Source organism: Theropithecus gelada, chromosome 1 (genome assembly GCF_003255815.1).
Source record: "Theropithecus gelada isolate Dixy chromosome 1, Tgel_1.0, whole genome shotgun sequence".
NCBI classification, from domain to species: Eukaryota; Metazoa; Chordata; class Mammalia; order Primates; family Cercopithecidae; genus Theropithecus; species Theropithecus gelada.
In genome coordinates this window covers 162,560,601-162,702,556 of record NC_037668.1, presented here as the reverse complement: position 1 = coordinate 162,702,556, position 141,956 = coordinate 162,560,601, and the positions used below count along the sequence as shown (strand labels likewise).

Below are 141,956 nucleotides of genomic sequence, written 5' to 3'. Positions count from 1 at the left end.
TCCAGAGTGCCCACTGTGCCCTGTCTACCACTAACTCTTATGTTCCATACAGATGTCGATTTGGCTCATGTTGAGCCAGTTCTGTGAGGTGGAAATCTTTATCAGTTGCTAAGCACCCTCTTCCTCATCTCTTTCTACGATCCTCGATGGGATCAGAACACACTGAAGCCATATCCAAAGGCTGTAGCTCCAAGAAGAAAAGACAGTGTGTTATTTTGTCCTCTCCAAACCTGAACCTTGAGCCACCATTTCCTCTCATATTTAGATGTGATAGTCCTATGTTCCCACAGGTTTTCCTGCCTGATGCCAGAGACTGTTTTTCCTATATATCACTGCTTCTCAGGGGCTTTGGGAGCAAACTCAGATTCTTCCAGGGCAGTCCTCTCCATTACCTGAAGTCTGGACCCTTTTTGGTTAGGCATTCATCTTTCATGACTCTTTTTCATGTCAGTTTCTTTTGTTCTTCTAGATGACTCATGGAACAAAACGTAGACATGGCACTTCTAAGCACTTGTTAAGGACCTAAGGTAGGTGATGAATGACATCAAGTCAGAGGTCCCAGGGACAATTTCCCTTTCTGACAGGAAACTTCCAGTCCCCCAGAACTTTTGAGGGGACAGTAAATAAGGAGATTGAAAAGGTCCTCACCTTGACTGGAGTTATAGTTTCATTTGAGATTTTTTTTTTTTTTTTCCTGGATGCACGGCGACTGACCTGACCTCTATACCACTTGAATGTTCAGGGCTTTCCCCAAAGTCAAGAAGAAGAAAATAAAACTTTTGGGGACCCTGGGATGGGGCCAGAAGGTGTATGCATCCTCTGAGGCAAGACAAAGTTAGTCAGATGACACCCCCTCCCATGACAACCATTGTTCTCCCTGAATGGGGGCTGATTACCAACACCCAGTCTCACAGCCAGCACCAGCTCATTGTGGAAGGAGATGGTGAGGAAGATCTAATATCAGCTTCCTATGATTCTGAACTGGATCTAGGGTTGTGGACTGTAAGTGGTCACATTTTTCTCCAAATAAAAATAGTTTTGGCAGGTCATGATGGCTCACACCTGTAATCCCAGCACTTTGGGAGGCCGAGGCTGGCGGATGACTTGAGGACAGGAGTTAGAAATTAACCTGCCAACATGAGAAAATCCTGTCTCTACTAAAAATACAAAAATTAGCTGGGTATGGTGGCGCACACCTGTAATCCCAGCTACTTGGGAGGATGAGGCAGGAGAATCACTTGAAACTGGGAGGCGGAGGCTGCAGTGAGCTGAGATCATGCCACTGCACTCCAGCTTGGGCAACAGAGTGAGACTCTGTCTCAAAAAACAGAAACAAAAACAAAAAAAATAGTTTTATTGATATTTTTCTCAATTATGAATATAATACATGTTCGATTAAAACATTAAATCAATTACAAGAAAAAAGAGTAAAAATGACTCAAAGCAATGACCTCTTCTTAATATCTGGTGAACATCTTGAATCTGTCAATCAAGGAAAATGACCTAGGCAAGTCTCAGTCATTTTAGGAGGTTTATGTACCCAAAGTTAAGGACACGTGCCTGGGAGACAGGTCTATGCTTTTCACCAAAGATAATTTTGAGGGCTTCAATATTTAAAGGGGAAAGGGCAGGATATAGAGAAATACACAATTTTCATGTGAGGGGGATAGGGGAAAATAGTCATTCATGCCTTTGGCCAAGTGAATCTGTATTTTTACATAAGATAGCGTAGACAATAGGCAGAGGAAACAATCAGATATGGATTTGTCTCGGGTGGGCAGAGGGATGACTTTGAGTTCTGTCCTATGTCCCCCTCTACCCAGCACCTGTGAAAAAAAGCCATCAATTTACATTGCCATGGTGAACTTTTAAAGGAAGCTTTTTAGGGTAAAGATCTTGGGACTCACAAGTGGGCAAAACGTGGGGGAGGTATGTGGCTTTTCATTTCTGTTGCCATTTTACTCAGGAACAAAAATGGGAGGCAGGTTTGCACGCTTCAGTTCCCAGGCTTGACTTTTCTCTTTGGTTTAGTGAGTTTGGAGTCCCAAGATTTATTTTCCTTTCACAAATAAAAATGAGAAGGATGGATGCAAATCTGACTTCATGGCAACAGAGGTCAGGTGACTCAGAAGCTCTCCAACAGTGTCATTTGAGCAACAAAACTTCTCAAGTGTGGTGATTTCTCGGGGAGTTCAGGGAAGAAGTAAATCTGTCTCCATAAATGGACCATTTTCAGTTTTCTTGGGCAATTTCTAATTCTCACTTATTCCAGACATGCTGTCCTTTTCCCCTAAAAATTTCCACTACTCCTCTTTATCTGTTGTCTTCCTTATTGTCCTTAATAATTAATATCCTAAGTCTGTCTTTCCCAGCGCTATTCCTCGCACCCCACCCACCATTCCAAGACTGCTCTGGAAAGCACATACCATTAGCCGCTATCTAAGGAAAAAATGATGGCAATATAATGCGATAATTTTTATAAGTCCAGAATTGCAGTATGCACTTGTAAGACAAGTTCTTTCAAAAGAACTAGATCTGAAAGAAGAATTAATTTTTTTTTCTTGGTAATGATGTTGCTTTAATAAAGTCACATGCTCAGAATATGTTCCAGTTTCTCTCTCCCCTTTCCCTCTTCTTCTTTGGTTCCATATTTTCCATCCTCCGTCGTCTTCTTCTTGATCTTTATCTCCTTCCTATTCTTCTGCTGCTTCTCCTGGTCGCCAAGGAACACTCCTTAAAAGAATGATGTAGAGAGCGCCTGGCACAGCCTCAGCCGCCGGAGGATGCGTCCCGCGGGGCGCGAGGCTGCCGCGGTGCAGGTGCAGAGGCTGGGGCGCCGCTCCTCGGAGGGTGCCCGCGGAGACCTACCCTTTGACACACCCTCCCTGCGGATTGGGGTCTCCGTCTCAGAGCAAGACTGGGCCCAGCCGCGGGCAGGGTAGGAGGCAGGGTGGATGTGGCAACGACGGTGGTGCGATGGTAGCCCCGGAGGAGCCTGTCCACTTCTTGCATCTGTACAGCCCCTGGTGCAGATTTGGTTTCAGAGGTTGGGTATTTAAAGGACATTATCATGGATAAAGAATTCTAGGTATTACAGAGATTTCATAGACAAGTACTGTCAGGAGTTTGAAGACGCAGAAGAGAATAATCACCTGTGGTGCCTTAAAAAAAAAATTTTTTTTTTGAGATAAAGTCTCGCTATGTTGCCCAGGCTGGAGTGCCATGGTGTTATCAGGGCTCACTGCAGCCTTGACCTCCGGGGCTCAAGCAAATCCTTCTATGTCGGCCTCCTGAGCAGCTGGGACTACAGGTGCACATGGCTACTTTTTATTTATTTATTTTTTTTAAGGGACCGAATCTCACTATGTTGCCCAGGTTGGTATCAAACTCTTGGATTCAAGCAGTCCTTCCGCCTCAGCCTCCCAAAGTGTTGGAATTAGAGGCCTGAGTCACCATGCTTGGCTATGCTGCCAATTTTTAAAAACTTTTATTTTAGGTTCGGGGTACACGTGCAGGTTTGCTATGGAGGTAAATTTCCTGTCATGGGGATTTGGTGTACAGATTATTTTGCCACCTAGGTAATAAGCATAGTATCTAATAGGTAGTTTTTCCATCCTCACCCTCCTCCCTCCCTCTACCCTCAAGTAGGCCCAGGTGTCTGTTGTTCCCTTCTTTGTGTCCATATGTTCTCAATGTTTAGCTCCCACTTGTAAGTGAGAACATGTGGTATTTCATTTTCTGTTTCCAGGTTAGCTCCCTTAGGAAAATGGCCGCCAGCTCCATCCATGTTCTTACAGAGGACACAATCTCGTTCTTCTTTTATGGCTGCAAAATGTTTCATGGGGTACATGTGCCACATTTTCTTTATCTAGTACAACATTGATAGGCATTTAGGTTTATTCCATGTCTTTGCTGTTCTGAATAGTGCTGCCATGAACATATGTGTGCAAAACCCAATAATAGGATTACTGGGTCAAACAATAATTCTGCTTTGAGTTTTTTGAGAAATTGCCAAACTGCTTTCCATAGTGGCTTAACACTCCCTAACTAATTAACACTTCCACCAACATTGTATAAGTGTTCCTTTTGCTTTGCAAACTCACCAGAATGTTAATTTCTGACTTTTTAATAGTAGACATTCTGACTGGTGTGAGATGGTATCTCATTGTGGTTTTGATTTGACTCTGATGATTAAGTGATGGTGAGCATTTTTTCATATGCTTCTTGGCCATGTGTATGCCTTCTTCTGAAAAGCGTCCATGTCCTTTGCTTACTTTTTAATGGGGTTGCTTTTTGCTTGTTGATTTATTTAAGTTCCTTATAGATTCTGAATATTAGACCTTTGTTGGACGTGTAGTTTGCAAATATTTTCTTCCCTTCTGTAGGTTGTCTGTTTACTCTGTTGATAGTTTCTTTTACTGTGCAGAAGCTCTTTAGTTTAATTTGGTCCCATTTGTCAATTTTTGTTTTTGTTGCAATGGCCTTTGGCATCTTCATCATGAAATCTTTGCCAGGTCTTATGTCCAGAATGATATTACCTAGGTTATCTTCCAGTGCTTTTGTAATTTTAGATTTTCCATTTAAGTCTTTAATCCGTCTTGAGTTTATTTTTGCATATGGTGAAAGGAAGGGGTCCAGTTTCAGTCTCTGCATATGGTCAGCCAGTTATCCCCACACCATTTATTGAATAGGGAGTCCTTTTCCTATTGCTGGTTTTTGTCAACTTTGTGGAAAATCAGATGGTTGTAGGCATGCAGCACTATTTCTTGGCTCTCTACTCTGTTCCATCGGTTTATGTGTCTGTTTTTGTACCAGTACCATGCTGTTTTGGATATGGTAGCCTTGTATAGTTTGGTAACGTGATGCCTCCAGCTTCTTCTTTTTGGTTAGAATTGCTTTGGCTATTCCACTTCTTTTTTGGCTCCATGTGAATTTTGAAATAGTGTTTTTCTAACTCTGTGAAGAATGTCATTGGTAGTTTGATAGGAATAGCATTGAATCTGTAATTTGCTTTGGGCAGTATGCCATTTTAACAATATTGATTCCTCCTGTTTATGAGCATGGGATAGTTTTCCATTTGTTTGTGTAATCTCTGATTTCTTTGAGCACTGTTTTGTAATTTTCATTGTAAAGATGGTTCACCTCCCTGGCTAGTTGTATTCCTACATATTTTACGCTTTTTCGGCTGTTGTGAATGGGATTCATGTCGCCTATTTTTAATGAATGTACCTTCTGGTAGAAAAGTGTAAAAAATTTGTGAAAACAAAACCAAACAAAAACCCCAAACAAACAAATGAAAAAATAATGTTGGTGAGGATGTAGAGAAATTGGAACCCTCATACATTGCTGGTGGAAATGTAAAATGATGTAGCCACTGTGGAAAACAGTTTGGAAGTTCTTCAAAAGTTAAACATAAAGTTAACATATGGCCCAGCAATTGTACTCCTAGGTATATACCCAAGAGAAATGAACATATATGTTCATGAAAAACTTTGTACATTTATGTTCATAGCAGTATTATTTAAAAGAGCCAAAACTGAAAACAACCTAAATGTATATCAATTGATAAATGGACAAAGAAAGTGTGATTCCATACAATGCAATATTATTCAGCCACAAAAAGGAAGTGTTGACCCTTACTACAACAGGTATTAACCTTGAAAGCATGATGCTGGGTGAATGCCAAACACTAAAGGCCAAACAGTGTACCATTCCATTGATATGAAATGTCCAGAATAGCAAATCTACCAAGATGGAAAGTAGAGTAGTGGTTGCTAGGGGCTTGGGAAATGGGGAAAGGGGAGAGTTTGATCATTGGTCTAGGGTTCCTTTTTGGTGTGATTAAAATGTTCTGGAATTAGATACTGGTGATCTTTGCACAACTTTGTGAATATGTGAAAAAAAAACCCCACTGAATTGTACTTTTAAGGGATTGCTCTTATGATGCATGAGTCATGTCTCTATTTTAAAAAGAACTCTGGCCGGGCGCGGTGGCTCAAGCCTGTAATCCCAGCACTTTGGGAGGCCGAGACGGGTGGATCACGAGGTCAGGAGATCGAGACCATCCTGGCTAACACGGTGAAACCCCGTCTCTACTGAAAAATACAAAAAAACTAGCCGGGCGAGGCGGCGGGCGCCTGTAGTCCCAGCTACTCGGGAGGCTGAGGCAGGAGAATGGCGTAAACCCGGGAGGCGGAGCTTGCAGTGAGCTGAGATCCGGCCACTGCACTCCTGCCTGGGTTGACAGAGCGAGACTCCGTCTCAAAAAAAAAAAAATAAAAATAAAAATAAAAAATAAAAAATAAAAAAATAAAAAGAACTCTAAAGTCCTAGAAAAAAAAAAAGAAATAAAATTATCTGGCTGTCCTGGGACTGCTATTTCTCCTAAAATATCTTCTTGTATTCAGTAACCCTACTACTTCTCTGAGTAGACACCTGCCCAGGTGCTTCTGAGTCAGATTTCTGTGGGATGAATTGATGTTGAGCATTCTCCCTGGGATCCCCTTCCCCTAGCATTCATGTTGGTGTGTCAACAACATCACACAACTTAACATCACACACCCTCTCCATTCCAGATACCACAGACAGGATTTACACAAATCATCTGTGTGAATGTTACCAGTGGAAGGGATACAAGTTACCAGCGGTGAATCTATAAGGGTGTGCAGCAACTTCAAGAATTCGACTGAGGGGCAGAAGTCAGAAAAAGAGGCTGAGGCAAGTTGCAGAGGAGTGGAAGTTTATTAAAAAGCTTTAGAGCAGGAAAGAAAGGAAAGTACATTTGGAAAAGACCCAAGTGGGCACTGAGAAGGTCAAGTGCAGCGTTTAACCTGGATCCTAGGACTTTAGAGGCTGGCCTCCTGCTGGTGCCTTGCACCCCTTTCCCATGATTCTTGCCTTAGGCTGGAAAGCCTGCATGAAAAATGCCCTCCTTACCCTTGGGAAGTGAGCTCATGCAGTGTGTTTAGGAAGTTGTGTGCATGCCCATCCGAGGCTTTCTTCCCTTTTCTGGTGGTGCACCCCTGGAACGTCATATTCTGCCATTTTGTCTCTTACTGCACATGGCCGGGAATTTGCTTCCTCCTGGTGTCTGCATTCAATTAACACTTTAGTTCTGCATCCTTGGATTTCAACCAACCACAGATCAAAAATATTCAGAAAAGAAAAAATAAAATAAAACAACAATAAAAAATACAAATTAAAAAATACAGTATATAACAACTATTTATATAGCATTTACAATTGTATTAGGTATTATAAGTATTCCAGAAATGATTTCAACTATACAGGAGGATGTATGTAGTTATACACAAATACTATGCCATTTTATATCAGGGACTATAGCATCTGCAGATTTTGATATTCTTTGGGTGTCCGGGAACCAATTCCTTGGGGATACCAAGGGATGTCTATAATGTGATCATGTAACCAGGAGAGTGCATTAGCTAGGGTGGAGGAAGTCAAAAACCCCGCATTCACACGCTTCAAATATTGTGGGTTTGCTTGCTCAACATCCATTTCAACTTTTCCTAAGGTGCCTCCCTGTTTGCAGAGACTGGAAAACTAAAACCTGCATTTTCAGATTCCTTAGCAGCTAAAGTTCTCATATGATTTAGATATAGGTTTCCACAGTCAGATGGACATGTATGAGATCTGGAAATGGAACATTTGTAAAATGGGGATAATAATAATACCTATTTTATTGAGTTTGATGTGAGAGAGATATATATAAATACTACATATACATTGTATTCTCTCAGCCTGTGTAATATGCTATATATAATATAAACTATATGTAGTATAGTCAAGTAGTAGCATATAGTGAGTGTAGGTGTATATATGTATATACAACACATACATATCTAGTCTATACTATATGTAATATATATTTTATAGAGTATAGTGTATATATACTTATCTATACTAGGTATAGTATATATAACCACCATATATAGTATGGTGTATGTTGCATACATATGTGTATGTATACACACACACACAATTATCTCTTGATATCTGTGGAGGATTTTTTCCAGAACCCCCTGTGGATACCAAAATCCACAGATGCTCAAGTCCCTTATATAAAATAGCATAGAATAATACATCCTTGTATATATGCTATGCATATCCTCCTGTATACTTTAATATCTCAATTACTTATAATACCCAATAAATGCCTACACATCACTTCATCCATATAGATTCAACATAGCACTTGGCATGCGGTAAATTTTGCTTTTTGGAATTTTGTGGAATTTTTATTTTTTAAATATTTTTGATCTGTGGTCAGTTGAATCCATGGATGTGGAATCCACAGATATGATGGGCTGACTGTCTCTCCCTCTCTGTCTCTCTTTCTCTCTATCTATATATAATAGAGTGCCTGGCCCATAGTAGGCAGCATATATGTTTTAGCTATTATTAGCTATTTTTTAAAATTACATATTTATAAGGTATAGTTTAATGTTTTGATACATTTATGTGTTGTATGCTGACCAAGTCAGGGTATTTTTTGTTTCCATTACCTCATGCAGATCTGCTGGTGATGGAAATCTAAAATGCAGCCAAGCTTGGAAACCACTGGCATTGGGCCTTAATCTTGGTAAGGAACTTGGGCTTGAATGCAATCGGAAGATGCTAAAGGGCTTTAAGCAAGGGAATAATATGACATTTAAAAAATATTTCTGGCCGGGCGCGGTGGCTCAAGCCTGTAATCCCAGCACTTTGGGAGGCCGAGACGGGCGGATCACGAGGTCAGGAGATCGAGACCATCCTGGCTAACACGGCGAAACCCCGTCTCTACTAAAAAATACAAAAATCTAGCCGAGCGAGGTGGCGGGCGCCTGTAGTCCCAGCTACTCGGGAGGCTGAGGCCGGAGAATGGCGTGAACCCGGGAGGCGGAGCTTGCAGTGAGTCGAGATCTTGCCACTGCACTCCAGCCTGGGCAACAGAGCGAGACTCCGTCTCAAAAAAAAAAAAAAAAAATTTCTAAGAGATAGCTCAGGCTTCAGGGTAAAAAGACAGGAAGTGGGGAAGGAGAAGGAGGAGGAAAAGAGTCAAGTGGTTATAGAAGCCAAGTAGAAGATGATGGTGGTTATGCAGTTTTAATAGAAACAAGAGAAAAACAGCTGGGTTTGTGATATCTTTTGGAAATGGATTTCACCAATAGTACTGATAGATTGGATGTGGGTAGCTGTGATGGTTAATTTTTTTTTTTTTTTTTTTTTTTTTTTTTTTTTTTTTTGAGACGGAGTCTCACTCTGTCGCTCAGGCTGGAGTGCAGTGGCAAGATCTTGGCTCACTGCAAGCTCCACCTCCCGGGTTCACGCCATTCTCCGGCCTCAGCCTCCCGAGTAGCTGGGACTACAGGCGCCCGCCACCACGCCCGGCTTATTTTTTTGTATTTTTTAGTAGAGACGGGGTTTCACCATGTTAGCCAGGATGGTCTCAATCTCCTGACCTTGTGATCCGCCCGCCTCGGCTTCCCAAAGTGCTGGGATTACAGGCGTGAGCCACCACGCCTGGTCTGTGATGGTTAATTTTAAGTGTCTAGTTGACTGGATTAGGAATATACAAAGAGCTGGTAAGGCATTATTTCTGGGTATTCCTGCAAGGGTGTTTCTGGAAGAGATTGATGTTTGAATCAGCTGGCAGTAAGGAAGATCCACCCTCAATGCAAGGGGTGCCTATCCAATTGCTGAGGGCTTGGATATAAAAAGACAGAAGAAAAGATAATTCCCGCTCTTCTTCTGAAGCTGGAACGCCATTCTTCTCCTGCTGTTGAACATCAGAACTCCAGGTTCTCTGGCCTTTGGACTCCAGGACGAGCACCAGCGTTTCCCCAGCCCCTGCTCCACACCCTCCAACTCCGAGTTCTCAGGCATTTGGCCTGAGAAAGAGAGTTACATCATTGGCTTACACCTGGTTCTGAGGTTTTTGAACTTGGATTGAGCCATGTTACTGGCTTCTGGTGTTCTCCAGCTTGTAGACAGCCTATCTAGGGACTTCTCAGCCTCCATAATTGTAATCATTTCAGCCAATTCCCATAATAAAACTTCTATCTATCTATCTATCTATCTATCTATCTATCTATCATCTATCTCTATCATCATCAATCAATCATCTATCCATCTATCCTACTGGTTTTGTCTCTCTGGAGAACTCTGAATGATAACAGTAGGTTAGACTAGATGAAGTAAATCAAAATCTCCGGGGCATCTCTGACAGCATATGTGTCTCCCAATCACATTTGCATGGGTTCTGCTAGATCACAAGGCTCAAGTGGCAGGATAGTTTGCTCCACAACCTTGACCTTCTGTAAAGATTTTTCTTGCTCCAGGTCTGACTCAGAACTATCATCCTAATGTGTTACTTGGCAAATGGATTGTAGCAGCATGCCCAGAAGTTGAGTATGTTGCCTCTGAAATCCAATAATTTTCACCAAGCATTGGGTGTCTCTTCATGGTGAATGGTACAAGATGCAAAGCAAGGAAACATGTCTAACTTTAGAGGGAATAGCCCAATACGCCCTATACTGCTGGAACCCTAGAAACTTCATGGTGTATCAGGCTCCTGAATTTTCAGGAAGTCTACCTCCTAACTTTTGGTGTCCACATATCTGACCAAGGAATCTAGAGTAGTCACTACTACTTCCTGATCACAGGTCCAGTGAACATAATGTCATCAATTTAGTGGGTTAGTGTGACATTCTGTGCAACATCAGGACAATCAAGGTCCCTGAAAACTATTGTGACAGAAAACAGGAGAAGTGAAATAGCTCTGGGCCAAGGTGTTAAAGTACACTACTTCCTACCTTCTAAATACATACTGTTTTTGATTCTCCTTATGGTAGGAATGAAAAGAAGGCATTTGCCAGATTAGTAGCTGAATTTAGGTGCCAGGGGCTTCACTGATCTACTCCAGTAAAGATTTGCAACTCAAAACTGACTACATTTGCCACAATTGACATCAATATTTAGGATCTGTCTGGCATCTGCACTAGCAAAATGGGTGAGTTCAATGGGGAATTATGGTGGGAATCACACAATTGCACCTATTGATTCTTTTGATGATGTTCCCAATCTCTACATTTCCCCCTGGCATTGCTTTTGGTTTACTGTTTTGGTGAGAGTCGGTTTATTCTGTAATAGCCCTTCCACCATGGGTCAGGGAATCAATGTGGTGTTTATCTCTGCCAGTTCTAAGTATATTTATTTCTTCTGTACAATCTGGGATTTTTCGGGAGAGGGGACAATGAAATATGTGTTTTAGACTGTGATGGATAGGCTGTGAGATGGGCAAGGGAAAAGACGCTGTTACCTGACTTTCTTAAACCTCCTCTTTGACCCATGGATGATGGTGGCAGTTTGGGTGTCCAGAATTAATGTTACTTCAGAGCCAATATCCAAGAATTCATAAAAAGTCTGCATATTTCTCTTTCTCTGGTTCATAGTCATCCTGGTAAATTGCTGCAGGTTTTGGAGGGAAGGCTTGGGAAGATTCTTGGTATACTCTTATTAGTCAAATTGTAGGTCCTTCCTCAAAAAGATCTGGCCTCTGTTTCAGTGAAGGGGCTCCCTGAGCTGGCTCAGGGAACTGAGTAAAATGCTATGAATTCTCACTTCTGCAACTCAAGTATGTGTTTAGCAGGCCTAAAATTTTTCTGCGTGTGTCAACAGCCTCTCAGTAAACGACCTAACTATTTTGTCTCCTTTCTTTCTTTTCTAGAGCCTGTGGATCAGTTAGTCACTGCTACAGATCCCTGTGCATCAAAGCACTCTGATTCTCTGGCTTACTATAGTAAGGGAGCTCACCTAGTGGTTAAATGCTATTACTTGGTCTCTACACTCCAAGATCCCATTATTCTCAGTGAGGTCAAAGAACCCAATTCCACTGGGCATTTTTATTGTCATCTCCAGTTTGCAGAAAACAGGTAACATAGAGCTCTTCAATGATGCGAGTGTCCCCACACCAAAATATCTGTAAATGTCTTGGTGAAGGGGTCCTCTGGACCCTCCTTGGAAGCATGGTTCCAGCATTCCCTATATCCCTGAGCCTTTAGACTCTGTTTTCTATGGCATGCCTAGTAAACTCAAGTATTCTGATCTCATTAACTATAAACCATCGTCAAATCCAGGCTTCTGTGAATACCTCCATTAGTTGTAGACCATGAATGTAGGCATTATTAATATGTTGGCTCTCTAATGCTCAGATGAGTACATTTAATCTTGAATTCCAGGTTAATGTATCTATGTCAATGAATTCAGCTGGATAGAGCCTTACATTCCTTCTCCCTTAGAGTCCACTCCCATATCTGCTGTCTGGGCTCCTGCCAATACAGATTGGTGAGGGATCTTAATTCTTTGAGTTTATAGGCCATTTCCTTCTGGAGCAGGCCTTGTACCATGTGGCCTTATGGGCCTAGAGACAATGAGATGTGCAGAAGAGGACTGGTTTCTTTATATAGGGGTAGACTGCTTATTCTAGAAAGTGAGGCTTAGAGGAATTTGGAGGTTTAAATCTCATCCATGTCTGCCAGAATGTTCCCATCTTAAGTCTCAGGGTCCACTCCTTCCTCACCAGTGCACTTATCTTAGATTGAGAGAGGGTTGATCATTTCCTTGGCACTGCCAACTTGGCAAGCCTTGTAGATAGTCCCTGGATCTGGTTTTCAGTCATAAGTGCCCTGTGACTTCAGGACTCCTTCAAAATTGCCATTTTTTTTTTTTTTTAGACGGAGTCTCGCTCTGTGGCCCAGGCTGGAGTGCAGTGGAGCGATCTTGGCTCACTGCAAGCTCTGCCTCTCGGGTTCATGCCATTCTCCTGCCTCAGCCTCCCGAGTAGCTGGGACTACAGGTGCCCGCCACCACACCCGGCTAATGTTTTTGTATTTTTAGTAAAGACAGGGTTTCACCGTGTTAGCCAGGATGGTCTTGATCTCCTGACCTTGTGATCCGCCCGCCTCAGCCTCCCAAAGTGCTGGGATTACAGGCATGAGCCACCGTGCCTGGCCAAAAAAATTTGCCATTTTTAAATTGTACTTTTCACAGCCAAGTGACTCTATAATCTTTGTAATTGCTATTGTTTCCATAGAGACTAAAGGCCACAGCCCCTTGATTCCTATGGCCTCACCCTCCACCTGAATCTTTTTTTTTTTTTTTTGAGACAGGTTATTGCTCTGTTGCCCAGGCTAGAGAGTAGTGGTATGATCATGGCTCATTGCAGCTTCGAACTCCTGGACTCAAGCAGTCCTTCTACCTCAGCCTCTCAAGGAGCTGGGACTACAGGTGTGTGCCACTACACTTGATTAATTAAATTTTTTTTTTTTTTTTGGTAGAGACAGGATCTCACTGTGTTACCCAGGCTGGTCTCAAACTCCTGGCCTCAAGCAATCCTCCTGCCTCAGCCTCCCAAAGTGCTGGAATTATAGGCATGAGCCACCATACCCAGCCACCTGAACTTCATCTAGTGCTACTTACCACTGAAGATAATTTGAGTAATCATGATGCTGCCATTTGCCAAGATTATCCATGCTCCACTCCCCATCATTAAGAAAGTTATTCTCATGATGAACTGAGTAAATTTAGTTCCAGAATCCTGATCTGAGAACTAGTTTCCTGGAGCCACCGCTGCTAGCAACTACGGTTTAGTCCAGTACTGTCCAATAGAAATACGTGAGCCACGAATGCTTTTTGCCGCTTAGGTAATTAAAAATATTTCTAGGGCCGGGCGCGGTGGCTCAAGCCTGTAATCCCAGCACTTTGGGAGGCCGAGATGGGCGGATCACGAGGTCGGGAGATCGAGACCATCCTGGCTAACACGGTGAAACCCCGTCTCTACTAAAAAAATACAAAAAACTAGCCGGGCGACATGGCGGGCGCCTGTAGTCCCAGCTACTCGGGAGGCTGAGGCAGGAGAATGGCGTAAACCCGGGAGGCGGAGCTTGCAGTGAGCTGAGATCCGGCCACTGCACTCTAGCCTGGGCAGCAGAGCGAGACTCCGTCTCAAAAAAAAAAAAATAAAATAAAATAAAAAATAAAAATAAAAATATTTCTAATAGCCAGATAAAATAATGAGATAAAATTAATTTTAATAATACATTTAATCCAATAGATTCAAAATATGATTTCAATATGTAATCAATATAAAACATTATTAATGAAATGTTTGTTCTTTTTCATATTAAATCTTTCAGCTGTGCATTTTAGACATATAACACATCTTAATTTCATCTAGCTTCATTTCAAGTGCTCAATAGCTGCATATAGCTACCATATTAGACAGTGCAGATTTAGTGAGATGGTTATTAGATAAAGGTTTAATAACAGGACTATTTACACAGATGAAGGTAGTGGGGAGAAACTGGGGGCTAGTAACAGAATTGCCACTACCCCTCAGCCCCAAAGGAGGAAGGAAAGGAGAAGTTACTAGAATTAAACAGAGAAAGTTTTGCAGAGAGGGCTGCCTTGAAGGGGCTGCAGCTTTTGGTGGAAGGGCTTGGCCAGAAAAGAGGAGGTCCTGCAGGGAAGGATCCATAATAAATATCCAAACCTCACCCTCTTCCTCCCTCTAATCTCATGCCAGGCTCGTATTAGCCAAACCCAACCAGAAGCCAGAGGGCAAGGGGTCCTGTAGATGTAGACCACACTGTCTTCTGGGGCAGAGAGTACAGTAGAGAAGAGTAAGTGTGGACCTAGCATCTGGTATGATGTATCCCTTCATTAGTTAATCAGGGATATTGTCTGGCTTGTTCATCACTGTGCATGGCACCTGGAACAGGATCTGGAGCATAGTGAGTGTTCAATAAATATTTGTTGAATAAATTTTGGGTAAGACGACATTTCTCAATCATTGTGATCTGGATAGAAACTCCCATTTGCTAGAGAAAGGACAGGCATAATTCCTCAGAAGAAAGCAAAAACATTACCGTGGACAAAACATTGATGTGCTTTTAGACTCGTGGGTCCTCTAGTGGTTATGTGTATGCTATACATCTCTTTTGGTAACAGACTTGATGTCCCTCCTCTCTACTCCAGCTGCAATTAATTCTAATAGCATTTCAGGGAAGCTCCAAGGAAATAACACATGTAACCCGCAGATTTCATGGGCATACAAGGATAGGAATGCAGTATGGGTTATGCTGTTAGAAGTCTTGTTGGCTCTCACCACTGTGTCACCCTTGCCCGAGTTTACTTAAGAAGTCAGTTCAGTGACTGGGCGCGGTGGCTCATGCCTGTAATCCCAGCACTTTGGGAGGCCGAGGTGGGTGGATCACGAGGTCAGGAGATTGAGACCATCCTGGCTAACATGGTGAAACACCATCTCTACTAAAAATACAAAAAATTAGCCGGGTGTGGTGGTGGGCACCTGTAGTCCCAGCTACTCACGAGGCTGAGGCAGGATAATTGTTTGAACCCAGGAGGCGGAGATTACAGTGAACTGAGATCATGCCACTGCACTCTAGCCTGGGCGACACAGCAAGACTCCATCTCAAAAAAAAAAAAGAAAAAAAATGTGGCAAGAGAATAAACCATAATTTGGTAATGTCTTAAATGAAATGGACAAAATCCTTAAAAAACAACTTACAAAAATGAACACATGAAGAAGTAGAAAATCTGATTAGTTTTGTATCTATTGAAGAATTGATTTCATGATTAACTAATTTCCCACACATAAGAAAGTATAGGCCCAAATAGCTTCATGAATGAATTTTTCTAAATGCTTAAGAAAGAAATAACACTAACTTTAAATTATTTTAAAAAGTAGAGGAAGGAATACTTCCCAATTGATTTTTATGAAGCCAACATAACCTTAATACCAAAACCTGGACTTTATAAGACTTTATAAGAAAGGACTTTATAAGAAAAAAATTACAGCCCAATCTGTAATAGAAATATAGGTGCAAAAATCCTGAATTAATATTAGTAAAATGAGTCCAGCAATCTATAAAAAGCATAATATATCATATGTAAATGAAAAATTTTCCAGGAATTATCATCTTGATAGATGAAGAAAAATGACTGAATAAAATTCAATATTCATCCATCTAAAACAAAACAAAACAAAACAAAACAAAACTGGCTGGGCGCTGTGACTCACTCCTGTAATCCCAGCACTTTGGGAGGCCGAGGTGGGTGGATCACGAGGTCAGGAGATTGAGACCCCGTTGCTACTAAAAATACAAAAAAAAAAAAAATTAGCCGGGCGTGGTGGCGGGCGCCTGTAGTCTCAGCTACTTGGGAGGCTGAGGCAGGAGAATGGCGTGAACCCGGGAGGTCGAGCTTGCAGTGAGCCGAGATCACGCCACTGCACTCCAGCCTGGGCGACAGAGCGAGGAGACTCCGTCTCAAAACAAAAACAAAAACAAAAACAAAAAAAATCAAACTCTTAGCAAACAAAGAATAAAAGAGAGACTTCCTTAATCTGATTAGAGTATCTATTCTCCCCTAAAATACTTAATGATGAATCACTGAAAGTTCCCCTAACCCCTGAGAATAGAAATGAACAAGGATACCACCATCACAATTTCTTTTCCTGTTGTTGTTTTTGATATGGAGTCTCACTCTGTTGCCCAGGCTGGAGTGCAGTGGTGCTATTACCACCACTGCAACCTCTGCCTCCTGGGTTCAAGTGATTCTCCTGTCTCAGCCTCCAGGGTAGCTGTGATACAGGCACCTGCCACCATGCCTGGGTTATTTTTGTATTTTTAGTAGAGATGGGGTTTCACCGTGTTGGCCAGGCTGGTTTCGAACTCCTGACCTCAAGTGATCCACCCGCCTCAGCCTCCCAAAGTGCTGGGATTACATGTGTGAGCCACCACACCTGGGCCACCATCACAATTTCTATTCAACATTTTACTGTGAGTCCTAGCCAGTTCACTAAGCCAACAAAAACAATTTAGAAAAGGAGTATGATTTGGAAATAAATTAAATTGTAATTATTTGCAGATGACATGACTGTATGCAAAGAAGATCCCAAAGAATCCACAAATTATTAATATGTGAATTTAGCAAGGCCACTGAATACAAGGTAAATATACAAATATCAGTTGTATTTTCTATATACTAAATACACTTTTTTGGTTTTTTCTCTTTCTTTGAATTCTAATTCTAAATACAAATAATTAGAAAATAGAATTTCCGTATGGTACCATTTATAATGCAATCAATCCTAACAATAAATCTAACAAAGGTATGCAAGCAAAACTGAAAACATTAAGACATTATTATTGAAAGAAATGAAAAGCTATAAAGAAATGGATTTTCACAGATTGGAAAACTAAGATTATAAAGATATAAATTCTTTATAAATTGATTTATAGATTCCTGCAATACAGTACCAATCAAAAGTCCAGGAATTTTTTTGTGGAAATTGACAATCTGATTCTAAAACTGATAGGAAAATGCAAAATGCCAAGTTATGAAGATCTAACATAAAGCCGTAATAATTCAGACAGTGTGAAACTGGCGTAAAGATAAAGAAGTAGACCCATGGAAGAGAGCAGAAAGTCCAGAAACAGACTCATACATATGTAGTCACCTGATTTGTGACAAAGGTAACACTGTAGTATAGTTGGGAAAGGACAATCTTCAATCAATGCTGCTGGCAAATTTGATATCCATTTGAAAAAAGAATTCATGACCCCTAACACGACATGCAAAATAACAATTTCACATGGTTTAGTGTTCCTAAAGGGATAGGAGAATCACTATTAGGTAGGTATTTAGTACTGTTAGTGATGTATTTACATTTGGTAAAATAAGTCTCTCATTCTCTTTCAGAAATTTCTTGAATACACTCATATGTTTATTTTTACAGGTAGATCTTAAAATAAAAATGTCAAATATAAAGGAAATGACAACTCATTTGGAATTTTATTAGGATTGCATTGAATATATACATATTCCTTTTTTTTTTTTTTTTTTTTGAGACAGATTCTCACTCTGTTGCCCAGGCTGGAGTGCAGTGGCATGCTCTTGGCTCACTGCAACCTCCATCCCCCAGGTTCAAGCAATTCTTGTGCCTCAGCCTCCTCACTATATAATGATATAGGGGTCAGTTCAGCAAGAGAATATAACAATTTTAAATATCTGTGTACCCAACACTGGAGCTTCTAAGTATATAAAGCAAACATTAATAGATTTAAAGGGAGAGAGACATTACAATACAGTAATAGTAGGGGACTTTAACACTTCACTCTCAGTAATGGGCAGATTGTCCAGATAGAAAATTAATAAAGAAACATTGGAGTTAGTCTACACATCAGACTTCCTAACTGACATTTATAGAACATTTCACCTAACTGCTGCAGGATACACATTCTTTTCATCAAAACATGGAACATTCTCTAGAATAAACCATATCTTGGACCACAAAACAAGTCTGAACAAATTCAAAAAAGTAGAAATTATGTCAAGTATCTTTTCTGACTACAATGGAATAAAATTAGAAATCAACAAAAAGAGGACCTCAAAAACTTCACAAACACATGGAAATTAAACAACCTGCTCCTGGGTGACCAATGGATCAGTGAAGAAGTTAAGAAGAAAATTTTAAAAATTATTGAAACAAATGAAGGTTGAAATACAACATACCAAAAATCTATGCGATACAGTAAAAGCAGTACTAAGAGGGAAGTTTGTAGAATCTTCACTACCTTTTAAATAAGGCCCAACAAAAAGAACTCACAAAAGCAATACCTCTGAATAAATATATGAAGGAATGAATTTATATATGCTCTCCATTCTTTTTTTTTTTTTGAGACAGAGTCTCGCTGTATTGCTCAGGCTAGAGTGCAGTGGCATGATCAGGGCTCCAGTGCAGCCTCAACCTCCCTGGGCTCAAGCAATTCTTCCATCTCAGCCTCCTGAATAGCTGGAACTACAGGCAGATGCCACCACACCTGGCTAATTTGTGTGTGTGTGTGGTTTTTTTTTTTTGTAGAGATGGGGTTTTGCCATGTTGCCCAGGCTGGTCTTGAACTCCTGAGCTCAAGCAATCCGCCTGCCTCAGCCTCCCAAAGTGCTGGATTACAGGCATGAGTCACCATGTTTGCCCCTCAATTCTTAAACTAAAAATGCTAACTGGATGGTTTCATGTCCTTAGGTAATAAATTGCTTATTTCCCTCAAGAAACTGTATCTACCAGTTTAGTAATTTTTATGCTTTTGTTTGGGCATATGGAACACTGATGAAAATTATGGATCTTTGCTGTAGAAAAATGTAAATATGAAAACATGCAAAGGCTGCATCTACTTCTTAGCAATTCACAGACAGCTGAAAGTCCATGTCTGGACTCTCGGTGAGGTCCAATGTTTGGAATTTTGGAAGACTGGACCTTGCATGAAGGCAAATGCCAGTTCTACCTTCAAGTCACAGTTCAGGCCATTCTCAATGCTCTATAAAGCAGTACCTACCTCAGGGAAAGGTCCTAGGGTAAGAGATCCATATAGAGAGAAAACTGGGGAAGATCTTGGTGTATACTTTAATCTCTCTGGCTCTTGGGGGTCAGAAGGACCCAATTCTCTTTCTGCCTCTTATAGGGATGTATCATTTACGTTGAGTACCCTGGAATGACTATAAACATGACGCTCATGACTGAATTCAAAGCTTTTTTTTTTTTTTTTTTTTTTTTTTGAGGCGGAGTCTTCACTCTGTCGCCCAGGCTGGAGTGCAGTGGCACCATCTCGGCTCACTGCAAGCTCCGCCTCCCGGGTTCGCGCCATTCTCCTGCCTCAGCCTCCCGAGTAGCTGGGACTACAGGCGCCCGCCACCGCGCCTGGCTAATTTTTTTTGTATTTTAGTAGAGACGGGGTTTCACCGTGTTAGCCAGGATGGTCTCGATCTCCTGACCTCGTGATCCGCCCGCCTCGGCCTCCCAAAGTGCAGGGATTACAGGCGTGAGCCACCGCGCCCGGCCGAATTCAAAGCTTTAATTTCTTATCATCTGTGTTGAGTACATCTCCAAACCTGACCCTATCCTTTCTCAGACTTAATCCAGATGTTGATCCTGTGGACTCCTGAGAGCCTGTTTCCAGCAGTCGTACACATCTCACTGTCCCCACAAAGTCTTCATTGTACACCTTCTGATTGAATTTCCCCTTTATCAGTGGTCCCAGCAGGGTATAGCGGGCACACACTTTTCCCTCCAGAACAGGCTTATAGCCCAGTTCTACCTGTCCAGCCTGCTTACCAATGCCTGTCAGAAACTGTATCTGGATCACCTTGTGAGTCTGACTGAAAACCACAGTATATGAATGGCCTGGAATGAGATACTTAGTTTGGAAGTAATTTTCCTTCAGTGAATAGGCATATTTTGGCTGATGAAAGCTTTTCATTACCATGTTAGTGTAAATGAGGGCAGGAGGATTGTTGGGCTCACCAAGATTCTCTTCCTTTACTTTCTCTTTTTGGTAACATCTGTCCTTGGAAGTAAAATTATAGTCCCTAGAGTGGAAGAGACTGGGAGTGAGGCTAATTGAAACTGTCTCGCCCAGCAGGAAACCAAATTTTGAGAGAAGCAAGTGAGTATGAGTGTCCTTATGGAAGAGGAACAAGAAAGCGGTCAGGCAGGCGAGGTCACTGGTACGGAAAACTTTCCCAGAGATGCTCAGGTGGGAGAACTCCGGGATCACCCAAGGTAGTTCTTTCCAGGCTGATAATGCTGGAGAGATGGCAGTAGCGAATTTGGGGATGCAATGAATATGATCTTCCAGCAATAGAAAGTAATCAGAGAGGTTGCTAGCAAAGTTCATGAGGAGGGCATGGTCTACTTTCTGCCTGGAATAGAGGGCTTCACAGGGTGACGAGTTATTAACATCACTCAGATCTCCTGGGAGAGGGGAGCCACCATGGATGACCAGCAGCTTCCCGGCCCCAATCTGTGCTGGAAAGAGAGCTGAAATATTGACAGTTGTTTGGACGAGCCATTCAGGGTCAGGACCTGACAGGTGGACCAGCACCACTCATGTTCTGAGGAAGCTTGGAACACGGACTGCAGGGTGTCCAAGAGGTAGCTCCCACGAAGATGCTGCATTGAGGCAATCCCCATAGTCAGCAGTCCTGGGGGAGAGATGAGGCACATGAGCACTTCAGGCTGGTGAAGAATTCCTAGGACTCTCCTCCCAGGTCTTCCCCTTATGCCAATCCCAGTGACAATTCACATTCCTTTTCCTGGGGCATGTAGTCCAGATGGGAGATTAATATCTGATCAGAAATTGTGATGTGGGCTGGGCGCGGTGGCTCACACCTGTAATCCCAGCACTTTGGGAGGCCGAGGTGGGTGGATCATGAGGTCAGGAGATCAAGACCATCCTGGCTAACATGGTGAAACCCCATCTCTACTAAAAATACAAAAAAATTAGCTAGGTGTGGTGGTGGGCGCCTGTAGTCCCAGCTACTCGGGAGGCTGAGGCAGGAGAATCGCGTGAACCCGGGAGATGGAGCTCGCAGTGAGCCAAGACTGCGCCAGCCCGGGCGATAGAGCAAGACTCCGTCTGGTGGGGGTCGGGGGGAGGGAAGAAATTGTGATGTGGTTTTATTTAGTCAAAGTATTGGGGTCAATACTTTGGAAGGCTGTTGGGGAAGCTTTGTGAAGGGCAAGGCTCTCTCTCATGGGCAAGGCTGCTGGGTACCAAAGGCAAATTTGCTGACTTGGCAAAATATCTTAGCCTGGCCTTGACCTTCAATTATCTCAGCTACCACAGGTCAACCTGTGGATTAGAGGATCTCTGGAAATCTGTGTAAACCCAAGAGTCCAGCAGTCTAGTGCACTGAGACCCAAAGTCCACAAGTTGCCCTCTACCCAATACCTTTTCCCACTGCTCCCTCTGGCTCCTCTCCCTTCCTGTCTTCCCCTCCCTAGGGGCCTACCGTGACTGAGCTTCACTATGGAACAGCTCCTTCCCGGGGTCACTATGGCCTTTCTGTCCTGTTGGTGATTCAAAGGGTGACCGAGGGAAGGAAAACACACCAAATTCCACAGCATGGCCCTGCCTCAGAGCACACTCTTTCCTTGCCACATGCTAGTCACTTACCTTTTTGACCCTCCTTCCCTTTTCTGGCTAAAATACTCTGTCTGATCCTCTCCCAGTCAGACCACTCCCTCCCAGGTACTCACTCTTTTCCTGGGGAGGGACTCCAGCCAGGAATTGGTAGCTGGCATGCTGGAGAAGAGGGGAGTCTCTCTGCATCTCCTTGAAGGTTCACAGATGGTTCTTACTTTCGTAGTTGATTTGTTTGACAGCTATTTGCCAAGCTATGTCCTCCTTTTCCTTCTGAGGATAAGATATGTCAGTCCTGAGGTTCACCCCCAGATTCTCTGGAGACAATTGAGGAGCAGATATCCCTTTTAGGACAGGTTGGGCAAGCCCCAGCTTCCTGTGCCCAGGGAAGCCGAGTGTGGGGCTCAGGGAACCGCTCTCCTCACCTCATCATGAGAACATGCAGGGCTTTCCAGCACCGGCCATGGGTCCTGAGTTGGGAAGTGGGGCTCCCAGGTTTGTGTGGAGTGCCTGCGGGAAGGGCCAAGGCTTGTGTGGAGAAAGCACTTGCCTGACCCCACCGTTGTCAGGCTGGCCAGTGTCGTCTACCTCGGCTTAGGCCTGGGCTAGGTTCTGTGAGATGTGCTGGTGCCCAGTGCCTGGCCCTGTCCTCAAGGAACATAGGCCCCAGTGCCCCAATTCTAGAGTCCTTTCTTTTGCTCAGATCTGACCACGCACACATTTCTGAACCACTCCCCACACCTGCCCTGTGCTTAGCTCCAGCTGGTCTGAGGTGTTTTATGAAAAATGTGGATTTCGAAGCCTGGCCAGGAACTGTGTGGGGTTTGGTCTTCTCACTTGCAGATGTTGTCCACTTAGGGAAGTTATTTCCAATCCTTCATGTGAGAAATAGGACAAATAACATCTCCATGCTAGGTCCTGGCTGGGAAGTGGCCAGCACCCAGGTCCTCATCGCCTGCTGGTCCTGCCAGTCAGCCTGGTACTTTAAAGGTGGGCGTGCACTGCCCTCTCCACACCTGGAGTCCCCTTTCTTCCTCCCTGCTCCTAGTCAAATCCCACTGATATATCCGGGGACAGTGGAAAGTGGCTGTTTTAAATTCAGGAATTTAGAAAGTAACTGTGAATCAAGCTGATAGTGTTGGTTTTGAATGCTTTTTTCAATAATACAGAAGTCCTTTGCAGAGTTTTTGAGGGAAAGCTATAGGAAGTCTTTATCACTCCTATTCCATACCCCTCTGGCAAGCAGGTCTCTTAGTAACCACAAATCAGGCATCTAATCCTCAGTTGTCTCCTATGTCTGGTACTACTCTGTTTTACCCTGGAAATGTCCCTTTTCTTCATCTATACTTCTCTACTGTCACCATTGATGGTTATAACAAATTACTCATTTATTTCTTTCATGGGTTAGCAATTTACAGAAAGTGAACTGCCTTTTTTTTTTTTTTTTTTTTTTGAGACAGGGTTTTACTGTGTTGCCTAGGATGGAGTGCACTGGTGTGATCTTGGCTCACTGCAACCTCTCCCTCCTGGGCTAAAGCCATCCTGCTACCACAGTCTCCCAAGTAGCTGGGACTACAGGTGTGCACCACCATGCCTGGCTAAGTTTTTGTATTTTTAGTAGAGACGGGGTTTCACCACATTAGCCAGACTGGTCTCAAAAACACAAACTCCTGATCTGACCACCTTGGTCTCCCAAATTGCTGGAATTATAGGCGTGAGCAACTGTGCCCAGCCATCTTTTCTTAAGGAAAATAAAACGAAATTATTTCACTTCCATTTATGTTTATAAAAAAAATTATTCTGTCTTTACTTCTCTTTTCTAAGAACATTTACAGTGATTCTAGAGTTTCTCACATAGATGGAGCCTAAATGTTGACTTTTATTTAGCTATTTTCCTATTTAATAATTGAAAATGGGTTCCGCTATCAGGTTCTGCTACTCACCAACAGAAGTTTACATTCAGCATTTTGGATTTTCTCATGGAGGAAGAAGCTCCAGAGGAATAAGGATATAATTGCTGTAACATATTTCCCAAAGCAATGGTGCATGCTGCCAGGGGTTGGATGTAGCTCTGCAGAGAAATGTTGGCAGCACATGGATCTTAAGTACCTCCTCCTCAGAGAAGCACACCAGCGCCATTTTCTTACCCTTTCCCCTTCTGTTCCTACTTCAAGGTATCACTGGCTTATTCTTTCCTGAGCTTTCTCCTTCTGCCTACTAACACCTCTCACCCCAAATTTTTGCTATCTAAAAACGGCAAAAATTGTCATCTAAATGGCCTTTTAAAAGGCCAAGGAGCTTGATTCTATTTATTCTTTACAATCTGTACCTTCCTCATCGGTTTTCAGATGTATTCTTATTTTCTAGTTTTTTAGAACAGGAAGTTAACTAAAGATGCCTTTATTCATCTGCTTAAGCCAAGGATACGTCTTAGGAGGACCATGCAATAGAACGGAAGAACCCTCTTGGAGTAGGGATCCAACCAGAAGAGGTGTTGTACCAAGGAAAGGAAACCAAAATAGAAGGTAAAGGGCCCAAGTATGATCCTTTCAAATCCCACATCTCCGCTAAACCTCTCCTCTCCTGTCTCCCAGCCATTATGCTGACTGATTCCTCAAGGCTTACCCTTCCAAACTCATGTTTGGTTGGGGCAGTAGAATTTTTGTAGGAACTTCTACCTCACAGTCAAGTAAAAAATCTGTATTTGAGGCCGGGCGCGGTGGCTCAAGCCTGTAATCCCAGCACTTTGGGAGGCCGAGGCGGGTGGATCACGAGGTCAGGAGATCGAGACCATCCTGGCTAACACGGTGAAACCCCGTCGCTACTAAAAATACAAAAAACTAGCCGGGCGTGGTGGCAGGCGCCTGTAGTCCCAGCTACTCGGAGGCTGAGGCAGGAGAATGGCGTGAACCCGGGAGGCGGAGCTTGCAGTGAGCCGAGATCGCGCCACCGCACTCCAGCCTGGGCGACACAGCGAGACTCCGTCTCAAAAAAAAAAAATAAAAAAATAAAAAAAAATAAAAACACTAATCCACCATGATCAAGTAGGTGTTATCCCTGGTATGCCTCATNCAAGGGGAGGGCGACTCCCGGGGAGGCGGCGCTGGGGGTTGCGATGGCCCCCCCCCCACCCCCCCTCTGATTATTGTGAGAATTTTCACATAAAAAAAAAAAAAAAAAAAAAAAAAAAAAAAATCTGTATTTGAGTATAAGCCCTTCATTGCATGTGCCACATTTCCAAGGCAAATATTGAGGTAGCAAGGAAAATGGAAACTAACTGGAAGTTTCTAACCATGTGAAAATTCTCACAATAATCAGAGCAGTATGTCCACTGGTCTGGCTCTTGGATCACACACTGACAAATATAATTTGAAGTTCCTCTGAAAGCGGGGATTTTTCTGAAACTAAAAATAGAACAACCTTAGTGTCTGAAGGGCAGGGCTCTGACTGCACAGAGTAGGTGAAGCCACTGAATGTCTCCTATAAGACAGCCAAGCCTGGTCAACACTCCCAGAAGACACTACCTAGCAACCATTGTTCTTTCTGAATGGGGAGCAGGCAGCTCACCATCTCCCCCATCATTTGTAAGTGAAGGTTAGATTTTGGTGGTGAGAAATGTTAACACCAGCTTTCTAGCTGCGGTAACTACAGAAACTCTCTTTAAATATTCCATTTGCTCCTCTATTCCTGGCCCCCTTGCAGTTAGGTGAGGCCACAATACTAACTCTAGTCAATGAAAAATGAGTGGAAATTAGTATGTGTCCTTTCTGGGGTAAGACGGTAAAAAACCTCCATGAAATTCTCCATTTTTTTCTCTTCCCTTACTCTGGTGACTAAGTTGGCTATGCATTCCAGATGGCATAGCTGCAACACAGTGGAGCATCTGTCAGCCTAGTTCCCTGAGTGACTATATGGAGCACAGTCAACACTCCTTCCTTAAATCTGGATGAGACATGTAATTTGGGGGAGAAATAAACTTTTATTGTCTTTAACCACTGAGATTTGGGGTTGTTTGTGACCACAGCATAACTTAACTATTCTGATTTAATCCAGTATTTTAGAAATTGTTTAGAATGCAATTCTATCACTTTGAATTACATTGGCAGGTTTTGAATAACACCTTCAACAACTTAGAAAGCCCTCATGGAGAATTGTAAAGAAGAGCTACAGGGAGGTGATGAGTCTTTCTTCATTACTCTCATTCCACATCCCCTTTCCATATTACTCTCTTTCCACATCCCCTTTCCAGGTTAAGATCAGGCCCTATGGGTTAGTAGATCTCTTAGTTACCACAAATTGGTCATTAAACCTCTCTTCTTTCCTAGCCCCCTTGATGTTAATGTTTGACCCAAAAAATTTCCATATTCTTCCTCTGCTCTTCTTCAGTTTTATCACTGACATCATCCCACTTTTCCCCTGGCCTTGTGGAATTTTACTGTATTTGTGCATGGCCCAGTAGTCTTGACTTGAGGAAACTCATATGCAGATTTCTGGAGTTCTTTTTCCTGCATAGTTCTCTCTTTCCTGGAATTCTGCTCTGTAATGTCTGTGGTTCAGAAATTACCTCAATGCAGAAAGCCAGGGGAACTGTGAGGCTTACTTTGTGTCTGTCCTTTCTCCCCTGGGTTACTTGTTGTTCAATGTCCGAAGGCATTTTTTTCTTATATTTTATCCAATTTTCTAGTTGTTTATAATAGGAAGTTTAACACCAGTTCTAATTATCCCATAAAGATCCTAAATTCAACTTTTAAATCTAAAAAAGTCTACAATTATAGATGAGCTTTACTTAGTGATAGTATTATTTTGCTAAAGGCACATGTACAAAACTATAGCATTATGCTGTGGGTCATGACTCACTTGAGACTGAGATAAATAAGCATCTTTTCCTCTTCCTCTTCTAATTTTCCTTCTCCTACCCCTTCCTCCTTTTTCTCCTTAGTCTTTAAAAAAAGTTTCCTCATCTTCTTTCTTTTCTCTCAACCAAAATGCCTCCTTTAAAACAATTTATATACAAGTAAAAATGAGCATAAAATTTCCAGTATAAAACACAATTATTAGTCTAAGAGCTAGCATTATTGTAACTTTGGTTTGAGACTCCACATCTTGTTTTCTCCATCATTTTAGAGAACTAATACATTAAAAAAAAAAAAAATTATTAGTCTATGTTTTTGGACACACAATGTACAAAGATATTTTATGATATCAATAGCTGAAAGGGGTGGGGAGCCAACAGTATAGGAGCAGAATTTTTGTATCTATTGAAGTTAAGCTGGTATAAATTCAAATTAGGTGTCATAACTTCAGGATGTGAAGTGTAAAATCCCCATGGCAACCTTAAATAAAATGGTTATAGAATATACACAAAACGGAATGAGAAGAAAATTAACCATTTTCTGTGGGAAAAGAAAGAGAGATCAGACTGTTACTGTGTCTATATAGAAAGAAGTAGACATAAGAGACTCCATTTTGTTCTGTATTTGAGATGCTGTTAATCTGTGACCTTACCCCCAACCTTGTCCTTGCAAGAGACATGTGCTGTTGTGACTCAAGGTTTAACGGATTTTGGGCTGTGCAGGGTGTGCTTTGTTAAACAAGTGCCTGAAGGCAGTATGCTTCTGAAAAGTCATCACCATTCTCTTAATTTCAAGTACCCAGGGACACATACACTGCCGAAGGTCGCAGGGACCTCTGCCTAGGAAAGCTAGGTATTGTCCAAGGTTTCTCCCCATGTGATAGTCTGAAATATGGCCTTGTGGGAAGGGAAAGACCTAATTGTCCCCCAGCCTGACACCCGTGAAGGGTCTGTGCTGAGGAGGACTAGTATAAGAGGAAAGATGGCCTCTTTGCAGTTGAGATAGAGAAAAGCATCTGTCTCCTGCCCGTCCCTGGGCAATGGAACATCTCGGTGTAAAACCCAATTGTGTGTTCTGTTTACTGAGGAAAAAATCACCTTAGGGCTGAAGGTAGGACGTGCTAGCGGCAATGCTGCTCTTTATGCACTAAAAAGGTTTATGGAGATGTTTACATATGCATATCAAGGCACAGCACTTTTCCTTAAACTTATTCATTCACAGAGATCTTTATTCATATGTCTTACTGCTGACCTTCTCCCTACGATGATCCTATTATCCTGCCACTTCCCTTTTTCTAAGATGGTAAAGATAATGATCAATAAATACTGAGGGAACTCAGAGATCGGTGCTAGCGCGGGTCCTCTGTATGCTTAGCGCTGGTCCCCTGGGCCCACTTTTTCTTTCTCTATGCTTTGTCTCTGTGTCTCATTTCTTTTCTCAAGTCTCTCATTCCACCTAACGAGAAACGCTCACAGGTGTGGAGGGGCAGGCCACCCCTTCACTAGTCTACTTCTATGAGAGTGACTACTGAGGTACCCCACTCGACATACTAAAATTTTGTCATAGCTTATTAAGGAACTATATTCTAGGACTTCCCTTTAGAAAAGAAAGAAGGAGTCACAGAAGGAAATTGGAAAATACTTAGAGATAAATGAAAATGAAAATACAACATACCAAAACTTAGAGGATGCAACAAAAGCCATGTGGAGGGGTTCATTTATAGCTATAAATTCTCATATTTAAAAAGAAGAAAGATCTCAAATCAACAACCTTACAGTTTCAAGAACTAGAAAAAGAATAACAAAATTCAAAGCTAGCAGAAGGAAGGAACTAATAAAGATAAAAGGAGAGATAAACAAAATAGAGAACAGAAAAATAATAAAGAAAATACGATGATTCACACCTGTAATCCCAGCACTTTGGGAGGCCGAGATGGGTGGATCACTTGAGGCCAGGTCAAGACCAGCCTGACCAACGTAGTGAAACTCTGTCTCCGCAAAAAATGCAAAAATTAGCCAGGCATGGTGGTGCACATCCATAATCCCAGCTACTTGGGAGGCTGAGGTGAAGGGATCGCTTGAACCCGGGAGGCAGAGTTTGCAGTGAGCTGAGATTGCACCACTGCATTCCAGCCTGGGTGACAGAGCAAGATTCTGTCTCAAAGAAAAAGAAAATAAAGTAATTCAAAAGTTGTTTTTTGAAGAGACCAACAAAATTGAGAAATCTTTAGCTAGACTGAGTAAGAATAAAAGGAGAGAAGACTAAAGTACTAAAATCGGAAATGAAAGTGGGACATAACTATTGATTCACAGAAATAAAAAGGATTATAAGAAAGTATTATGAACAATTGTTTGCCAACAAATTGGATATCCCAGATTAAATGGACAAATTTCTAGAAACACAAAACCTACCAAGACTGGATCATTAAAAAATAGAAACTATGAGTTGACTTATAATTAGTAAGATCTAATCAGTAATAAAAAAATCTCCTGACAAAGAAAGCCCTGGATCTGACGGCTTCTCTGGTGAATTCTACCAAACACTTAAAGAACTAACATGAATCCTCAAGCTGTTCCAAAAAATTTAAGAGGAGGAAACACTCCCTAGTTCATCCTGTGAGGCCGGCCGGTTTTTTGTGCCCTGATACCAAAGCTAGCAAAGGTACAATAAGGAAACTACAGATCAGTATCCCTTTTGAACATTCATGTAAAAATCCTCAACAAAATACTAGCCAAAAGAATTACGCAGCATCTTAAGGATTATATACCATGATCAAGGGGGATTTATTCCTGGGTGTAATAATGGATTAACATATGAAAACCAATGTAATACACCATATTAACATAACGAAGGGGAAGAAAACCACAGAATTATCTCAACTGATGCAGAAAAAGCATTTGACAAAATTCAACACACTTTCATTAGAAAAACATTCAACAACCTGGGAATAGAAGACAATTACCACAACATAATAAAAGTCATATATAAAAAATTCACAGTGAACATGAGACTCAATAGTAAAAGGCTAAAAACTTTTCCTGTAAGATCAGGTACAAGGCAAGGATGCCCGCTTTTGCCACTTCTACTCAACGTAGTACTGGAAATTCTAGCCAGAGCAATTAGGCAAAAAGAAAGACAGAAAAAAATCCAAATTTGAAAAGAAGAGCAAAATTTTCTCTGTTTGAAGATGACATGATCTTGTATGTACAAAGTCCTAAAGATTCTACCAAAAAAACCTGTTAGAATTATTAAACTAATTCAGCAAATTAGCAGGATACAAAATCAACACAAAACATCAGTTGAATTTGTATTTAGCAATAAACAGAATAAACAGTCTGAAAAGGAAATTAAGGAAAAAGAAATCTATTTATAATACCATCAAAGAGAATAAAGTCCTTAGGAATTCACTTAGCCAAGGATGTGACTTGTACAATGAAAACTACAAAATATTGCCAAGGAAATTAAAGAAAGCATAAATAAATGGAAAGCCATCCTATGTTCATTGATTGGAACACTTAATATTGTTAAGATGTTAATACTTTCAAAGTGATCTATAGATTCAATGCAATACCTATCAAAATCCCAATGATGTCTTTTGCAGAAATAGAAAAATCCTTCCTAAAAATTCATATGGAATTTGCCTTGAGTAGGTAAAACAGTCTTGAAAAAGAAGAGCAAATTTGGAGGACTCACACTTCCTTATTTCAAAACTAACTATAAAGCTACAGTAATCAAAATGTGTGGTATTGGCATAAAGGAAGACATATAGACTAATGGAATAGAAAAGAAAGCCCAGAAATAAACTCTAACATATAGTCAAATGATTTTTGATAAGAGAGCCAAGACCATTCAATGGGAAAAGGACAGTCTTTTCAACAAATGGTGCTGAGAAAGTTGGATATGCACGTGCATAAGAATGAAGTTGGATCCTTACCTTACATTACATACAAAAATTAAATTGACATAGATGAAAGACAAACTTGAGAGTGAAAACTATAAAACTCTTAGAAGAAAACATAGGCAAAAGCTTCACAGTATTGGATTTGGCAATGAATTTTTGGATATGACACCAAAGGGGCTGGCAACAAAAGAAAGAATAGACAATTTATACTTTATGAAAATTAAAAGCTTTTGTGCATCAAAAACACTATCAACAGAGTAAAAGGGCAACCCACAAAGTTGGAGAAAATATTTGAAAATCACACATCTTTTTTTTTTTTTTGACAGGATCTTTCTGTGCCAACCAGGCTGAAGGGCAGTGGCACAATCACAGCTTATTGCAGCCTCAACCTACTGGGCTCAAGTAATCCTCACCTCAGCCTCCCGAGTAGCTGGGACCACAGGCTTGCACCACCACATCTGGTTAATTTTTAAATTTTTTGTAAAGACAAGGTCTTGCTATGTTGTCCAGGCTGGTCTTGAACTCCTGGGCTCAAGCAATCCTCTTGCCTCAGTCTCCCAAAGTGCTGGGATTACCGGCATGAGCCCCACATCCAGCCCAAATCATGTATCTTATAAGGGATTAGTATCCAGTTTATATAGAGAACTCCAAACACTCAACAGCAGCAACAACAACAAAAAAACCTGATTCAAAAATGGGCAAAAGGAGTTGAATAGACATTTCTCCAAAGAAGATATATGAATGGCCAATAAGCACATGAAAAGATGCTCAACATCACTGATCATCAGGGGAGTGTAAATCAAAACCACAGTGAGATTCCATCCCACACATATTAGGATGGCTATTATTAAAAAGAAACAGGAAATAACAAGTGTTGGCTAGGATGAACAAAAGTTGAAGTCCTTGTGCACTGTTTGTGGAAATGTAAAATGGTGCAGCTGCTGTGGAAAACTGTATGGTGGTTCCTCAAAAAAATTAGAAATAGAATTGCCACATGATCCAGTAATTCCACTGCTGGATATACACCAAAAGAACTGAAAGCAGGGTCTTGAAATAATATCTGTGGATCCATATTTACAGCAGTATTATTCACATTAGTAACTCAAATGTCCCTCAACAGATGAATGGAAAAACACAATGTGGTGCGTACATAAAATAGAACATTATTTAGCAAGAAAAAAGATAAAGTTCTGATTCACGCTACAGCATGAATGAAACTTGAAAATTCCCAGAGATCTCAGCTAATTATAGTAACTGCAAGTAGAGTGTTTACAGCTAGCAATGGAGCTTTTTTTTTTTTTTTTTTTTTAATCCTACAGAGCTCCTATGTTACCCAGGAGAAAGGAATAGAACAGGTATTCCCTGATAGAGGAAATAGTATAAAGATCCTAAGGGTTAGACTTGGGTCTCACCCCCAAAATTGACTGGATCATGAGGTGTGGGATTATGAAGCTGAGGAAGATTGTGTTCACCCCCCAACTCGTTCTGGTCTGCCCTTGGGACATGGTACTTGATCAAACCTCTTCAATTAATAGCAACTCCTTCTTACCTGGCCCCATTGCATACTAAACCTTGGCCGTGCCCCTTATAAATTAGCAATGTGATTCCCAAACTTTGTAAGGCTAATAATTTGCAAAAGCAAAAACAGCATTTATCTGGACTGATGCCCATCTTAAACAGAGTGGAATAGAGAACACAGGTTATAGGAGGAGAAAAAAGAGCATTGTCACTGTGAGAGTGGCCAGAGAGATAATGAAGAGAGCTAAAAAAATGGAGTGTCATGGTGAAGATTATTTCAAGAAGGATGAGATCTCATAGAAATATAAGAAACAGAATGTAGAAAATGCAATGAAGAGGTCACTGGCTACCTTAAGAGTAGTTTCAATGGACAGGTGAATTTTGAAGCCCAAGTTTGGTGACACAATTGTTTAGGTGCTGAAGAAACAAAGACGATGAGCAAAAGCTGTTCTTATTAGTCATGGTAGATAGAGGAGGCAGCAGTGTTTGTCATGGAGGTTTTCAGGACAGAGTAGATTTGTAAATTAGAGAAAGGAGCCTATAGGTGGGAAAAATAGATTCATTTCTGTGATTCCTGATGTGCTTATTTTTGTAGACTCAATTACCACGTACTGAGGCTATACTGCCCTCATGTGGTGCAGACTGCCCAGGAACTTTATTCTAAACTAGAAGTCTGCAAACTTGCTGTAAAGGGCCAGATAGCAAATATTTTAGACTTTGAGGATCATTCGGTCTTTGACACAACTACGCCTTGTAGAGTGAAAGGAGCCACAGATAGCTCTTTGAGGAAGACTTGGTCCCGGTTGTACCGGAACTCTGGTCCATCCGCTCCTGCAACTGACTCGCCGCTGCTCACGCTCTAGAGGAAATCATGCCACAGACACAGCTTTTAACAACATGAGAAAGACATCCCTGGAACCACAAGTTAATTCGCTGAATTAGAATTACCCTAACTGGCTAGGCGCGGTGGCTCACGTTTGTAGTCCCAGCACTTCGGGAGGTCGAGGCAGGTGGTGGATCACTTGAGCCCATGTTCAAGACTAGCCTGGGCAATATAGGGAGACCCCTTCTCTACAAAAAATGCAAAAATTATTCGGGTGTGGTGGTGCGCACCTGTGGTCCCAGCTATTCGGGGGGCTGAGGTGGGAGGATCTCTTGAGCCCAGGAGGTCGAGGCTGCAGTGAGCTGATACAGCGCCACTGAACTCCAGCCTAGGCGACAGAGTGAGACCCTGTCTCTAAAAATAAAATTACCCTAACTAGCCGCAACCTAACATCCCTGGCGAAGATGTGAGCTGACTTGATCAAAAGTGCAAAGGAAAATAATCTCCAAGTGAAAGGACCATTTTGGATCCCTACCAAGATTCTAAGACGCACTAAGAGAAAAATTCCTGTGGTGAAGGTTAAGACTTAGAAGAATCCAAGATGAATCCCCATGAGAATCCACAAGCGACTCACTGACTGACACAGAACTTCTGAGATTGCTAAATTGATTACTTCCATGAGTATTGAGCCAGGTGTTGAAGTCACCTCTGCACAGGATTAATCAATTTTATTAAAGTGATTATCAGTTGGTTAAAAAAGAAAAAAAGCAGCCACAGATAATACATAAATAGGTAGGTGTATTTCAATAAAACTTTATTTACAAAAAATAAGTAGGGGTCAGATTTGTCCTGTAGCCTCTGGTTTGCTGGCCCTTGATCTAAACCTGTGTTCTCAATATTTGTACTGAACATTACAGTTATCTTGGGATTATTTTTGTTTTGTTTTGTTTTTAAGAGAATAACTCCTGGTCTTAAAGGATCCTCCCTCCTCAGCCTCCAGAGTAGCTGGAACTACAGGTATGGGCCACCAGTCTGGCTCTCTGGGCATTGTTTTAAAATAACGTGAGTGCCCAGGCTACACCTCAGACTGATTGAATATGAAACTTTGGGTGTAGGGTCAGGTCACTAGTACTTTATAAAATTCCACCACCAGGGAGGGAGTCCATTGTGCAGTCATGGCTGAGAGCTACTGATTCAAATGAATATGCTTCTAGTTTTAAGTGTAGCCCATCTTTATTGAGTGCTTATTATGTGCCAGGTGCTGAGCTAAGAGCTTTCTGTACATTGTGTTATCTCAGTTAGTCCTTAAAACAACTCTATGAATTGGGAACCATTATTAAGCTCATCTTATAGATAAGGAAACTGAATTTTCGTGATTTAAGTTATTTGTTCAAGGTCATGTAGCTATTAAGAGAAGAACAGTGACTCAAACTGAGAACACCTGCCTCTAGAGCCTGAGCTTCCTATCGCTAGGCTACTCTATTTGTTACTATTATTTTTAACTGGAAACCACTCAGAACTATGTGAATTGAACTATTTTATCATATACTATATTTTTATTTTTAAAATTTATTTTATAAAATAGAGATGGGGTCTCACTATGTTGACCAGGCTGGTCTCAAACACCTGGCCTCAAGCAATCCTCCTGTCTCGGCCTCCCAAAGTGTTAGGATTACAGGTGTAAGCCACCACACCTGGCCATATGCCTCGGCATCCCAGAGTGCTGGGATTACAGATGTGAGCCACCGTGCCCGGCATCAATATACTATATTTTAAACAAGGCATGTAAGGTTAGTCACAAGCAATTTTCCCTAGATTTAATAAATGCAATAAATGCACTTTTTCTAGTGCCACGGTTTTTTTTTTTTTTTTTTTTTTTTTGATGAAGTCTCACTCTGTCACCAGGCTGGAGTGCAGTGGCGCGATCTTGGCTCACTGCGTTCTTATTGTGAATCAGATTCTTCCCAGACCTTTTCCACAGCTTCAGTGCATCACAGCAATTCATTGTTTAAGTACACTTTCAGTTTGTTTTCTGTTACAGGTTTTCTCTGTCTTAGCCAGTTTGACTCCACATGTACTTAGTGTTACATGCGTCCTTATAAGAGACCACCTGAGCATGAGCAGGCTTAGTGTGAGTAACAAGGCTGTTTATTCACTTGGGTGCAAGTGGGCTGAGTCCGGGAAAGGAGTCAGCGAAGGGTGGTGGGATTATCATTGGTTCTTATAGGTTTGGGATAGGCTGGTGGAGTTAGGAGTAATTTTTGCCAGGTGGGAGGATGGATGTTACAAAGTACATTCTCAAGGGCAGGGAGGATGTTAAAAAGTACATTCACAGGGGCAGGGAAGGAGTATTGTCACAAGGGCAGGGAGGATGTTACAAAGTACATTCACAAGGGCAGGGAGGGTGTATTGTCACAAGGGTGGGGAGGAATGTTACAAAGTACATTCACAAGGGCAGGGAATTTCACAAAGTACGCTATCACAAGGCGGGGGGGGGGGGGGGGGGGGGGGGGGAATGTCAGGATGGCTTGACCATGGTGCGGCCAGCTCAGAGGACCTTACATTCCTGTCTTTTTATGTTAATAATGAAGAAATAAAATGAGAAAGAGTAGTGAAAACTTGGGGTGAAAATTTGGGGGGGCGGTATGGAGGGGTGATGGGTGACATTTCTCAGGGCTGCTTTGAGCGGGATTAGGGGCAGCACAGGAACCTAAAGTGGGAGAGATTAGGCTGAAGTGAGATTTTGGGGTAAGGGGTGATATTGCGGGACCGTTAAAAGCAACATTTGTCGTATAGAGTGATTAGTGATAGCCTGGATGTGGTTTCATAGGAATTGAGAGATTAATTGGAAGACACAAGGCCTGAATAAGAGAAGGAGGAAGACAGGTCTTAGAGGACTAATGACTGGAAGAAGCCAGGATACCCAGTTAGAGAGTGGCCAGGTGGGTCTGGCGTAATTAGTTGCCTGATTAGCGAGTTTTTGAGCTCTGTCTTTGAGTTTTTTGATGGTATCACATACTAGGCCAGACTGATTTAAGTAAAAACAACACTCTTCATTAAGAAATATACAAAGTCCTCCTTTTTCAGCAGTGAGTAAATAGAGGCCTCGGTGGTTCTGGAGGACAGCTGCAGCTAGAGTCAACCTGGGCTTGGAGGACAGTTAAAGTTTGTGATATATCTCTAATGCTAGCAGAGAAGTCATTAGAGAGGCTGCGGAATGTTGTGACAGAGGTTGAGATACCTGCTATTCCACTTCCAAGTGCAATAGTGGAGACAGAAAGTCCTAGACCCACAAGTAAAGGGATTAGTGGGATGACTCTTTTTTGTCGTGTTGGTGTCATGAGGGGGACAGGCAGTTGTTCATTCCCATCTGCAAACTGGATTTTGGGGGTAAGGAGGACTAGAGTAATGTGCCTGTCCAGTTGGCAGATAGGCACATGAAGGTGGAAGAGCAACATAAAAAGAAGAGACCTTGTGTCAGGTAGAACTGGAGATGTAAAGTGAAAAGGTGAGAGGGTGTACTGAAAGAGGAGTCCTGCACCCAAAATCCTAGAGCTCCAGCAAGGGCAGCAGCTGTTAGAGGCTGTAATGGGGATCGATGGTACAACTGTGCAGAGAGAGGTTCGGTTCTCATGGTGTATGAGAAAGCACATACAAGTAACCTTTCACTGCCATTCATGGGGCTGGGGATAAACAAGCAAGAGGAGGGGCCAGGAGGAGAGTCAGACAAACAGGTGGAGGGTAGCCAAGGATGGAGTGAGATGCAGGGTAGGTGTCTTCCTAAACAATAGTGACTGCCAATGTTTTTTAGTTTGCCAGTAATGATAGAGAGCTTATCAGCAATGCGAAGCTGGAATGCTCCCATCTGTTTGGTAATGTGTGTGGCTGGGTTCTGGAGATAAAGAGTAAAGGAACATCTGGACGGTGGAAGGTTGACTAAAGGGATTCCAGTAGGTTGTTGTTGTGAGATGCGTAAGGGAGCAGCAACAGGGATAGTTGTTTGTGTGGGTCCAAATATTGCGGGGGTGGGGGTGGAACTGACATAAGGAGAGGTGCCATTAAGTAGATGCAGAGAAGTGTGGCAGCTTGTTGGTGTGAAATGTCTGGCGAGTTCTCACCAAATCTGTCTAGAAAGTAAAGAAGTTCCTCAGTAAATAAAGATGAGGGCTATTGAAGGAGGTTTGGAGGTGCAGGGAGACAGGAGAGGTAGCCCAGTCAGCCTGTAAAGCGGGGACGGCTGTGTAAGAGCAGGAAGAAAGGGAAATGCATAGCCAGCAATTCTTTGCTAGAGGAGGATTGGAGGCAGTGAGGAGAGAGTGGGAGAGATTGATAGTATGCTGGCGGTAACTAGGGAAAGGTAGAGAGTGACTGGGGAATGGGGGCAAGGATAACAGTGAGCAGAAAAGTGAAAAAAAGGACTTCATCAGGATAGAAGAATGGGAGTGCACCTTGCCACTGAAGATCTTCTATCCACTCCAAGAGAGAGTTAAGGGTGGCGGTAAAAGTATCGTCCAGTCTTTTTTAAGTTGGAAGCTGAGCTTGGTAAGGTGTGTTTTTAAAAGACCATTAATTCTTTCTACCTTTCCCAAAGATTGAGGACGGTAGGCGGCATGAAGGTTCCACTGGATGCCGAGGCCTTGGGAGACTGCTTGAGTGACCTGACTAATGAAGGCTGGTCCGTTTCAGAGTGTATAGAGGTAGGAAGGCCAAACCAAGGAATTATGTCTGACAGAAGGGAAGAAATGACCGTGGTGGCCTTCTCAGACCCTGTGGGAAAGGCCTCTACCCATCCAGTGAATGTATCTACCCAGACAAAAAGGTATTTCAGTTTTTTGACTTGGGGCATATGGGTAAAGTCAATTTGCCAGTCTTGGGTGGGGGCAAATTCTCGAGCTTGATGTATAGGAAAGGGAGGGGGCCTGAGATATCCCTGAGGGGTGGTAGAGTAGCAGATGGAACACTGAGAAGTAATTTCCTTGAGGATGGATTTCCATGATGGAAAAGAAGTGAGAGGTTCTAAGATACGAGCCATTGGCTTGTAATCCACATGAAAGAGGTTATAAAAGGATAAGATAGAGTGAGCCTTTGAGGCAGGAAGGAGGAATTTTCCTTGATCCAAGAACCATTTGCCTTGAGTAGGAAGGGATTGATAGGTAATAGTTTCAGTGGGAGAATAGGTGGGAGTGATAGATGAGATGGAAAAAAAACTGGCCGTGAGGGACAGATGTGGGAACACTAGATGCTTCTTTCGCTGCATTATCAGCATGAACATTGCCTTGAGCAATGGGATCTGGTGACCTCTGATGCCCCTTGCAGTGAATGACTCTGGCTTCCTTGGGCAGTAGAGCAGCCTTAAAGAGGATTTTTATTTAGGAAGTGTTGATGATGGACGACCCTTGTGTAGTGAGAAAGCCTCTTTCTGCCCATATAACAGCATGGTGATGTAGGATGTGGAAGGCGTATTTGGAATCGGTGTAGATATTGACACATGATCCCTCTGCAAGGGTGAAAGCCTGGGTTAAAGCAATGAGTTTGGCTTGTTGAGAGGTAGTGGAAGGGGGCAGGGCAGTAGCTTCAATGACAGATGTGGAAGACACTACAGCATAGCCTGCCCTTGCTGGTGACTGATGATTGGGCCTTGAAGAACTACCATCAATAAACCAAGTGTGGTCTAGATTAGGAACAGGAAAGAGGGAAATATGGGGAAATGGGGAGGATGCCATATGGATTAGAGAGATACAGTCATGAGATTCAGGTTTGGTGCTAGGTATAAGGTGAGAGGCTGGGTTGAAGTCTGTGCCAGGAACAATAGTAATTGTGGGAGTTTCAACGAATAGTGAGTACAGTTGGAGGAGTCAGGGGGCAGAAAGTATATGCGCCAAATGTGAGGAGGAAAATAGATTCTGAAAGTTATGAGAGCTGTAGAGAGTAAGTGGGGCATAGTTTGTGATCTTGAGGACCTCTAGAAGTATTGAAGTGGTGGCTGCTGCCACATGTAGACATGAGGACCAGCTTAGAACTGTGAGGTTAAGTTCGGATAGGAAGGCTACAGGTCGTGGGCCTGGTTCCTGTGTAAGAACTCCGACCGCACAGCCTTGTATTTCAGCGGTATGTAAGAAGTAGGATTGGGACAAGTTAGGGAGTGCTAATGTGGGGGCTGTTTCCAGGGCTGTCTTTAAGGAATGAAAAGAAGAGTGGGGAAAGGACTTAGGGTCTATGGGGTCAGTCACATTTCCCTTTGTAAGTTTATATAGTGGTTTAGCTAGGATGGCAAAACCTGGTATCCAAAGGTGAAAGTATCCAACCACGCCTAGGAAGGAAAGGCGTTTTTGCTTTGTAGAGGGGTTGGGGTTTCGGAGATTAGCCAGACACAGCAGGGAGAGCACGTGTGTTTTGATGAAGGACTATGCTGAGATAGGTAATGGATGGGGAACAAATTTGGGCTTTAGAGGGGGATATGCGGTACCCCTTTCAGAATAGATGTTGAAGGAGCAGGAGGGTATCCTGTTGGGAAGTTTCATAAGAGGGGCTGCAGAGGGGAAGGTCATCCATATATTGAACAAGGTGAGAAACAGATAGATGGAAAGAAAGTAGATTATGAGAAAGAGCTTGACTAAAGTAATGGGGGCTGTGTGAAGCCTTGGCAGTAGAGTCCAGGTGAGTTGCTGAGATTGGTGGCTATCAGGGTCAGTCTATGTGAAAGCAAAAAGAGGTTGGGATGAGGGGTGCAAAGGAATAGTGAAGAAGGCATCTTTGAGGTCGAGGATAGAATAACGAGTTGTGAAGGAGGGTACTGAGGATAGGAGAGTATATGGGTTTGGCACCACAGGATGGATAGGTAAGACAATTTGTTTAATAAGGCGAAGATCCTGAACCAACCTGTAAGATCTGTCCAGTTTCTGGACAGGTAGGATACGGGAGTCTGTAAGGAGAATTTGTAGGCTTTAAAAGGCCATGCTGTAACAGGTGAGTGATAACAGGCTTTAGTCCTCTTAAAGCCTGTTATGGGATGGGGTGCTGGCATTGAGCGAGGTGATTAGGTTTAAATGGGATGGTAAGGGGTGCCCGATCAGTTGCCAAGAAGGGAGTAGAGGTATCCCATACTTGTGGATTAAGGTAGGGAGACATGAGAGGAGGATTCAGAAGAGGCCTTGAATCGGGCAAAAGGGCAGCAATGAGGTGTGGCTGTAGTCCAGGAACAGTCAGGGAAGCAGATAATTTAGTTAAAAAGTCTCAGCCTAATAAGGGAACTGGGCAGGTGGGGATAACTAAAAGAGTGCATAAAACAATGTTGTCCAAGTTGGCACTAGAGTTGGGGAGTTTTAAGGTGTCTAGAAGCCTGGCCGTCAATAGCCACAGCAGTTACAGGGGCAAGGGAAACAGGCCCTTGAAAAGAAGGCAATGTGGAGTGGGTAGACCCCGTACCAATTAAACAGGGGATGGACTTACCCTCCACTGTAAAGGTTACCTGAAGCTCCATGTCCGTGATGGTCCAGGGGGCTTACAAGGCAATCAGGCAGCATCAGTCTTCAGCCGCTAAGCCAAGGAGATCTGGGAAGGAGTTGGCCAAGGAACGTTGGGTTTGAGCTCCAGGAGCTTTAGAAGCAGTGGTGATGTGAGTCGGATAGTACAACTTCCAGTGGGGGCCCATACAGACAGGGCATGGCTTAGGAGGAATCCTGGGCTGCAGGGATTCCGAGGCCCAGTGGCCAGGCTTTTGGCATTTGAAGCAAGGTCCACGAGGAGATTTTGAAGGAGCCCCTGTGAGCTGTGGCTTGGATGTTCTGAAGGTTTTGTATGCTGGAGATGTAGCTGTGGGTTATCTTACAGCGGGGCAAGTAGCTGTAACTCAGAAATACATTGCCACTTTGTGGCTTCTTCTCTGTTATAGAACACCTTGAAGGCGAGGTTGATTAAATCCTGTTGTGGGGTTTAAGGGCTGGAATCCAACTTTTGGAGTTTTTCTCTAATGTCAGGAGCGGATTGGGTGTTAAAATGCATATTAAGGATGAGGCAGCCTTCTGGCCCCTCTGGGTCTAGGGCTGTAAAGCGTCTAAGGGTAGCTGCTAAGCAGGCCATGGGCTGGGCTGGGTTTTCATATTTACCTTGGGTAGTTTCCTTTAGCTTGTCATAATTAACAGCTTTGTATGCTGCCTTTTTGAGCCCTTCGACTAGGCAGGAGACCATGTAATCTCACTTAGCTACACCTGGGGAGTCTGTCTGGTATTGCCAATGGAGATCCTCTCGGGGAACTGACCCTCTTGGAGGCCTGGCTCATGAAGCTGGCGGGTGCCTGGGTAGGACTGGGCTAGAGAATAAACTCTTTCTTGTTTATCTGGGGAGAGGTTAGAGGTCAGGATGACATTTAATTCACTCCAGGTTAGATTGTAGGACTGAGTTAGATATTGGAATTCCTGTATATATTTAGTGGGGTCTGATGAGAAAGAGCCTAAACACTGGCTGATTTGGGAAAGGTCTGATAGAGAAAAAGGCACATGTTCCCTGACTATGCCTTCAGCTCCAGTCACCTCTTTAAGAGGAAATTGTTGGGCAGGTCGGGGAGACCTAGTCGTGGAACGAAACTGTAAGCCAGACCCGGTGTGAGGAGGGGAGGTAATAGAAGGGTTATAGGGCAGGGGAGCAGAGGCTGAGGAAGAATTGGGACCCGATTCAGCCTGGTGAGGAGCAGGCAGGGGAGGAGTAGAGAGATCAGAGGGGTCAGTGGAAAAGGAGGATTCTGAGCTTGGGGTGGAGACTAAAGGAGCGGATGGGAGAGAAAGAAGGAAAATCTGGGATGAGTCACACTGGGAGCAGAGACTAGGGAGGGAGTGAAGTATAAAAAATGCCTGGACGTAAGGCACCTCAGACTATTTGCCCAATTTTCGACAAAAATTATCTAGGTCTTATAAGATAGACAAATTCAAAGTGGCATTCTCTGGCCACTTGGAACTATTGTCGAGTTTGTATTGGGGCCAAGCGGTATTACAGAAGAAAATAAGACGTTTACGTTTTAGGTCTGGTGTTAGTCGAAGGGGTTTTAGGTTTTTAAGAATACAGGCTAAGGGGAAGAGGGAGGAATGGATGGCAGAAGGTTGCCCATAGCAGAGAAGGTAAGTTTAAAGAGGAAGGTAGAGACACGGAGAAATGGGCGTAGCAGCTACCAGGCTTCCAGTAGGCATCTCTGACTGAGTCCTGGCCTGTAACGTGGGTGAGCAGCCAAAGCAGGCATCCCTGCAATTGACCTGCCACCACGGGAATGTGGGTGAATGATCAAGGCAGGCATCTCCATGGTGATCAGACACCAAGGGAAGACTGTCTTCCCAAGTCTGTTACTGACGTCGTAGGTTCTGAATGCACGGATAAAGTGTGTCTCCTTTTTGTCTCTACCAGGAAGGCAGAGAAACTGAAATTGAAAGGGCAGAGATTGAAGGGAGGCGAGAAAGGTTAGGCAGAGAGTGAAAAAACTGCTTACCCAAGTGTGAAAAACTGCTTACCGATTTGAAATTGGTGAGATGGTCTTTGGGCTGGCTGGTCTGACTATAGTCACAAGGTGGGGAAGAATGTTACAAAGTACATTCACAAGGACGGGGAATATCACAAAGTACATTATCACAACGCGGGGGAATGTCACAATGGCTTGACCATGGTGCGCCCAGCTTAGAGGAACTTACACTTAGACTACCAATATTAATCAAAGGCAAAAGTTCAGTACGACTGTTTTAATCTTAGAGGCAGGATAAGACAGTGGTTTTTATTTTCAGTTCTTATTCTTATTTATTTACTTAACAGAGATGGGGTCTCACTATGGTGACCAGGCTGGTGTTGAACTCCTGGCATCAACTGATCCTCCCATCTCTACCTCCCAAAGTTCTGGAAGCCACTGTGCCTGGCCAAGACAGTGTTTTGTCCTGCCTCAGACTCCTGAGTAGCTGGAATTATAGGCATGTGCCAGCATGCCTGGCTAATATTTTTTTTCTTTTTTTGTATTTTTAGTAGAGATGGGGTTTCACCATGTTGTCCAGGCTGGTCTCAAACTACTGACCTCAAGTCATCCACCTGCCTCGGCCTCCCAAAGTGAACAGTGTGTTTTTTAATATATGAACTTTGGAGATAGTCTGAATTCTAACCCTGCCACTTGTATGTTAGGTACTAACTAGTCTTTTAGCATTTTAATAAACTGGAATGAGTTACCTTCCTTATGACTCTATGTATTCTCTCCTCATGCAGTAGAAGCAAAAACGAATCAGTCACCTAAGGTGTTTTCAAATAACAACCACCACAACTTTTTCATCACTATAATAACAGCTGAGAGGATTACTATGTGCTATTTTTAGTGCTTTTTATGGGTTAATTCAATTAATTATTTCAACAACCCAGTGAAGCAGGTGTTTTTATTATCTGAAATTTATAGGCAAGGAAACTGAGCTTGAGCTTCAGAGAGGTTAAGTAACTTTTCCAAGGTCACATAGATAATAAATGGCAGAGGGAAATTTTGAACGCAAGCAAGTCTGACTTCACAATCTGCACTCTAGACTACTTTCAAAATACTTTTTTTTTTTTTTTTTTGAGACAGAGTCTCACTCTGTCACCCAGGCTGGAGTGCGGTAGCATAATCTCGGCTCACTGCAAGCTCTGCCTCCCGGTTCGCGCCATTCCCCTGCCTCAGCCTTGGGAGTAGCTGGGACTACAGGCGCCCACTACCACGCCCGGCTAATTTTTTGTACTTTTAGTAGAGACGGGGTTTCACCGTGTTAGCCAGGATGGTCTCGATCTCCTGAGCTCATGATCCGCCTGCCTTGCCCTCCCTAAGTGCTGGGATTACAGGCGTGAGCCACCGCGTCCGGCCAAAATATTGCTTTTTTATACTAAACTGCCTTTAGTAGGAAATCCCACTGTCATGTATGTATTCAAACCGAAGGGATACTTTTCCAGTACCTCCAAAGCAATGATTCCCAGGCTTTAGGGTTTCACAGGCTATTAAAATTTAAAAGAAAATTATGACAACCAACATAGATTTGCCACTTTTAAGTTTTCATGAGAAAGGACCCTAAAAAGCAAACACCTCCTGTGATCATTTACTATTAGTGCAAAATAAATAACAATTTTCTTTTTCGAGATGGAGTCTCGCTCTTCACCCAGGCTGGAGTGTAGTGGTGAGATCTCGGCTCACTGCAACCTCCGCCTCCTGGGTTCAAGCTATTCTCCTGCCTCAGCCTCCCAAGTAGCTGGGACTATAGTTGCCCACCACCATGCCCGGCTAATTTGTTTTTGTTTGTTTGTTTTTTAGTAGAGACAGAGTTTCACCATGTTGGCCAGGCTGATCTCAAACTCCCGACCTTGTGATGCACCCGCCTCGGCCTTCCAAAGTGCTGGGAGTACAGGTGTGCACCACCGTACCCGGCCTAAAGGACAATTTAATACCAAAAAAGTAGGGTGGACATAATCTAGAAAGATAGCATTCAAATGCCGTATGTATTTATATATTGTCCTTAAATTTCCCACTTTTCTGAGGAAAATATTTGAAAACATTTTCCTTCCACTTTCTTCCTAATAGCTAGGTGAAGCCACTTGCATTTAAACATAATAATAATTTTAGTAATTTTTATTTGTCTTCCTAGCAAGAACCTGTATCCTCTGGTCTGGAGATTAACAGTGCTATTATTAATTAAAAGTTGTTGCTTTTTAATAAAAGGTGGAATGAAGGAGCAGGATCATTTGTTCCACTATAGTGGCCCATGGATTTGCTTAAAATCTTCTCAGTCTAGAAATTTTGAAAGATGAAATAAACAGTTTTGGGAACTAGCATTTCTTTCATCCAATGCATTAAAATAGTAATTACACTGCTGAAAAATGAGAGAACATTCTTGTTAAAACCCAAGTTTTTTATAGTGACAATGTAATAGGGTTTATGTTTCTTGTACATTTGATTCCCTCCAGAATCTGAATGCCCGAGTGTTTTCAACAGGGTGCCACATGAGTAGAAATCTACATATATGTCAGCCTTGTGAATTTTTTATTACACTTTTTTTTTGGTCTTTTTTTTTTTTTTTTTTTCCTTTTGGTGGAGAATGGGGTCTTGTTGCTGCCCAGGCAGGTCTCAAACTCCTGAGCTCAAGGACCCTCCCACCTCCACCTCCCTAGGTGCTGGAATTACAAGCGTGAGCCACCATACCTGGCCATGAATTTTTTATTGATAACATTGTAAAATGAGAAGTCTCAGCACTTACCATCTGCATTTTGAACTGGACTACAAACATGAATTGCATATCAATAGAAACCTTATTTGAAATAATTTTCTTTTGTTAACAGTTTATTAGACATTTGTTTCATGTTGTAACCTTAGATAAATTAAATTTGAATATTTCACAATTGTAATCAATTATCTTCAGCTTCAATTTTAATTCCTAATTGATTCAAGCCTATTAGCACGACCCTGGTGGTAGTCTGTTACATAATGTTAGTAAAAGGCCTGAGGTTTTTCTCCTAAAGAACTTTGTGCTCGCTGGTTAGACTGAATATAAGACACTCTCTGGTAGATCCAGCGGATTGGATGCCTGGGTCTTAAGTTTCCCAAGCTAGGGATAATCAACCTTTAGGAGCTGCAAGGAAGTTAGAAGGATAAAGGAGAATCACTTAGGACACCAAATAACTTCTTATTCGTCGTGGTGATACAGTAAGCATCACTGATAAGGAAGCAACCCAGGGTCCTGCTCCCTTACAGTTCTGTAACCTTCACTCAGTGACTCGCTTCTGTCTCAACACAAAGGAAAGACGTTATTTTTTCTTTTTTTCCTCTTTTTTTGAGGCAGGTTCTCGCTCTGTCGCCCAGGCTGGAGTGCAGTGGCACAATAATGGCCCACTGCAGCCTCGACCTCCCGGACTCAAGTGACCTTCTTGCCTCTGCGATAGTTTTTCATGGATGCTTCTAGTAGTTTTTTGGAGGGACGGTGTGTTAGGAACAAACTGCCCAAAAAGCTTCTTGGTACTGCCGACACTTCCCCCAAACCCTTCCGTGCTGTCCACCCCTCCCCCTAATGCTCTACAACTCTTTTCCTCCCCCAAGCCTCTTTACACTTCTAAGCCCTTACGAAGCCAGCAGACTTCACTTATCAGACCTTGCTGCAATAAACTCCAATTACAAACCATCCGGACCGCACGGGGAGGCGGTGGGAAGCATAAACAAATTTTACCTACACCCTCCTGTAATAAACGTCACAAGGTAATATGTGGCAAAATTAACCAGCAAACAACCCCAGGGTCTCTTTACCCCATATAAAACCCTCATTTTGTAAGCTCAGGGGTGCCTCCTCTGTCTGTCGTGTAGCAGCCGGCAAGTTAATAAACTTCCTCGCCTGATCGCGGGTCTCTCTCTCGTCCTTTCTCTCGGCTAACCTTACATGGTGATAGATTGGAAACTTTTAAGAACTCCTCCTATTTTGAGAATTCAGAAATTTATTTATAGCTTTCGTAACACAGAGTGAAGACTCTTACAGACCTATGTTGGACTAGCAGGCGCTCAGTCTCTGTGGTCCGAGATAGAGCACGAAGATGACAGTGTATACGCATTTTGGTGCTGACGTGGACCTGGAGTGTGGACAGAGGAGTTACTATGAAGAATCCCGGAGACCAGGATGTAAACTCTCAATTCTAATCAACACAGGTGTGGGCTCCGGGTCTGAAACACCGTTCGTCTCACACGAGTTACGGCAATACCCGACACCACCCAGCACAACAGTTGTCTCTCTACCTGGAACCCGGACCCAGCTTGCTTCGCGGGTGCCGAATGATGACGTACCCGTGCACCTGGCGATGATTGGTTCGCATAGAGCGGCGTCTTCCGCCAAAGCGACTCGGACCCCGGACCTATGTTCTCGCGAGAGTTAGGGGCCTCCGGTGTGGGATGGCCGCGGAGCCGGGCGGAGCTGGCCTGCGGCTCCCGTGGCCGGCTCTCCGGTCGGAGACATGGCCCGGGGGCCCGGCCCGCTAGGCAGGCCTCGCCCGGATACGGTCGCCATGCCCAAGAGAGGAAAGCGACTCAAGTTCCGGGCCCACGACGCCTGCTCCGGCCGAGGTAGGTTAGGGGGGCAGGGGCGCCGAAACATTTTGGGGCTGGCGGCTGGGAGGGGGCTGAACCGTGCAGAGGTGAGCGCGTCTGTCCGCAGCTGGAGGGCGGCTTGGTCCGGGGGCCTGCAGCGAGGAGGAGGTCTTTGGCGGGGAAGACGCTGACGAGAGAAGGCCTCTTCCTTGAGGGTTGGTGCTGTGTTGCAGTGACCGTGGCGGATTACGCCAACTCGGATCCGGCGGTCGTGAGGTCTGGACGAGTCAAGAAAGCCGTAGCCAACGCTGTTCAGCAGGAAGGTAAGCTTTGCGCGAGCCTTTAAAGACTCATGCCGCGAAGACAGAACTAGGCATTTTATTTTCTGTTTTTCTTGCAGTCCTTTAGTCGTCTTCCTGTAACCGTGTTTGCTCTTGTCAATGTTAACTTATATATTGGGGGCGGAGGAGGATTAGTCAAGAGTAGCAGTTTCTGCAGCAGAAGTATTTTCTTTCTTTCTTTGCATTTAAAAACATGTTTGCATACTCTAGTTTCCACTGCATTGTTCTTGGGTAATCTCTTTGCTGTAGTTCACATATATTTTACTCTGCAGTTTGCTTCCTTGTTTGATAACCTTGGAGTGTTCTTTTCCTTTTCGGTGTTTCTCTTGCTTTCAGTCTGTTTACTCATGGGGCTGAGACTTGTATTTTATGACACCTACTGCCTCCAGCTCAGGACCAGGGCTAAATTGGATTCAATTTGTCTCAAACATTTCTCTGTAGAACTTACGAGAATACAAATCATCTTGTATCTTGCAGGGTTTATAGTGGAAAAATTGTGCACACCTTTTTTCTTCAGGGCTGAAAAAAGGAGTTTCTGCAACTTTGGAGTCAGTTTGCCCATTACTTTCCTTTCTTTTTTGTATTTAAAATACTAAAATCTTTTTTTTTTTGGTGATAGATTCTCACTTCTCTCTCTCACGATGTTTTTATCCCCCCTTTCCTGAATGGATGCTGATACCTTGGCTAAGTTGTTTGTATTTCTGGGTGGAGCTGTGTGCCATCTCATTCTTCTCATTTTCTTCTAGTAAAATCTCTTTGTGGCTTGGAAGCCTCTCAGGTTCCTGCAGAGGAAGCTCTTTCTGGGGCTGGTGAGCCCTGTGACATCATCGACAGCAGTGATGAGATGGATGCCCAGGAGGAAAGCATCCATGAGAGAACTGTCTCCAGAAAAAAGAAAAGCAAGAGGCACAAAGGTATGGAGCTTGCTCTCTTTTGGTTTATTAGACCTGCCTGTGGTGACAAATTGAAGATGTTACTTTCCCGGTAGCACAGGAGGAGGTATAAGAGGTGATACCAGGAGAGTTTGAAGAAAACTTGGCTCTCCACAAGAACCTTGGTAGTGGGACAGGATTTAATACACTTGGGCTTTCTTCTTTCTTTTGTCTGAATTCGAGAGGGAAAGAGATTAGTATGTGTTATAGAGTTCTGGAACTGTGAACTGGACTATAGTAGCCCTTCATTGAGAACATGTTATTATCAGGTTAAAAACCCACATGGCAATGTGAAAATAAAAGGCCTTTGCAATTTCTGGATTTCTGAATGTTACTGTAAGGAAGCAGAGATGTAACCAAAAAATGTTTTCCCAAATATGTGGATTTTATGTTACAAGTTTTGTTACACACAAACATAGACATTATCATGGGCTTTTAAGTGCTCTACAATTAGTAATGTCTGCTTCATGTCTAATAACTACTGTGGGAAATAGAAAAGTAGGTGATTTTTAAAATATCCTAATGGCAATGAAATGTACACAAATGAAGCAAAGAATAGTAAACTGATGGTATATAATGTGCCAAACCATCATTCAGATTCTGGGTTTTCCTCCAGACTTAATGAGTCAGAATCTCTTGGGATGGAACTCAGAATTTTTTTTTTTTTGAGACAAGGTTTTGCTCTCTTGCCCAGGCTGGAGTGTAGTGGCAAGATCATGGCACACTGCAGCCTTGACTTCCCGGGCTTAAGTGATTCACCCATCTTTTGAGTAGCTGGGACTACAGGTGCTATGTCATCATGCCTGCTAATTTTTTCTATTTTTTGTAGAGATGGGGGTCTCACTATGTTGCTTAGGTTGGTTTTGAGCTCCTGGGCTCAAGCAGTCCACCCACCTCGGCCTCCCAAAGTGCTGGGATTATAGGCATAAGCTACCATGCTTAGCCCAGAATTATTAAAGCTAAAGTGGTTCTGATGATCAGCTGCGTTTAGGTGAAATAGTGAGACTGGGCGCAGTGGCTCACACCTGTAATCCCAGCCCTTTGGGAGGCCGAGGTGGGCAGATCACAAGGTCAGGAGTTTGAGACCAGCTTGGCCAATATGGTGAAACCCTGTCTCTACTAAAAATACAAACATTAGCTGGGTGTGGTGGTGTGCACCTGTAGTCCCAACTACTCGGGAGGCTGAGGCAGGAGAATTGCTTGATCCTGGGAGGCGGAGGTTAGAGTGAGCCATCACATTGTGCCACTACACTCCAGCCTGGTGACAGAGTGAGACTCTGTCTCAAAAAAAAAAAAATCATAATAATAATAAATGATGTATGTATTTTTGGTCTCAGATTTACCAGTACTTTCACCTGTACCTGAGAATCAGATAATAGATATTTTTATTTGTTAAAGTATATTGAAGTAATAAGTTAATGAAATTAATGGTATGATTGCTTTGGAATTACTCCAGTTATTGTTAGTCATATTCCTCTTTTTCAGGATCCAAAAATTAATACAGGTTGAGCATTCCAAATCTGAAAAGCTCCAAAATTTGAAATTTTTGGAGCACTGACATGATGCTAAAAGGAAATGCTTATTGGAGCACTTCGGATTTCTGATTTTTGATTAGGGCTGCTCAACCAATAAGTACAGTCAGGATATTCCAAAATGCGGAAAAAGCCAAAATCTGAAACACTTCTGGTCCTGAGCGTTTCTGATGAGGGATACTCAGCCAGTATTGACAGTCTTCATACTTATTTGTCCTTAATTTTTAACTTAAGTTGCTACTTATCACCATTCTATTAGGGATTTATCTTGTTTTGGACTTGTTCCACAGAATGGCTTAGACTTAAGAAAAAATTGAGATAAAATTTATTCCTTTAAAGTGTACAATTCAGTGGTTTTAGCATATTCACAGAGTTGTGCAGCCATCAACATGGTCTAAGTTTAGAACATTTCCATTACTCTAAAAAGAAACCCCATACTTATTAGCATCCCTTCTCATTCCAAACCCTCCTCCAGTCCTTGGAAACCACTAATCTACTTTCTGTCTCTACAGATTCACCTATTCTGACACTTCGTGTAAATGGAATCATACAATATATAGTCTTTTGCATGTAGCTTCTTTCATTTAGCATAATGTTCTCAAGGTTCATCCATACTATGCATGTATCAGTATCTCATTCTTTTTTATTCCTTTTTGTTTGCTGCTGTGAACATTCATGGACGAATTTTTCTGTGGACGTAGGTTTTTTCATTTTTGGTTAGATAGGAGTGAAATTGCTGTATTATACAGAAACTCTCTGTTTAACTTTTTGAGGAATTGCCAAACCATTTTCCAAAGTGTGTGCATCATTTTATATTTCCACCAGCAGTGTATAAGAGTTGCAGTTTCTCTACATCCTTACCAACACTTATTATTGTCTGACTTTTTAAACTATAGTGGATGTGGATTAGTATTTGTCTCCTTGTGGTTTTGATTTGCATTTCCCTATGGCTAATGATATTTGCCCATTTTAAATTGGATTATCTTATTATTTTTTTTAAAATTTTTTGAGATGGAGTTTTGCTCTTGTTGACCAGGCTGGAGTGCAATGGCGTGATCTCGGCTCACCGCAACCTCTGCTGCCCAGGTTCAAGCGATTCCCCTGCCTCAGCCTCCCGAGTAGCTGGGATTACAGGCATGCGCCACCATGCCCAGCTAATTTTTTGTATTTTTAATAGAGATGGGATTTCTCCATACTGGTCAGGCTGGTCTCGATCTCGAACTTCAGACCTCAGGTGATCCACCTGCCTCGGCCTCCCAAAGTGTTGGGTTTACAGGTGTGAGCCACCGCACCCAGCTGTCTTTTTATTACTGAATTGTAAGACTTCTTTATCTATTCAGATTACCAGTCACTTACCAGATATATGATTTGTGGCTTACAGGCTCTTAACCATAATTCATATTTTACTTCCTTATTCTACTTTACCTCCGTTAGGGTTCTCCATTCCATCAGACTGGTCTTTTTTTTTTTTCTTTTTAAATTTCTTTTTATTATTTTAGCAGGTGTAATGTATTTTTCTTCTTTTTTTAAAAAGCCTTTTTTTTATTTTTTTTTTTTATTTTTATTTTATTTTTTATTTTTATTTTTTTTTGAGGCGGAGTCTTCACTCTGTCGCCCAGGCTGGAGTGCAGTGGCGCGATCTCGGCTCACTGCAAGCTCCGCCTCCCGGGTCCGCGCCATTCTCCTGCCTCAGCCTCCCAAGTAGCTGGGACTACAGGCGCCCGCCACCGCGCCCGGCTAATTTTTTGTGTTTTAGTAGAGACGGGGTTTCACCGTGTTAGCCAGGATGGTCTCGATCTCCTGACCTCGTGATCCGCCCGCCTCGGCCTCCCAAAGTGCAGGGATTACAGGCGTGAGCCACCGCGCCCGGCCAAAAAGCCTTTTTTTTAATGACACATGTAGAAGAAGAGAGAATAGTCTGATTATAACTCCATATAACTATTACCCAGCTTCAACAGTGATCAACTCATGGCTATTAAAAAGTTTTTTTTTTCATCTCTACTAAAAAATACAAAAAATTAGCTGGGCAAGGTGGTGGGCGCCTGTAGTCCCAGCTACTTGAGAGGCTGAGGCAGGAGAATGGCGTGAACCCAGGAGGCGGAGCTTGCAGTGAGCTGAGATCCAGCCACTGCACTCCAGCCTGGGTGACAGAGCGAGACTCCGTCTCAAAAAAAAAAAAAAAAGTTTTTTTTCTCTTTCTTTTTTAAATTACCATTTTGTTTTTTTATGCTATCAACTCACGGCCATTTTTACTTCAGCCATTACTCCCCCACCCCAACACACACACACACACACACACACACACACACACACACACACACGCTGGCCATTTTTACTTCAGCCATTACTCCCCCACCCCAACACACACACACACACACGCTGGGTTATTTTGAAACAATTTCCAGATATACCATCATCATCTCTGTAAATATCTTAGTAGTTACTTTTTTAAAATACCATTATCACATCTAAAAGACTTAACAGTAATTTCTCAATGTCATTAAAATCTTGTTAGACTTTTCTGTTTACTGTTCTCACATGTTTTGCTTTTCTGAGTCCCTTGGTTTCGTGTTAGCATTTATTCATTTGACATGCTTTTCCTCTTAACCTATGCCTGTCAAAATTCTTCATATCCTTTATGACTTACCTCCATGAAGCTTTCATTTACTGATTCTGTTTACTTCGTTTTGAAAACTCATTTAATAATTATGTATAACACACTGACAGTTCTTCATTGTTTACTAAATTTTGTCTCTAAAGACAAAACTTTTGATAGTACTCTGCTTTGTAAAAGTCCTTATGGGTCTCAGTAGAGGAAATTTTTGTTTTTTTTTTTGGTTTTTGTTTTGGATTTTTGAGACAGGGACTCACTCTGTTGCCCAGGCTGGATTGCAGTGGTGCAGTCATGGCTCACTGCAGCCTCGACATCCTGGGCTTGATTGATCCTTGCACCTCAGCCTCCTGAGTAGCTGAGACTACAGGCATGTACCACCATGGCTGGCTAATTTTTAAGTTTTTTTATAGAGACTGTGTTGCCCAAGCCGATCTTGAACTCCTGGGCTCAAGCCATCCTCCCACCTTGGCCTCTCAAAGTGTTGGGATTACAGGCATGAGCCACTGCAGTCAGCCACAATAGAGGAAATTTTAACTGTCACTTGCCTTCTCTTTCAGAGAGAGAAGAGGTAATATGGAAGAAAGTGGGGCCTGGACATGGTAGACTGAGTCTTGCATGATTACTGGAGATTATAAGAGGGATAAGAATTAGAAAAGATGATGTTTTAGACATATTGGGTCTCTGTTGTGAAGAACCTAGCCAAAGAACTTGATCTAATCATAGAGTTGTGGGAAGTAGTTAGCTAGAAAAGCAGGGGCAACTTTGGGGAGATGGTGTAAGGGCTTTTTCCCCAAGAAGGAAGAAAGCTGATAATTTTAGGATAGTTCTAGGACTAGGTTTGAAATAAGGGTTAGGGTTAGGATTAGCTCAGATTCAGGTATGTTTACAAAGCATGTGTATTAACTGAACCTGAGAAGTATAGTAGACATCAAGGTCAGGAGAATTAACACTAATGAGTGAAGAAGGAAGAGATAGGGATACTTTTTTTTTTTTTCTTGAGATGGAGTTTCACTCTGTCACCCAGACTAGAGTGCAGTGGCCTGATCTTGGCTCACTGCATCCTCCGCCTTCCAGGTTTAAGCAGTTCTCTGCCTCAGCCTCCCAAGTAGCTGGGATTACAGGCGCCCACCACCACGCCCAGCTAATTTTTTTGTATTTTTAGTAGAGACGGGGTTTCACCATCTTGGCCAGGCTGATCTTGAACTCCTGACCTCGTGATTCACCTGCCTTGGCCTCCCAAAGTACTGGGATTACAGGCGTGAGCCATTGCACCCAGCATGGATATGTTGTTAAAGAATGACTAGGTGTCTCTGGCAAGGATCATAGGTCAAACTTGCAATGAAACAAGGAGAAACTAGAAGAAAAAAACATGTTTACAGGTAGTTGTGTGTAATGAGAATGCACTGTAACTTATCTGTTTTTTTAATTTAATTTGTACTTTGAGATTTCCTTATACCATCCTTTTTTTTTGTTTTGTTTTGTTTTTTTGTTTGTTTGTTTTTTTGAGATAGAATCTCACTCTGTCACCCAGGCTGGAGTGCAGTAGTGCCATCTCAGCTCACTGCAACCTCCACCTACCGGTTCAAGCGATTCTCTTGCCTCAGCCTCCCAAGTAGCTGGGATTACAGGCATGTGCCACCATGCCCAGCTGATTTTTGTATTTTTAGTAGAGACAAGAGTTTCACCATGAGGATGGTCTCAATCTCTTGACCTCGTGATCCGCCTGCCTTGGCCTCCCAAAGTGCTGGGATTATAGGCATGAGCCACTGTGCCCAGCCTCCCTATACCATCCTAAAGTCAATTTTGTTTTTTTCCCGACTGAAAATGTTTAGTGGGTGGAGACTTAAGAGAAACCAAGAGCAGGGCTTAATAGCATAAAGCTGAAATTTGGAGTCAGAAAATCTTGGTTCTATTTCCTTTGACTGAGTGACAAGGTTTTTTTTTTCTTATTAGTAAAACGGGTGCAATAATATTTTTCTTATTCTATTGAAGAATTATTAGAGTTGAATTATACAATGTGTGCAAAGGCACTTTTGAAACTTCAAAATGATGGCCAGGTGCAGTGACTCACGCCAGTAATCCCAGGGCTTTGGGACGCCGAGGCGGGTGGATCACTTGAGGCCAGGAGTTCGAGACCAGCCTGGTCAACATGGTGAAACCCCATCTCTACTAAAAAATTAGCTGGGTGCGGTGGAGCATGCCTGTAGTCCTAGCTACTCTGGTGGCTGAGGCATGAGAATCACTTGATCCTGGGAGGCGGAGGTTGTACTGAGCTGAGATTGTACCACTGCATTCCAGCCTGGGCAACAGAGTGAGACTCTGTCTCAAAAAAAAAGTAAAACTTCAGAATGGTATTGCCAATAGTTGTTAAGTAAAGGCCTTAAGAACAAAACCTATTTACTTGGGCAACAGGAGGTAAAAGTTTCCAGCAGCTAGGATGAGCAGGAAATGATAAGTTTAAAGCGTTTCCGTGGACCTATTTAAAACCATTTTCTTAACTGTGCAATCCTCGGGAGAAATGAAATGAACGAGTATCTTCAGATATGTGTGTAGAAGATCAGAGATTATTCTTTTTTCTGTTTCAGAAGAACTGGACGGGGCTGGAGGAGAAGAGTATCCCATGGATATTTGGCTGTTGCTGGCCTCCTATATCCGTCCTGAGGACATTGTGAATTTTTCCCTGATTTGTAAGAATGCCTGGACTGTCACTTGCACTGCTGCCTTTTGGACCAGGTTGTACCGAAGGTGCGACCACAGAGACCTCACTCTTTTATCTGTGTAGCTGATTTCATTACTGTTTGTGATTTGGAGCTACTCACTGGATGGTGACCTCTTTTCACTTTCTCTACTCCATGTTGTCTGGGCATGACCCAGCTTTGGACTCCTTGAGCTCCTCTCTAATTTAAATTTGATATTATTTATTATCCAGGTAATTGTCTTCCATGTGGTTGCCTCCTTCCCCACTCCAGTATCCAGTTTCAGCAAAACGTCTTGCTTCAAGTCCCAGAGAGAACTGTCTTTGACTTTTCTTCAGAGGCTTATTTTAGCTAGAATGTTCAAAGCTGCAGATGCCTATCTGCTCATCTTTCCAGCTGGGTTAGGTGTTGCTTTGATTTGCTAGTCGTCTTTAAGTATTACACAGTTTTTGTACTTATGCAGCCTTATGTATAGTTGTAGTGGTGAGGAGTAGGTAAATTATGTGATTAGTAAAAGGGCTCATTTTTGATGCTAGGTGTGGAAGTGTAGTGACAATTGTAAACTGTCAGGCTGTGGTGGGAAAGAATGTTGAAGTAGAAAGGAGTAGAGAACTCATTGTAGACCTGACAGGAGAACCTGGTGGCTCTTCTCCAGTATAGGTTCCTCTAGGACAGGTTCTCTTTGAGCAGTTAAAGCATAATATACTGATACCAATTCAGAGTTTGCTCTTGTGTTCAGGAAAAAAGTGAGGATTTCAACTTTAAAAATGGATGGTGAACTGCAGGATTACAAGGCAAAGACGTAAAAGTTGCCAAGAGGTCAAGTAGCACTGGGGACAAGCTACCTACTGGCCAGTGGAATAGTGCAGTAAAGTTCATACAGAGACCAGGAGTCTTAGGAGACTGACCTAGAGCAGGAGAGACAGGTCACATATTGGTAGGAGTAATGTGTCATGTTTCAGGCACTACACGCTGGATGCTTCCCTGCCTTTGCGTCTGCGACCAGAGTCAATGGAGAAGCTGCGCTGTCTCCGGGCTTGTGTGATCCGATCTCTGTACCATATGTATGAGCCATTTGCTGCTCGAATCTCCAAGAATCCAGCCATTCCAGAAAGCACCCCCAGCACATTAAAGAATTCCAAAGTAAGTGAGAATTTGTGTTGGGGTTTGACTAATGGACTCTTGTATGGTAGGTCTGTTATCATGGATTGTCTCCAACTTCCTTGATGGGGAGGGGTGTAGGTCCCAGGCTGCTAAGGGACTAATGTAAACTTTCAGGGCTCAGAGATTTCACTTCTCCAAGACCTTTCTGCTGTGCTAGCTGGCTTATCTTATACTTACCTTAAAGCTTTCCGGTGCTTTTAGTGTATTCTTTATTCTTTTTATTTTAATTTATTTTCATACATTGTACATTGGACCCCTTTAGATATAATGGTTTTGATGGTTTGGGCTAGGAAGAGCATAACTGAAATGGTAGATGTATGCTGTAATTTTTAAGAGGGGCTTTAAATCACGGTACAGAGGTATGACGTGAACGTCTCACTATTTTTCTCTTTCTAATGCAACCTTGACATCAGGGATTCCCCTTTATTGTTGACCTTCTTAAAGGATTCTGGTGTAGACTTGACTTCTGTAGCATTTGGAAGTGCCCTGTGCCAGACTATTGCCAGGCTCTGGTAGGTCATCTCATAGACTATAAGGTACCCTGATTCATAAACCTTAGTTCTCTCAAGTTCTTTCTGTGTTCTAGGCTCTTTTTATCTCAGGATTTCCCTGATATTTTATATTCATACATTTATATTCAAGTCTCTTGTCATTCTTCTGATTTGTAAATATGTCTACTAGCCTTTGGTCCATTCTCTCTTTTTCTCCTCCCTGGTAAAATTACTAAATCATCTTTGCCAAACAAGGTTACTCTGTTCCTACCTCAAATCTGATGTTCCATAGCATTTCCCATTCTCTTGTAGTTTGTTTTTACGGTATTGGACATTATATAATGATTCTTCTCCCCCAGTTTAGCTCTAGGGTGATCACATTCTACCTGATACATATTAATTAAAAGGGTACTATTGATTTCAAGATTATCGAGGTTCCCCCCAGCCTTGTAAACTGAGGTGGTCAGGGCCATTGGCTGAGCTCAATTTAATATCATGCTAACTGGTGGATTTAGAGAAGGAGTAGAATGCCAGGAGAGTAGGATTTCACCCAGCAGCTGCTTCTGCCTGTAATATGAGTGGACAGTGTATCTTCTCACATTTACAGTGTCCCTTTCCCCCAAAACATTTGATAGTATCAGATTAACTGTGGTGAGTGTGGGGATCATCCGAAAGTTAGCCATGCCAGGAATGAATCAATTGCTGGGAGCAGAGCAGCATTGGGCAAACTCCTCATGCTTGACACATCTTAGCGGCTCCAGTGCACAATGCAAGTGCTACTGCCTAAATTCTAAAATACCCCTATCTTCATATTCTTATCATTGTCTATTAATTTTTTTAAAGTGACTGTAAAAAGCCAAAGTAGAATGAAAACTAAGGTCTTAATCCAGATAGTAAGCCCAGGCCATCTGGCTGCTGCTTTTGTGCCTTGTTAGAGATCTTCTGAAGAGGGTGTGGGGCCTGCAGTGGCAGGTGTCCCATGCTTGGCCTTGCCACTTGTATACCCATGATTGCGTGGCATTCAGGGAGTTGCCAGCATGCCTAAAGGAAGTTGTCCCATGTTCCTGGACTCCAGCTTTTCGTATTTGATTCCCCCTCTCTCTCTTTTCAGTAGCATAGCTTGTGTGGGACACTGGAGCCGTTGTGATGGCAGCAGAAGTGTTTTCCCTTTAAAGCCAAGCCCATTAATTTTGATGGAACAGCAGGACGTACAGGGCATGTCTGAAGGGCAGGACAGCTGGCACGGCGGACGACCCACCCCTTATCCCCTGGGAGGTACTTCACTTCTTGTGCTTAACCCTAGCTGTAGCCTGGCTTTCACTGAGGGGCTTATTCTAGACAGAATTCAGCCTAGCTCTGTAGTTTCCTTACTGGCTGTCTGCTCCCAGAGGGTCCTGAGCAGTTTGCTTCTATTATAGGGCCAGCCTCTCTGCCTACCTTATGGCCTTGTATCATCTTGCCTGGTGGCTGCTGGCTCTCCTTACATTTTAATGTAGAGGATTAGCCTGCTGAATCAGAGAGGATGCCCCAGTCTCTAGATACCACGTTTCTGTCTTTGAAGATAAGAACAATAGGGGTTGATGTCGGTAACCTCTGAGGTTGACTTATATTGGTCCCTCCTCTCCTTATTGAACAGCCCTGGGATTGTCTGTTTTTATGTTGAACCAGTGTCAACTTGGGAGTCTATCTGTGCCAAAGTAAAATCTCAGCATTGGGACTGTGGCTGGCTTTAGAGCTGTCAAACAGAAAGGTTTTTGCTGATTATTTTGATTAGTGTATTTTGATTTTTTTCTTTTTCTTGGTTTATTTTATTTTTACTTTCTTATAGTGCTTACTTTTCTGGTGCAGAAAGATTGTTGGGAACAGACAGGAACCAATGTGGGAATTCAACTTCAAGTTCAAAAAACAGGTATGTGGTCTTCTCTTTGTTTTTCAGATAACACCTTGTTCTAAGAGATTTTCCTAGATATCTTTCTTAGTCTGTTTGTGCGGCTATAACAGTACCACAGACTCTGGGTAACTTAAAAAAAGAACAGAACTTTATTTCTTCACAGTTCGACTGGGAAGTCCAAGTTCTTTGCAGGTTTGGTGTTTGGTGAGGGCCTGGTCCCTTTGCTTCCAAGATAGTGTCTGATTGAATCCTTCAGAGGGAAGGAACACTTTGTCCTCACATGGTGGAAAGTGGAATGCCAAAAGGGGCTGAACTTAGTGTGGAGACTCTCTTATAAAGGCTTTAATCCCATTCATGAGGGAGGGCCTCCCCAGTAGGTCACCTCCTAAAGGCCCTACCTCTTAATACTATTGTGTTGGAGATTAGGTGTCCACATGAATTTTGGAGGAGACATAAATGTTCAAATCATAACACTGGACATGAAATTGCCTTACTAAAATCAAACAGTATATAGCCTAAAAATCCAAAATCTGAAATGCCTCATAATCTGAAACTTTCTGAGTGCCAGCATGATGCTCAAAGAAAATGCCTTTTGGAGCATTTTGGATTTTGGGGTTGTGGATTTCAGATGCTCAACTGGTATAATGCAAATATTCCAAAATCTGAAAAAATCGGGAACACTTCTGGCCCTAAGCATTTCGGATAAAGGATACTCAACCCGAAATGCCATGAAAACAAAAACTATGTTGTATTGAAAGACAAAGATAACAACCTACTGCAAAGAGTAAATCTTGAGTGGATCCTGGATAAGTGAACAAAGCTATAAAAGACATTTTGGGGCAATTTAGGAAATCAGAATGTGCTATGGATAATATGAAATAATTGTTAATTTTCTTATGGGTGATAATGATAATGTGGTTATATGTAAGTATATGCTGAATTATTTACGAGTGACGTATAAATGTTGAGAGAACATATTAAGAGAATAGTTCCCAAAAGATTAATTGCCATTACAGGATAGCAGAAGTCTTTTTTTTTTTTGAGACGGAGTCTCACTGTGTCTCCCAGGCTGGAGTGCAGTGGCCGGATCTCAGCTCACTGCAAGCTCCGCCCCCCGGGTTCACGCCATTCTCCCGCCTCAGCCTCCGGAGTAGCTGGGACTACAGGCGCCCGCCACCTTGCCCGGCTAATTTTTTGTATTTTTAGTAGAGACGGGGTTTCACCATGTTAGCCAGGATGGTCTCGATCTCCTGACCTTGTGATCCACCCGCCTCGGCCTCCCAAAGTGCTGGGATTACAGGCTTGAGCCACCGCGCCCGGCCGCAGAAGTCTTAAGTCACCTTTACTTTGTCAATATATTTATGTATTATTTAAACTTATTTACCATTGAAAAAAGCTTTCATTATGGAAGGGGAAGCCTCATGTATTTCTGAATGTAAGCCTAAGAGACAGAAGACAAATTACATGAACTCTCCAGTTGCCAAGCCAATGAAAATTTTTTAAAACCTGGAAAAATTATGCCAGAGGCACACACATTGTTTACTAATCTGATTACTGGCCAAGCCTTGAACAGTGACAGTATTACTCAAAGGACAGCTGTATTATTAGGTGTAATTATGATCACCCTATATTCTTATGTGGAATTATGAGCAGATGTGGCAGTCGGTTTATAGAAACCCATAAACCCATTTCTCAGTAGAGGAGACAGGTGAAAACACATGGAGTGGGGTGGGGTGGGGGGTGCGGGGGTGAGGTGGGAAGGGAGGTGTTTTCACTCATCTCCTCTACTTAGTGTCTCACTGATGAGACACAAATACTATTAGTTATTCCTCATGTGATGGCAGGTGGGTTACAGATAAGTTTGTAGTTAAAGTAAACCTTATTTTCTTATTGATTTATTTCAAAAACATGGTTCTGGGGAAGAATTTTAGTTCTGATATTTTGCATTTGATAAGATCTGCACAGTCTGTGATATTCATTAGACATTGGTAGAAAGTCCACCATAGACCTGAGAAAGAATTGAGAGGCAGTCTTAGCAGTGGTGAAATGTGGCTAGAAGCAGACAGTAGGATTACTGCAGGAAAGTGAATGCTGAGATTTCCTTTAGTTCTGAGACTTGTGATTCCTTTGTTTTATGGGGTCTGGAATTAGGTGGCCACTTCTGCTTCCTTCCCTTTTGTACAGCAGATGTTCTTTGGAGTCTGACAAGTTACAAGGAATTTGCAATCTTTCAAACATTGTAGAACCTCTGGTAGAAGCTGTAAGTTTCCATTTCTTGTCAGATGGCAAGGGATACCATCTAAATGAAGTATAAACCCGCTCATCCAAATGTATTTCCCCTTCTTTCTTTTTTTTTTTTTTTTTGAGACGGAGTCTCGCTGTGTCGCCCAGGCTGGAGTGCAGTGGCCGGATCTCAGCTCATTGCAAGCTCCGCCTCCCGGGTTTTTACGCCATTCTCCTGCCTCAGCCTCCCGAGTAGCTGGGACTACAGGCGCCGGCCACCTCGTCTGGCTAGTTTTTTTTTTGTATTTTTTAGTAGAGACGGGGTTTCACCGTGTTAGCCAGGATGGTCTCGATCTCCTGACCTCGTGATCCGCCCGTCTCGGCCTCCCAAAGTGCTGGGATTACAGGCTTGAGCCACCGCGCCCGGCCCCCTTCTTTCAAAGGGTAGATTTTCTTTGATCTCTGTATAGAAACATATATAGAGAGAGAGGAGATAACGGAAAAATGTATCTCACTAGCTTTAGTTGAGCCATAGGATTTTCTTTGGTAGACTCTTAGAGCCATATACATTTCTTCTAAGCCATTGGGTTAATTCTTAGTTCTCTTTAGTCCCCTAGGTTAAAGAGCAAGTGTACAGGAGGATTGCAGCCTCCCGTTCAGTACGAAGATGTTCATACCAATCCAGACCAGGACTGCTGCCTACTGCAGGTCACGACCCTCAATTTCATCTTTATTCCGATTGTCATGGGAATGATATTTACTCTGGTAAGTAGGGACTCAGGATGTCATTCTCAGCTCTTTTTTTTTTTTTTCATTCTGAAAGGAGGTGAACCACAGCTCTTTTTTTTTTTTTTTTTAAAGAGACATGGTCTCACTCTGTCACTCAGGCTGAAGTGCAGTGATAGAATCATCGCTCACTGCAACCTAAAACTCCTGGGCTTAAGCTATCCTCTTGCTTCAGCCTCCCAAGTAGTTAGGACTACACATGCGCACCACCATCCCTGGCTAATTTTTATTTTTTGTTGCAATGGGTGTCTCACAGCGTTGCTGAGGCTGGTCTCAAGCAGTTCTTCCACGTCGGCCTCCCAAGTGCTGAAATTATAGGTGTGAGCCACTGCCTTCAGCTTTTTTATAGACTTTCGCTATATCTGAGGTTTGAAGGATATTTGTAAGTTTAACCATGAAGGAAGGTATCTTTAAAAAAAAAAAAGTTTGAAATCAGTCCTGTATGTTAGCAATAGACAGATTTGTGGAGACGTTAATTATATCTGAGAATATTTTACCTTCTTTTCTTCATTGTAGGAAAGGGAATGTTTTTGCATTTTCATGTGTAGTGGTCATTAATGATTGAGAAACATTATCCTATTAGGAAGAATGATGAGATATATACATGAGCACTGTATGTCAGGACCTTGAGGCATGCATAAGGGGTTACAAATGAGATATTAAAATATAGAGTGACTGGCTCAACTCTGTCCTTTGTGTGATATTATCACTGTTCAAGGCTTGGCCAGTAATTAGTAAACAATGTATGTGCCTCTGGCATATTTTTCCAGGTTTTAAAATTTTTTCATTGGCTTGGCAGCTGGAGAGTTCATGTAATTTGTCTTCTCTGTATCTTAGGCTTACATTCAGAAATACATGAGGTAACCCTTCCACAATGAAAGTAACTTTTTTTTTAATGGTAAATGACTTTAAATAATACATAAATATACTGACAAAGTAAAGGTGACTTAGACTTCCACTATCCTATAACTGCAATTTATCTTTTGGGAACTGTTCTCTTAATGTGTCTGTTAATATGTACGTACTCTGTCTTAAATAATTTTGTATAATTGAGATTGTGTCATATATGCAGTTTTTTTTTTTTTTTTCGAGACAGAGTCTTGCTTTGTAGTCCAGGCTGGAGTGCCATGGTGCGCAGTCTCGGCTCACCGCAACCTCTGTCTCTCGGTTTCAAGGGATTCTCCTGCCTCTGCCTCCGAAGTAGCTGGGATTACAGGTGCCCGCCACCACACCCAGCTAATTTTTGTATTTTTAGTAGAAATGGGGTTTGGTCAGGCTGGTCTCAAACTCCTGACCTCAGACGATCTGCCTGTCTTGGCCTTCCAAAGTGCTCATTAGTGAGGCTTTCTTTAGCATAGTTTAAACGTGAAGCTGAGAAGGCCTTATAATATTGTCCTTAATTTTTTGTATATTTAAAGGTTGGCTGGGCGTGGTGGCTCACTCCTGTAATCCCAGCACTTTGGGAGGATGAGGTGGGCAGATCACCTGAGGTCAGGAGTTTGAGACCAGCCTGGCCAACGTGGCAAAACACTGTCTCTACTAAAAATACAAAAATTAGCTGGTCATGGTGGTGCACACCTGTATTCCTAGCTACTCGGGAGGCTGAGGCACACCTGTATTCCTAGCTACTCGAGAGGCTGAGGCACGAGAATTGTTTGATCCCGGGAGGTGGAGGTTGCAGCGAGCCAAGATCACATCACTGCACTACAGCCTGGGCAACAGAACGAGGTCCTTTCTCAAAAAAAAAAAAAGATGTTCGTGTTATAATTTAGAGATTAATCTTGTGGCCTAGCCAGTGTAAATTAGTGTGGACTATTTCATTTCGGAGTGAGCTATTGGAAACCAAGGTTGTGTAAGTTGGATACTGAATCTGCTTTTCCATTTCAGTTTACTATCAATGTGAGCACGGACATGCGGCATCATCGAGTGAGACTGGTGTTCCAAGATTCCCCTGTCCATGGTGGTCGGAAACTGCGCAGTGAGCAGGGTGTGCAAGTCATCCTGGACCCAGTGCACAGCGTTCGGCTCTTTGACTGGTGGCACCCTCAGTACCCATTCTCCCTGAGAGCATAGTTACTACTGCCTATCCCTTGGGGCAGCCCTGAGTCTAGTCCATTAGTAATCAGATTCCAGTTTGGACGGGGCGGCTGGATTGTATATCTGGTTAGTAATGTACATGCTCTTCAGGTTCTAGGGCTCCTGTTAGGGGAGGGAGAAATGTTGAATCAAGAGGAAGAACTACTACTATGATTTATAAACATATTTTAATGTAAAAATTTGCATTGAAAAGGAGTGGCCCTGTTTTCTGTGTTAAAACCCCATTTGGTGCTATTGAGTTTGTTCTTTATTCTTTTATCCCAGTGAAAATTGTTGATCTTGCTCTAGGGAAAAATTAAACTCTTTGAATCTCCAAACAAGGAAGTTTCAGCATTCCCTTATGGATCAGAGGAACCTTAGAGGCCTGAAATTGTTGCTTCCAGTTTAGCTGCCCCTCAAATTCAAGTGAATATTTTCCCTTCTCCCTTTACCCTTCTCCAGAAATAAAGCAGGTGACAGGGTTTTCAGAATCTTACCAGATTGACTTGTGTATCTTTTTTAAAAAATAATTTGTGATATTTATTGCATACATTTTCTTTTGCCAGTTTTGGATTTTAGGTATTTCTTGCATGAGGTTGATAGTGATGATGATGACTTTATACCCTTGGTACTATACTAGGAACTTTACATAGTATCTCAACTTCTTACAGTCTTGCAAGGTAGGTGGTATTATTCCCATTTTATGGTTGAGAAAGCAGAATTAGTGATTATACCTATAACACCAGTAAAGGCAGAGCCAGGATTCTGACCCAGGTCTTTTTGTTATACCACAATTTTAAAAGATGAGTCTCATTTTTCTTGTGGTAGATGGTGGTAAAAGGGTAAAAGGGAGAGTGTACATAGATAAAAAAAAAAGTAAAAGGGTAAGTGAAAAGTTGATTGTGGTATATACCTTATTCTAATCAGCCGAAAAAGCATAGAAGATTGATGAAATGATCTTTTAAATATGTTACTTCTAAGTGAAATGTAAAACCAAGAAAGCTATTTCAGGAAGGATAGTGACACTTTCATTGAACTGTTAGAAAGGCATTTATTATGCTAAAATGTCATTAACAAAATGCATTGCATGTTGAAACCAGCCTCTTGAACCATAAGCACTTAGCGACTTTGCTCTGCCCTGTACTGTGCTGCTTCTGCCGTCATCCTGTGTGCCTACAGAAGCCTGGTCTTCATGCAGAAATGCTTATGTCCTCCTGTTCAGATGACTCCTGTTGTTCAGGTGTACTCTGAGAAGAGGATCACAAACATTTTTCTGTTTTGCTAAGAGGAAAACCTTGCTGCTTGTCTCTCCTCCCATCCTCCAACATCCAAAATTAACCAGTGAGCTGGATATTACCTGGATATTGCCAGGAGGTGGGCATTAAGACAATATTCTTTAAAAATGAAAATCCTGTGGAGGAGAATCTGAGGCAAACTGCTAAATTTGCGGGTTTTTTTTTTTCCTTACCATCTTCCCCAGGAATATTCTTAGAAAGCATCTGCTTAATTTTGCTCCTAACAGCTAACCTTATCCCACGTTGAGGGTGGTAATACAAGAGTGAGCCTGGGTCAGTCAAAAACAGAATTTGGGCATTTAAGTGATAACAGACAAAAAACCTAAGGACAATGAGCACTTTGCAAATCTCTACAATGAAAAGTTGCCTCTTTGAGGCAGGAGGAGAGAAGCACAGTCCCTGCCTGGTTGCCTGAACTAAAGATGCCATGGAGCAGGAGTGTCTTGGTGCATTGTTCCCCGCTTAGGAGTACCTTTAAAAAGGGGGTGAAATAAATTTGGCTTAATAATTGTATTCTGACTCAGCTCTGAGTTTTTTGTGTCAAATTCCATGGTACAGTGACAGATACAGTACTAGATACTGCCTCAGCTCTCTTCTCTCAGCATAATATTGACAAACACTTGGTAAAATGTGTTATCAGTGTATCTTGGCTTCAGCCTTCCTCTGCATTGACTGAGTTGCTGTTTCTAGCATGATGCATGCTTTGTTAGTGACAGGACGTGAAGTGTCTCAGGGATTTCCTTTTGGTGAGGACCCCAGACCACCCAAAGAAGAATTGGAACTTTCTGGACTACAGGTTAAAAATAGCTTTATAACTTATATATATGTTATATATTACATATATAAAAATATATAACATATATATAAATATATACCGGGATTTTGCTCTGTCAGTCAAGCAACATAAATTGACCCTTGAACACTGTGAGAGTTATGGATGCAGACCCTCTCACACAGTTGAAAATCTGCTATAACTTTTGACTGCCCCAAAACTCAGTAGCCTGCTGTTGACTGGAAGCCTTATTGATAACACAAACAGTTGATTAATGTGTATTTTGTATATGTAGTATATACCTTATTACAATAAAATAAGCTAGAGAAAAAAATGTTATGAAGAAAATCATAAAGAAGAGAAAATATCTTTACTGTTCATTAAGTGGGTCATCATGTTGAGCAGGCTGACGAGTAAGAAGAGGAGGGGTAGTCTTGCTGTCTCAGGGGTGGCGGGGAAGGAAGAAAATCTGCATGTAAGTGGCCCTATGCAGTTGAAGGCTGTGTTGTTCAAATTCACCAATTTAGCTTCACTTACCACCCCTCAGATCAGAATTACCCAGATTTCCCTGTCTTCAAAGAGACGCAAGGAAATTATGCCAAATGGTGAATATATAGGGTGGAAGTTAAATGAGAGAAGGTTGTATGTGTCATTGATCTCAGCTATGGCATTTGCTGCTGATACAGAACATGCTCTGTATATGTCTATAAATACATACACGTGAACACATTGCATGTATATGAAAATTGTTCACACTTTTAGTGGTGCTTACTGGGTATTGGTAAAGGATTGAGTAGGCACACTGTGATGAAACTTCACAAAGCAGATGGAAAAGATGCATTAATAGCCACAGGGGGCAGGGTAAGGGAGCAATTCAGGAAAATGGAGAGGCTTAGCTAAAATTTGTCAGTCAGTAATTCTGGCATTTGAGACTTGTTTTCATACTATGTATATGTAATAGACAAACCATTTTGTAGTAACAGTGTTAGAACAGCCAGGTGCCTGAAGGCAAGCGACACAATTCACTGAACTGCATACTACAGATGTAGTATCTGGATATCAAGTTTCCCCACTTAAAAAACGGGTGCGATCAAAAGAAAAGCAAGTAATGGACAGGAGAGAGCAAGTGTGAAAGGTAGCAAACTATTGACAACAGTTACAAGGCCGAGACTAAGGCCAATTTAGGGAACAGGCTGTTAGACTCGGAACAGGGGCGAGTTCAGAGGGAGGGGGCAGAATGTTGGCAGTACTCCTGTGACCTGAGACCCTCCTCCTGCAGGGTAAAACCCTGGCACTTTGCCACCTCCGAGGCTGAACCAAGATGGCGCGCAGCCTCAAAGCGGCGCTCTCGTCACGTGCCGGGACCGGAGGCGCTTGGGGGCGGGAGGCGTGGCCTCGGGCGCGGCAGCCTGGCCCCGCCCAGGGGGCGGAGCTTGGGGGGGGTTGTCCACGGAGGAAGGGGGCGGGGCTTCGCGGCCGGGCGCTTGGGCGGCGGAGGTTGCAGCTACCTCGGCGCCGGCTCGGTTCTAGGACGTGTCGGTGTGCACCGGTCGGGGGCGGCTCCCTGCTGCCTCCGAGCCTAGCTGCCTGGCCTTCGGCATTTGCAGGCAGGTGAGCGCCCAGAGCTTGGACTGGGGTAGGATGCGTCTTTTCCCCACCTCCAACTCCCCTCGACAGTTTGGGGAGGGGTCTCGTCTATCGTGCCTCAGGAAACAGCCCTTTTTGACTCCCCATGTGCTGTCTCCGGCAGGCGTCGGTACGGCTCCCCCCGCCGCCCCTCGCCAGCCTTTGCGGTGCCCTGTGCCCTTGGGGGTGAAGATGGGGGCGATGCCCGATCTGCGGGGAGGGTGTGGGGTGCGCCCTCTGCTCCATCGGCTTCGGGGGAGGGGGCCGAGTTGGCGAATCTCCCGGTGGGAACGGAGCAGACTGCGCCCCCATTTCCCCTCCAGGAGAGTCAGAAAAAGCGCCTCTCGGCTCCGAGGCTAACCCCACTCCTTTAGGGACGCGCTTCTGAGGAGCTGAGGTCTTCGCTCTTCGCGGGGGTCTTAATCCTTCCCGCGTTCCTCATAGCACCCCTGTTCCTGTTGCTAGCTCTCCATTCCTCGAACTGCCAGCCTCAGTCTGTGGCAGAGATGCCCCCATCTCCGCAGTGCCAGGGCGGTGGGGTGGAAGGAGCGGCCAACCCGAGGCCTGGTGGGGGTGGCGACAGGGGTGGGCGCAACAGGAAAAGAGGGCTGGAATAGAGGTGCCTGAACTGGAGGGTGGGAGTGGGGTGCTGACTTACGTCCATGCAGTAGGGATGTTTTCTAGCACAGATTTTGAGGTTTTGATGGTGGGTGGGAAGAGAGAGGTCGGGTTGGAGGACTTGGAGACATGGTGTAGGTGGTTTTTTTTGAGAAGGAAGAGGGATCCAGGACAAGGTGCCACTAGGCGCTGATGTCACCTTTGAGGAGAGGTGTGCTGGTAGTTTCCATCAGAGGAGCGGAAGAGTTGAGGCTGTTCTGTGTGGAGAGCAAGTGGTTAAGGAGCCTTTGCTTAGCAGGGAGATCCCCTCCTGGTGTGCGCTTAAGGGTCCTCTCCAGGAGCCAGGTTCCGGGGATTTCCCATAGTCCTTTCCAGAGTTGTTGGATCTGGTACCTAGTACTTTGTTCAACATCCAGCAAACATTTATTGGACACCTACTATCTGCCGGATACTATGCTCGGTGCTAGGTCTTCTGAAGGCAATTTACAGCCACGGAGCAGCTGAAAGGTACACATAGTAGGCACACATAGTAGGTATTCTGTTAACACCTCCCTCACCCCCCACCCCCATTCTGTTACATTACTGTTGGATTAGAAAAAGAAAGAACTGTGTCCACGTACTTTCAAGCAGCTGTCTGAACTAGACTGCAGCCTACACACCCCCTACCACTATTAACTGGCCAGGTAGTCCCAGGGAAGCTGCCTAAGCAAAAGGGCAGCTTGAATGATTTTCCTTGGTTATTTTCTCAGATTTTGTCCTGAGGTTTGAGGAGGCTTCCTGGGATAAATGGTATCTCAAAGTAAGGAGATAGTGAATGACAAAATGGTTATTGGGGGCCAAGAATGTCCTAGACACTCTGCGTTGTGGGAGACGCCATCTCTGGAAGATGGAAGAGTGTGGGGGAGGAGGGCGTGGAAGGGAATTCTTGTCCAGTGGGGTTGGGGTTTGTGCTGCTGAGCATGTCATGATGTCAGAACTGTGCAGTGCATGAGGTCTGGCTGCTGGGCTGTAAAGGAGGGCTGGAGGGGCAGGGCATGGCAGGCAGCCAGGCTCCTGGGTCTCGTCTCTGAGTTGATTGCTGAAATCTTAGAGTTGGAAAGAGTTGTCAGGGATGGCTTGTAGTTCCTCATGGAGCCTCCGAGGATGGCAGAGCTAGAGCTAGGCAAGAGAATGAGTAGTCAGGCTGTGGTGGTGATGAGGTGGGGATGAAGGCTTAGCAGGGCCAGGGAGCTGGGTGCTAAGGGGGTTTTAAGATACGGGCGGCTAGCCGAGGCCTTCGAATGCCAAGGACATTCTCCCCTGGGCTTTAGGCCCTACTGTGTTGGCTCCATAGGTGAGTTACTGTAGAAACAAGGCATGGCAATTGAGTGGTATGGAGGGGTGTGTGTGCGTGTATGTGCACACGTGCATGTGTGTGCACATGCGTGAGTGTGTGTGCTTGTGCTTGTGTTGGAGAGGAGAAGTGGTGGGGAGCAGGGAGGATTGAGGGAGTGAAAACTGCCTCAAAGTCTGGGTCCCACGTAGGGAATTGAGAGAAATGGAGGGGAGGGAGTGGGGTCAGAGGGAGGGACAAGTGTGTATTGCAGCCACATGAAGTCACCATCTGTCCCCCTCTGGCCTGCTAGCTCACTGACCTATAATTAGCTCTGGAGGGCATACGGTGCTGGCTCACAGGAGCGTGGCACTTCGGGTGGCCAGCAGAGTGGAGGATTCCGAGGGACCATGGTCCTCGATGTACTGTGGAAGGGGCTGCTTCTAGGGGACCCTCTGCATTTGCTATACTGGGAGGGGCCTGAGGCAACTGAGAATGTCACAGGGACAGCGCTGGTGGGGGAAACAGCAGTGGGGGAAGGAGCTCTAAGCGAGGATGGCAGGAGACTCCAGGGCTGGGCTGAGCCTGAGGCCTCCCCGCTTGTTGCCTGGCTGCTGGCACAAGAAGCACGATTGCTGCCCAGCTCATTGCTCTGCTTTCAGAGAGGCTCAGGTGCTGCAACCTCAGGGCCTCCTTCAGGTATCTCCATCCCCCGAGGTGAAGTCAGCTCTAGCATGTAGTAGCCACCTGCCTTTCACTTGGTGACTGAGAGGCCTTGGCTGGGGCTGCTTCGTTTTGAGAGAGCTGGAGGAGAAGCTGCCACCAGGTAATTCAGTTGTTCAAACTCCAAGTGGTGTTCAGCACTGACCCCCTGACTGTGCCAGAGACTGAGTGTTTGGTCACGTGCTTCTCTGTACTGCTGTCCAGTGATTACATGTGTATCTGTGTTCTCTCAAGTAGCCTGTGGACTTTCTGTCTTACATGTCTTTTGCTTTCGTAACAGTATCGGATGCATGGAAATCACTCAGTAAGTGATTGTTGGATTGAATTGAAGAGGTCTGTCTTCTGATCCCGAGTTCCATGAAGCAGGGCCTCCTTGCCACTGGAGATATTTAACCTGGAGCAGCGAAACATCTGGGGACCCAGGACACTGGTGTTACATCCCTGTGGGGGCATTAGATGCTGTGGGCAGTAGATGAAGTGAAAACTCCCCAGTCTCTCATAAAGCATGGCAAATGGGTTTATAACCCTGAACAGTAATATGAATGTATAGTATGATATATATGTATTTTATATTATGTAAATATATACTGTATATACTACTGTACAGTGATTTTACAAAGAGTACATATGCACAATATAATTTTGTAGTAAAGTGTCAGATGAAATAGCCGATTTGATTTTAGAGGCCTTTATTGCTTATTTCACCCAGCTGTTAGAGTTGAATGCTCAAAAGTTAGAGATCTACTTGATGTGCCTTCATGGCCACTGTCTTCAGATAGATAACTGTCATTTCAAAGAGAGATGGGTTTTCCATTCAATGGAAGAAAAAGCTTCCGTAGAACGATGAAACCTTCCTCATTTGATAGTGAGCTCCTTGTTCCTGAAGGATAATCAGGTCAAGACTGGGCTGCCAGGGATGTTGTGAAAGAAACTCCCACACAGGGTGGGAGGTGGCCTTTGTGACCTCCGAGAGCCCTTCTGAGTCCAGCTGTGGGGTGAGGCTGGTTGGGAGAGGGCCTCAGCAGCTGCTTCAGAAGATGGCTCTCCTTTGGCCTAGAGGAGCGCTGCTGGGACTGGAGGCCTGGGGAGTGGGGCCGGGCCTGGAGCTTTGCCTGAGCTGTTCTGTGAGGAGTGAGCATTTTGGGACATGCAGGGGGGCGACCCCAGCAATCTCATGGACATGGAGGCCTGGGCTTGGGAGATGGTGCAGTGCATCCCCGATGGGTGGGGGTAGGTAGAAAGTTGGGGTGGCCCCAGTTCCATGACTTCAGCTCAAACTAGGCTAGTTGTGGAGCGCCCCAAATTTTTGGTCCTACTTTGGGGCAGAGCACCTGGAGCTAGTGGAGCTTTCATTCTTTCAGTATCACCCCATCCCTCCCTCCTCTCTCGCTCATACCTTCTCACACAGGTTCAAGGCCACACATGGACTTACACTGTCTCATGACCACCAATACACTTTCATGATCACACACGCATACTGGCACAAGCTCTCACAGCCCCCATGTGCTCCTGTGAGCATGTGTGATGTTATGAATCCCAGGTGCTTGTGCATGTATGACCATACACATTTACTGTCATGGCTGTGTACCCACACGTGTGTTCTCATGACCACAATTATATGCAGTCATGAGCCCTGATGTACTTATGACCACACACATCTACACACTGTCATGAGTCTATACACCTACTTGCTCTCATGCTTATGCTCTCAGGACACCATACTTATGACCATAACTTTACACACAGACATACACACAACATACACACGCTCTCTCTCTGCCCCTTTCCCCCTCTCTCTCCCTATTGCCCACGCTGGAGTGCAGTGGCATGATCATGGCTCACTGCAGCCTCAACCTCCTGTGTTCAAGTGATCCTCCCACCTCAGCCTCCCTATTAGCTGGGACTACAGGTGCATGCCACCATGCCCAGCTAGTTTTTGTATTTTTAGTAGAGATGGGGTTTTGTCATGTTGCCCAGGCTGGTTTCAAAGTCCTGAGCTTAAGCAATCTCCCTGCCTTGGCCTTCCAAAGTGCTACTGAGCCCAGGGCTTATGCCCGAGGTATGAACTACTACTGTGCTGGCTTCTCTTCCTTTTTGCCACACATATATACCATGCATTCTCACGATGACACACACATTCTGTTGCATGAAGACACATGACACCCCCCCATTCTCTTTTCATACTGCCCTCCACTTCTGTGACCACATACAAATGCACATTTTGTGTGATGCCTACATTCCTACCTGCAGTTCTGTACTCTGGACTTTTTACACCTGGTGCCTATTAGCACTCTGGACCATCCTCTTCTCTGCTCTGCGATGGCTCCCTAATCTGATGGGTTGTTCTACGAATGCAGTGACTTTGAGGATCGTGTTTAACATTTGTCCCACATGGATCCCTAGTTTTGAAATATTTTTATTCTCCAAATTTGCCATGCTTATTACTTTGTTTCTTCTTCTGCAAACATTATTTGAGGACATTTGTGTTGATTAATGGCTCTGATTAGCAGAAGATGCCTAGAGTTTTCTCTGGGAATGTACTTAATGATGTAAGTTTAGCAAAAGCTGTGTCTGTGTTCGGTGGTGCAGAATCATATTTTGGCTTGGTAACTATATGATCTCTATTAGACATTTGGAGTGTGGAAAATAGTTGGTTGGCTCCTGGTGTTACTTGTGTAGCATTCCCAGGGTTGTCATTGTTGCACTGATGTACAGCCTTTCTGAGAACGTTGTTTTTTTTTTTTTTTTTTTTAAAAGCAGGGGCCTTCTGTAGACGATATTTAAACTAGGGATTTTCTAACCTCTTCATGGACTTGGAATCCTTTTATACGATTGAAACCTTAATCAGATGTCCCATAAAACGGACAGATTTGCAGTTGATGGGATTAAAGTAAGAAAAGGGAATTTAGAGCCTTTTGAATTTGTCACACCTCTTCACCCTCCTTTTGGCCCTGGACTGCCCCTAAAGGTACTTTGTCATAAAGCTTAGCTTGCAAACCCCAGTCTTAAGTTAAAGAGGTAGGTGTGATGTCTATAATTTTGGGTATTTCAGAAGAGGAACTATTTGCGGGTGGGAGCTCAGAGGCTTGTAATTCTCCCTTCCCCGCTGGTTTTTTTTTTTGTTGTTGTTTTTGAAATAGGGTCTTACTCTGTCACCCAGGCTGGAGTAAGCAGTGTGATCTTGGCTTACTGCAGCCTCCATCTCCTAGGCTTAAGTGATCCTCCCACTTTAGCCTCCTGAGTAGCTGGGACTACAGATGCATGCCGCTGTGCCCAGCTAATTTTTTTTTTTTTTTTTTTTTTTGTAGAGAGGATGTCTCACCACATTGCCTAGGCTGGTCTTGAACTCCTGGGCTCAAGCAATCTCCCAATTCATCCTCCCAAAGTGCTGGGATTAGAGGCATGAGCCACCATGCCCGGCCTTCCCCATTAGTTTTGACATTAGTCCTCCTAGGGTGGCAATGACAAGGGTGACCATATGGCCAGGTGAAACCTGTGTTCTGGTGTGATTGTTAACAGTGGTTTACTGTCTAAACCATGACCCTGTAAACCAAGAGAGTCCTGGTATGGACAGTAAGTTGTGTGCTCACTCAAGTGATAGGCCATGTCTTGGGAAGAAGTGGTCCATGTCTAACTCCTGGGGAGCAGCTGGAGAGCTGGGCTTCACAGACTCAGGCCCAGGGGAGCCTGTCTGAACAGATGCTTCCTTCCATGTCCCCTGAATGAGCCTGGCATTAGGAGGCTTAGTGTATTCAGAAGCTGGTGCTAACCTGTGCTTGGGCGGCATTTTATACTTAGAACTGTTTCATGTCTGTTACCTCTTTGAGCCTCATGACAACCTGTGAGAACGCTAGAGTGTATTGTATGTTACAGTGTTCCTTTTCCAGACTTGGGAACCTGAAGCACAGAGGGGTAAAGTCTCACTGCTAGTCGTGTCGGGGGCCCAGAGAACTGGATGCTTTTGAAGGGATCTGTGGCTAGCAGTGGAAACTCTTAAGTAGGGCTCTTCCGAGAGTTTTTTTGCTGGGAATGGCTTCCTGTAGCCAGAATAGATGTTTAATTTTCTTATTGTAGTTCACTGGGCCCAGACTTGAGGCGCTCTGGGAGCCTAGGGTGCTGAGAGTTCATTAACACTTACGGAGTGTTGCTGGGTGCTGATCTCAGCACTTTGTGTAGGCTGACTGTAGACATCCTGTGTCCCAGCTGTCTGAGGTGGGTACTGTTATCATCCCCATTCACAGAGGATATGGGGAATGGAAGCTCAGAGAGATTCAGGATCTTCCCAGGGTCACCTGCATGGTCAGTGGGCATGACAGCCTTCGGAATCATTAGCTGCTCTGGAGTCTGCCTTTCAAGACAGGAGCAGCCCCCATCTTGCTCTCAAGAAGGTTTAATTTTCAGACCGAGTGTGGTGGCTCACGCCTGTAATACTAGCACTTTGGGAGGCCGAGGTGGGCGGAGAGCTGAAGTCAGGAGTTCAAGACCAGCCTGGCCAAAATGGTGAAATGCCATCTCTACTAAAAATACAAAAACAAACAAACAAACAAAAAACAAATTAGCCAGATGTGGTGGCGGGCGCCTGTAATCCCAGCTACTCAGGAAGCTGAGGTGGGAGAATCACTTGAACCTAGAAGGTGGCCATGTCAGTCCTGTTTTGGAGTTCCCCTTCTTTGAAGTCAGTCAGGGATGGACTGCCCTGGAATGACCGTCAGCACAGGTCTGTTCAGTTCCATGTGTGTTAGGGCCCTGTGTTAGAGTACTCAGAGATGGGTCTACAGATGAGATGATGTGAAGTAAGAGAAGTCCCATGAACAGAGGTATAACTAGAGGGCAGTGCTGGCTCAGCGGAAGGCAGATCTCACACATTGGAGGGATCAGAAGAGACTCCATGGAGGAAGTGGTGTTTGAGATGAGCTTAGCAGGGTGATCTAAGCTCATTAGACCAACATGGAAAGGGAGATGAGAGGCAGACCAGTGAGGAGCTGGACGAACAGGAGCTATAGGTGGGCCCTGGAAACAGGCCTCAGTGAGCAGGGCTAGGGAAGGGCTAGGGAGCAGCAGGAGAGGAGGTGGGGCTGGATTTCTGGAGGAGAGGATGAATGAGGGCCAGGCTTCTGGGGGTGCAGAGCTGGACAGGGAAGAAGGAGAAACTTCTGGGCAGCCTGAGGCATGGGCAGCTGGGCTGCAGGCCCACGGCGGGGAGAGTGTCTGAGAGTCCCAAGGATGAGGGCTCCCAAGAGTGTCTGTTTCTGCAGTGCCTATGGGAGTCGGGGGCAGTGAGGGGGAACTCAGGGAAGCTGCCTACAACTTGCTGTGGAACCAGCTGCGGGCTGGGAGCAGAGATTTGGGTGCATGGAGGACGGGGCCTTGCAGGCCTCATGACCATCTTGGCTGCTCTGCAGAGGCCTTCCCCCAGGCTGGAGGAGGAGAGGGACAGGGAAGGCTGAGGGGAGCTGTCCTCCGGCTGCCATCACCCTGATGAGGGTGGGGAAGGTTTGTTGGAGGAGACATGAAGTCTGAAGGGGTTGTCTTTACCCTCTCTCTTCTTCCTCCTTCTTCTACCCTTCTTTGGCATGAGACAGACGAATTGAATCCTGGTTCTTCATTTCACTAGCTGCATAGACTTGGTTACATGACATTGCATCTCAGTTCTCACTTCTGTGAAATGGGAAGAAAAATTACATCTTCCTTGCAAATAATTATGAGGATTAAAATAATTCATACCATTTGGAAGCACAGTGCTGGGCACATGGTAAATGTGAGTGACTCATAGCAGCTCTGGCGACCGTTATTTTTCTGGAAGACCCCCGCCCTCCGCATTTCCTCAGATCCTCCCCCGACCTCCAGTCGGACGGGTGTCTGACCCTCCCCTTTTCCCTCATAGCTGCCACCTGGAGGCTCCATTTTTGCCGAGCTGAATAGCCCCTCAGACGCTCCTAGCAGCCTTGCCCCGGGCTGTGGTCTCCGCAGGGGCTGGCAGCCTTACCCTTGTCCAGCTCTCTCCATGGCCGGGCCTGCCATCTGGTAGGCAGGAGGGAGCCAGGCCTGTGTGTGGGGCCAGCCAGAACAACAGACCCAAGTGCCCATCCCTCCTGTGTGTTAGGAAAAGGTGGGGGTGACTTTTGGGATGCCAAAGAGGCCCCCAAGTTGCCTCTTCTGTGCTTCTGAAGGCCCAAGGCCTACTTTTTGTCTAATCCCCCACCCCCTACACGCACACTCACACCCACTCACTCTTGAGCCCTCTTCTGCTGTTTCACAGCCTGCCCACACTCCTCCCCGGCAAAGCCCCTTGCAAATGCTTGCTTTGGGGACTGGCAGCTTTCGCCTCTGAATCAGGACCTGTGAGTGTTACTTAGAAATTGTGCGGGAGTTGAGGAGGCTTCTGTTAGGCCGAGATGATAATTGCGCTATTTAAAGATGGCCCTGGAGCCAGAAGGAGCCGGAAGGAGCCAGATGCCCCATGTGGCTGTCCTGGGGCCCCCTTCTGCTCACTGTGCCTGTGCAGCGGACAGGACAGGGGCAGGAGGTCCTGGACAGTTATCTCAGGGGCATCTGCCTGGCAGTCCTCTCTGGGCTATCTCCAGACCAACTCTACATGATGCCATTTGGCCAGGGGAGGTGGAGTTGCTCCCTGGCACCTGGTTTAGAGAGAGGCCAGGAAGGGGCTAGTGAGAAGAGAAGCAACCAAAGCCAGCTTCTCAGTTGCTAAAATGACCAGGAGGATTTGGGGAGGCCAGGTTGTACCAGATAGCCAGTACCTCACAGTGGGCAGCCCGAGGTTCTGTTCTGCCTTCCTGAGAACTTCTCCAGTCCCTTTCCTGTAAGAAGCTTTAAAAACTCCACCCACAGGCGGCCAGCACTAAGGTAATTCACACTTCCATGCAATCACAGGGTGCTTTCTACTCTTCATTTACGGCCTAGCCATGAGCTCATCCCTCTAAGGTAGGCAAAACCAGGGTTGTGGGTTTTGTCTTATAGCCAAAGCCTCAGTAGGTGGTAACAAGCCTGAGGTCACCCAGCTGGTCTGTGGCAGGACTGTACCCTAGTCTCCTGAGTCCCTGCTCTGGGCTTCTTCCTATATGCTACGCTGCAGGCTGCCTGGGGATCTGCTGGGCTGGGGTCATTCCTGGGGTACCTAAACTCCTTCCTGGCACACTACAGTCTTCTCCAAAGTTAGTCTTTGCCACAAGGGGCCACTTCCCCAGCCTAGTCTTCTCTTTTGGCCTCTCATGGCATCTTGGTGTGTGTGGAGGGGTGGGGGAATATGGGGGGAGGGGGCAGTGTGCCTGGATGTGGATGAACTTGGGGAGGTAGGCTGGGGCCATATGGCCTTTCAGTCTCAGGGCTGGAGCATTCAGGGTGGAGGGGCCTGGGCATGGTGGATGGGAGAATTGGGGGAACGGCTGTTTTCAGCCTCAGGGAGACAGCAGCTCTGGACAGACTGGGGCAGTAGCCCCTCCTCTCCACTCACAGCTGCTCTGAGGGGCAGGGAGGTGTGAGTAGGCTGCCCTGGGAGCAGCAGTGTTGGGGAAAGGAGGGGGCAGACCAAGCTTCTACTTTTTACTTCTGTAGCCTTCTGGGACCCTGCCCTCCACAGTGGCCATCTGGTTTGGGAAGGATCCCCTTGACCAGAGTTTGTGTCCAGTTTCTATGTCCAGTTTCTATGCATGGGAGTGTGTATGTGGCCATGTGTGTATCTGTTCTAGGTCTCTGTGTTTCTGTCTCAGTGCGTGTGTGTGTGCATGCCCACATGCCTGCTTGCACTTCTGAGCCCCCCTGGGAAGGGCTGTGAGTGTGAGCTCTGAATTTTCAAGCTGGTGCACTAACTTTCCTTGGATCTAGACCCCGTGTTGCTCCCCAGTCTCCCTCTTCCTTTCCCCTATTTCTGCCTGGAGCATTAGTACTCTGGGGAGGGGGTCCAGGTAGGAGAGGCCAGCCGTTCCCCTGTTGGGTTCAGTCCTGCCACAGGCCTGTGCAGTGTCTGACCTCTCACCTCACACTGGATCCTGATGCTTCCTGTCCACCCTGACCCTCCTAGTCTGCCTGTTCTTCTCACCCTGAGGGTGGACAGAAGGCTTTCCTAGCGTCTCCCATAAGATAAAAGAGAAGGAAAGGAGGGAAAACGTCATTTTTGGGCCACCTCCAGTGTGCCCATTGCTGTGCTGGGGGCTTCACACCCCTTCTCTCCTTCTACTGGGGCCTCTGAAGACAGTCCTCCCTGAAAAACGACTCAGGTGGTAGCTTTCTAATGTGGACAGGGAGGTTGGAATCTGATTGTAGGCAGAGAAATCCCCAGCTGCACGTGGCCTTTCTCGTTACTTCCGCGTTATTTCATCGCTGGCTTCCGTTGCTCTGACCATTGGGCCCCTGTGCCAGGCTCAGCGTATCAGCAGAGCCAGGTTGCGCACATGCTAACTGACCTCGCTGGTGGGTTCTGCGGTGTCAGCAATGGGTAATGATGCCGAGGGAGCAGATTCTCAGCCATGATAGGGGCCACACTGTAGCCCCACCCTAGGAGAGTGGCACCCCGCACCTCTACATCACCCCTGGGTTCCTTTCCATCATTCAGTCCCTGCCAGAGGTAGGAGGCTGTGAACTCAGAATCCAAGCCTGCTGTCTGCCAGGCCTGTGTGCTGTCCTCCTTGGCAGGTTTTGGAAGTGGGGAATGACTTGAGCCAGAGCCTCCTCCCTGAATTATGGGCAATGCAGCAGGTCAGGGCTCTCTGCCTGCCCCAGTACCCAGTCTGTGCCTCTGCAAACCCTTAGCCATGTTGTGCCAGTGTCCAGGGCAGGAACTACTCTGCCCCTGTTTCCTGTGACCCCAAGAGGTCCAGCCTTTAGGACTCACAGCCACTCCCACTGAGAGTCCTTTCTACCCATTTGCATTTGCTTGGTTGACTTAAGTGATGGGGAAAATGTTGGGGGTGGCACAGAGACCCTATTTCCTCCCCTCCCACCCCCAGGTCTCAGGAGGACTCTGGGCATTCTGCCGGCTGCTCCCCTGCCACTGACCGAATCATTTCTATATTTGGCCAGTGAGCCACGTGGGTAGGGGAACCACTGCCACTGCGGCTGCACTTCTGACAGCTGTGGAGAGCAGGGGGAGGCAGAGGCTGGGCAGTAGGCATGTGCATTCCTTGGGAGAACTAAGGAGGTGCCATCAGAGTGAGTAAGCCTGGAAAAGGGGCATGCGCCAGCACTTCCCTCTCCTCCACTTTCTAGTTCAGGTCCTGTCTCCTCTGCTCCACCCCCTCCCCGATGCCCTTCTCTACCCAGTTGGTACTCATAGCAGTCTCTTTTCCCACAGACACACTGCCCTCCAGAAACGATGGGTGTCGCTAGATCCAGCTGGGACTCTGCCAGCCTCAGGCGCTCAGTCTAAGAGAAGGGCCATCTTCCAGCCCTGCTCTCCCTGCCTGTCATGGCCACATTCGGCTGCTGTCTGCATGTCTGGGGACACAGGGCACCCAGCCCCAGCCCTGAGAAGTTAAGCCAGGCCTTCTGGCTCAGTTCCACAGGGGCACTCCAGACCCCAGGCCCCTTTCAGAGCAAAAGCAACTGATGCTATGGGAGAAGCCCCTGCCCACCTGTCCACTCACCTGGCACTGCCCACTCTGAGACCCATGCACTGGGTTCCCCTGGAGGTGCCAACCCTGTGAGTCCCTCCCTGTCCCCTGACGCTGAGAAGGCCCTGCCCTCCCCCACCATGTGTGAGGTGATGCCCACAATCAATGAGGGGGACCCCCTGGGGCCCCCTCATGGCGCCGATGCTGACGCCAACTTTGAGCAGCTGATGGTGAACATGCTGGATGAGCGGGAGAAGTTGCTGGAATCTCTTCGGGAGAGTCAGGAGACCTTGGCGGCCACGCAGAGCCGGCTCCAGGATGCCCTACATGAGCGGGACCAGCTCCAGCGCCACCTTAACTCTGCCCTCCCCCAGGTAAGGCCCTAAGGCCTGCGTCTCCCTTAACCCCTTTCCCTCCCCTAGCCCTGCTAGATCCACTGGGCCCTCAGCTCATCTGCATCTATTTGCATATCAACAATTGGAATTAACCAAGCATTTACTCTCCTTCCTCTCTCTACTTGAATTCTTTCCCTGTCACTTCCAAGCTCCTCAGTCTGGAATTGGTTTCCCCTGGAGAAATGGATGGAATTTGATGTGGGTAGAAAAACGCAACCATAGGTGCCAGCTGCAGTGAGCCCAAGCGGCCAGTAGGTGGCACCCTAGACTGGAAAGAAACCTCCTCCCTGCCTACTTCTCTCCAGTGCCTTGTTCTTGGAGGTGGCGGGTGGGGAATCACAGACAGTAGAGACGGGTGAAGCCTTAGAGATCATCTCATCCATCTCCATTACTGCATAGATGAAAAAAGCAAGAGATATCACATGGAAGATGATGGGCAGAGCTGAGTCTAGCGGCCGGATGTCTTGACATCCTGTCTCGCACTCCTCAACAGCACAGCCACTAGCTGTCCTGTAGTCTCGTGTACTGTGTCCTTTCTGTGGACCAGGCACTTTGTAAGGATTCTCCCACTAAATTCTTATAACCCTGAAGTTGGTGCTATTACCACCATCGTCCTATTGTACAAATCACGGAACTAAAGCTCGGGGAGATGAGTAAGTTGTTCGTGGCCATCCAGGTAGTGTGTGGTGGAGGTGGGAACTGAGCCTGGGGCTAAGTGCCTGGAGAGGCCAAGTTTCTCACCACCGCACCTATTTCTCCCTCACTGCATTGGCCTGGGAGCTCCCTTCTGATGCCTGCTTATCACCCACTTGGTAGATATTCTAGGCATGGCACATGCTCTGGGGATGCAGGAGGGAGTGGGAGCCTAGAAGGTTTGGTTCTTGGGCTGTTTAGCTTCTGCTTGTCAAAGAAACTGTGAATTCTGCCTAATAACCAGGCCCAGAAAGGGCTGGGGGTTGTGTGTCTGTGAGACAGTGCTCACACTGACTGTGGGAGCATCCAGCCCTCTCCGCCCCTCGTATGAGCAGAGAGATGGGTATTGGAAGCCAGCTCTGGACACGTGGCATAGCCTACCCTGACCCAGTGGGGATGCTGCTGGGGTTGGGGAAGCAGCCCTGAGGAGCCGAAGAGCTCAAGCCTCAGTGCCAGGCCCTTGCCGGTGTGTGGGGAAGAGTACCAGGGCTGGGCCTGGGTGGGTGAGTTTCTTACGCAAAAGTGATGCTTAGTGGACAAGAATATGGAGCCCTGGTGAAGCAGCCAGGTGGGCAGGTGGGGCCCTCCTCTTTCACTGTGCACGAGGCTCTGAACTTGCCCTAGAGTGAATGAACTAGTTCCTGCCCCCAAGGAGCTCATAGACTAGGAAGGAGACATACAACCCATGTGACCGGAGAGAATGCAGAGGAAGATAAGAGAGGCCCAAAAGGGTTATTAAGCACAGTATCAGTGATAAAAATAACTGCCTTTGATGGGCTTGGGCTAAGTGCTTTCTATACATTGGCTCATTTGACTCTCATACCAGCACCTGGAGGGAGGACTGTTACCTCTGTCTTACAGATCAGAGAATGCGGCTCAGAGAGGTTAGGTAACTTGTTCAAGGTCATGCAGCTAACAGGGGCAGAGCTGAGATTTGATCCCAGGCCTACTCGACTTCCCACACTGAAGTGTCATGACGGCAGGGGTTGTGTCTTTCTTGTCACTATATCCCCAGTGACCCGCACAGGACCTGGTATGTGATAGGTGCTCACAAATATTTGTGGTTGAATGATGGGCTCCCAAGTTGGTGTTCTTGACCACTCCTCCAAATGGCTTTCTGGAGAGGGAGAGAGCCTCCCCATGGGGAGTCTGGACAGCTCCCAGCAAGGCTTTATCCTTTGAGATGGGCTTTGAAGGATGATTACAATTTCATCAGGTGGTGACAGAGGTTTTCTAGGGGGAGGGAGTCCACTGAGCCAAGATGTGATATTAGGAAGGCACACCGGTGTTTAGAAACAGCAGGTGAGGCTGGGCGTGGTGGCTCACACCTGGAATCCCAGCATTTTGGGAGACAGAGGCGGACACATCATGATGTCAGGAGATCTGAGACCATCCTGGCTAACACAGTGAAACCTCGTCTCTACTAAGAAGAAAAAAAAAAAAAAAAAAAAAAATTAGCCGGGCCTAGTGGCAGGTGCCTGTAGTCCCAGCTACTCAGGAGGCTGAGGCAGGAGAATGGCATGAACCTGGGAGGTGGAGCTTGCAGTGAGCCGAGATCGTGCCACTGCACTCCAGTCTGGGTGACAGAGCAAGACTCTGTCTCAAAAAAAAAAGAAAAAAAATGGAGAAACAGCAGGTGATCCAGGTTGACTGGGTCTTAGGGAATATGGAAATGACATGAGAGAGAAGTTTGAAAACCAGGATAAGAAGTTTGTATTTGTAGGTTGGGTGCACTTTGTAATCCCAGCACTTTGGGAGGCTGAGGTAGATTGCTTGAGGTCAGGAGTTCAAGACCAGCCTGGACAATGTGACAAAACCTCATCTCTACAAAAAAACCAAAAATTAGCTGGGCATGGTGGCAAATGCCTGTGGTCCCAGCTACTCGTGAGGCTGAGGTGGGAGGATCACCTGAGCCCAGGCTGCAGTGAGTTGAAATTGAGCCACTGCACTCCAGCCTGGGTGACAGAGGAAACCCTGTCTCCTGTGTTTGTAGACAGCATTGTGCTTTGGGAGATTTGTAGGTAGCAGTGTGCCAGATAGGTTAGAGGTGGGAGGGAGGGTACAGATATCCTGTGGTGAGGGAGATAAGACAGCTGCTGAGCTTGAGGCCAGGAGGGGGGTAGCACCAGCCTTTTGGTGGTGGTGTCATGGTGTAGGGCTAGGTGGCAGGCTGTCAAGCCCTGTCTCTGGGTACAAGCATGTGTACTTGAGTGTGTGTGCCTGTGAAAGTGTGACTGTGTTTGTGCATAAGCTGAGGGATGAGGCATCATCAGGCCTGGGCTTCTGGAGTGTGAGATGCTTGACCTTGACCACCTTTGGCCATGGCCCTGATAGAAAGGCAGTAATTGAGTAATAATGTCAGAGGCTCATGGTTTCTCATGCTCTGGCATCTCTTGTCCCTTGTCGCCTCCCACAACCCTTCTAGCCCCTTTTGCCCTGTCTGGAGTGATGAGAGGGGATTGGGAGTTCTTCCTTTGGTCACCAATGCTTGGTGTGTGAGGGAGGCTTCAGGTTAGGACAGGGGTGAGGCCTGTTGCATTGCTCTTTGACCTCGGACATCCACAGAGTTTGGGCCACTCATTTGAAAACCTCCCTGCAAGGAGGTGATGTTTAGCTAAACAGGATATGATGAGCCTGGAATGTGGGAGCAGTCTGTCACCCCAGTATGCTTGTCCTGATGTGGGAGGGTAGGCTGACAGTGTGGAAATGGATCCCTCTAGAAATGATACTTGGTACATAGATATTTGGTAAAGCCAGGGCAAGTGCCTTGGCATTGGGAGCTGGGACACAGCCCTTGCTTGGTTGAGCAGGGCTCCTAGAAAGCCTGACTGGGCAGGTCTGCATGCTCTCTTGCTCCTATGTAGGTAGGTCCTTTGATCTGCTTATTTCACCAACTACTTACAGTTTGCAAAGCCCTGGGATAGGGCTGGAAGAGCTCCCTGAGTCACTCATGCAGACATTATCTTCAAAACCTCTTTCTCTTCCCCCTGATTTATTTATTTGAGATGGAGGCTCACCCTGTTGCCCAGGCTGGAGTGCAGTGGTGCTCACTGCAACCTCCGCTTCCCGGGTTCAAGTGATTCTCCTGCCTCAGCCTCTGGAGTAGCTGGGATTACAGATGTGCGCCACCACGCCTGGCCAATTTTTGTATTTTTAGTTGAGACAGGGTTTCACCATGTTGGCCAGGCTGGTCTCGAACTCCTGACCTCAGGTGATCTGCCTGGCTCAGCCTCCCAAAGTGTTGGGATTACAAGTATGAGCCACTGTGCCGGGCCTTCTCTTTCCTCTTTCATATCCATCAGTTTCTGTTTGGACTTTACTCCACCAAACCAGAAGCGAAACTCCCCTCCATCAGTTTCTAAAATAAAATGTCATTGAATTCCTGGAGAAATGGAAATGCCAAGTGGGAGGGAGGATGTGATCTGGTCATATTGGTAGCTGGATGGGGAAGGGTCTGCAGAGCAGACTCAGTGACTTTCTCACTCTTGTGTACAACTCTGTTCCCTTGGATTCTAACACATGGAATGCATGGAGGACCCAGAGATGTGGACCCCTCTGGAGGAAGCACATGCTAGCTACAGGTTTACTGACCTGCAGTGTGGATGGATTGGGATTTTGTGGGGGAGGTAGTGGAAGTAGGGGATGGGTGAGAGGATCCCATCGCTGACTTGCACGTGCAAGGCACTGCTTTGGGGGTGAATCCCCAAGCACTGAGGGGCCTTGGGGGTTTTCAGGAATTTGCCACCTTAACCCGGGAGCTGAGCATGTGTCGGGAACAGCTTCTAGAGCGGGAGGAAGAGATATCAGAGTTGAAAGCAGAACGGAATAACACACGGGTAAGTGGGGATGACCTTGTTTGTTTGTGTGTGTGTGTGCGTGTGTGTGTGCATGTATGGGGGTGTGTTGTGAACACCTTGACCAAGAGAGCAGGCAAGAGTGGGGCCAGGCACAGTCCTAGCTCAAGCCCCATCCTTCCCTCCTCCTGTTTCTCATCCTGGGGTGAGAGTACCTCATTTAACCAACAGTGCTGGGCTCTTCACCTGTAGTTGCTGGTTCACAGAAAGCTCAGGGTGCTGGGGAGAGGCCGGGGCAGCCAGCTTGGGTAGTATCAGCTGGGGCAGCAGCTCTGTGCCCATTTGGAAGTATTTCAGTGTTTTCACAGTGGGATGGCTGTACTCATGTCTGTTTGAGGACCACGTGGACCCTGCTTGTAGCCCCTGGGGCACATGCTTACAGCCCTCCCTCTCACCCTCCCTTGCTCCCTGCCAGCTGCTTCTGGAACATCTGGAGTGCCTGGTGTCCCGCCATGAACGGTCACTGCGGATGACTGTGGTGAAGCGCCAGGCCCAGTCACCTTCGGGAGTCTCCAGTGAGGTGGAGGTGCTGAAGGCCCTCAAGTCACTGTTTGAGCACCACAAGGCCCTGGATGAGAAGGTGCCCACCTGCCTGCCAGCCCCCACATCCAGCTAGGCTGCCCTGGAGCCTCCCATGTATCCCTTCTCTGAGATTTCTGCAGCTGGTATTTAGGGAATACTGGCTCCCTCCAAACATTGTCTTAACTTCAAGGTCCTCCTTTTAGGCTCCCTCCTGCAAATGTGCCTCTTAGTAGGCCCTTCACTGCCCTTGTGCTCGGTGATGGTAGACCAAGCCCAGGCTCTTCCAGCCTGACTCAAGTGGGGTCCCCCTTTCTTCCTCCATCTCCCCTTACCTCGAGCAGGTGCGAGAGCGGCTCCGGGCAGCGCTGGAGCGAGTCACCACCTTGGAGGAGCAGCTGGCAGGTGCCCACCAGCAGGTAAGCTGCCTGCTCACTCTCTGCAGCTCCTGGAAGTCCAGGCTGGTTCACCCCTGTGCCCTATTCTGTTTCTCATCGGATTTCTCCCTGCCATGGCTGGAAGCTGCTAGGCAAGGCTAGGCTCAGCACCTCTTTATAGGAGACACTTTTTAACTAAATCAGGGGCTGTGGAAGGGTCTGGAATGTATGGGAGGTTCTCTTCTCTTTGACTCATTGCCCTGGGACCTGTGCCCTACAGGTGTCTGCCCTGCAGCAGGGGGCAGGGGTGCTGGATGGAGCGGCAGAAGAGGAGGGGACTATGGAGCTGGGGCCAAAACGCCTGTGGAAGGTAGGTCATGGGGAACTGTGTGGCCGGGATCATGTGTTCCCCAAGGTGGGAGGTTGGAGGCCCCGCCCTGCCTTAGTTCAGTAGACCAACTGCTTGAATTAAATTTGGGGCTTTCTCCAATATTTCCCCTTCTCCTTTCTTCTTCTCCCTACCCCGTTTGCAATGAAATCTGTAGATTTTTATTTTAGTGCCCAACACATGCTGGGCACATTGTACGCTTGAATCTACTTGAGTTGTTAGTAGATTTGTGTGACTTGTGTTAGTATTTTTGTGTGACATTTGACTTGTGTGGCAGCATCAGGCAAGATTCCTTCTCTCTCTGAGCCTTTGTTTCCCCAGTCATGCCCCTTTCTGGGTTACAAGAGGCTGGCATAACAGATAAAACTAGAAACTTGTTTTTCAAGAGAGACACAGGATAGCAATGTGTTTAGTCATTGTCAGGAGTGACCTCCTGGGGCCCAGAGGGAGGCAGTTGTAGCCAGAGGAGTGCTGTGATGTTGGGGACAGAGCTGTGACCTGCTCTGGGTGTGCTGTTCCTCCTCCCATCCCCTGGGATAGGGGAGTGGGGTGGGTGGGATGCTCCTGTGACTCACAGAGCTCTCTGTCCCTATCCCTGGAGGAGGATGCGGGCCGGGTGGAGGAGCTGCAGGAGCTCCTGGAGAAGCAGAACTTTGAGTTGAGCCAGGCCCGGGAGCGACTGGTCACCCTGACAGCAACCGTGACTGAACTCGAGGAGGACCTGGGCACGGCCCGCCGGGACCTCATCAAGTCGGAGGAGCTGAGCAGCAAGCATCAGCGGGACCTCCGGGAGGTGTGTGAAGGCGAAAGCCTGCTCCATGACCTCATTGTGGAGGGTGTGGAGGGAGAGCCAGGCAAGGGCTCTGGGGCATGAGACTGAACACCTGCCTACTTGCCTTGCTCCATTGTGGGGGGCAGTCATGGAAAGGGTGGGCCAAGGCCAGAAACTGACAGGGGAGTGTAGCTCATGCCCCTTAATGGGTTCCAGTCAGCCAGGTATGGGTGGGGAGGCATAGACAGGGGCAGGGAAAGGCTGGTGACCGTCCCTCTCTTCCCGTCTTCTCCCAGGCTCTGGCCCAGAAGGAGGACATGGAAGAGCGGATTACTACACTGGAGAAGCGCTACCTGGCTGCTCAGCGTGAGGCAACATCCATCCATGACCTCAATGACAAGCTGGAGAATGAGTTGGCCAACAAGGAGTCCCTGCACCGCCAGGTACCTCCTCGGGGTGTGGTGGGCATAGGCATTGTACTTAGCCCTGGAGGTGTCCTCGTGAACCTACTGGTGGTAGCTGAGGAGCCCCTGGGGTCCTACAGGTCACCCTTTGAAAGGGGGAGTCAGGCATCTCGGGTAGCCAACAACCAAGATTGTCCCTTGCTGCTTCTGACCTGTCATCTACTCTCTGCTGAGGCTGGGGTGGGGGTGGGGGCTTCAGAGCTCCCTTTTGAATCACTTCACCGCCCCCACATGCTAGTGTGAGGAGAAGGCCCGACACCTGCAGGAGCTGCTGGAGGTGGCAGAGCAGAAGCTGCAGCAGACGATGCGCAAGGCAGAGACGCTGCCAGAGGTGGAGGCTGAGCTGGCCCAGAGAATTGCAGCCCTCACCAAGGCAAGTGGGCCAGGGGCCTGGGATCTGCCTCTGTCCTCCATGTTCTGAGCTCTCAGGGAGCCAGGCAGGGAAGGGAGTGCGCAGGAGGCGCACTGGGCCAGGAGCCAGAAAACTGCTTCCCGCCGTGTGATTCCAGGGAGCACACTGCCTTGTGCCTGTCAGTTGGAAGAGTAATCCCTGTCCTCATCACTCTGCAGGGATGTGACAATCTCATAAGAAGGGGTATAAAAGTACTTGAAGGAGAAGAAACTATGTTGATGCAAAGTGTTTTTTTTTTAAAACCTCTACACCGTTGTGGTGAATACTTTCTTTCACTTGGGGCTGGAGTAGAAAGATTAGGAATTTCATCTCTGGAAGGATGAAACCCTAGAAGAGATATGGTATATATATCCCTGAAGGGGAAAGGGGTGAGAGTTAGGTTGAGTACATCTTTCATTGCCAAATTGAAGCTTCTAGATCTAGGGACTGCTCCTGGTTGTTTGAAGCCTGCAGTTTTAGGATGAAGAAAAGATAATATAATTTTATTTAATGGATACTTCATGAAGTAGTAATTCCTGAGAGGTATGCTGACTGAAAACATAATAGGTTCCGGAAGAGTCAGGTAAATGCATGGATGTAGACATGCAGGGGTTAATCAAAATAATTTAGGAGTGTTTTCAGCTGGTTAGTCTCATATGGGATCTTCGAACCTGTGGCGAGAAGGAAACCGGTGTTTAGGAAGCACCAGGCACAGTGCTCAGAAGGGAGAGGCTGGCCGGCCAGTGTGCAGCTCAGCTGCTTCGAGGACAGAACCCGCAGCCTGGCTGTGTCCCAGCAGACCCAGGACCAAGACTGCTTCTGCCACTGACTGTCTCTGCGACCTGGGAAAAGTCATCCCCTCCCTTAACTGGGCCTCAGTGTCCTTACCACTATGGTGGAGTTAGACGGGATGGTCTTGGAGGTCTTTCCAGCCTCGAGGAACAAAGGATTGGGTTGAAATCACAGCAGAGGATGTTATGTGTGGGCTGCTTAGCAGTCAGCTTTAGTATCTCCCAAAGCTGACATGGAGGCCTGGGCTGAAATGATTAATACAGTCAAGTGAGTCATCGCAGGAGGAGTTTAAAGAAGGATTTCCTGACTGTAAGAGATGTGGCTCTCTAGAATATCTTGCCAGCAGAGACAGTAGGGTCTCCATCTCTGGACTCCCATAACTGGAAAGGGAGATTACTACACCTGGGCTGGTTTAACAGCAGAGCTGGAACCATGCAAGGCTAACATTTGTTGAGTGCTTACTATGTTCTCAGTGTTCGCCTTGGATTATTTCATTTAGTCTTCGTGATGGTCCAGTGGGCTTGGGTGCTATTATTACCCACATTTTACAGTTGTGGAAACGAAGGCACATAGAGGTTTGGTAACTTGCGCAAGGTCACACAGATGGTAAGAGGGAGCCAGGATTTGAACCCAGGCAGTGTGGCATGAGTCCATGCTCTTCAGTGTGGTTCTATCCATCTGGAGGCATAGAGGTTTATGGTAGCTCATGCTTTCAAGTGGAGCTTTTTCTGGAAGCATGGGGATTATTTACAGTCTCTTGAACTGCTAGCTCCAGGATGTTTTAGGGCTAGGCCTGAGTGAGGAGGAGGCAGGGGAGACCTGGCAGGTATTGAAGTACCTGGGAAGAAAGGCAATGGGGATGGTGGTCCTGCTCCAAGTTGATAAGTGGAGGCTGAACTTCATTGATACCGGGGGCCATGATCCCCAGGGCCACCCTGGCACCAGGGTGCAGGGGATATGGGGCCTGAGCAGGAGGAACAGAGATCTGCGGGCTGCACCGACCCATCCCTGCCCCTAGGCTGAAGAACGGCATGGCAACATTGAGGAGCACCTGCGGCAGCTGGAGGGACAGCTGGAGGAGAAGAACCAGGAGCTGGCACGGGTGAGGGCACCCGGCTGGGCCCTCAGGTCCCCTCCTTCCCCCAGGACAGGCTCCCAGGGCGGTCTGTGGAAGGCGCATGGAGGAAGGGCCTGGCCAGGGACACAGTCACAGAGAGTGGGAGGAGGCTGGCAGGGGAGGGGGGAGGTGGTCAGGAGAGTGGAGAGAGGGGCTGCCAGAGGATGAGAAGAGGCCAGGGGAGGGAGTCGAACCCCAGTGGGAAAAGGTGGTCCTCCCTGGGAGGGTGGCCTGGTGCGAGGCAGGTGGCTGTGCAGGTGCGCCAGCGGGAAAAGATGAACGAGGACCACAACAAGCGGCTGTCGGACACAGTGGACCGGCTGCTCAGCGAGTCCAACGAGCGTCTACAACTCCACCTGAAGGAGCGCATGGCAGCCCTGGAGGAGAAGGTGCCTGGAGGGGCGGGGTTGGGATGTGAGAGGTTAGTGCTGGGTGTGGCGGGGGATGGGGGGAGGCGGGACTGCGATGGGCGCAGGCAGGATCTCACTGGGGTGGGTAGCCAGCCTGGAGAGGAGGGACTGAGACTGCACACCCGGAGGCTCAGGTCTGGATTGGGAGAGGAAGGCAGGGGCCTGGCTCACGGCTGCTCTCCCCCAGAACACGTTGATCCAGGAGTTGGAGAGCTCCCAGCGGCAGATTGAGGAGCAGCACCACCACAAGGTACCCGGCTGAGGCCAGCCCTGCCCAGCCTGGGAGGGCCGGGTTGCAGGGAGGAAAGGACACCCTGCTTTTAACGCTGCTGCTCTGATACCCGGCAGTGTTAGTGCCTATGTTAGTGCACTACATACATTATTCCATGATTTCTTATTAGAGCCCATCATAGTAGGTGCATCACTGCCCACAGGTAAAGAAGAAACTGAGGCCAGAAGCGTAGGGCAGAGGTGGACAGCAGAGAGGCAGGGCCTAGTGAGGGGCTCCACTGCAGGATTTGGAGGGAGCTTCAAACCCTGGTGCAGCCAGAGCCTGGTGATTCTGGGAGGATTTGCCTCTGTCCTGGCTTTGGCAGTGTCTGTGAGGTCTGAGAGGGCGCTGGGGCCCTCTTGCTGCCCAGCCTCATCTGCTGTGCGTTTGTGCAGTAGTGAGGCATCAGGAGGCCTAGGCTAGTAGAGCTCTCCCCAGACAGACCCCCTCCTGGCCCTGCCCCTCTGCCCATCCTTCCACTCACTCTCCGGTTGGACCTCTTCTCTTTTGGTGTCATCTGTGGGCCTGGCTTGGGGCCCCTGGCTTTGGACTTTGCAATAAATTCTTCAGCATCTCCCCAACTCTGCTGTCCTCTTTGTCCCTCTCTGACTCCCACCCTCCCTCTCTGCCCCTCCCTGGCCCCCACCCCCACCCGGGTCTGCTGGCACAGGGCCGCCTGTCTGAAGAGATTGAGAAGCTGCGCCAAGAGGTGGACCAGCTGAAGGGCCGAGGGGGCCCGTTTGTGGATGGCGTGCACTCCAGGTACTGCAGCGCCGGAGGTTGGGCATGCCAGGATGGGGTCCTGTCGGACCCTGCGGAAGGAGACTTCCTTCCAACAAAAGACTGCCCAGGACCTCAGGGTCCTCCTCCTGTTCAGGGTGGGACACTGAGGCTCAGAGAACTTGGTCAAAGTCACCCAGCTTACTTGGGCAGTTTGGGAGGGAACACCTGTCCTCCGAGGGCTGCTGAGAGGCGAGTCATCAGACAGTCAGTGCTCTGTCCCTGCTGTGGTAGGACATAGGCCATGGTTTCTGCTTCCTTGACAGAGGGCACACCCCTGAGAGAGGCCTGCACATCCCTTGCTTAGCCCTGTCCCACAAGGCCCACTGGTAGGGAGGGCCACTCATTCCAGTTCTCTTGAGAGTCAAGGACCACCCAAGTTCAGGCAGCAGGCAGAAAGGCAGCAGGAGAGATTGGAATGAAGCATCAGAAACTTCCTTACTGGAAGTTGAGATGCCGTGGCGATCCTACGGTCTTGGCATCCCTTTTCTTGAAACCATTGTAAGAGAGGGAGCTTACCTCCTAATGCTTGAATTAGGCCCATGTTTAGGGAACCTCTGGATTTTCCCCCACATTTTGTGGAGCAATAGGTATTGAACTCAGACCTCGAGCCTGTCCTCAGTACCCAGGCCAGAGAGGTGGGGTGAAGACAGAGGAGACTGAAGTGGATGGTGCCACTCAAGGTTCGTGGCTCTTGGCTGTTTTCTCTCCAAACCAAAGTCTCTTAGATCAGAACCCTTGCCGTTCCCTTTGATCATGTGCTTGCTCTATCAGGGAAATGGGATGAACTACCGTGAAGAAAGGTTAATGGAAATACGCATATGGATGTGTGTGGAGGGGCAGTGCTTGAAATAGGGAAGGGGATGTTGAGCTTGAAGAAGAGAAGCCTGCGGGTGTCTGGGTTGGGAGAGACTTTTAAGTACCATCTCCATGTTCACCAGGAATTATTGTATATGGGTATGAAGAGAAGCAGAGGATGGAGACAGGTAACAGTAGTTGGGATTTCTCCTACTTCTCCCATCCTGACCAGAAGAGACAACCCCTCAATTAGTAAAATATGGCCAACAGTACACCAAGCCATTTGCCACTGCTTGGCTTTTTTTTTAATGGTTGGGAATGCTTGGGTTCAACTATAGAATCATTGGATACATCATGGAATTGGGGCTGAGTTGCAGGGAGAAAAGGGGAATATGCAGGAACTTCCCTCTCCATCCAGCGACCTCATATAGTCTGTATAGACACTGTGTCCCTTCATTCTGGACTCCCTCAAGGGTTCCAAGTAGAAAGGCACAGGAAAGAAGTATCACTGGGGAGGCTTTCAGATATTCCAGGGGATTGTTGCTTGGGTTCTAAAATCTCAGGGTTGGAATAGACTCTTGGGGCAGTCAAAGTATTTTCTCTAGCTTGTGTTTCTGACAGTGTCAGGGCCTCCTAAAGCTTCCTAGGCATAAGGGTATGCCTGGCTTGAATTTTAACCAGGGACTTGGTCCAGATTATGGGGAGACCCAAGGAAAAGTGCTGGATAGAAGACCAAAAAACAAACACCCTCAGAGTGAAAAGGGCCTGTACACATCATCCCTTCCAACCTCTCCCAGTGCCTGGAGCCCTCCTGCGCCATGTGTTTCAGATGGCCAGAGAGCCTCTGCTCGAATACCTCTTTGATGGGGAGCTCAACTTTTTAAAAGCCACCAGTTACATCATAAGCCAACCCTTGCCATTAGAAGATCTTTCTTATGCCAGATGGAAAGCCACTCTCTGGAGCTTTCTCCCCTGGCTCATTCTGACCCCTGGAGCACCAGGGCATACGTCTACTCTTTTGCTTACATGGCAGCCTTTCAGACATTTATGACAGCTCCGTGTCCTGCTAAGATGTCTCTTCTCTGAGCTGAAGATCCCTTGACTCTTTGGGCCCACTGGGTGTGAGCCGGGGCTCTCAGTCCTCAGCACCTGTCTTTTCTCTCCCCCATCACCGCTCAAGGTCGCACATGGGCAGTGCAGCAGACGTGCGGTTCTCCCTGGGCACAACCACACACGCACCCCCAGGCGTGCATCGCCGCTACTCGGCATTGAGGGAAGAGTCTGCCAAGGTGAGGGGGTGGAGGGATCTCCTCAGGGAGTTTGGGGTCAATTCGGCCGCGTGCCTGGCTCCAGTTACGCAGACGGCTGGTGTGTGGGGCAAATCCTTCCCCTTCCCTCCCCTGTGTCAACGACAGCTGCAGCCCTGGGGTTGAGGCCATCGTCAGCTGCAACAGCTGTGCCCCCCCCCTTGCCTTGGCCTCCTGGTGGGCAAGAGGTGGGGGCTGGCAGGCAGCCAACAGTCCCTGAGGCCCCACTGAAGTGTGTGTGCGTGTGCCTGGGCGTGCAGGCGTGTGTATCTGGTGGTTGGGCGTGGGGGCCGGGGGGATGCTTCATGGGTAAGATGGAATTGGCAAACTTTCTGGAACAAAAGCTGTGGTTCATGGGGGAGGTGAGGGAGGGATGACAGGTTAACTGGCCCTTGGGATGGCACCTGGAGTTTTCGGAGAAGCAGCTGTGCGTTCGTGCTGTCTGAGTCTGCCTAGGGAGATTAGGGGAGAATGAGGAAAGATATGGGGCAGAAAAATGCCGAGTTCGATCTTTTGGGAAAGTGCAATTATTCGTCATGTTCTGTCCTGAGTCCAGGTCCTCTAAATATCATTTAGAGCACTGGGGCATTAGAAGATACAGATGGAGAAAGAGGGAACTCCTAGTCTCAGGGGAAGATTCATTCTGCTCTTAAGAAACTGCTAGTCTGATGGGGGAGTCACAATCTGAAGGCGCCTCTTTTTCTTTCTCCCCTGACTTCTTTACTCTTTCTGTTTATAAGAACATAGCAGCTGTCCAGGAGCTGAGAGGCTGCAGGAGCCTTGAGGGGGAGCTAGGAGGCTTGGGTCTTAGAGGATGGGTGTTAGAGTACCTTTCTGTCCCTGGCCCCCTTTCTTCCTTCTCTGCTCTTCTGGCTCTCCCAGCCCAGTTCTCTGCCCTCCCCTCTTCTGGGCCTTTGCCTGCTGGATAGGTGTGTAGGATGATTTCAGAGAAGCTGCCACCTCTCGGGGTTGGCCGGACTGTCCTGTGATGAGCTGAAACTCTGCAGAATGTCTAGTCAGGCCTGCTTGGCCTTTCTGGCTCCCTAAGTGTAGTCAGCCTTTGAGTTTGTGTGAATGGAAAGTGATAGCTTTTATATAGTGCTTGCTTTGTGCCAGGCACTGTGCTAAGGGCTTTACATGTATTTTCCTCATTTGATCCTCACAGCTATCTATAAGGTAAGTACCTTACCATCCCCATTTTACAAATGAAGAAACTGAGGTACAGAGAGGTTAAACAATTTTCCTGTGGTTGCACAACTAGTATTTGGTGGAGCTAAGATTCACAGCAAAGCAGTCTGTGTCTGGACTCTCTTCTTAACAGTTAGAGCAGTATTTCTTTTTTTTTTTTGAAACGCGCCCAGGCTGGAGTACAGTGGCCGGATCTCAGCTCACTGCAAGCTCCGCCTCTCGGGTTTACACCATTCTCCTGCCTCAGCCTCCTGAGTAGCTGGGACTACAGGCGCCCGCCACCTCACCTGGCTAGTTTTTTGTATCTTTTAGTAGAGATGGGGTTTCACCGTGTTCGCCAGGATGGTCTCGATCTCCTGACCTCGTGATCCGCCCATCTCGGCCTCCCAGAGTGCTGGGATTACAGGCTTGAGCCACCGCGCCCGGCCAGGAGCAGTATTTCTTAGAATATAATGTGCAAACAAATCACCCAGGGGTCAGCCGGGCGTGGTGGCTCACGCCTGTAATCCCAGCACTTTGGGAGGCCCAGGTGGGCAGTGTGCCTGAGCTCAGGAGTTCGTGACCAACTTGGGCAACATGGTGAAACCCCATCTCTACTAAAACACAAAAAATTAGCTGGGCATGGTAGCATGGTGGCATGTGCCTGTAATCCCAGCTACTCAGGAGTTTGAGGCAGGAGAATTGCTTGAACCCGGGAGGCGGAGGTTGCAGTGAGCCGAGATCGAGATCGCGAAACTGCACTCCAGCCTGGGTGACAGAGCAAGACTCCATCTCAAGAAACAGACAAACAAAAACAAAAAACAAAAAACCACCCAGGGGTCTTGTTAAAATGCAGAAGTTGAATTGGTAGGTCTGGTGGTATGGCCTGAGATTCTGCATTTCCAACAAGCTCCAAGGAGATGCCAGTGCTGCTGGGTAGAGGTAGGGAGGGTCCTGCTCTGCAGTTATCTGGGTGTCTTATTACGACTCCTTTACCCTCCTCCTTTGCTAAGGACTGGGAGACTTCTCCGTTGCCTGGGATGCTGGCCCCGGCAGCCGCCCCTGCCTTTGACAGTGACCCTGAGATCTCCGACGCAGATGAGGATGAGCCAGGGGGTCTGGTGGGCTCTGCGGACATTGTCTCCCCCAGCGGCCACTCAGATGCCCAGACCCTGGCCATGATGCTGCAGGAGCAGCTGGATGCCATCAATGAGGAAATCAGGTTAGGGCACAGCTGGAGGGCTTGGGGAGTGCCTTGAAGGGCAGGGGGGCCCTTTGTGTTGGAAAAATCCTATATGGGTTTGCTCACCTCTTACACCTGCAACTTAGAATACCACAATTCAGGGACCCTCTGTGGGTCATCAGGCCCGCTGGCCCAGTGCCGGAGTGAGAGGAGCAGGGCCTCAGTGGACTTCTCAGGCTTCACCTCCCCTCTCAGGGCTTGCGATGTGGCTGGGCTCAGGAGGATGCACGCTGTGTTCCTGCAACCCTGCAGCTGATCATAACCACTAAGAGTGTAGCTCCTGCTTACTGAGGCCAGCTCAGGGTGAGAGCTTTGTAAATGTCACTGTCTATCTTATCACAGTCCCTGAGGTAGGCAGCATGATCCCTGTTTTACAGACAAGGGAACAGAAACTCAGAGAGGTTAAGTGACTTGCCCAAAGTCACACAGAAGTGACACAGCCAGGATTCAAACTCAAGTCTGAACTTGGTCCACTGCACCATGCTTCCTGTCCCTAATGAGGCATCAAACGGAAACAGTGACAGGGAAAGTTGTGAAAACTTTCATTCTATCGTGCCTTTTTAATGAGTTTATTAATGTTGATGACACACAGCAGGGCAATATCTGAGCTGAAGTGTATCAGAGCTTTATAAGCTGTACAGGATATCCAGTTCAATGGTTCAGTGTATTGCACAGACCAGTTACAAAGAACACACACACACACACACACACACGCACACACACACACACAGAGAGAAAGGTACAAACATAAGACCACCAGCTTTTTATTTTGCAAAGTAAAACATTAATTATAAGGACTGTCTATTATCACAATCATTTTGCAAAAGAAAGGACATTTTAACATTCCTGAAGTAAGAAAGACATACTCAGAATAAAGGCAAGTCCTTCTTTGTGAAAGGGAGTGGGCATCTTTACTGGAGTGTGTGTGAGTGTGTGCATGTGTATGTGCGTGCACTCGTTGCTCAGTGCCTCCCAGGCACACACGTGCACCATTTTCATTATTTCTCTCATTTTTCTGTGACACAGGGAAAACCCCAGCGGGGTCAGCATCATTTAAAAGTCCTACACTTGGAAACTGCTGACTTATACCACTTCAGACATTGCATATGTTGGGAAACTGAGGCACAGAGAGCAAAATACCTGACTCAAGGCCACCCCTGTACTTAGGGGTAGGTCAAGAATTCTGATTTTCAGGATGGTTTATGTTCCACTAACCAAACTGCCTCCTTCCCCAGCAGCTGCTTTTGTTAAACGGAGGGAGCAGGCAAGCTAACAAGAAGGAGACATATTTCTAAGCTCCAGCGGGACAGACAAAGCCTGCCTGCCAGGCCTTGTGTACACTGCATGTAGTCCTCGGTGGCGAGTGCAGGCATCGGCCCGTGCTGCCTCCTGGTCCTGGCTGGGTCTCATGGTGAGGTCTGGTTTTGCCTCCCTTCCAGGATGATTCAGGAAGAGAAGGAGTCCACGGAGCTCCGGGCGGAGGAGATTGAGACACGTGTGACCAGTGGCAGCATGGAGGCCCTAAACCTGAAGCAGCTGCGCAAGCGCGGTTCCATCCCCACCTCTCTGACAGCCCTGTCCCTGGCCAGCGCGTCCCCACCACTCAGCGGCCGCTCTACACCTAAGCTCACCTCCCGCAGTGCTGCCCAGGACCTGGACCGAATGGGGGTCATGACCCTGGTGAGAGGCAGCTGAGGAGCAGGCCTGGCGTCACTGGGCCCTGCACCGGGGGAGGTTTTAAGGGATGGTAGGACTCATGTGCTCTCAGCTGGGCCTGCCGTCGTCTTCCCATGATGTGTGCAGACCCCGACATGTCAGGCCACCAACCTGTCCTGGGTTTGAGAAGGGCCTAGGTCATATCTTCTTTGCCGTCTTCCTTGGACAAGCCCAGACTGCTAAAGAAACTCACCCACTGCCCTCACCTCTTCCTTTCTTCCAGAAAAATAAGCCCTGGCTTGTTTTTCTAGGCTAGCTTTTTTTTTTTTTTTTTTCTCTCTCTGGTATGATATTCTTTCTGGGCCTGTGTGAGGCATTGAATCCTATCTTCTCATCCTAAGACTACTGGGCTCCCCTGGGGTTGGCTCTAGGGCACGGAGATGGTAAGTCCAAGCTTACCCATCCCTCTCTCTTGCAGCCCAGTGACTTAAGAAAGCATAGGAGGAAGCTGCTGGTGAGTGCTGCCTGATGGCCCAGGTACTAATGGGTTCACTGCTCCCATGCCCTTTCCTTTCGGCTTCCTCCCCCAGGGCCCTTCAGTCTGAGTCTGAACTCAGAGAGGCACCCAGGGCCTCCCCACCGCATTTCTCCACGCTCCTCCACCTCTTCTGGGCTGGGTAGACAGGCCCGAGATCTCTCCCTCTATCCCCTGACGGCTCCACTGTCTGTTCAGTCGCCAGTGTCTCGGGAAGAGAACCGAGAGGATAAAGCCACCATAAAATGTGAGACTTCTCCTCCTTCCTCACCCAGGACGCTGCGGCTAGAGAAGCTTGGCCACCCAGCCCTGAGCCAGGAAGAAGGCAAGAGGTAAGTGGAGCAGACCCTACCTCCAGTCTCTCCATCCGCAGGGTCCTCTCCTCCCCTCCTCTGCCTCTGCAGGGACCGCATCTCCCCTGTCCCAGTTTCCTGAATGTCTTACTTCTCTTTGAAACACCATCAGGGAAGGGAGTTCCTGTGTCTCCCTTGCCCCCATCCCAGTTCTGACACTTAATAGAAGTTCTTCCTGAGGTCTAACTTCCATCTTTCCTGCTGTCACTTAAGTATGTTTCCTCTTATTCTGTCCCCTTCTGGCTGTCACCCTGTAGTGCCTTGGAGGATCAGGGCAGCAACCCCAGCAGCAGCAACAGCAGCAGCCAGGACTCCCTGCACAAGGGCGCCAAGCGCAAGGGCATCAAGTCTTCCATTGGCCGCCTGTTTGGGAAGAAGGAGAAGGGCAGGCTGATCCAGCTGAGTCGGGATGGAGCCACAGGCCATGGTCTCTGTCCCCTTCCTAACGGAGGTCTGGGCGGGCATTGGGGCATCAGAAGCAGGAAGGTGTACTTGGACTGGCCTTCTCTGCCTGCATCCCAGGGACCAGTTGGGGGAAGCCCCAGGCAGGTGACCTCAGATCCGCAGAAGCAGTTTTCAGTTAGAGCTATTCATGGTGGAGTGGACTGCCTTATGAGGGGGTAAGCTTCTGCCTCTACAAGTGTCAGGAAGTGGCTAGATGGCTTTATTTGGCATGCTGTGGAAAGGTCTCCTGTACTGAGTGAAAGATTGGGCGTCTGGGGTTTCTTTCAATTTGGAGATTTTCTGATGTACTGTGCTCGGGACCTTCTGGAGAAATCTCTTGGTTGTTTCTTTAGAAGAGTCAGTTCTTGATTAGAACTTATTTCTGGGTACATCTGGCCTCTGGGACTCAAAATGTGGTAACACCTAGTTATAGCTTTGTAGACATTAAATTCAAGGAAGCTCTTAGGCAAGCGTGACATTGTTATCACCTCTATGATAGTATAAAGGTCTAGTACATACTTGGCATGTGGTGAGTACACAATAAATGTTAGCTTTCATCTGCCCCCTCTCTTCTATTTCTTCTTTTCTCTTTTCTTTCCTGTTCCTCTACCTTTTCTTTCTGTTTCCTATTCAGCCATTTGTTCCACAAACATTTATTGAGTAACTACTGTATGTCTTAGTAACAGGTGCTGACCAACAGTTCATTCCTTCAAGGAGTTCAGTGTCTAATGAAAAGGAAGAAGTAAAGAGACAATTCCAGAACAATCGATTGATAGAAATGTGCCCAGGGTGCTTGTGGGACTCAGAATTCGGCTATGGAATGATGGGGACAACAGGGGTGGCCTCCTTTGGTAGCGACATCTGAGCTAAAGTGTGAAGGCCACATAGGAATTAGCTGAGCCAAGGAGAGGTCTGTGTGTGGAGGAAGGGGGTGGTCTGGGAAAGGCAAAGGTTTGTGGGTGTGAGAGGTTGGTATGTACTTATGCCTGTTCAAAGTTGAGAAGAAGGAGGGTGGGAAGAGTGGGGAGATGGGACTGGACAGCTAGGCTGGGGCCAGCTGTAAGGGCCTTGCAGCATCTGTTTTAGTTTAAAAGTTCCCCTGAGGCAGTGGGAGCATTGATGAATTTTGTGCAGGGGAGGAACTCATCAACTAGAATAAATGAACCTTTGGACCCCAATGCATAATTAGACCTTTCTGCACCTCAGGAAGATGTGAATCAGAAGATAGCTAGCTGGCTGAGGAGGAGGAGGAGGAGGGAGAGCATGAGAGAAGGAGGTCAGAGAAAGAGGAAGGAGAAAGAGGAATTCGCTGAGACGGGGAGAGGTCTGTGTGTGAAGGAAAGGGGTGATCTGGGAACAGGGAGGAGGAACATGGCCACGTCTGCTCACAATATGGGAGTGTCAGCCCAGAGAATGAAGTCCAGCTCCTTTCCCCAGTCCACAGGGGTGAGGGGAGTTGTGGAGCTGGCCACAGACAGGGGAAGCTGAAAGGTTTGATCAGGGGAAGAAGCATTTTGGGTGAAACCTTATGATTTCCGACGCTCTCCACACCATGCTGGCACCTAAAACTGAGACAGCACCTCAGATTCGTTTCTGGGTTACCCACACTTGTTGCATACTGTGTACTGTGTGGGGGTGACCAGGGCTTAAAAGAATTCTAAGATTCTGCCTCTGGCCATGAATTCTGTAGGGTTCTAGCATCAATTCAAGGAAATATTTAATAGAAGACAGAACTCTGCATGTTCCCCTTTATGGTTTTGTGCAAGTGAATGCACCCAGAGAAGGAGGCCCAGAGATGCAGCTCTCAGTGTGTGGATTTCCCCACCCCTGACCCAAGCCAGGGTCATCCTTCTCTCTGAGCCTTGTAGCCCACTTGTGTTTGGGGCTCTGCGTTTCCTTTGCACCTTGGCTTGGAGGAAGGACAGGTTCTGTCTAGGATTCTAGGGTGGGATAACTTGGGTCCATCTGGCTGGAAAACACCCCCAAGGCTGAGGCTCCCAGGGAGACTCTGAACTAGGGATGACCTGCTTGATGCCATTCTCTGAGACTGCCTGGATGCAGGGACACTGAGCAGAAGCTCCAGGAATAATGGTCCCGTCAGGCCATGGGTTGTCCTTTGCTGAGGAGCCTCCTGCTGCTTCTGTTCCCCACCCCTGATCCAGGCAAGGGAGGAGAGGCAGAGGGGTTGGCTGATACACGCATCTCTTTCCTTGTAGTTCTGCTAACAGACTCCGAGTTCAGTATGCAGGAGCCTATGGTGCCTGCCAAGCTGGGGACCCAGGCAGAGAAGGACCGGCGGCTAAAGAAGAAGTAAGAGCCACAGGCCAGATTCTGCCAGGATGGGGCCCAGCCCCCTACGCACTTCCCTTCCCCTGGGCTGCTGTGAAACTGAGCTCAGGGACCCAGACCCCAGCAAGGCCCTTCCTGAACTGAGTTGGCCTGGTCCATATGGGCACAGCAGGGCTGGGAGGAGGTTCTTAGGATAAGCCTAGGGAGAAGGAGGCAAGGGGGTTATGGGAGAGTGACCTGGGTCCTGTGGGTCTCTGGCAGGGCAGATTGAAATCTAAGTCAATGTCAGGTCACATGCAAACAGAGAGCTCCTCGCCCTCTGGGGGTGGAGAGGTGTTCCTGCCCCATTTCTTGTCATACTTCTTCAGAAGAAGGAAGAGCAGAGCAGAGGAAGTCCAGGGTGGGGAGCAAGGGTTGTGGGTGTCCAGCTCTTGCACAGCCCAGTGGTTCCTGGAGCAAGAACAGTTAAGAGACAAGGAAGAACTAGTGAGTCTGTTGTTCCTCTTCCTATAAGACACCAGCTGCTTGAAGATGCCCGCAGGAAAGGAATGCCCTTTGCCCAGTGGGATGGTCCTACTGTGGTCTCCTGGTTGGAGGTAAGCCTGAGCAAAGGGAGTCCACTCAGGGGTCTGGAGGGAAGGATGTTTGGGGTAGGCAGAGGAGTGATGTCCTAGAACTTTTACAGTGTGTTTCTTCCCTGCCAAGTGCACATGTGCCATACCTAGCATTTAGCCCCCCTCCCCCACCCCAACACACACACATACCAGTCAGAGGACAGAGTTGATGCTACTTTTAATCTGTAAAATGAGAGAGTGAGGATTTGAGGACTTCCACATTCCTAAGGTCTGCATTTGCTATTCGAGTCAGTGGATGAGGCCTGGCCCTTGAGTCAGTGGATGAGGCCTGGCCCTTGCCCCTTGCTATTGCCAAACTCTTGATGGTAGGGCCCAGGCCTTGAATTACCTCCCTGTGCCCGCTGTCTGCAGCTCTGGGTGGGGATGCCTGCCTGGTACGTGGCAGCCTGCCGGGCCAACGTCAAGAGTGGTGCCATCATGTCCGCTCTGTCGGACACAGAGATCCAGCGGGAGATCGGCATCAGCAATGCCCTGCACCGGCTCAAGCTCCGCCTGGCCATTCAGGAGATGGTGTCACTGACCAGCCCCTCTGCCCCGCCCACCTCCAGGACTGTGAGTGGCCCTTCCTTTGCCCAGGACATTTTCAGAGGTTCTGGAACAGAGTTTGCAAGGTCTCCTGTTGGGCTTTGGGAAGATGGCAGCATTGAGCCCCGCCCCTTCCTTCCCATCCTCACAAAGGGCTCTCCCTGCTCTTCAGGAGGATATGACGTTGATGCTAGGAGGATCCCAGCAGCCTTGGTTCCCTGCCTCTCACATACCACCCCTGGGGCTCCATCTCCCCATCCCTACTCTGCCAAAATTTCCAGGTCTCTGGGCAGTTTCCAGGATGGGCTTTCTGGGGTTTTATATGGTTGCCAGGTTGGGGGAAACAAAGGGAAGAGGGCATTTGTGAATATTGTCTTGGTCCTCTAACCTCAATCAACACAAGGATGCAGACTGTTTCGCCGCCCCTGGGGTGGAATCTTTCATTACTGGCCATCTCCATGATTGGGTCAGCCCCATTCCAGGTCAGCACTGTGCATTCTTACTCATCCGGGAAACATTTATCGCGCACTTCCTGTGTGCCAGGAACTGTGCTAAGCATCGTGGATATGATGATAACAGAGATGTGGCTTCTGCTGTCCACTTGCTCAGAGCTAGGCAGTGTGCAAGCTGTGGGCTGGGCCCATTGGAGGACTCGGGGAGGGAGCTTTGTCCTTGTCCTTTGGGCTCCCAGCCTGATGGGGATCCTGGGAACCCACACCCAGGACCAGCTGGGTTTCCTCTCTGCCTACAGTCTTCTGGGAATGTCTGGGTCACCCATGAAGAGATGGAAACTCTGGAAACATCTACTAAAACAGTGAGTCTGGCCCTTGGCCTTTGGCCCTGGGCCTGGGGTTGGGACTGATGACTCCCACAAGGATGAGGGAAAGGCTGTGGGCAGTCAGAGTGGGCTGCCATCGATCTCATGTGAGGTTGGTATCCCTGAGGTGTGATCTGCTCTTAGGGTGGAGGGTTGCCGGGAGAGGGGTGAGGCTGGGAGCAGTTTGTATGTGTGTGGTCCTTCCCAGGAGGTCACAAGCTTGCCCTGGGCCGCTGGTGTACTGCAGTGGAGGAGAGTTGGGCTGGGGAGGGCTTTGCCCTGCTATGGACTTGAGCCACAGGGTCTCTGCCTTTGTGCTTCCTCCCTGGTGGAGGAATGGGGAGTGTTGGGAGAGCTGCGCATCTTGCCTGGCTCCCAGTCAAGCCTGGGAGGTGTGTGTTTTTGCCACACACACATTTGCCCTGCCTCACCGCAAACATGGGTACACACACCAACCTTGTGTTCTCTCTTAACCATCCCGACAGGCTTTCCCCAGTCACCCAGCCAGATACTGGGACATCTTTTTCCTCTCCTTGATGGGGTCTAGGGTAGAGCTGATAGGTTTCTTGACTTTGCCTGTTTCCCCTAACACGCTGCACTTGTTCCTGCTAGGACAGTGAGGAGGGCAGCTGGGCTCAGGTAAGACTCCCTCCCCTGTCTAGAACCAGCTCCCAAAACTTCCAGACAATGTTCTTCCAGTAGGTTCTCTCCCCAGCAGGAATCTCTAAGTCCTTCTTCACATGAAAAGCCCTGGATACGGGTTCTCTGCTCCCATCAGAGCGCCCCCCCCCCCCCCCCCCGTACCCTCTAGCTGCTTGTTCTGGTTTCTCAGGGTGGCAGGTGAGGAGCCCTGGAGGGCTGTGGCCCCTGCATCCCTGGCCCTTCTCCTCAGTCTCACCCTTTTCCTGGGAATAATGAGACCTAGATTAGTGTGAGTCTTTTTCCTCTCGCTGTCCCTCTCAGAGGCACTCTGGTGAACTGAGCGAAGGTCTTTCATCCATTTCATGAGCAAACATTTATTGAGCAAATATAGGGATTAGGCCTTTCCTGACTCTCTGGATATGGAAGTGAAGAAAGCAAGCCCTCATGGAGGCAGTAAACAAATAAAGGAATAATATCAGTAAACAAACCATGTCAATAGGGATAAAAAAGACAGTCTCAATAAGTAAACAAATAAAGGGACAATATTGGATAGTGATGCGAGCTGTGAAGAAGAATGAAGCAGGGAGCAGCACTGTGTATATCTGCTCAGGGAAAACCTCACGGGCAGGAGACTGGCTGAATCATTCACGCCATAAAACACCCTTGGCAGAGGTGATTGGGGGGATCTGAGACATAGGATGTTAAATGAAGAATGCAGATCCTAAAAGATGCATGGAATTTGATACCAAAACTCAAAACCAAACAAAATTAATCATATATTGTTTAGGGAAATATACATGGATGATTGTAAAAAGTGTAAAACAGTTTTTTACAACCAAAGGAATAGTCAGAAAACTCAGCATAGTGGTTCCCTTTTAGAGGGGCAGTAGGAGACGTGTGGTGACAGCGAACATCAGTGTGCAAACAGTACAGTGTGGGTAATGCTCTGCTGCTTAGCTTGGTTGGTGTCCACTGTTGCTAACTTAATTTATATGCTTCATAATGAGCATGTTACATATAGTCTTGTGTGTATCAGCTATTACATTGTTAAAAGAGAACAAAATAGACTTTTTCCATGTAAAAACATCAAGTAAGGATAAGGAAAGAGTTGGGTAGGGTTGCTGTGAAAACTGAAGCTTTCTCAAGATGGGTGGTTAGGGAACACCCTGTCCAGGTCAGGAGGCGACGTCCACATGGCACAGGCCCTGCAGGACCACACGGCGGGGTGTGTGTGGGAAAGCAACAGAGGACCTGGAGCATTCTCGGAGCAGAGGCTCAGGCCTTAGAGAATGAGCGCTGCTGGCTATTCAGGCACAGGCCATCATCCTTTATTTTTTTCAATCTTCTGCCAACATTTAACTTCCTTGCTTCCTGCATAAAACCAGCCTTGTCCCGGAGTGGGACAGGCTTCCTTTGCCACGCTGCAGGTCCTCTGTAACACGGCCTCTCCCTTGGGCTCAGCGGGCTTGAGACTCACTGAGAGTCAGGAAGGCACGTCTGCCGCACAATACCGCAAATGCAATCCAGAGTCAACAGGAAGGATTTCATATTAGCTGCTGCCGGGATAGCTACTTCTGTTCATTAGTGTAGATAATTGATATGTGAGTGGAACTGTATCATTTCGAGATCTTATAAAGTTCCATTTAAAATCCCCACCTCCCGCCACTACCAGCCCCCTTACTGAAGATAAAACTGAAATTGTATTGGAATGCCCTTCCTCCCTCATGGGTGGAGGATGGATTCATGCATCTCCCAACCAGCTATACCAGCCTCAGCCTGCCGGCTCTACCTTCCTCCCCCATAATAGCCTTCTGCATCTCGTTTCCCTAGACCCTGGCCTATGGGGACATGAACCATGAGTGGATTGGGAATGAATGGCTGCCTAGCCTGGGGCTCCCGCAGTACCGCAGCTACTTCATGGAGTGCCTGGTGGACGCCCGCATGCTGGACCACCTCACCAAGAAGGACCTGCGGGTCCACCTGAAGATGGTGGACAGCTTCCATCGGTGAGTGCGGCTGGGGCCCAGGGCCACCTCCCTCGTGGGGGCCTCCCCTAGCTCTGAGGGTCTGCCTCCAGGAAGAGAGGTGCCTTCATCTCTTTCTGTGGCCTGTTCTGAATGGCAACAGGTCTCCCCCTTGGGAAAGTCTCCCTTGTCAAATCCTTGTCACATCCTGTAATTTGAGGATTTGATCCTCAAATTGACCAGGTTTCTGTCCTTATAATGACTAGGTCATTATGTCTAGTCCTAAACACACAAAAAGTCATTTTTCTTTACCTTCACCTCTTTTGAGATTTTCCCCCAGGTCTGAATTTTATTGCTTGTCTTTGCACTTGCTGAATTTGCTGTGTTAACTCTCACAAGACTCAAACTGAACCTAGTGTTCAATTTAGGTGTCTCATTCCAAGTTGAGGGGGAAGATCTTCCTGGGCCATTGCCCTGCTGACATCCCAGATCAGAACCTCTCTCCTTTGGGCTCACATCCTTTTTTATAGGATGTCATCCAGTCCTCTCCTCCTCTTTGCTGAAAAGATCTTCTGTTCAAAAGTGTCTGCGGCACAGGTCCCAAACTGGCAGCCCGTGGGCAGAATTTGGCCCACAGACTTGTTTTTGTTTGGCCCACATACATCTTAACAACTCAAATTGAGCTGCCAGTATTTAAACAGTAGATTTTATATACAATTCTGGATTTCTGGTTTCTCTTGAAAACTTGAAAGCTCTGTCAACACATTCTAGCATGGAAGCAACCAGCTGGAGTTAAAGAGCGGAGTCCACTCAGGATGGGTGGGCCTGCTCCAGGGCCTCCCAGCCCCCTAGCCTCTTCTCTCACTTGTGTTACCTGCTTGGTCCCAGCAGGCATTTGTGTTGGAGAATGCAGTTGGTGGCCATGGTGCTAGAAGTTGGCAGTTTTTAGGAAGTCCTTCTTAACATCCAGCTTCAAGTTGTGTGGGTGGCTCTTTGAGCCAAGACTTGTCGTGGCTGGATAGTAAGACCAGGGATAGGGCTCTTCAAGGTTCTTTCAGGGCTCTGTGGATGTCCTGTGGTCTCTCCAACTCAGAAATCTTACAGAAAGTTAAATCTGGAAGGGATCTTGTTAGCGTGCCTGTTTTGTGGATGAGAACATTAAGGCATGGGGAGGAGCAGTAACCCAGGTCACTCAGGGATGATAGCAGAGTACAGGGGAACCCAGGTATGCTGACTCAAGTCCAGTGCTCTTGGCACCACTCTGCACAGAGCCTCCTGGCTTGGAACCCTTGGCCCATCTGACCCCAGCATGAGGGCTGACTTGTGAGGGAAGACTGCATCCTCCCCTCTGCACCCGCCCCCACCCAAATCAGCTAGGGCTGAAAGGGAATCGTTTGTCTCTGCCTGGAGGCTGCCAGACCCAGCTGCACCTGTCCCCTTCTCAGTGATTGATAGGGCTGGGGAGAGATGAGCTGTTTCCCTGCCAAGCCGGGATGTGTCTGGGCTGCTAGAGGATCTGTCAGCCTGGCCCCAGCCAGGACTGTGGAAATCCTCCCCCCAGCCCCTCTGCCCCATCCCCAGGAGAGAACTGTGGCCTGAACGTGGGGTTCTAGGTTCAGCTCCGAATCTTGAGTACTTCAGAGTTTCTAAAGCATTTTCACATCTCACCACCAAACTATGTGTCTACCTGCTTTTACTCCATGTAACATTTCACAAGCATGTTCTTACGTCTTTAAAATTTCTTTTAAATCATAATTATTATAAGAAAGGGATATTTTAAAACCTTATTTTACAGATAAGAAAAACAAGTTCAATAGAGGTTGATTTCCATCAGGTCACCCAGCCAGGTGATTACAGAATGGGGCTCAAATCCTTGTCTCTTGACACCCCACTCAGAGCTCTTTTCCTTGGGACATGGTGCTCTATCGAGCAGGTCTTCTAGAAGAGCTCCTGTTTTGGTAGGACAAGCATGCATGATAGTCATAAATGTCACCCTAATAGTGCTGCCACTACCGAGTGCCTGTAATGTTCCCAAAGGCTGGGCTAAACCCTTGCATTTATTGTCACCTGCAAGACAGGTATGACCCCATCTCACATTTGCTGGGTGCCTCTCAGCTAGGAAGGGGCAGAGCTGGCATCCAAACCCAGGTTGACTTAACTTTAAGGACTTTATATTTTTGCCATAGTATGCAGCAGCTTTGAAAGGAACTGGACTGGGCCGGGCGCGGTGGCTCAAGCCTGTAATCCCAGCACTTTGGGAGGCTGAGATGGTCTCGATCTGACCTCGTGAGATCAGATCGAGACCATCCTGGCTAACATGTTGAAACCCCGTCTCTACTAAAAAAAATACAAAAACCTAGCCAGGCGAGGTGACGTGCGCCTGTAGTCCCAGCTACTCCGGAGGCTGAGGCAGGAGAATGGCGTAAGCCCGGGAGGCGGTGCTTGCAGTGAGCTGAGATCCGGCCACTGCACTCCAGCCTGGGCGACAGAGCCAGACTCCGTCTCAACAAAAAAAAAAAAAAAAAAAAAAAAGAAAGGAACAGGACTGGAAATTATAGTGAGTGAGATTGAAACTAGACAGAAGGCATTTCCAGTCATGAGCTGTGTGTGCGCATGCCCGTTCACAGTGGACCAAGGCTTAAACCAGCGGCTTGAGCAACACATGGGCGACTTGGGCCAGAAAAGGTTCCTGGAAGTGGCGTCTCTGAGCTCTGTTGTAGGCAGAAGAGCCTCCTGCTGGGAAGTGAGGGGAGAAAAGGAGGGAGCAGGCTGCGCAATTTAATCTCACAAAGCAGTGCCCTCAGTAAGAGTCAAAAGCAGGCAGAGTTGGGAGGGACTTTCCATTCTAATTCTGTAAAGATGGAAAAACTCAGAGAAGCTGAATGACAAAGTAGCGTTCACGGAAGGAAGAACACTATAGCTCTTCCAAGAGGGAATGAGCTGCCTTGAGAAGTAATGAGTTCACTGCCCCTGGAGGCGCTCAGGTACAGGCTCAGTGACTACTCTGAAGGAAGCTACAGGGGTGACTCCTGCCTTAGGTGGGAACGTGGACCGATGGCCTCCAGGGTTCCTTCTGACCCACAGAATCTGTGGTTCTGTGTCTGGCTTAGTTACTGAATGCTTGCCCTGCACCTGATACTGTTTAAGTGCTTTTAGTAATTTGTGTGAATTAATTATTTCATTTAATTAATCAAGCATTTGTAGAGTACCTGCTCTGCGCTAGGGGTTTAGGATCAGTGAACAAAACAAAGACCCCTGCCCTCATAGAGCTTATATTCTAACTGGAAGAGACAGTCAAGGAATAATAAATATATGGTATGTTAATAGACAAAACATGCTAGGAAAAAATTAGACCAGGATGAGAGGGATTGGGAGTATGGGCCGGGGTGGTGATGGTGATACTGCAATTTTAAATCTGATGAACAGTGTGACTAGTGAATTGGACTGAGAAGGTGACATTTAAGCAAAGACTTAATGGAGACAAAAGGAGTAAGCTACACAGCTGACTGGGGGAGGAGTGTTCCAGGCAGAGGCAGCCACCAGTGCAAAGGCCCTGAGGCCTGCAGGCCCAGTGAGCCTGCTGTGTTTGAGGAGCAGCAGGGGTGTCAGTGTGGCTGCAGCAGAGAGAGCAAGAGGGAGAGTGGCTGAAGGGGCTATTAGACAGGTGGCGGAGCAGATCATGGAGTATCTTATAGGCCGTTGTAAGGACTCTGAGTGAAGCAGGGATACAAAGGGGTATCTTGTTTTTGCTTTTTCTTTCACTTGCAGGTGGTAGGGGTCTTTGCATTCCAGTGCCTGGAGAGAAGGACATGTTGGTTTCATTCAAAGAACTTTTTTCCCATCAATCCAGGCCCGCTTCCTGACTGAGAGGGAGGATATGGGTTAGACAGAGAAAGGGAGTAACCCTGGGATGGTTCGCAGGCAAGCCCCTGGGGAAGGAGGATCATGGGGAGGCTGGGGTGCTCTTTGTGCTGGAGGCAGTAGGTCTGGACGTGCTGTAGCTAGTGCTGGATGTGAGACAGGTGGCGTGGGAGTATGGCCCCACTGAGGCTCTGGCTCGGGGGCTGTGTGCCTGCAGAACCAGTCTTCAGTATGGCATCATGTGTCTGAAGAGGCTGAATTATGACCGGAAGGAGCTGGAGAAGAGGCGAGAGGAGAGCCAGCACGAGATCAAGGGTAAGCTCGTCAGGCTTGGAGAGGGTGCAGGAGTAGCCTGCTTGGCTGGTCCCTGCCTTGGGCCAAGTGGAGGGGAGGCATTCTGTCTCTCAGGGAATCTTCCAGTCTGACAAGGAAGATGCAGCCTCACCTTAGGGAGCTCCCAGTCTGATGGAGGAGACATGGTCCATGCCAAGTTGGCTATAATCCTCTCCCTCCACCCCACATACCAGACTGCAGCCACTAACTGGACAAATGCAATGAATCCTCTGGGACGGTGTTATAGACTGGTGTGCTTGTGGAACTTGGTGATCTGGATGGGGTTGGATGGGAGATGCAAATCTTAGAGAAGACCTTGAAGGTGGAAAGAATATGAAGACTATTCCAGCTTGTGGCAGGGGGATGACCCGTGCAAGGGCTCTGGGGAGAAAGCTCAGAGCCTGTTGGCCTGACCCCAGGTCCTGTAAACTGGCAGGGATGAAATGAGTGGGGGGTTGGTTCCCCAGGAGCCCAGGTTCCAGGGAGGACAGAAAGAAGATACAGAAAGTTGGGGATGGGGTGGGGGCCAGAGAGCAGGGTGGACTGGGGCTCTGGGTTTAGGGAGTTCTGCTTCTGTCCTTGGAGGGTCCTTGATGGAGCGTAGTATCTTCTTCCATCCCTTTTCTTCCCCCACACTCCAGATGTGCTAGTCTGGACCAACGACCAGGTGGTTCATTGGGTTCAGTCTATTGGGCTCCGGGATTATGCCGGAAACCTGCATGAGAGTGGTGTGCATGGAGCCTTGCTGGCCCTGGACGAGAACTTCGACCACAACACACTGGCCCTGATTCTTCAGATCCCCACACAGAACACCCAGGTGGGTAGCCTTTTAATCATTCAACCTCAGTCTCTCTCTGTCTCCCTTACTTGCTCTCTTTCTTTCCCTCATACACAAAGGCTTAGGTATCTTGGGGTTGGGGAGCTTTTCTAGGGCCTGTGCCAGAGGGGATCGCAATGTCCTCAATCCTCCTCTAAGTGGTCCCCTGTGCATAAGCAAGCCCTCATGGGAACACATGGTCTTCACATACAGGGCACACCTAGCACGGGCCTGGCACACAGTGTGCTCTTACAATGCACATCCCCATCCTGCCCTGGGTACCTCCATCTCCTCCTAACCCCACTTCATAGCTGAGACGCTGAGCCTTCCTTTTCATCCTGCTTCTCTGATCTGACTTTTCTTAGAGGGGAATGAGCCCCATGGCCCGTAGGGACCAGAGAGCCCATATCACCTTTGTCTACCACCCTAGGGATCTGCTCCTGGGCCCCCAGGCTTAAAAAAGCGAAATATACCAAATTACACAGCCCAGAGCCTCTCCATGCCTGGGCTTTGGCTCTCTGTCAACAGCTCAAATGATTAAACATCTCATGAAATTACGTTTCATCATTTTTATGGAGCTGTCATCTAAGAATATATCTAAATTTTCTTGAACCTATTTATATTTTTGGCCTTTCTGACTTCCTGTGGGTAATAGATTCTAGAAGTGCTGCTTGTTGTGTGGAGTACTTCCTGATTTTATTTGTCCTAAGAATGCCCCTGTCAGGCCCCTGGGGAAGGAACTACCTCCTCCTAATAGTTTAGGTTTGGTAAGGCTATTTGTATTTGACCGGTTCTCACCTTTTATAATTTCATAAACTCTGATTGTATTGCCTCTGGGCCCAAGCCTTTGTCTCTCCAGACAGAGTGTTCTTAATTCTTTTAGGCTTTCCTCATATAGACTTGCCTCTGTCCCCTGATTGTTTTAGCTGCCCTTGTCTGGACTGTTTGCAGCTGTCAGATCTCTTTTGAAATTCAGCCACCAGAGCTGCACAGGCTATTCTGGGAGCAGACACGTTTTGGCTCGAGTGAGGGTAGGGCTGTGTTGTCTCGTAATTCTGGGCAGTGTGTTGGCCTTTTAGGGGTGGTGGCAGTGTACAGGGCCAGTGTGTCCTGTAGGCATTCTGCAGTGACCCCCCACCCCCACCCCAGCCAGTCAAAACGGATAGGACAGATCCCTTCATTCTCCAAGAGAAGCCTGGATTTCTCCCCCAAGTGCAGTTTTCTCCACTTGCCCACTTTGGACAAGCCTCATCTGCCACTTTCCTACCCACTCACATTGCTTTGTGAGATGCTTCTGAAATGTACACCTGTCCTCCTCACCTTTCACTGCCCAGAGGAGCAGTGTCATTTGGATACTTGAAATTTACTATGCTTCTCCTTTCAGATCATTTCTAAAAATGTTATGTTCCCAATACTGGCCCAGACTGTCCTTATTGAACTCTATGCGTAATATTTTCTACCCAGAAATGGACTTTTCTCTTTCTTTGATTTCCTATCTCGAATGCATTCAGTTTTGGAGGAAAGCAATAATTCTGTAAATAGCAGCAGGGACACCTCTCCATGGCTTTCTAACCTTTCTTAATTTCCTGACCCAGTCATTGAGCTGTCGGAAGAAGTAGTGTCTGACCCAATATGGAATCCCTCATTTAAAATGGTTAAAAATGGCTCGATGTGGTAGCTTAGGCCTGTATGCTCAGTATTTTGGGAGGTCAAGGTGGGAGGATTGCTTGAGGTCAGGAGTTCAAGACCAGTCTGGGCAACATAGTGAGACCCAGTCTCTACAAAACGTTTAAAAAATTAACTGAGTTTGGTAATGCATGACTGTAGTCCCAATTACTGGGGAGGCTGTGGTGGGAATTTTCCTTGAGCCCAGGAGTTTAAGGCTGCAGTGAGCCATGATTGTGCCACTGCACTCTAGCCTGGGCAACAGAATGAGACACTGTCTCACTCAAAAAAAAAAAAAAAAGAAAAAAAAAAAAAGGTCTGGTAGCAGTTTTGAAAACTTTTCTGTTTCTGGCATTTCTGAAAACTGTGAATGAATTAATCTCCTGGGAGGCCTAAAGAAAGTCTGTATGTACACAGCCCAGGGACAACTAATATCCATAGCTGAGCAGGCTTCCTAATTTTAAGTTTTTGATGTGAAAACTTACCAGATATATTTATTTAATCCAAATCAGTCACATTCTGGTTATCCATGGTTTACATGCTTACGTACCCCTCCAGAAAGACAGGCACGATTTTCCCCTTTCAGACAATTTTTTTTTTTCCAACTAGGTGAAGTCTCTTTATCTATGTGTTCTATGATCCTACTTATTTTTTTCTTAGAGACAGGTCCTGTTCTATCACCCAATCTGGAGTGCAGGTGTGATCATAGCTCCCTGCAGCCTCAGACTGGTGGGCTCAAGCTATCCTCCTGCCCAACCGGTATCTGGGACTGTAGGTGTTCACAACCACGCCCATTTAATGAAATTTTTTTTTTTTTTTTTTGAGACAGGGTCTCACTATGTTGCCAAGGCTGCTACTTTTTTAAAAAAAATATGTTTTTCTAATTTGCTGTATATGAAAGAATCCTAGGCTTACAGCTTTACTTATGAGTTTGCTTGAAGGAGCAGCTTCAGAAAGGTGTGTAAAGCCCTCTAACAGGCTAAATGCACTGAAGCCTTGTATCTCTGCCCCTGGACCCTAGGAAAATGGTGAAAGATGGCATAAAGGTAGTTAACTATAGCCCTTCCCACCTTTCCCTCTCCTGCTCTATGGACTCCAGGCACGCCAGGTGATGGAAAGAGAGTTCAATAACCTGTTGGCCTTGGGCACAGACCGGAAGCTGGATGACGTGAGTACCTGGCCATGAATTAGAAACCTTGGGGATTTGGTCATCTTAATTGGATTGAAGTTCATGAGTTCTGCCTTCCCTGGGCTAATTGTTGGAAGGCTAGTCTAAGGGAGGAGAGCCAGAGGGGATGGGGATGATGAATGCCAGGGGCTTGAGGAAATGGACCAGCCTTAGAAGAACTTGTCTGGGGTAGTAATAGGTTGTGGAGAAGTCTCTGTGAAACTCCTGTGCAAAAGCTGAAGGCCCATGTGTTGTACTTCCGTCATCTTCTAATTCTATGCCCTGCCTTCCTATCCACATAGGATCAAAGATTTTCCCCAAGGGCCATATCTTTGGGATCACACCTTTTTCTTGATGTCTCAGACCGTATTTCTTCAGTGCTGAGCTCAGCACACCTCCAGCCTACTCAGTAAGATTCCAGCCCATCCTTCAGGAGTGTGGGTGTGTGGAGGCAGATCCCTGCTGAGTTTGTTAAATTACAGGTTTGCTCTCCTGCTCACCAGTGCAGTCTGCACAGCTAAACACACGCTCAGGCTTTTACCATCCCAGGTTTCCCTAGTTTCACCCTCTGGTCTACCTTCACACCAAGTTAAAGTTTTCCTCTCTCCACCCTCCTGGTCACTGGAGGAACAGTCCCTTGCACTTGATTTCATCAGGCCTTCCCCTTGAGTTGAGGGCATTCTGAGCTATGGTCCCCTTTGAGATGCCAACCTAAGCATCCTGCTGTTTTGTTTTGTTTTGCACTGGTTTGCTGAGGTCATAGCCCCTCCTTGGCCCCCGTCTCCTCTTCCTCCCTTCTTCCTCCCTCCTCACTTTCCTATCACTGCCCTTGCCTGTCAGGTCTGCCCTAGTTGATTTGGTTCCAAACAAGTTAAAAGAAAGCCCAGAGTGTTTTTCGCTGCTCCGTCTTCAGTCAGATCACTGTTTCTTAGTAGGGTTTAAAACAGGGCTAAAATCCACCTTTGTAGAAGGATTGCTCTGCCTCAGGGAGACACAGGGTATTCTCAGGAATTTTTGTGGAAGTGTTTTCTTCACAGAGGTACCTTGAAGTTTGGGAGAAAAAAATATTTATATAAGTATTTGTTTTGGTCATTTAGATACCTTAAAGGGGATAAACTGGCAGCCCCCCCACCCCAACCCAGAGCTATTGCAACTCTTGAGAGATCTCTGTTTTCCTAATGCCCCTGTGGTATTGACCCTCCCACTAATTCCACATGCACTTAGGATCTCTGCTTTCTTTGTTGCTGTCTGGAGAAATGACTCCCATATATTTATTAGTGTGGTGCTGTCTAATTTAGAAGCTATGTAGTCCTCCAATCCTTACAAAAATATTTTGAATGCCTGCCCTGTGCCAGGTATTGTGCCAGGCATGGTGGTTAGTGATGACGATGTCTCACTTTATGGTAATGATCACCACATGAGATAGGTTATGATGCCCATCTTACGGATGAGGAAATTGAAGCTCAAAGAGGGAACTTATCTGCTGTGGCAGAGCAGGACCAGAACAGATGCAAGTCTGATTTCTGAGCTCTTCCCCCTTGTTCCACTTCCTCTGGGAAGCTTGTGGAGCTATCTGACCTATCAGGCCCCAGACACTTGGGTGGAGTTATTGATTAGACATTGGGGTGTACATAGAGCTGTGCAGTGGAGTTTTTGGGACTGCAACTAGGTGTGGGCTAGAGAGGATGGTTTTTGTGGGAAGCGTAGAGTAGAAGCCAGGTCCTGGGAATAAGGTAAGATTTGGGGGTGAGGGGAGGGTCTGGGGTCCAAGGAGACTGCTTCCTGTCCAGCTCTCTAGCACATCATCAGCAACCTTGAGCTGTCTCTTGCAACCACACCCTCTGCCGATTTTGGTTCTTAGTGTCCCTTCTGAAGCTTCAAGGCTCTTAAGGGCGGTATCCAGTTCTCCCTGTACATGGAGATGAGGACTGAAGGGAAATAAGGAAGAGGGGAGCGGGAAGGAGTAACATCTGACGATTAGGGGACAGGGGAGGAATGCAGAAACAGGTCCTTAGGGTTGGCTGAAGGTGGAAATGGAGACAAGGGGAAGGCGGGAGAGAGAAAAGAGGCTCTGGGCTAGGGTAAGAGCAGGATCATGGGGAGGATAGCAGTGACAAGGCAAGTTCCCGACAAACTCAGGAATGGGACTCCTGCATAAAGAGCCAGCTGCCACCTATTCATTTAATGAGTATTTATTGAGTACCTAATGTGATCCCGGGCACTGCTCAGAGGTTGGAGATACGTTGGTTGGAACAAAAAAGATTATGGTTTCTGCCCCGTGGAGCATAGAATTTGAGAGGGAGAAAGAGTGAGAGAGAAAGTGAAAGGTATGGAGGTAGGGAGAAAGGAAGGAGGTGGGAAAAGGAGGAGGAAAGAGATGCAGTCATGCATGGCTTAATGATGCTTAGCCACGGGGATAAGTTCTGAGAAATGCATCATTAGGCAATTTGATCACTGTGTGAACATCATAGAATGTACTTACACAAACCTAGGTGGTATAGCCTATTGCACACCTTGGCTGTATGGTATAGCCTGTTGCTCCTAGGCTACAAACCTATGCAGCTTGTTACTGTATTGAATACTGCTGGCATTTGTAAGTATTTGTATATCTAAACATAGAAAAGGGACAGTAAAAGTATTATAATCTTATGGGACCACCATTGTCTATGCCGTCCATCACTGACTGAAACATTATGTGGTGCATGACTGTATTAATGAAATAATCTCATAAATACATATAAAAGTGCTACTAGGGTGAGTGCTGTGACAGAGAGGTACATGGTGCTGAGAATTTATCAGAGCATTTGACCCACTCAGGGCACGTACAACAAACCCTAGGGGGTCAGGGCTGGGAGGGGTTGTTGAGGCAAGAACAGGCGGGTGAATGTCCATTGTTCCTGCTAGTCCCACTTTGCCTGCATCAGCTCCGAGAACATGGGGTGGAGGGAGATTGGGCATGACTTCCAAGCAGGGTGATGGAGGCTCTAAGTGTGGGGTGCGGAGGCCTGTGCAGAGGGGGATCCTGTAGGGTTGGGGTCCTGGGTGCCCTGTGGCAGAGATGGTTATTTTGGAGACATGGCTGGCATAGGTGAGGGGGGGCAGATGGCAGGGGGGCTGCCTGCCATGTCCTTTGGAGGAGCCTGCGTCTGCTTGGTGGTCTGCCTGACCCATCCCTGTTACAGGGTGATCTCATCTGATCCCATTAGTGATAGGCAACCTGAGAAACAGGCCGGGCAGATGTTACTATTATCATTTTACCGATGAGGAAACAGACTCAGAGGGGTCACTCACCTGGTACAGGGTCACATAGCCAGTAAAATGGCAGAGCCAGGTGTCTGACTCCCGCCAGACACAGTACTCTTCCGGCATACTGGGCTACAGCCATTCGGAGGCCCCAGAAGGACAGGACGGTGTATATAGGGACTGGCTGTCACCTCCCATGGGCTGAGGCTGAGGAATGCCTTGAAAGGTGAATGGTCATGCCAAGCCCACTTTGAGAAGATTGTGGTGGACTGGGAAACAGTTCAACTGCAGGATGGCAGACCCAACAAGATTCTCCCTCACACACTCCCTCCATCCGCCACCCGGAGACAGGGAATTTCAGAGTCGCAGGGTTTCCCCATTCACTGTACAGATGGAAAGACTCAAGGCTAGAAAGGGGAAGTGACCTCGCTCCCTCTTTCCAAAGGGGTGGGAGTGGTGCCCCTAGAACCAGCTGCGACTGGCCCCCTCCCGGCAGGGCGTGAGGATGGCAATTCCAACAGGCCCTTGGGCCTCTGGTGTTCCCCACGGTGCAGGGGGATGACAAGGTGTTCCGCCGCGCGCCCTCCTGGAGGAAGCGCTTCCGGCCGCGGGAGCACCACGGTGGCGGCGGCATGCTCAGCGCCTCGGCGGAGACCCTCCCGGCGGGCTTCCGTGTGTCCACCCTGGGGTCCCTGCAGCCCCCATCGGCCCCGCCAAAGAAGATCATGCCTGAAGGTGAGTAACAGGCGGGCTGGGCATGGCCGAGGCCCAGCCGAGCGCGGGCTCCTTCCTGGCACCCTGGGGCCGGGCCGGGTGGAGAGGGGCGAGGCCGAGGCTGGTGCCCCGCGCTCTCAGGCTGCCGCTGCACTAACGCCCCGCGGGGAGCGTGTGCGCGCACTAACCCGCCGCTCTGTGTGTTCTCCCGCGGCTGCCGACTTCTCCCAGCCGGGACGGCGGGGGCGCAGAGACTGGAGACCTCCACGGTTCGGACCTACTCCTGCTGACCCCCCACCCTCCCGCCCGGGGTCTGACGGGGGGTGTGCCCGTGGCTCGGGGTAAGTGGGCCAGGCCCAGGGACGCAGGCACCTTGCTGCTGGCCCTCGGCCCCACGCACCTGCCTTTGGCTGCCGGCCTGGCCCTGCCGCTCCAGCCCCGCTTACCAGCACTGCCCGGCTTGTCCCTTCCTGCTTCGTCTGGCCCGGGGCGCTTTGCGCTTGGAGCACGCTGCATTGCCGCTGCCGCACACATCCTGCAACCTGTCTCACAGTGTGGTGCCTGTCTCTCTCTCTCCCTCAGCTCACTCCCACTATCTCTACGGACACATGCTCTCCACCTTCCGGGACTAGCCACGGCCCCCAGGGCTGGCTTCCTTCTTCTGGGTTTCACAGGCTCTACTGGCCCTGACCCCTCCTGCTCGTTCCCCTTCCTTCCGCGGCTCCTAGTCTCGTCCGTGACTTTACGGTTGCCCTGGATCTCAGAATATATTCGTCCACCCCCTCGGCACCCCACTACCCAGAGTCCCACCGTGTGTCCATTGTAAGTCTGGTGGGTGTGGCTGGGGTCTCCTGGTATTGTGGAGGCACCCAGGTTGTCCACACTTGGGATTCTGGGGGAAGGAGAGAAGGGCCTCCCAGGGTGGATGTGAAGCCACCCTTCCTCTTCTGGACCCAGCCTGGTCTGCACCGCAGCCTGCACCAAGACCAGGATCCTGGGCCACGGGCTGGGATGATCCTTCTAAGAAAGGGTCATTTCAGACGCAGCCCTGTTTGGGCTATTCAACCTTAGGGTCTCTTTCCACGTCTGGCTGTGCCAAATGGTTTGGCAGCTGGTTTTGGCATCCCCAGCATCATCACTCTCCCAACCCATCACCATGACTGCGGTTCCTGTCCCCATTCTCTTGGGGACAGGGAGGGACTGGGAAGGGCTACTGAAGACCCCATTCTCCCGCAGGATGGTGAGGCTGGGAGGAGGAAGACTGAGGTAGAGATTCCAGGCCCTGGCATAAGCTGAATCCCAAATGTGGGTTTGGGAAGAACCAGAGAGAAATGGATCCCTGAGCTCTGAGCCAAGGGTGAGGATGGGGAAACTCTAAGCCCCTGCCCAATAAGAGGTGCAGGCAGACCAGCCAGAGAGAAAGCCGATGGCCTCTGGGTAGCCTTAAGCCCAAAGGGCAGGGGGAATGTCCCCTGCCCCAACCATCGGGTGGAGCTTCTGCTGGGCTGTGGGGAAGGGAGGTTGTGTGGATCTTGACTCTGGGGCAGAACAGATCTAACCATGCATTGCTAGCTCTGCTCCCAGCATCCCTTTCCCTTCTCTCCTCCTCTGCCTCACTTTAGTAATCCCAGCCCTATAAAAATGAACATGATGGGTGGATGGAATATACATTGACCCTAAAGTCAAGTTTGGGGAAAAGGCAGACTGAGGCCTCCTTTCTCTGACCTCCCAGGAAGAAAATAGTTTCTCCTACAGTGATTCATGTCCCAGATTCAGGAAAACCAATGTTGGTGAAGTCAGCCACTCTCCTGCTTGTCCCCACATCACCTAACCCTCATCCAGAGCTCTTTTGGTGTATAGGGACTGCCTCCTCCTGGAATTCCTAAGATCCACCCAGCTTCCACCATTTTCATTGCTTTCCCCAGCAGCATGGTGGGAACCTGAGCTGAGGGATACAGGTCCTGTTTTGGTAGGAATATTATTCCCAAGGAACACCCCCTCCTCACCTACTCTCTCATCCTACCTAGGTGCCTGAAAATGTTCAAGACTTATGTTCAGGGTGGGATGATGGAACCTAGGGCTTCATCAAAGTAAGAGGAAAGGAAAAGCATCTGGCACGTGTTTCTTGGAGAGGGGCCAGTGCAGTGCCATCCTGCAGGTGCCTGGAGCAGCTGCATTGCAACCTGATCACCTTGAGTTCTGAGCAGGGGCTAGGCTTGCAGGTGAGATAATGGGCCAGGGCACCCAGTCCAGAAGGAGCAATGGCACCTGGGCAGTGCCAGGGCTTAGAGCCTGCTGCTCCTTTTCAGTAGAGGAGAGGCTCATCAGTGGTGTGGTGGGGTGGGCTCTCCCCTAGGCTTGGGCAAGGCAGCCACTTGCCCTTGCTCTCCCTTAGTGTTCCCTGGCCTCCCTGCCATCAGGTTGCTGGGAGTGGAGATGGAGGGATTATTGTGCAGAAAATGAGTTGGATGGAGATAAAGAACTCCCATCCCTGCATAATGGATGTTAAGATGATGGAGATTCCTAAGATTGGTGGAGTTGGGCAATGCACAGCCATCTGACTCCTTCAGGGTGCTCTTGATGGGCTGGCTGTATGGGAGACTCAGTCCCAGCCTCTCTCCTCTACAACTCCTGCCACTGTTGGCCATGTTGTAAGGCAGTAGCTGTGCCAGGATAGCTGGGTCCATTCAGAGCACCCTGAGAAGTATTGCAGGGAGGTGTTAAGAAGAGAAATCTGAAGAAATCTGTGCAAACAGTGATGGAAGGCTGTTGTCTTGGTGTATCCCTTGCCTCATAGTCAATATATTTTTTTCTTTGGCGAGTCACCAGTGACCCGAGCCCTCCACACCAGCCTCCTGTATCTCATCAGGTCCCTTCTCAGTACTGTACTTGCTCAGTGCATCAGGAATGGGTGTATGGGTGTGTGTGGGTGTGAGTGTGGGTGTGTACGTACTAATAAACAATCTGGTTTTAAGATAATGTACAAATGGCCTCCAGTCTTTTTTTTTTTTTTTTTAAACTCTGAACTCACCTGAGATTTCCAGCTGCTTTCACAGTCGTAAAGGCTGCTGTACTCTGGGAAGGAAATATACAATTTTCAGAACTTACAGTCAATAACTGTCTGTTTATGTAAGCACAGGATTGATAGATTAATGTTTGGGTTACATGTGCCCAGTGGGTAAAGGACCAGATAAGGAGAGAGGAGCCTGGTGTCTTCTTTCATCTCTCTCACCTGGTCAGGCTGTCACCCTTTCCCGCTGCTCCTGGAGTTCCTTCTCCTGAATGCCCCTTGGTCACATCACTCCACTGTTCCCACTTTCAGCAGCTCCAAGCACCTCTAGCTCAGAGTTGCAGTTCCTCCTCAGTGTGGCCTAAGAAGCCATTCATGACTTGGCTCCTTCACCTCTCCTCCTCCCACCAGTCCCCAGTCCACCTAACTCAGAAACATGGTGTCCACCCAACCCCGTCACCAGAAGGCAGCACGACTGCTTCTGTCCTTACCGTTGTAGTTTTGAGCTGACAAGACCACTTCAGGCATCACTGGGGAGGCATCACCTGCCTTTCCCCAGCAGAACTAGTTAACCAGCAACCTCTGCTCTCCGGACACTCTGCACACTGCACAGGCTGGGCAGTGATTGCCTCCCACGCTGGACTGCGAGTTCCCTCCTTTGGGGCAGCCTCGTTGATCTCTGCACCCCTAGGTGTATATCCTCGAATGAATAAATGCACCAGCCTTCTCTCAGAGGGTTGTATAAGGATTAATATTAGTAAAAGTTAAAAATTACTGAGTAATATTGTTTGCCAGACACTATTCTAAGCATAGTAAATACATTAACTCATGAATCCTCACAACTCTGATATATTCTTAGTATTTTATAGACCAGGACATTTTAAGACTAAGATAATACAGCTGGTAAGAGACAGATGGGGATCTCAAACCTAGGCCTTCCTGACTCCAGTGCCTTGTCCTTAACTATGATATGTGTGTTCAAACTCCTGACCCAGAGCCAGGAGTTTTTGTCTTTGTTTTTTTCATTAGGAGTAGCATGATGAAAAGGAATGCTTATCAAATGTTGCTATCTTCTCTTTCAAGTGAACTCAAGCCCCTGCCCCTCAACAAGCCTTCCCAAGCTACCCAGCTCCCTTTCGCTGACTCCTTTGTGTGTGCAACTCACGTGGTCTTTGGCTGCTATGAATCTTCGGGGGGCCGTGTTTCCCCTGTTCCCATGAGTGGTGAACTCCCCTTTGTGTAGCACACTGCACCCTGCATCCTTGTGTCCTCTTTAAGGCTGATGGTGCCCCAAACATGGATGGAACAAGGACAGCAGAGTCCATGGGCACAAGTGACAGGAGGGAGTGGGACAAGGCACCCTGGACACAGCCCAGGGGGGGAAAACAGAGGTGAGGGAAGGTACTGGCCCTGTGCCTACAGGCCTCTGGGAGTCCCTTGCTACCCTCTCCAGGATCAAAGGTAAAATTGATGAGCCTTGGTGACTGGCTAGCCATGGGAATGAGATCTTCACTGGAGGGATCCAGGAAAACTATGACTTCGTTGTGCTGCCTTCCACTGGGACAGGGGATATAGACGGAGCCGACTTATGTGGAAATGGGAGTTTGATTTTGGACATGCTGGGCTTAAGGTGAGAACTGGACATCATGATTCCATCCGCACTTGTACGGAAGAAGAATCTAGGTGTCTTTCCTTGAACCCTTTCCTTTGCTCCCTCTAGGAATGTTCCAAGCATTGAGGGGCCAGGAGCCCGGATCCACGTGGGGACCTGTGGCTGAGGGGGACAGGGATGAGGCACAGCCAGAATCATGGAGGGGCTGTGATTGGAGTTCCCACTCAGGACTGGGTTGAGCTTCCTTAGCCAAGATCCCGGCTCAACCTGAAGTCTTCCAGGCCCACCCTCAGGCTTTTCTGCCCCAGCCTGGGGTCCAGAAGCCCGGGGAAGCCCAAGGAACCTAACATGTTGGGGTGGCGTTTTATCCAGGAAACAGATACCTGAGCTGAGGGGTATCTTTTCCTCTCACCCTCTGCCATCCCTCCGCCGCCTCCCTCTCCAGTTGATCCACCCTGTCTACACCTGCAGCACTTAAGGTTTTCCAGTCTACCAAATAAATTACTCTGAGAGGTTAGATCCCTAGGAATGCTTATCGGAGTGCCACAAGTAGCACTGTAAGCATTCAGTTCACACCAATTATCTCAGCACTCTAAGAAGTTCCTATTTACACACCAACAATTGGTATGCCCATTTTAAGTAATATTTATCTTTTCATTGTAGTGGATTCCCTAAAATCCATTATTAGGCAACATTTGATTAACCCGGTTTGATTTATTGTAGGTGCTTCCAACTAAAGAACACATTTGAGCTAATCTCCCTAAAGAACTCCAACTCATTATTCATTAATTGGAGTCTTCTCTGTAATTCTGTTGTGAAGATTAAGCATTTGCTAATTTAAGGAAGTCCCCATGTGGCCGGGCGCAGTGGTTCACGCCTGTAATCCCAGCACTTTGGGAGGCCGAGGCGGGTGGATCACGAGGTCAGGAGATCGAGACCACCCTGGCTAACATGGTGAAACCCCGTTTCTACTAATAATACAAAAAAATTAGCCGGGCGTGGTGTTGGGCGCCTGTAGTCCCAGCTACTCGACAGGCTGAGGCAGGAGAATGGCGTGAACCCGGGAGGCGGAGCTTGAAGTGAGCCCAGATCGCGCCACTGCACTCCAGCCTGGGCGACAGAGCGAGACTCCGTTAAAAAAAAAAAAAAAAAAAAAAATTCCTCCTGCTTTGATAACAATTGTTTATTCTGTGAAAATAATGAGTGAGGCTGGGCTCCTGCTTAGCAGAGTTTGCCATTCACACCTGTGGAATTCTAGCAAATTGTTTTTCCCTTAAGGACTTAAAGACATGAAAAAGTAAGTAGACAGTGACTACACTCCACCATGGTAGGGATCTATTGCATCCAGTGTCATTGCTGAGGACTGTTCATTCTTTCCAGAGTCTGAGCGAGACCCTCACTGTCTAATTGTCAGAATAACTGAAGAGGAGTAGACTTAAAAAAATATATCCAGCAGCCCCAGAACCTGTGCTTCAGCAGAGCTGAGTGCCTTCCTTGGCCAGCCCTTCTTATCCCAGTGAGAAGGAGGGTGAGGGATGGGCAGGTCACAGCTGCAGGTGACAGGGCTGTTTCCACCCTAGGAGTGCGGGAGGTGCCAGAGGCAGAGGAAATGAACTTGAGAGGAGAAGATCCTCCATGAATGTGTTCTGAGAATTTTTAGGGGGTAATAAAGGAGTAAATGTAGATTCCAGAGCCAAGGCATTGCAGCCAGCCCAGTTGCCCTCCTCATTCTCCAGGGCAGTGAATCAGAGCTAAGAGTCATGGAAGTGACCTTGGTCTTCCTCTCCAGCCCCTCCAAGGGGGAAAGACTAAACTCAGTGACACCAAGTTGAAAAGAAGAAAATCCCACCAATGGGAGCAGAGGAGGCCAATTTGGAATTCCCAATAAGCCCTGCCTGACTGGTTTGGGACAAGCAGGCAGTGGGGGAGACCCTCCCTTCTGCACCCTCACCTGAGTTCTATGAGTCTCCAGAGGCTTCTTCTGATTGTTTTCCTTAGGCAGAGTTTCTGAAGAAACTCGGGGGGCACAGTGTTAACTCTCCTCTCCGGCAGTAAGGTCAGGAGGGTGGGTGTGGGAGAGATGGCCCAGCTGAGCTCAGAGCGGGTGCAGGGGGGTCGCTAGAGCCTCAGGCAACACTGGGTTAAGTCCATTGTCAAGGGCCCCAAAGAATTAAGTAGGGCTGGAATGTACCATGCTCTGAATCCCTGCTTTGGTAATGATTCTGAAACTTATAATTTGCAGTAAATCAGATGAACTTAGCCCCAAGCTGTTGGAATTAATAACGTTTTCAGTAGATGTCCATGTTCCGTTTGAATTCTAGCTCCTGTTAACTCCCCAGTTAATCCTTGTGTAATGTCTAACCAAAAATCTCTGTTCTCAATTTCCCACCCACCTTCTACCCTCAGGAAGCTAATATTTGAAAAATAGCACCCCAAATGAAGAGAACCCAGCTTCTCTTCGATTGTTCTTTGTGGACCCCTTTACCCTCCCGGAGCTAAATCTGAATCTCCTTCATGCTGGGAGCTGCAAGCAGGAACCACAATCCCCTTCTGCCTGGAGGGAATGGAGGAGAATGGGGAGGGGCCATGCTATTTGGCCAGCAAGGAAATGACAGTGTCTGACCCCACTGCCTTCCTCACCTCCCACTTCTCTATAGGGCTCCTGGTATTGTGACACCAGGGCAGAGGTGGGGACTAGGGAAGGGAAACCACAACTTCTAGCTCTGCACCCTGGCTGTAGGCTGAGCACTGGGCTCACGAATTGCTCAGTTAACTGAAACCAGAGGACCTGTTGGGACATGACGCAGAGCACAGCAGCCTGTGAGCAATGGCTGTGAAGTATAGTCATAGCCAGTTGTCCTCCGTGTCCCACAAGGATGTCTGTGGAATCTGGTCTCCACCTAGACTGAGGTCTAGACATGCTCGACTTCCTTCCTCATGGTGAAAAGAGCCGGGGTCCCCAGTGCCTAGTGACCACCAGCAAGATGAGGCCCTCAGCGCTGTGGAGCCCCGCCCACTAGGGTGTGTCTGGACTGCTCAGTGGGAGGGGGCAGGGCTGTCAGTCATTTCCCTCCCTCTGCATCATCACCGACACTCTTCTGGCAACCAGTCTTTATTCATTTTTTAAAAAAGGAAATCCAAATAAGTTAGCAAAAAAAAAAAATACAAAACAATGGCAAAACCACACGATGCTTAGTTAACAAAAGAAATCACCCCCAAGAGCCCCCAACCCCCTTTCCCTGCCTGTCCCCGGCAACTTCAGCACAGGAGACCTTGGTCAGATGGCAGCTTTACAAACAACACACAAAACAAAACAAAACATAAAACCACTGGAAGGTTCCCAATATTCACTGCAAAAGTTTGGCCCCCCAGGGACTTGGGAACAGAGGATTGTTTCTCTCCCTTTCTTTTCTCTCAATTCAGGGCAGGCCCAGCCCAGCCACTGGCATCGGGAAGAGACCAGAACAGGAGACGTGCACAGCTTGTCCAGGTCAGGACACTGTCTGTGTCTCTCAAACCGTTTCACTTAGGGGGTGGAATTAGAGGCCATGTTATGATAAAAAGGAAACTCCTGAGTTTGCCCCCTGAACTGGGGCATACATGAGGGGGCGCTCTGGTCCCCTGCTTTACCTTCCTGGAAAGGGGATGCCCTGTCCTCTAAGGAGGCAGCTGAATGAGGGCATCCAGTACCTTGCTGGGGGGTGGGTTAACCTTACATGGATGAGGAAGGGGATAGTCTGGCCTATGGCACCCCAGAGCTGGCTTCCTAGCATCAGGGCAGCCTGGCTTAGGAGGCCCCTGCTACAGAAGCAGTGGCATCTGTGGTCAGCTTGGGGGGCTTGCAAGGATGCCTGGCTTGGCAGACAATCTCAGTTGGGCATGGTTTCATCTGGGAAGGCCACAGACACATCTTCCACTGTGATGCTGTCCACGATGGAGGTGAGGGAGTGCAGGTTGTGGGCATCTGTAGGGTCAGCCGTGAGCAGATGATCTGTAAGGGGAGGTGGGAAGGTGGTACCTGGGTGAGGAGTGGGGGTTCTTGAGGCCCAGAATAGAGGATGGGACCCTTGGGGTGACACAGGTTTTCCAGGACAGATGGGGGATAAAGCTCCGGAGTTCTACTCCCTAGTCCCTGCCTTTCCCCATGCTCTGTGTGTGTGTGTGTGTGTGTGTGTGTGTGTGTGTGTGTGTGTGTGTGCCTCTTCTCTGAACTCCCCTAGTGAGGTAGGGTTTGGAAGCAGTCACTCAAGTTGGAGCAGGATGGAGCTCCCCAGAGACTGGACCTGCCCTTTGCTCGGCCCGGTTTTGCAGCACTGACTCAGCACTTCGCAGGGACCCCTGGGGCAGGGACATTGTCCTCTCTGTGGAGAAGGTCAACCACCAGGCATCAGCTGGGGAGCTGCAGGAGCCACTATCACTCCTTTGCTGGTCAAGACTGCAGGGCTACACAGAACCTCCCAGCCCACCCTTTGGGTCCTGGAGTCAGCAGGTCCCTGGAGAGACCCAAGGGAAGAGGACTGGAGCAAGGAATAAGGTAAGAGGGAAGAACCTCGCCCAGGGAGGGACTGAGGGATTGGAGTCAAGGTTACCAGGGTCAGGCCTCACTTACCCCCGGGGTTGGCGCCGAACTCCAGTGCGCTGCCCCACTCTGGACTGCAGGAGGCGCTGTGAGAGCTGCATTCGCTGGGCACCTGCAAGACAGGGCGAAGGCCCAAGGTCGGGGCACAGCCGTTCTTTGATGTGTCTCTCTGCCTAGTCCCAGTGGGCAGAAGCACCTGTGGTGGGGTTGGAGGGTGGGCCACAGGCTGTGGCCTTCCAGCCCAGGCCATCCCCAACCCCAGAATCTTAGTAACCAGCTCCTCTCATGTCCTAGAGGCCCTGCTTCCAGGCCTTCTTGGCTTCCATCCTGAGTGGTGGTTCTGCCCTCACAGGACCCCAGGTTAAAGGTCCCTGGTTCTCCTGGCTCTGGTGATAAGGGTGATGGAGACAGATTTTCTGGCCCAGTGAAGGTCACTCTGTGCAGGCCTGCTGGAGTTCCAATGAGACTGAGTGGGTTTTCTCTCTGCTCAGCCACACCCAGGATGGGGGTGGGGCAGGGGGCAAAGCAGCCTTCTCTGGTGAACTTGGCCTGGCCTTTTAGGCTCTGACTCAGGCTCTGCGATTAATCCTCACCCTTACCCGGGCTGACTGTGGCCTTGCTCCTGATCCTTTCTTCAGTCCTGTGTTCCCCACCCCCACCCCTTCTGCACTTCCTCCCCACTGCCTCTATCTCGTCTGGAAAGAACACAGGACACAGGAGGTCAGCTGGATAGCCCAGCTCTGACCGGGGAAGGGCTCCTGAAGCCCCTCGACCCTGTCTGGCACCTGCTCCAACCCTCTGAGCCCCTCTTGGGGTCTTGAGGCTGTCCAGGTGCCTCCCTCTGGCCCCCTCCCCCTGGGGCAGGGGGACGGGATGGCCACTTACCCCTGGCTGGGGCCCGCCCCCGCCCCGGTAGCGGAGGTCACGCTCCTCCTGGTTGAGGGAGCTGAGCAGGGTCTGGAGGCGCTCGATGTATTGGATGGCGCTGCGCAGGATCTCCACCTTGGGCAGCCGCTGGTTGGGGTTGAGCAGGGTGCTCCTCTTCAGGGCCTCGAAGGCCTCATTCACCTTCTTGAGCCTGCGCTTCTCCCTCAGTGTGGCCGCCCGCCGCCGGTCCACGGACACCGACTTCCTCTTACACACCTTACACGCCCATGGAAGGCACTGGCCCGGACAGTGCTCGGGGGTGCCCAGCCCCTTGTCTTCGAGGGGCCCTGGGGTCTCGGGGCTCAGGGTGAGCTCCGTCCGCTCATAGCCTGGTGGCTCGAAGCCCTGGAGGTGGACAGGCAGGTAGTTTTCCCCGTCATAGAAGCGGGGTTCCTGGTAGAAGTAGGGGGATGTCTCATACAGCTCCATGGGGTCGGAAAAGGCTTGTTCCTGCCACCAGACCCCAAGCTCCTGCAGCCCCTCACGCCAACTGCTGGGTGCCATTTAAACCCTCCCCGCTGGCATGGAACCAGAGATAAATATAGCCAACGCCACAGAAACCTGAGCCCCCTCTAAGCTGTTGCTGCACATCAAGACGTTTACAGTGGATTAGATGTGATTCCCCTTCTCTCTCCCCCATGGCCCCCACCCCACCCAGCCAGCCTGTCCCTGGCCCAGGCGGGCTCCTGTGCACGGGTCGGGAGGCCGTCGGGTGTAATTTGATTAGTTTTCATTTCTCAGCAGCCCCTGTGGGGCAGGGGCATTGGGGGAGGACACATTCCCCTCTCATCTGCTCCTTTCAATTACTCCTAGCTGGGCGGCCTGCCTGCTCTCTCCTTGCTAGTCCCCAAGAAGCTGGTGGGTGTAGGGGGAGGAGGGAACAAGGAAGGGTAGGCTTAGGCTGGAAGAGGCCTTAAGAGCCAACTTATCCATCTCCCTGCTTCCTGACAGCACCTTAACCACACTACATCAGTCGATGAGACTCTTAAAGACCTCCCTCCCGAAAGAATGGGACTGCTTCAGATTCTGGGCATTCATGGGCACTCAGTATCCGGGGATAAAAGGGATCAAGACTCAGAGCAGCTAATAGATTCCACTTTTGGGGTTCCCAAGCAGCTCTGACCTGTATGTTCTCTTAGGTCTCATGTGATGGGGGGTAAGTTGAGGCAAGATAAATTATTTGGTTTTTGGTTTTCTTGGCAGGGGTCAAGATAAATTTTCTCTTTAATACAGCGGCCGTGGTCAGAGCAAAGATTAGAATTTACAGCTTACACGTGCCACCTTCCCCAGAGCTGCAAGGTCAAGATGTACTAAGCTCCCTGTCTCCTCCCTGTCTCACTCCGGACCATTGATCTGTCCTTCTATGTTACCTCCTCAACTCTTTTTCCAACACCAGAATTTTCCTGACTCATTACTGTGGATGGGGGTGAAAAAGGAGAAAAAACAGAGCCCTTCAAACTCAGTTTAAATCTCCTCTCTCCTTGGCCATCGGGCTTGGTTGTTCTGCCTCTTCGTCTGAGCCATCAATTTTACATGTATCACGCAGGTCTCAAATGTCAGGTGGAGCAGGGACTGTATAATCTTCGGGCCTCTCAGGCCATGGTCACCTCTCAGTAGGTGCCTCAGGGTCTGAGAGGACAAATTCTTTCCAATGCAGTGGGCAGACCTCAGACACCAGCAGTGAACAAGGCTCAGTCTTAGGGCTGGGGATTATAGGGACACCCCAGACAGGGTCCCTGCCCTCGACCTTACCATCTGGTAGACAATGGTGGTCACCTCTTTCTACCTAGCCCCTGATGACCGAATCTCCTCCCAGGCAACCACTGTTCAGCTTCTGCTCATGTCAGGAGACAGCCCGTTCCATTGACGTGCAGCTTTGAGCTGCAATCTTCTCCCTCTATCTTTTACCCTTTGTTCCTAGTTTTTTCCCTTAGGCCCCATAGACCAAGTCTGATCTGTCCTGCTCCTCATCCTATGACAGATCAAAATGACAAGTTCAAGCCAGTGGCAAGGACAATGAGAGGAAGGGGAACCCTGCTGGGGACTCAGGGGAGATTACAGGGGAGATGAGATCTGTGCAGCATGTGAAGAACCAGTGTTCCTTCCTCTCATTGTTCACAGCAGGGAGCCAGGAGAATTCTGATGTCCTTTTGGGATAGGAAAGGGGGGGAAGGAGGGAACATAGCTGAACAATAAAAGAGCCCTAAGCATGTTGAGGGAGAACAGTGAGGTCTTAATTCTGTTCTTGGCCTTACCAGCATGATAGAAAGTAGCAGCATAGACTGGGTGTGGTGGCTCATACCTGTAATCCCAGCAGTATGGGAGGCCGAGGCCGGTGGATCACGAGGTCAGGAGTTCAAGACCAGCCTGGCCAAGATGGTGAAACCTCGTCTCTACTAAAAATACAAAAATTACCCGGACATGGTGGTAGGCACCTGTAATCCCAGCTACTCAGGAGGCTGAGGCAGGGAATTGCTTGAACTCAGAAGGCGGAGGTTGCAGTGAGCCGAGATCGCGCCACTGCACTCCAGTCTGGCGACAGAGCGAGACTCTGCCTCAAAAAAAAAAAAAAAGAAATTAGCAACATAGGTACTGTGTGGGTTCTAAACTTTGCTTTCCCCTGACAAGCTGGGCTGAAGAAGAGTCTCTATTTCCAACACATCCCTTGACAAACAAAGAAAAAAGAAAAAAAAAAGCCTCAGTTTACACTCCAATCCTATGAGCCCTGAGAAAAGAAGTCATGTTGAAGCCACTATAGGAACCCCCGTATTTGCATCTTTTGTTATTCCAGGATCCAGTGTGACTTACCTCTAAATAATGTGTCTTCTTCCTCTAAAATGGAGGCAGAGCTGGCTTGCTCTATGGTGATTTCAAGACCTTACTATCTAGTTGGTGAGCATGGGCTGACATGTCAAAGCTGGATTAGAAGACAAGGGAGAGCTATGATGATTCCACAGCAAACATGGGGGCTGTGATCAATTGCAAACCAGTAGATTCTTCAAAAGCGTTTCGGGAATTTTTGGGACAGCAAAATCGCTGAAGGCTGGGGCTCTGCAAAAGGCTTGGGGAGCATGCTGGGCCAGCTCTTGAGAACTGGTAGGATTCGGATGAGGAGAGAGGAGCAGGGGAAGGGGTCTTTGGGTAGGCTGGTTTGTATGGAGCTTGGGGTTCAGGTAAGGGGGCGATTGGAGACAAACTTGCACAGAGGGGAGGAGGCCCAACTGGGCAGGGAAGGACTTGAGAGCTGAGGCAAGGAGACCACACAGAACAGCGTGATGGTCATCCAGGAATGAGATGATGAAGGTCTGAACAACCCCCTCAGAGGCAGGAGGATGAATTCGACTGGGAGAGGGCGCATGTTTCAGACTAGCAAAGGATGGTGAGTATGCACGCAATGGGGGAATGGTTGTATTAAATGATAATGTACTTGGCACATGGATATTCCTGGTAAATGTTATTCCCTTTTCTTGCTTTGTCTTCTCTTCTACTTCTGCGTGCCCTGCAGGGGACCACAGCAGCAGGAATGGAGGAGGGAAAACCTGGCTCCACCCTGGGTGTGTTTATTCATTCATCCATTTTTTTTTTCGATCAGGTACCGTGCATTCAGCACCTTGTGCCAGGTGCTTGGGTTACTAAGACATGCCCTCTCTGCCTTCAGTGTGTTCACTGATGCGTAAGGAGAATGAGTTCACAAAGTCATCTAACCAAGGTAGAAAGAGCAGGCTAGAGAAAGTGCTGATGTAATCCAGAGAAGGAATTTATTCATTCACTCCATCTGCTCAACACACATTTACTGAGAACACACTCTGTCAGTTCCCCGGCTGGGACCTGACCTGGGGCAAGAGCAGTGCCTAGACTCGGCGCTTGCCTGCAGAAGCTCTGTCGGGCATGCGTTTGGCCTTCTGTCTGGATGATGTTTGCCTCTGACCAAACATGAGGGCAGAGCCGGGAGGTTAGGGTGACCTTGTGTGCCTGGTTTCTGTGAATCCCTGTCTGTGCGTGTGTTTGTGTATGTCTGACTACAGCAGCGTGGGGACCATGTCAAAGCCCAGCTATGGGCACAGACCCTCCTAGGACTGAGCTGATAGAGTGAACCAGGTGTCTTTGACCTCTCCATACCCTGATGGGGGGGGGATTGGCCCTTTACCCATCTTGTTCTTCTCTCAGAGCCAAGCTGTGGAGACGCCTCATCTAGAAGCTTGGTCCTCCTCCCCCTGCACCCCCACAAGCTGCCCTCTGATGGATGGGAACACATTGGTGCCAAGCACAGAACAGCCTTTGTGCTCCGCCACCAGCGGCGATCCATCAGCTCCAACCTGACAGCAGGGCGTCCGGCCCTAATCCCCATCCCTGCTGGCTTGGGCACACAGGGCCCCCTGCCTCTACTGTAGCCTCCTCCTCCAGCAGTCCTGCGCCCTCCAGAGGAAGCCCTTATCCCCTACTGGGGCTCCAGAGCCACACTGTTGGCTCCCCCACCCTGACTGTCTCAACTTGATTCTGTCTGTTTGCATGCTGGGCTGATGTCATTTGCATGGTAGCAGCTGGATTTCAAAATGCTCAGAAATCCCCTTCACCTGCTCCTTGCTCCGTACTACCCCTTCTGCTGCACACCCAGTCACAGCTCTCTGGCCTTCAGCATCTTCTAGTCCCTGCTGATGTTGCAGGTGGGCTGACCTGGGCTGCATAGTACTTGGCTAAAATCAAAGCAAATTTTCCATTCTAGAGTCTCATGCACTTGGGAATAGAGGAGCAAGAAGGAGAAGGGTCTGGAAGGGTGGGGGCCTCTCATACTCCAAACAGGTCTCCCACCATATATTTTCCTAGGCTGGATAGGATGAGGTGGGGGGGGGGGGGGGGGGGGGGGGGGGGGAGGTGGATGGCAAATGCATGTGCATTTCAGTAGGACGTAGATGCATAAAAATTACATGCAAATCAGCACTGATTATTTGGGGGGCAGTAGCTTTGCAGCAGAATGAGAACAGATCACAGAATCACAGAATGTCAGAGCTGCAAGGCAGTCTAGAATCCACTAGTCCACCTTCTTCCTCCACACATGGGGAAATGGAGGCCCAGAGAAGGGAAGTGACTTGCCCAAGGGTACAGAAGATGAATGTCAGAAGTGTGAAGGGTGCCTGTTCTGAATCCCGGAGCCTCCTCCCTCCCTGCGGCTGGCAGGTGAGGAAGTGTAAGTAGTAAGCAGCAAGTGAGTAGATATTTCCCGGTGGGCCTGGGGTCACAAGTAGGCAGACAGTGAGGGGTTGGAGAGTTTGAATGGAGGGTTTAGAGAGGCATCAGGAGAGGTACTGCTGAAGAGATGAAAAGAAGATACAGGAGAGGTGTGAGAGAGAGAGTGGGCTGGAGGTGCTGGGCAGAGCCTGAGGGATTGAGACAGGGGAGATTTGGAGGCAGATGCCAGGATTGAGATGTGAAGAGGAGGGGAGGGTCCCCCCTCCACCAGGCCTCTGCAGCCACACATTGTTTCCATGGAGGACTGAGCATCAGATGACCACTGGGAAATCCCGTCCCTGCCTGGAATCTGATGCTCAGAGCCAGGATCATTCTTCAAGAATTTCTGGCTTTAGGGTATGGGAAGGTGCAGACCTGGAGGTGGAAGGGGTTGGGTTGGAGGAGAGTGGGTGACGGTCAAGGGGAGGTGTTTGGTGGAGACAAAGCAGAGAGCTGGTTTTAAAAATAACCAGCACTGGGCTCAGCAGTGTGAACTGGGGACCTGGCTCTGGTGGGGCCTTTGGAAATGCGGGCGGGGATTTCTTACAAGAATCCTACGTTCCTATGGGAACAGGGCCTTCGGGCCTTCAGCTCCTGGTTAGGACAAATACCATCAGGATGTGGAGGGAAAGTAGAAGGAGCCCTGGATAAGGCAGTTCGTGTTGCTGTCCTGTCTCCTCTTTGGTTCTCAATTTCCCCATCTGTAAACCAAGATGCCGGACTGACTGGTTAGGATGCCTTTTGTTTGTTTGTTTGTTTGTTTTCCTGACTTAGCATGTGCATCTGGAGGAAGTGCTCATGGAATGAGGGTAGGAGGACTGTTTTGTCTGAACCAGGTTTAGCCCCGAAGAGTAGACTCACAGGATCAGAGACGGTAGATTTCCTAGAGATACTTTGTCCTTTTCCCATCTCCACTTCGGCTCCCAGGTTTAACCTCACTGGAAGGTAACCAGATGGTTCTCTGGACCTATTTCCACCTACTTAGAACTGCTTGGCATATATTTGTCATACTCACCTCTGGATTTGCCCCCCTGGCTGTCCCCTTCCCTGCTACTCCCTCCCACCCCCGCAAATCTGCCCTCTCTGTGGGTTCAGAAGCCTTAGCATGCCGCTACCCACTCCATTCCCTGGACTGCATCTATTTCTGCCCCTTTGACAAGTTGTAACATATTTGCAAGCAGCTGCTGCCTGGGTGGAGATGCCTTTGCTCTCCTCCCAGCTCTGTCCTCTCCTCCCCAGTCCCTCTCCGGACAGCCACCCCTTCCCAGAATGTGCCCTATGACCCTCCCTACATTCTCCTCTCTGGGACTCAGACATCCAACATTTCCTAGGTTTCTGCAGGGGTGGCCAGGGCTCTACACTGACACAGAGGGAGCCTTCTGGGATAGAAAGTCATGTGGCCAGGGGTGGGGTCAGATCTCTTCTATGAAGTCCCAGGCTGTATGGTTTGAGGCAATTCTCTTCCCACTGTGGGCTTCATTTTTCTATTTTTAAAGTGTGGTGATGAATCATGTCTTCCCCACCAATCATAAGTAACTTTGCCACCTATTAACTGTAGAGACTTGGGGACATTCTGCCAGTGCTGTTGATCCCATTACTTTTATCTCTTCTGAGGACTTCATTCCATTGTTTCTGTCTGCTGGGCTTTCCTTAGAGCCCATAAACATGCTGAAGTCTCTCCCATAAAAATAAAAAAATAAAATAAAATAAATTCCTTCTCTTTTCCATGGAGCCTTCTCAGCTATGGCTTGAAAACTAACCTTCCCTTATTCACCAAATTTCTAGAAAGAGGAGTCTACACTTACTCTTTCCACTTCCTCACTTCCCATTCGCTTGTCTGCTTATTGGCTTCTACCTTCCCAAGTTACTAAAATGGGTCCTCCCAAAATCAAAGAGACCCTCACCGGGCACCATCCCGTGGATATTTCTCAGTTTTAATTTTACTTGATTGGTCTGTGTCGTTTGACAATGTTGACCATGCTTCTCTTAAAACTCTCTGCTCACTTAGCTTCCAGGACCCCTTCATCTCCTGGCTCTTCTCTAACTTTTCTCACCATTTCTCCTCCTCTCTTTGCTTCCTCTCTCCTCTCCTCTTTGTTCTTTTCACGCACCTCACCCCTGCCCACCCTTTAAGAAGGATTTTTAATTTTTAGTCTGCTTTTTTACAGTCTCCCTTTGTAGTCTCATTCTTTCACCTAGTTTTAGCTACCATGTGTATAAATGCTTGGTAAATGTTAACATCTCTTAACTTTATGTACCAAATTATGTATTTATGTTATGTATTAATTACTCCCAAGTCTATATTCTAGCCTCTGCCACTTCCCTGAGCTGGATCACATATCCAAGGTGCTAGTAGACTTCTCCACTTCCATGTCATGCAGACTCCTAAACTTAAATCTATCTGATATAGAATTCACTCACTCTGTCCTCCATTCCAATATCCCTCTTATATGGTGACTGATGCCACCACCCACCCAGTAATTGCTCTTCATTTCTTATCCTTCCGCATCTAATTGTTCAACAAGTCCAACAATCCTGCCCTCTTCTTCATGTCAGCAATTCCTAGGCCAGGCATGGTGGTTCATGTTTGTAATCTCAGCACTTTGGGAGGCCACGGTGGGGAGGATCACTTGAGTCCAGGAGTTAGAGACCAGCCCGGGCAACATGATGAGATTCTGTCTCTACAAAAAATAATTTTTAAAAATTAGGTGAGCATGATGGAGTGTGCCTGTAGTCCTAGCTACTCTGGAGGCTGAGGTAGGAGGACTGCTTGAGCCCAAGAGGTCTGAGGCTGCAGTGAGCTGTGATCACACCACTGCACCCCCAGCCTGGGTGGCAGAGTGAGACCCGATCTCAAACAAAACAAAACAACACAAAACAAAAAAGCCCCAGACAATTCCTAGATTCACATAGGGCCAGGATTTTTTTTCAATTCCACCAGTCAAAGTGAGAGGGCTCATTGAAGACATGGGGCATTTAACTGAGATCACAAAAGGGTCACACCTTAGTAATAAAATAAAAACTACTCTAGATCTGCCTTCAAAAAGTTTCAAACAAGCCTCAAAACCATCAAATTCATTTAACTGTCTTCCAAAACAAAGTCCAATACTTTTTAAAGGACTATAACAAAATCTAACACTCAGTTATGTAAAATTCACAGTGAGTCATCCAATAAAAAATTAGCAGACAACAAAGAAGCAGGGGAAAATGTGACTCATAATCAGGAAAAAAATTAATTAATTGATATAGACCCAGAAATGATAGGAACGTGATAGAATTAGCAGATAGGAGTCTGGGCACAGTGGCTCACACCTGTAATCCCAGCACTTGGGGAGGCCAAGGTGGGCAGATCACTTGAGTACAGAAGTTTGAGACCAGCCTGGGCAACATGGTAAAACCTGGTCACTATTTAAAAATACCAAAAAATTATCCAGGCATGGTGGTGCATGCCTGTAGTCCCAGCTACTTGGGAGGCTGAGGCTGAGCCTGGGAGGTCGAGGCTATGGTGAGCTGTGATCATGCCACTGCACTCCAGACCAGATAGTGTGAGACCTTATCAAAAAAAAAACAAAAAAAAAAAACTTAGCAGATAGGACCATTAAAATATAAATTATAAATTTGTTCAGTATGCTCAAGGATTTAAAGAAAAACATGAATGTAAGAGAGAATTAGAAGATATAAAAAGGAATCAAACTTTTACTGGCTAGTATTATGTATTAGTCTGCTCAGGCTGCCGTAACAAAATACCTAAGACTGGGTAGTTTAAACAACAGACTTTTATTTTCTCATAGCTCTGGAGGCTGGAAGTCTGAGATTAGGGTGCCAGCATGGTCAGATTTTGGTGAGGGCTCTTTTCCTGGTTTGCAGATGACTGCCTTCATGTCCTCATGCTTACCTGGCCTTTCTTTGGTCTCTGAATGGAGAGAGAGAGAGAGAGAGAGAGAGATAGAGAGAGAGGTATCTCAGGGTCTATGGTATCTCTTATAAGGACACTAATCCCATGAGACCAGGATCCCTCCCTCATCATCCAGTTATCCCCCAAAGGCCCCATCTCTAAATACTATTACATTGGGGGTTAGGGCTTCAACGTATGAATTTTGGAGGACACAAACACTCAGTCAATATTAGATCAATAGCAGATTAGACATTGCAGGAAAAGTTTGTTGAATCTGAGTACAAAGCAATAGAAACTACCCAAAATGAAATACAGAGAAAAATACCAAAACAGAAAGAGCTTCATACTTGTGGAATAATATCATATCAAGTGGGCTAACATATGTGTTATTGAAGTTCCAGAAAAGGGCAGAAAAGCCTAGAAGAAATAATTTTCTAGGTTCCAAATCTAATAAAAACTGTAAACTCACAGATCTAAATAATTCGATAAGTCCCAAAAGAATAAACACAAAGAAAACCACACCAAGGCACATCATCAAATTTCTGAAAGCCAGTGATAAACAGAAAAAATTTTAAAGCAGCCAAAGAAAAAGAGACACATTATGTATAGAGGAACAGATAGGAAAACTGATGATTTCCCATCAGATAGAATGAAGGCCAGAAGACAATGGAGCAACATCTTTAAAGTGCCAAAAGAAGAGGCTGTCAACCAGGAATTGTATATCCATTGAAAATATATTTCAAGAATGAAGGCAAAATAACTTTTTCAGACAACAGTATGCTGGGAGAATTCATCACCAGCCATTCTTCACTGTAAGAAATGTCAGAGGAAGTTTTTTACACGGAAGGAAAATGATACAAGATGGGAATGTAAAGTACATAAAAGAATGAAGAGCATCAGAAGTGGTAAACATATGGTGAATATAAAAAGCCTGTTCCCCCTCGTTTTAAAATGTCTTTCAAAGACAGTTGCCTACTTAAAGCAAAAATAATAATGTGTTGTGGGGTTTGCAGCATAAATAGAGATAAAATGTATGACAACAATAGGATGAAGAATGGGAGGCGAGGACTAGAAGTATACTGTTGTAAGTTTCTCACATTATATGGGAAGTGGTATAATATTATTTGAAGGTAGACTGTGATAAATTAAAGATGCATATTATTAACACTAGAGCAATTACTAAAAAACAAAACAGTTATAACTAATCAGAGATAAATTGGAACGTTTTAAAAATACTCAGTTGATCTAGAAGAATACAGGAAAAGAGCAAGAAAAGGAACAAAGAGAAGATGAGACAATTTGAAAACTGTTAGCAAGATGGTAGATTTAAACCTAACCATATCTATAACTGCATTAAACATATAGTGGATTTAAAAGCAAGATCCAACTGTTGGCTGTCTGCAAGAAACTAATTTGACACATAAAGATACAGCTAAGAGTACAAGGATGGAAAAGTGTATGCCATGCAAAAACTAATCATAAGAAACCTGGAGTGCCTATATTAATATCAGAAAAAGTATATTTCAGAAGAAGGAATATTGTCAGGATTAAAGAGACACATTCCATAATGATAAAAGGGATCAGTTTATCAGTAAGACATATTAATCCTTCATTTATACGTACCTCACAACAGACCTTCAAAGTCCAAAAGCAAAACTGAAAGGAGAAATAGACAAATCCAAAATTTTAGTTAGAGATGTCAGTGCTCCTCTCTTAGTAATTCATAGAACAAGTAGATGAAGTTGTTATGGAAATAGAAAACTTAATCTATCAATTTAACCAGTTGATGTTCATAGGCTATTCCACTCAACAATAACTGAATACTCATTTTTTTCAAGGACACATAAAACATTTGCCAAGATCATACACTGGCCTATAAAATAATTCTCAATAAAATTTAAAATACTAATAATAAAGAGTATGTGCTGTAATCACAATGGAATTAAATTAGAAATCAATAATGGAAATTTCTGGAAAATCCCCAAATATTTGGAAATTAAAATTCTATATAGCCCATGGGTTATTACTCACTAAACTAGGTAAAAATAAAGCCCTGAGTTAAGTGCTACATAAACCATGCCACATTTAATCCTCACAATAATGCCATAAGGTAATTACAGTGATCACTGTTTTGCAGATGAGCCCCCAGAGCTCAGAGAGGCAGCTGGTAGGTTGTAAACCTAGGAGCAAAAACCCAGGTCTGTCTCATGTCAAAGCCCAGTTCATGATCAGTGTGTTATTCCACAGGCAACTAGTTACAGCAATCAAGATGGGCACCCACAGAGAGCTGTGCTGAGTACCCTGTTGGGTATGAGGGGTGAAGGATGTATTGCTGATGCTGCCTGCCTTCTCGCCAACTCCCTGTCCACAATCTCACCCCTAGGCTTGGTGCTCAAGAGCCTTCCCCATGGAAACTCTACCATTGGGTGTTCTCTTATGTTCTTCCTCACTCTTGTTCTTCTGTTGTGAGCTTCCTATGTCCCCAGTGAGTTCTTTCCTCGGCAGGGTCACTGGCTTTCCCTGGGTGCTTGATCCAAACACCTCCTAAGGCCTTCTTCCTCTAAGGGTCTCATCCTCACTGCTTTTACTTCTGGCTCCCCCATCCTGATCTCAGCAGGCCTGCTTTGTAATCCAGGGCTTTCTGGACCCTTATCCAGAAAGATGTGGATCCAGGTCCAGATGTTACAAGACCTGCAACACTATTCTTCTGTTATCCTCAGGCAGCCTTCTCAGACCAAACCAACTGTCGCTGGCCCACCTGGAGTCCACCAGTAGCCAGGGGATCCCCAGAGTCTCCAGAACTGCTCAGTGGCTCACTTTATCTTTCTCTTTTACTTAAGAGATCTTTGAACCAGACTGCCTGGATTTTAAATCCTGGAATTATCACTTGATAGCTTTGTAATCTTATGTAAGTCATTTTACCTCTTGGTGCCTCTGTCTTCGTCTTTATGCTGCTATAACAGAATACCACAGACCGGGTAGTTTACAACAGACAGAAATTTATTTGGCTCATCATTCTGGAGGCTGGAAAGTCCAGAAGCATAGCACCAGTATCTTGCAAGGGCCTTTGTGCTGGTGAAAGGTGGAAGGGCAAGAGAGGGCGAGAGCAAGAGGAGGGCCAAACTTGTTTTTATAACAACCCATTCTCATGATAATTAACCCACTCCCAAGATAATGACATTAATCTATTCATGAAGGCAGAGCTCTCAAAACCCAATCATCTCTTATTAGGGCCCATCTCTCAATATTGTTGCATTGCAGATTAAGTTTCCAATACATGAACTTTGGGGGACACATTCAGACCATAGCAACCTCCATTTCTGCATCTGTTTAATAAGGATAAGAATGGGATGTGTCTCACAGGGTTGTTGTACAGATTGAATGATTTCATATTTATAAAGTGCCTCGCACTCAATAAGCATTAGTTCTATTATTTTTATGAAACAGGGCCTCATTCTGTTGCTTAGGCTGGAGTGCAGTGGTGCAGTCATATCTCACTACAGCCTAAACCTCCTGGGTTCATGTGATCCTTCTTCCTCAGCCTCTGGAGTAACTGGGACTACAGGTGCATGCCATCATGCCCAGCTAATTTTTTTGTTTTTTGTAGAGGTGGAGCCACCCTATGTTGCCCAGGCTGGTCTCAAACTCCTGGGCTCAAGCAGTCCTCCCACCTCAGCCTCCCAAAGTGATGGGATTATAGGCATGCGCCACCATGCCTAGCTCTGTTATTAATTTACATCCTTTTGTCCTTGTCTCCTCCATCAGACTGGGAGCTTCCTGAGAGCAGAAGTAATGTTTCTTCAATCACTCTATTATCCTGGGAGCTCTCTGGCGGAGTAGGGCTGCATCTCTTCTAAAGAATGGGGGCTCCCTGAGGTCAGGGATTGTGTCTCCACCATTAGACAGGGACTGCATCTGCCTCTCAGGCTCTGAATTTTTTGTTTGCCTGCTTCTCAGTTCTCATAAGAGGACTGTGAATATGGGAAACGCAGGGGAGCTCTGGGCAGTGAAGATATTCTGGGAGGGGCCCGGGAAGCTCTGTCCAGTGGATAGATCTGGCCTTGGTGAGGGAGCCAGGAGATCCTAGGCAGATTCCTTCCCAGAGCAGCTCCAGAAACAAGATCCCAAGGCAGCTTCCAGGAGCTACTTCTACCCCCAGGAAGGGGCAAGCTGGGGAGTTCTTCTAAGACACTTCTGTCTATGCACACCGTGCACACTATTCTGAGGAAGTTCAGCCTTAGCACAGTTTTACCCCTTTCAGTCTATCAGAAGACAGGAGATGCAATATGGCATTGGGCAAAAAGCAGACTAAGATAGCATTGAATTCTGGCTCCGCCACTTGCTAGCTGCATGGAACCTTCCTTTAATATCTTGGGACCTTTGTTTCCTCATAGGCAAAAATGATAGTAAGAAAACCTTGTTCTCCAGTCATATTGTGTGCTCAATAAATGTTAGTTGAGTAAAAGAATGCATATTCATTTCCTTTCTTTGGGGGAGTTTAGGGAGTGGCATAGCCAGCCCTGCCTCTGGTAAATTGAATTCTACCATCTGTGGGCTGAACAGGTCATCAAGATGACATTTAGTTCATTCCCAGCCTTTAATCCATCTCAGGCACACACTTAAATAAGCTCCCAAAATGGAACCCTTGGTAATGCATTCCCATGCTTCGGTCATGAGAAAATCCCTTCTAACATCGCATTGCCCTCTCCCTACCCCACCCCCAGTGGCACATCACAGGCATGTCTTTTCTTTGACTCTTTTCTGTAACTGGAGTAAGGAGTGTGGAAAGTTGGGACGTTGGATTCTAGTTCTAGCTCTGCCATTAACCTCTATGTGACTTTGAGCATTGGAAGCTGGCATTTATTGAGCCTCTGCTCTGTGCTGAGTACCTCACTCCCTTCTCACGGCGTGACTGTGGAGATGACAGGGTCCCCATTTTACAAAAGACAAACCTGAGGATCAGAGAGGTTAAGAAACTTGCACCAAATCACACAGCTATGGAGTTCACATCTCCCTGACTCTACACTCTTTTTCCACTGCACAGTGCTGACTTCCCTAGGGACCTATTTCCTGATCTGTAAAATAAGGGAATTGGATTTAGTGTTCTAGAAAGTTCCTTCCGGTGTTGGCATTTTGTCACCACCTGCTCAGGGCCTCTGGAAGAATCTGAGGAAATTTCTGCTCAGCTTCCTGGCTTGGCTTCCTTGCCTTTCCCTGACCTTCTCGTTTGTTTGTCTATTCTCAGGACTTCCTTACCATCCTCTCCAGTGAGTTGGTGTGAGACAAGGAACCAAATGTTTCCCTGGAGTTAGTGCAGTTCCATCTGCCGCGTTCCCTGCATAGCGGTCCGTGGGAACACTGTGTTCCACCCTCCAGACCCTGGTGCCTGGAGTGTTTTCCTTGAGCCACACTGCCTGTCTGCATTCCCCTTTCTGTAGGGGCTTGGGCCAGCCTAAGTCAGAACCCATTTGCTTTTCTGTTTCTGACGGCAGATGGCTTCCTAGTGGTAGGGGCAGGGT

General features: G+C 47.1%; 3 protein-coding genes across 9 annotated transcripts; 2 read left to right on the top strand and 1 right to left on the bottom strand.

Moving 5' to 3' along the window:
• The first annotated feature begins 46,940 nt into the window (after positions 1–46,940).
• TMEM183A (transmembrane protein 183A) lies at positions 46,941–65,685 on the top strand. 6 transcript variants are annotated; one of them, XM_025384970.1, is made up of 8 exons: positions 46,941–47,167; positions 47,365–47,454; positions 48,219–48,386; positions 55,139–55,295; positions 56,209–56,389; positions 58,730–58,810; positions 61,633–61,780; positions 63,689–65,685. In XM_025384970.1, the coding sequence occupies exons 1-8, from the start codon at positions 47,059–47,061 to the stop codon at positions 63,781–63,783; spliced, it is 1,029 nt and encodes a 342-aa protein (XP_025240755.1). In that variant the 5' UTR covers positions 46,941–47,058; the 3' UTR covers positions 63,784–65,685. The 6 variants fall into 6 exon arrangements, with proteins under 6 accessions (XP_025240755.1, XP_025240718.1, XP_025240745.1 ...); XM_025384933.1 differs by having other exon boundaries at positions 61,625–61,780; XM_025384960.1 differs by having other exon boundaries at positions 55,136–55,295.
• A 1,761-nt stretch (positions 65,686–67,446) lies between these two features.
• On the top strand, positions 67,447–120,171 carry PPFIA4 (PTPRF interacting protein alpha 4). Of its 2 annotated transcripts, XM_025384903.1 has the most exons (30): positions 67,447–67,555; positions 79,531–80,163; positions 84,612–84,713; positions 85,147–85,311; positions 85,595–85,669; positions 85,908–85,997; positions 86,617–86,808; positions 87,084–87,230; positions 87,490–87,624; positions 89,453–89,536; positions 89,809–89,940; positions 90,149–90,211; positions 90,903–90,994; positions 92,991–93,099; positions 95,298–95,506; positions 96,967–97,207; positions 97,662–97,697; positions 97,917–98,050; positions 98,329–98,498; positions 100,732–100,825; positions 101,319–101,400; positions 101,791–101,991; positions 102,716–102,778; positions 103,394–103,420; positions 105,254–105,429; positions 109,466–109,563; positions 110,223–110,398; positions 113,163–113,231; positions 117,029–117,209; positions 117,771–120,171. In XM_025384903.1, the coding sequence occupies exons 2-30, from the start codon at positions 79,930–79,932 to the stop codon at positions 117,818–117,820; spliced, it is 3,627 nt and encodes a 1,208-aa protein (XP_025240688.1). In that variant the 5' UTR covers positions 67,447–67,555; positions 79,531–79,929; the 3' UTR covers positions 117,821–120,171. The 2 variants fall into 2 exon arrangements, with proteins under 2 accessions (XP_025240688.1, XP_025240696.1); XM_025384911.1 differs by lacking the exon at positions 103,394–103,420.
• Positions 120,172–124,906: 4,735 nt separating this feature from the next.
• On the bottom strand, positions 124,907–127,816 carry MYOG (myogenin). Its single transcript, XM_025364885.1, has 3 exons — positions 127,275–127,816; positions 126,420–126,501; positions 124,907–125,801 (listed from the first exon to the last, which is right to left on the bottom strand). Exons 1-3 carry the CDS (start codon positions 127,743–127,745, stop codon positions 125,680–125,682), a joined length of 675 nt encoding a protein of 224 aa, XP_025220670.1. The 5' UTR covers positions 127,746–127,816; the 3' UTR covers positions 124,907–125,679.
• Between the last annotated feature and the right edge of the window lie 14,140 nt (positions 127,817–141,956).

Coding starts and splice junctions, on each gene's coding strand:
- TMEM183A (XM_025384923.1), top strand. CDS start 47,059: ATGGCCCGGGGGCCCGGCCCGCTAGGCAGGCCTCGCCCGGATACGGTC. Junction 47,168..47,364: donor CGACGCCTGCTCCGGCCGAG/GTAGGTTAGGGG, acceptor GCTGTGTTGCAG/TGACCGTGGCGGATTACGCC. Junction 58,811..61,624: donor ACTTCAAGTTCAAAAAACAG/GTATGTGGTCTT, acceptor AGTTCTCTTTAG/TCCCCTAGGTTAAAGAGCAA.
- PPFIA4 (XM_025384903.1), top strand. CDS start 79,930: ATGTGTGAGGTGATGCCCACAATCAATGAGGGGGACCCCCTGGGGCCC. Junction 93,100..95,297: donor TGAGGGAAGAGTCTGCCAAG/GTGAGGGGGTGG, acceptor TCCTTTGCTAAG/GACTGGGAGACTTCTCCGTT. Junction 110,399..113,162: donor TCCCCACACAGAACACCCAG/GTGGGTAGCCTT, acceptor TATGGACTCCAG/GCACGCCAGGTGATGGAAAG.
- MYOG (XM_025364885.1), bottom strand. CDS start 127,745: ATGGAGCTGTATGAGACATCCCCCTACTTCTACCAGGAACCCCGCTTC. Junction 126,502..127,274: donor GGGGCGGGCCCCAGCCAGGG/GTAAGTGGCCAT, acceptor CCTGTCTTGCAG/GTGCCCAGCGAATGCAGCTC. Junction 125,802..126,419: donor GTTCGGCGCCAACCCCGGGG/GTAAGTGAGGCC, acceptor CTCCCCTTACAG/ATCATCTGCTCACGGCTGAC.